The 134,984-nt window shown below is 42.7% G+C and overlaps 7 protein-coding genes across 14 annotated transcripts; 2 read left to right on the top strand and 5 right to left on the bottom strand.

Annotated features, from left to right (window-relative positions):
- Positions 1 to 860: 860 nt before the first annotated feature.
- On the top strand, positions 861 to 10,441 carry lgi3 (leucine-rich repeat LGI family, member 3). Its single transcript, XM_028997064.1, has 10 exons — positions 861 to 948; positions 1,170 to 1,432; positions 2,702 to 2,773; positions 3,501 to 3,572; positions 5,896 to 5,967; positions 6,080 to 6,151; positions 6,291 to 6,460; positions 6,543 to 6,707; positions 7,112 to 7,202; positions 7,294 to 10,441. Exons 2-10 carry the CDS (start codon positions 1,224 to 1,226, stop codon positions 8,021 to 8,023), a joined length of 1,653 nt encoding a protein of 550 aa, XP_028852897.1. The 5' UTR covers positions 861 to 948; positions 1,170 to 1,223; the 3' UTR covers positions 8,024 to 10,441.
- A 5,338-nt stretch (positions 10,442 to 15,779) lies between these two features.
- On the bottom strand, positions 15,780 to 18,604 carry LOC114799749 (programmed cell death protein 2-like). 2 transcript variants are annotated; one of them, XM_028996584.1, is made up of 6 exons: positions 18,257 to 18,604; positions 17,486 to 17,722; positions 17,265 to 17,408; positions 17,062 to 17,162; positions 16,283 to 16,396; positions 15,780 to 16,205 (listed from the first exon to the last, which is right to left on the bottom strand). In XM_028996584.1, exons 1-6 carry the CDS (start codon positions 18,555 to 18,557, stop codon positions 16,041 to 16,043), a joined length of 1,062 nt encoding a protein of 353 aa, XP_028852417.1. In that variant the 5' UTR covers positions 18,558 to 18,604; the 3' UTR covers positions 15,780 to 16,040. The 2 variants fall into 2 exon arrangements, with proteins under 2 accessions (XP_028852417.1, XP_028852418.1); XM_028996585.1 differs by having other exon boundaries at positions 15,780 to 16,202.
- Positions 18,605 to 19,281: 677 nt separating this feature from the next.
- Positions 19,282 to 22,670, bottom strand: tcn2 (transcobalamin II). Of its 2 annotated transcripts, none has more exons than XM_028996603.1 (10): positions 22,607 to 22,670; positions 22,464 to 22,534; positions 21,299 to 21,482; positions 21,006 to 21,175; positions 20,635 to 20,787; positions 20,393 to 20,565; positions 20,086 to 20,260; positions 19,776 to 19,956; positions 19,525 to 19,643; positions 19,282 to 19,423 (listed from the first exon to the last, which is right to left on the bottom strand). In XM_028996603.1, the coding sequence occupies exons 1-10, from the start codon at positions 22,609 to 22,611 to the stop codon at positions 19,362 to 19,364; spliced, it is 1,293 nt and encodes a 430-aa protein (XP_028852436.1). In that variant the 5' UTR covers positions 22,612 to 22,670; the 3' UTR covers positions 19,282 to 19,361. The 2 variants fall into 2 exon arrangements, with proteins under 2 accessions (XP_028852436.1, XP_028852437.1); XM_028996604.1 differs by having other exon boundaries at positions 22,617 to 22,666.
- Positions 22,671 to 23,531: 861 nt separating this feature from the next.
- ccdc117 (coiled-coil domain containing 117) lies at positions 23,532 to 27,273 on the top strand. Of its 3 annotated transcripts, none has more exons than XM_028996579.1 (6): positions 23,532 to 23,644; positions 24,798 to 24,950; positions 25,086 to 25,136; positions 25,213 to 25,491; positions 25,864 to 26,010; positions 26,569 to 26,815. In XM_028996579.1, the coding sequence occupies exons 2-6, from the start codon at positions 24,820 to 24,822 to the stop codon at positions 26,813 to 26,815; spliced, it is 855 nt and encodes a 284-aa protein (XP_028852412.1). In that variant the 5' UTR covers positions 23,532 to 23,644; positions 24,798 to 24,819. The 3 variants fall into 3 exon arrangements, with proteins under 3 accessions (XP_028852412.1, XP_028852411.1, XP_028852413.1); XM_028996578.1 differs by lacking the exon at positions 23,532 to 23,644 and adding an exon at positions 23,651 to 23,935 and having other exon boundaries at positions 26,569 to 27,273; XM_028996580.1 differs by lacking the exon at positions 23,532 to 23,644 and adding an exon at positions 23,657 to 23,784.
- A 957-nt stretch (positions 27,274 to 28,230) lies between these two features.
- LOC114799197 (trichohyalin) lies at positions 28,231 to 45,171 on the bottom strand. The gene is made up of 28 exons (XM_028995601.1): positions 45,020 to 45,171; positions 43,832 to 43,898; positions 42,920 to 43,017; positions 42,712 to 42,772; positions 40,576 to 40,695; positions 39,991 to 40,251; positions 39,699 to 39,791; positions 38,985 to 39,092; positions 37,762 to 37,852; positions 37,564 to 37,672; positions 37,417 to 37,458; positions 37,255 to 37,347; positions 36,425 to 36,516; positions 36,178 to 36,304; positions 35,965 to 36,069; positions 35,041 to 35,229; positions 34,906 to 34,968; positions 34,588 to 34,671; positions 34,234 to 34,326; positions 33,923 to 34,066; positions 32,684 to 32,913; positions 31,660 to 31,798; positions 31,480 to 31,563; positions 31,179 to 31,390; positions 30,642 to 30,668; positions 29,601 to 29,673; positions 29,251 to 29,472; positions 28,231 to 29,148 (listed from the first exon to the last, which is right to left on the bottom strand). The coding sequence occupies exons 2-28, from the start codon at positions 43,893 to 43,895 to the stop codon at positions 29,011 to 29,013; spliced, it is 3,162 nt and encodes a 1,053-aa protein (XP_028851434.1). The 5' UTR covers positions 43,896 to 43,898; positions 45,020 to 45,171; the 3' UTR covers positions 28,231 to 29,010.
- Positions 45,172 to 48,742: 3,571 nt separating this feature from the next.
- Positions 48,743 to 117,158, bottom strand: LOC114799198 (oxysterol-binding protein 2-like). Of its 3 annotated transcripts, XM_028995602.1 has the most exons (15): positions 116,826 to 117,158; positions 104,278 to 104,486; positions 72,300 to 72,550; positions 66,949 to 67,147; positions 65,713 to 65,833; positions 63,743 to 63,809; positions 62,899 to 63,051; positions 62,466 to 62,711; positions 61,762 to 61,882; positions 59,389 to 59,492; positions 59,120 to 59,215; positions 54,105 to 54,289; positions 51,118 to 51,338; positions 50,861 to 50,878; positions 48,743 to 49,789 (listed from the first exon to the last, which is right to left on the bottom strand). In XM_028995602.1, exons 1-15 carry the CDS (start codon positions 116,981 to 116,983, stop codon positions 49,647 to 49,649), a joined length of 2,292 nt encoding a protein of 763 aa, XP_028851435.1. In that variant the 5' UTR covers positions 116,984 to 117,158; the 3' UTR covers positions 48,743 to 49,646. The 3 variants fall into 3 exon arrangements, with proteins under 3 accessions (XP_028851435.1, XP_028851437.1, XP_028851436.1); XM_028995604.1 differs by lacking the exons at positions 104,278 to 104,486; positions 116,826 to 117,158 and adding an exon at positions 84,401 to 84,500; XM_028995603.1 differs by lacking the exon at positions 50,861 to 50,878 and having other exon boundaries at positions 49,647 to 49,789; positions 116,826 to 117,156.
- Positions 117,159 to 120,321: 3,163 nt separating this feature from the next.
- ube2d4 (ubiquitin conjugating enzyme E2 D4) lies at positions 120,322 to 133,836 on the bottom strand. 2 transcript variants are annotated; one of them, XM_028995703.1, is made up of 7 exons: positions 133,590 to 133,836; positions 130,284 to 130,347; positions 129,821 to 129,852; positions 129,646 to 129,723; positions 129,436 to 129,541; positions 126,513 to 126,606; positions 120,322 to 123,484 (listed from the first exon to the last, which is right to left on the bottom strand). In XM_028995703.1, the coding sequence occupies exons 1-7, from the start codon at positions 133,611 to 133,613 to the stop codon at positions 123,439 to 123,441; spliced, it is 444 nt and encodes a 147-aa protein (XP_028851536.1). In that variant the 5' UTR covers positions 133,614 to 133,836; the 3' UTR covers positions 120,322 to 123,438. The 2 variants fall into 2 exon arrangements, with proteins under 2 accessions (XP_028851536.1, XP_028851537.1); XM_028995704.1 differs by lacking the exon at positions 133,590 to 133,836 and adding an exon at positions 133,322 to 133,448.
- Positions 133,837 to 134,984: the final 1,148 nt, after the last annotated feature.

Below are 134,984 nucleotides of genomic sequence, written 5' to 3'. Positions count from 1 at the left end.
TGCACATTGATAAATTAAAAGGACACTTTCAATTAAATTGTATTATATCAGGTATGGAAGCGGCCCCGTTAACAGAGTTGCCGGTTTGAATGCCGAGGTGCCACTGTGCAAATCACCATCCCCACACGCTGCTCCCCGGGGGCCTGTCACGGCTGCCCACTCACCAGTGGTGATGGTTAAATGCAGAGGACACATTTCGTTGTGTGTGCTGTGCTTCACTCTTTTACTAATTTGCCATTATTGGCCAAACATAAATGCTGTGAAATTGAATATAGTATGTACATATTTTAAGAATCTAGATTTGAATATAAATATTGTAAATGAAGCAAACCATTATGAACACCTTGTATATTACCTTGTGTATGTTTTAATGCATTTCTAATGTTATATTTCTTTCTGTAATCCAGGCCCTGGTTGAAGGAAGCAATGTGAACAGGAGCGTGTTAATATTGATCAGTGTTTGTTTGTGAGGTACGACTGATGGCGCTGAGGCAGTGAAGTTTAAAACTGGGTCAGCTGCTTCATTTTGTATTCAGTGATCTGCTGCAGTGGGTGTCTGCGTTCTGCTGTCTGCTTTTCTCTTTCTGCTTTTTTAGGCCTATTGTTTGCGATATCATGTCTATTTATAGAGCAAGTAAGCACAACGCCCCTGAAACAGTTCCTCTCCAGCCTTCCCGTGTGCCCCTCCTGACACCCCCAGGGAGAGGGAGACAGGTCTGTCCACGCAATGGTTAATAACTCCGTGTCAGCCATGATGCTCACAGGTCTGTGTGCAGCTAATCGCAGCCTTGCTCCTGCAGTCTGTGCTCTGACAGCTGCACCAGGGAGAGAGAGAGAGAGAGAGAGAGAGAGAGAGAGAGAGAGAGAGAGGGTGGGAGAGAGAGTGGGAGAGAGCTGCAGAGCATACAGTTCATCACACATACAACACAAGGAGAGAAAACTGACATTGTGAGTATTGCATCTATCTATCTATCTATCTATCTATCTATCTATCTATCTATCTATCTATCTATCTATCTATCTATCTATCTATATATATATATATATATTAACCAGATAACAAAAAAAAGACGTGTATATATATATATATATGTCCCCTCAGCATCACCAGCTCTCTTGCCTCCTGTTTTTGTTCTATGATCGTACATTTGTCTCATACTGTCTTTCAGAAGAAGACCCTGCCACTGGTTCTTCCCCCTGTTCTCTGTGAAGAAGAAGGAAACATGCTGGGAGCTGGGCTGAGGTGGCCGCAGCGGAGGATGCTGCTCTTCGCCTCCCTCTGGCTTCTCCTCTGCCTGCTGGGGACGAGCGAAGCCAGGAGAGCCCCGAAAATCCCTCGCTGCCCCACGACCTGTTCCTGCACCAAAGACAGCGCCTTCTGTGTGGACACCAAGGACATCCCCAAGAGCTTCCCTCCAGGCATCATCTCCCTGTGAGTACACCATCAGAGTGGATGTACTTTTCTCAAGAGCAAGTGCTTCTGTTGTACCAAGTAGAGATTTTAAATCCATTTCCTAGTTTTTCTGTTACATAACGCCCTGAATGTTCATTCAGTCACATGCTTGATAATCTCACCCCCAGCCAACCATAAGACAAGGGACGCTTTCTTCGCTTTCTTTAAACAATGAACCAGAACCAGTAAGGTTCAAACCCCACTTACTACCATTGTGTCCCTGAGCAAGACACTTAACCCCATAAAAATTCTGTAAAATATAAAAATGTGCAGGTGTGTATCTATCTTTAAGTAGAAGTGCAGTGGAAGGGAGCAGTCAGTGTTAGTAATGAAGGGAGGTGGGCTAGTGGGCCTGAGGATAAATAACAGATAAAAGACGAGCGATGGGCCGCTGTTCTGCCAGCGCCGCAGTCCCTGTCTCGATCTTGGAACCAAGTCAGCGCGGTGTGGCAGAGCGCATTGATTGGACTCCTCTGATGAAGAGGCGTGTGCTGGGGCTTTGGGGACGTGCACCCTCATTAAAGTTTTCAATATAGCTACGAGCCAGCTAAGTGCTGCCAGGGGACGCTTGGTTAAATATGAAGATAGGGGATGTGCTCATGCATTGAGGAGAATGAAAGTTAACTTGGACATCTACCTCATATGAACGAAAACTTAATGCATCTTTTTCCATTTTATTCTAAAGGACTACTGATCTCTATATTAGGGGAAAGCATAATATGAAGTAACTGTGTATGTCCTGGTTTTAACTTAGAGGCTAATTGAGAATTTTCGAAATCATATTATCATATTTAACTAGTTTCACATGGTTAAATATGATAATACAAGAAAAAACAAAATTTGACAGATTTTTTTTAAAGAAATTGAAACATATACAAAGACCAGACCCATCTTTAAATATATGTAGTAACCTATACCTGGTTGTATTTATCATGTACTTAATTAAATGCTTAAAGATGGGTCAAAAGGGATCGATGTGATCTGTGCTATTTTTTCACAAGGGTTATTATTATAGAATGATTATATCATTATGTATATGATAACTACGTACAGAAAATATTTCTTATAAGAATGAACAAAATGTATCTAGGGATTCAACCAAAAAGGTTTCCACACTGGCTCTGCAACACTTCGATTCTTCAATTCTTGTGCAAATGTCCAATTGTTTATTTGACATGACAGAAAATCCAGCTTGATTTTGTTGGTACTGGTTGCAACTATAATGCTTGTTTGTCCTGTGCCCATCAGGACAATGGTAAACGCTGCCTTCACCGAGATTCCTGAGGGGGCTTTCTCCCACATGCACCTGCTCCAGTTCCTGTAAGTGTCTGTCTATTGATCCGTCTCCTCGTCTGAGACATCAATCCTGAAGCCCAAACTACTGTACATTTCATTATACTGTGGATTCTTCCAAAATGCATGGGGCACATGAATTGTTGCTTTGCCACCAGCCAGCAGCGTGACTCTGGGTTTTAGTTCTGGTTTTCCGTATTCTCCGAACAGCCTCCATGAGGACTGTATCAGTGACAGTGACTGTGTCAGTACCCAGCCAGGGGCGACGTCATCGCCCATTACAAACTCCACTCCATGGGGACAGAAACAAAGAACTTTCTGTCCCACCAAGCCCCTTGTGTTTGGGTTTGTGTGTGTTTGTGACTGTGCGTACCTGTGTTACCAAACACATATTCTGGTCACGTTCTCTACTGTAGGTTCTCTGTTACCTGTGTCTCTGTGTGTAAAAATTATTCTTCACAATATTCAGTTTTTTACCATGTTAAACTAATTTTATGCTGAATGAGTGTTGGTGCAAAATTATTGTCAGCTACTATTAACGTAAGATAATAGTAATGTATAAAAAATAAAATAATAAAATATACAACAAGTATGCAATATAGAATTTATTTTACCATGCAAATGTAACTAAATTCTGTATCCAAGTGGCCTGAAAACAAAACCGTGAAGATCCCTGGCTTAATATAAATTATCTTTGTGCTCAGGATGCATTTTAGCTTCTTGCATGATAACATTCCTCGCTCTTCCTCTGCAGCCTGTTGAACTCGAACACATTCGCCCTCATAGCTGATGATGCCTTCGCTGGACTTTCGCATCTGCAGTATCTGTAAGTTCCGAAAGCTTACGTGATCGACTCATGCAGGGCCAGAAATGTATAACTAAACTTGTATAACGTTCTTTCCGTACCTTTCTGCACCATTTTTTTTTTGCATTGTCACAGGTTGCCATTCCATGTGAGCAATTTTGCTTTTCTGTCACGTTCACTCCATCAAGTTTAATTTTACGGATATTTTCAGTGAATCTGGAGCTCGATTTTTAGCTAAGATTCAGGTTTTCTCTATTGGTGCTACTTTTGCTATATAACAAGTTGCTCTATAATAAACTTGAGCTCTGAAGGTTTCGATGGCACTTTAGTTACTGTGGAAAGCTCTGGGATCTAAAAAAGTCAGTATTAGTAGTTTTTGGTATAATTTAATTCTGGGCTGTCTATTGCGAGTTCTGTTAAATGAGATCTGTGATACCACTGTTCAGGGGTGCATTACCATGTCTTCAATTGATGTAAGTGGACCTTATCACTCGTTTCATCATGTTTCATCACAGATACGCTACCGTTGATTTGAACGGTAATTCTTTTAATAACTTGGAGGGGTGGGTTCATTTAAGGCTTAATATTCGTAAGATCTGAGCCATGTTCCATGGGGCAGTTAAAGAAGCGGCCCAGAAGGTTGCCGGTTCAACTCCCGATCCGCCAAGGTGCCGCTGAGCACTGCTCCCCGGGCGCCTGTCATGGCTGCCCACTACTCACCCAAGGGTGATGGTTATAAGCAGAGGACACATTTCATTGTGTCACCGTGTGCTGTGCTGTGTATTACAATGACAGTCACTTCACTTCCATTATTAATGAACATTAGAGTCAACTAATAGTAGGTTATTTCAAATAAAACTTTCATAATCTACCAAATTCAACTTCATTAGATATATGCACCATCATATATACTATGAAATGCAGATAAACGCAATCCATCAAAATAAACGGGAGATGAGCCCATTTTTGGGATGGATGAGTTCCTATCATTATTTTCCTGGCCTTGGTCTGACCCAGTGCTGTGCTCTTCCAAAACTAGATGGAGATACTTTCTGTCAGGAGGCTCTTAGTGATAAAGTTCCTCAGCACCATTGGTGGTAGATGGAAGTGTGAGAGACATCTTAGGTGGAACAGATGCTGATGAGCCACGTTACCATACTTTGTTGAATTTGATAATCATTACACATTGTTCTAAATTCTCCAATCTTGGAAAATCTTACAATGTCCTTCTAATTCCATGTTGTTCAACCATTATATTTCTTGCATACATATTATGTAAGAACCCTACCCATCTCTCTGAGCTGTAGATCAGTAAGCAAAGTTCTGCTGTAAGCTGAATGGAAATAATTAAGTGAGACAACCACTGAAATCGATCCTCAGAGCCACCATTAAAAGGGGCCTTTCATTCTGAAAGCTGAGAGTGCTGAGGCAGCCTTCTTTTTAATTAATCAGAAATATGAAGTCGCTGAACTTCTGGCAGGGGCTCTGTGGGCACAGCCCCAATGCGGCAGCACTGTAGCTGCGTGCGAAAGTTCTGCCCTGACTGATGCCTGCTGCTTAGCCACGGACCGCGCCAGCTTTTGCAAGGGCGCGTCCCATCTGGGCATGATAATGAGCACGGACTGTCACATTTCATTGGCACTCAGAACTCAGACCAGCTGGGCGGATAAAACATAGCTCCTTAATTAAAGGGATAAATTTCATTGCTAATCTAATTAAATCGAGTGTAATGTTCATAATGCTCCAAAATCCGATAAGCATGGAGGAGAGCTGCCCTCGGCACCCCTAAGAACAACATAGTTCAGATCAGGGTGGGGTTGAACTTCTTTATGACTCTGCTTTAGCTGCCAGTAGCTGGACTAACATCTCAAAAAAGAAAAAACACCCACAGCGGGAGACCTTCTGTCTGAGGAATAATAACTTTAGTGAAGAGTGCTGCATATCAAGGGGGAGCTGAAGATACCGAACTACTCTGGGGGGGGGGGGGTTTATACTTTTACGCAGCCAGCATGTGACTGTTCGTCTTATGATCTGGGATAAATGATCTTGGCAACTGCCACTAAAGCTATTTGATATGGTCAAGGCTTTTAGGGTAAATGAGCAGAGACAAAGCGCCGTGTCATTAAGCTAAAAGGTTTAGCGAAACAAGTGTAAAGCAGTGAGTGCAGGTCAGCTCGCAGTGCGCATGCATGGTGGTACGGCATCCGATTCAAAAGGCCAATAATCCATTTGGCGGCCAGGGACTCCAATAATCTTATTCAGGGTTAAGCGGGGAAGAAAAAACTGATACCTCCTCATGTTAATCAGTCTTACCCTTCATTCTCTGTCCCAACCTCTTTTACAGGTTCATTGAGAACAATGACATCCAGGCTTTGTCAAAGCACACATTCAGGGGCCTAAAGTCTTTGACGCATTTGTACGTATGGTCTGGTTTCAGCGTTGTAAATCTTAATCTGTCTTAGTAGGTAGTTGTTTTGCATATCTGACCAATTTTAATTGTCTTCTTGTTGTCACCTTGACTCCATCAGATCACTGTCCAATAATAACCTTCAGACTCTTCCTCGAGAGCTCTTCAAACACCTCGACATTCTCACAGACTTGTGAGTATTCACAGCCCTCTTCACCCACGCTCACCACGTTTTGGGTCAGTGGGTGTTTTTGGGTACTGGCACACCGTGAGGGCGTGTGCAGGTCATTGGCTGGTTGCTGGAATCCCCTTTTTGCTTGTTGATTTTGCAGAGACCTGCGGGGGAACTCGTTCCGATGTGACTGTAAAATCAAGTGGCTGGTGGACTGGATGGAGAAGACCAACACGTCTGTGCCGGCCGTCTACTGCGCCAGCCCGTTTGAGTTCCAGGGTCGCCGCATCCACGACCTCACTCCAAGAGATTTCAACTGCATAAGCGCAGGCACACCCCACTTGCTCATCTTACTGCTCAGCGCCACTCTGTTTTTGTTTGTGCCATCAATACGTTTTTTTTCCCCCACCAGATTTTGCAGTCTATGAGACCTTCCCATTTCAGTCCTTGTCTGTGGAGTCTTACGAATTCAATGGAGACCAGTTTGTGGTGTTCGCCCAGCCCAATACAGGCATCTGCACTGTGTACATTTGGGACCACGTTGAGATGGTATTCAGAACGTATCATAATATTACATGTGAGTGCTTTTACCTTGAAGCTTCTACGATCATGCCCTACGTATGCTGTAAAGAGCAAGAAAGGCGGCTTCCCGCACCAGGCTCCTGCTCCCACCCTTTAGTGAAAGCGCCAGGCAGTGGCCTTCTTGCGCTAGTGATGGCAGAGCTTTAAAAAGTACCGGTTGGGGCAGCTCTGCTCTCTCTGGGACTAGTAAAAGGACGGCGGCGTGACTGATTCAGTCAGCCAAAGCAACAAAGAAAAATATCCGAAGAGATTTAAAGGCCCGTAGTTCCATTCATAATTTAACCTTACAAAGCATGGTGTCATTATGCAGTGGGTTTGTGTCCATTGATTTGTTTTATAATTATTATAATGTTTGGGCGTGTGTGTGTGTGTGTGTGTGTGTGTGTGTGTGTGTCTTAGCTCGATCGGCTGTCTTCTGCAAGCCTGTGGTGATTAACAATACACTCTATATGGTTGTTGCTCAACTCTTTGGAGGATCACATATATACAAGTTAGTCTTCCTCTTTGTTAACATTAATGTTTTATTGCAAAAGTTCAAAAAGGATTTTGACCAAAGAGTAACATTGGTGTATTGTTGCCAGATGGGAAGAAGGTCCCCTGAGATTCGTGAAGATCCAGGATATCGATACGATCCGAGTACGCAAGCCAAACTTTGTGGAGACCTTCCAAATTGAGGGGGACTGGTACTTTGTGGTGGCAGACAGCTCCAAGGCGGGTTCTACCAGTATATACCGGTGGAACACCAATGGTTTCTATTCCCACCAGTCCCTGCACCCCTGGCACCGTGACACCCATGTGGAGTTCTTGGAAGTGGAGGGCAAGCCGAGGATCATCCTGTCTAGTGCTTCTCAGCCTCCAGTGGTCTACCAGTGGAACCGCAGCCAGCGTCAGTTCGCCTACCACTCCCAGATTACCGACACCGCGGACGTGCAGATGGCCAAGCACTTCCGGGTTCGCAAGGTGCTGTACCTCTGCCTCACCCGTTTCATTGGCGACTCAAAGATCCTGCGGTGGGAGGGCCAGCGTTTTGTGGAGATCCAGACGCTACCGTCTCGTGGCTCCATGGCAGTGTATCCCTTTACCGTTGGACCTCGTCAGTACCTCCTCCTGGGAAGCGACTACTCCTTCTCGCGCGTCTACCTGTGGGATGATCTGACCCAGCGCTTCCAACCTTTCCAGGAACTCAACCTGCTTGCACCTCGCGCTTTCAGCCTTATATCTGTGGACAGCAAAGACATCCTGCTGGCTGCCAGCTTCAAGGGAAAGTCTTTGGCCTACCAGCATCTGATTGTGGACCTGAGTGCCAAGTAAAATGTTACAGAAGATCTGCATGAACCAAATAAAAAAAAAATCGGATTGTCAATCTACCTGTCATTTTTTTAATTTGGCTCTGGTTTTCTGATTGGCCAGTGTCATTTAGGTCCAAGGGATCTTGCAAGATTGGAATCTTCCAATGAAAAATATACTTTTTTTTAGAAGAAGAAGAAGCATTTAACTAAAGAGCGGCAAGGAATGTGAAATCATAATAATATATTTCCCATATGATGTACGACCTTCTTCACACAGGAAAGTTGATCTGATTGTGTAATACTGTATGATATGTATTTGTTTGTTTGAGTTGTTTGTTTGTATACAAGTGTTCAATATGACACTATTATTCGCTTTTTATTTTACAGTTATATAGGTTAGCAGTAAGGCTAATTTAAACATGGCATTGGTACATGAAAACACTGAAAGCAATTGCTATAACTAAATAATGTATTCATTTTGCAGATATCTGCATGCCTTATATGTTCTGAATACTCTTTCATAGTTATAAGATACAGTGCATTCGGACAGTAATTATGGCACATTTGTTTTTTTTCTAAAATGTATTTTTTTCCTCAGAATTCAACACATAATGACAATGTGAAAAAATGTTTGCTTGAGGTTTTGGAAAATAGTACAATAATGTACATAAGTATTCACAGCCTTTGCTCCATACTTTGTCGATGCAACTTTGGCAGCAAGAAAAGCCTCAATTCTTTATGAACAGTCGGTGCACAGACATTTTAAGATCTCTAAAGATGTTCAATCGGATTCAAGTCTTGGCTCTGGCTGGGAAACTCAAGAACATTCACAGAGTTGTCCTGAAGCCACTCCTTTGATATGTTGGCTGTGTGTTTAGGGTCATTGTCCTGCTGAAAGATGAGCAGGATATCTCTGTACATTGCTGCAGTCATCTTTCCCTCTATCCGGACTAGTCTCACAGTTCCTTCAGCTGAAAAACATCCCCCACAGCATGATGCTGCTACCACCATGCTTCACTATAGGGCTGCTATTGGCCTGGTGATGAGCGGTGCCTGGTTTCCTCCAAATGTGACGCCTGCCATTCACACCAAAAGAGTTTAATCTTTGTCTCATTAGTCTAACGGGTTTTCTTCCTCATGGTCTGAGACTCCTTCAGGTGCCTTTTGGCAAACTCCAGATGGGCTGCCATGTGCTTTTTACTAAGGAGTGGCTTTCGTCTAAGTTACTCTATGGCGGGCCTGACTAAGGCCCTTCTCCCCGATCACTCAGTCCTGGTGGTGCTCATTGGGACCTTCAAAGCAGCAGAAATGTTTCTCTAACCTTCCCCAGATTTGTGGCTTGAGACAATCCTGTCTCGGATGTCTACAGATAATTCTTTTGAATTCATACTTAATTTATTTCTGACATGAACTGTCAACTGTTCCACGAACTGTCGCACCTCAACTGTGGGACCTTATATACAGGAGTGAGCCTTTCCAAATCATGTCCAATCATCTGTTTTTTCCACTGGTGGACTCCAATTAGAAATATCTCAAGCTCAAGGATGATCAAGGGAACCAGGATGCACCTGAACTCAATGTTGAGCTTAATGGAAAGGCTGTGAATACTTGCTTTCTCCAATTTTTATTTTTAGTAAATTTTCCAAAACCTTTTTTGACGTGTTATAATTGGGTGTCCTGTGGAAAATAATGCATTTAATCCATTTTTTAATAAGGCTGTAACATAACAAAATGGAAAAAGTGATGCTCTCATAATACTTTCCGAATGCACTGTATGTTAAAATTCAGTGACTGTACACATACTGACCAGATGTTAGTAGCAATATAACTTAGTTCTACACAGTAAAATTGCATTTTTAATTCTTTTAACAGAAATGACAGGCATTTTCTCATCTTTTCTCACAAGTGTTTTCAAGGCTAATTTACACCAGGAACCGATCAGCTATACTTATTTGTTCTCATATATTGGAAATGCATGAAGTTAACATATGTTTCTTCAGTACAAGTGGTTATTTATTCATTGACAGTGTTGACATTATTTATGTAATCCAGAGATGGAGAAATACAGAGAATAATTATTTGACTGTAAAGACTCAGGTTAGGCACTGATTTTTTATGTACATATCTCAAATAAGCATGCCATTATGTTATATATTATGTTACAAATTAATTTAACTGTTCAACTATACATAAACTGGAAAAAAAATGTGAGAATGAATCAACTATTCTATTTCAATTCATGTGTATTAGCAATATGGTTAATATGGAGACTGTTATGCACTTTTATATCTATTTGTCACTAACAAATGCCATTAATAAGCTACACTGAAGACAGGATGTTATGTTCACCGCTTTGATCTGCTGTACAATATAATATGCTACATGAGCAATGAGATGAAAATGAGTGTGTTTACAAGAATATGGTGATTAATAAATGTGTCCTGGCTGCATATGGCTCTTTTTGGTGAACTGACTTGGTAGCTCTTCTAATTTGTTACATACCTTCACACACATAGTTGTGTGCGTGGAATGCTTTGTATAATACTTCAAAACTTTGACTGATAAAAATTGATATATTTATACACACACACACACACACACACACATAGAGTACAGGCCAAACGTTTGGACACACCTTCTCATTCAATGTGTTTTCTTTATTTTCATGACGATTTACATTTGTCGATTCTCACTGAAGGCATCAAAACTATGAATGAAACTATGAATGAATGAATGAATGAAACTATGAATGAAGCTCTCGATGAGCTTCAAGAGGTCATCACCAGAAATGCTTTTCACTTCTCAGGTTTGCTTTATCAATGGGGTTGGGACCACAAGTTGTGTTGTGCAGAGGTCAGGCTACTACACAGCCGAAAGCCAAATTGGACAACTGGTAAAATTCATATTATGGCAAGAAACAATCAGCTAACTAAAGAAAAACAAGTGGCCATCATTACTTTAAGAAATAAAGGTCAGTCAGTCCGGAAAATTGCAAAAGCTTTAATTGTGACCCCAAGTGGAGTCGCAAAAACCATCAAGCGCTACAACGAAACTGGCACACATGACCCAGGAAAGGAAGACTAAGAGTAACCTCGCTTCTGAAGACAAGTTAATCCGAGTCACCAGCTTCAGAAATCGCAAGTTATCAGCAGCTCAGATTAGACACCAGATAAATACCACACAGAGTTCTAGCAGCAGACCCATCTCTAGAACAACTGTTAACAGGAATCAGGCCTCAGTGCGAATCAGGCCTTCATGGTCAAATAGCTGCCAGGAAACCACTGCTAAGGAGAAGCAACAAGCAGAAGAGATTTGTTTGGGCCAAGAAACACAAGGAATGGACATTAGACCAGTGGAAAGGACTTTGGTCCAAAGTCAAAATTTGAGATCTTTGGTTCCCACCGCCGTGTCTTTGTGAGATGCAGAAAAGGTGAATGGATGAATTCCACATGCCTGGTTCCAACTGTGAAGCATGGAGGAGGAGCTGTGATGGTGTGGGAGTGCGTCCTATGCTGCAGTGCTCATCGAGTCCTTTCCTATCTGGCAGTACAGTGTTAAGGAGAAGACCATTCCAAAAATCAGCAGTAACGCAATGGCGAAGGCCATTGCACAATGGTGAGGTGGTTTTTAATTAAGCTAGTCACTGCATTGATACATGGGGTGGAGTAGATGCATTTTTAATCAACTGTTGTGCATGCCTGAGACTTGTCTTCACAGTTGCACGAGGGGTGCAACTTGCTGGCTGTAGCAGACCAATCATTTGGGCCATTCACCAACTATACAAAACCTGTTTTCTCTGGCTTTTTGTCCTAGACCCTCATTTCACTTCACTTTGACACAGTGTCAATTATAAAGTCCAGTTTATCACAGAGTCCCCCTGTTTTACACAGACAAAGTTAAATTCACCCTAGTTAGGCTGTCCTAGTTAGGGTACCGGGCCACTGTAGCACCAATATACCACTATAACCACATATTTCAGTATCGGTCGTACAGTGCCATTGTCTGCCGCTGCTTCTGTTTGTTTTCTCCGAGACTCGGAATCAGGCGCCCAGACTACTGGCAGACCCCAGTGATCAGACCAGCAAATAAATCCTGGTTCCTGACAACTGCTAAACAAGGACATACCATGAAACAAACCAGAGGGTCACCACAACCGCCACCACCATTACAACTACAGCTTCAGGGATCTTCAAGTGGACCAGTAACATCATTATGGACACGTAATCTAGACCATGACACTGGACTACATTCTGGACTTCTCCAACCCTACAACTGTAGGACTAATTATTATATCATCCCCAACCCTGCACTGACACCATTTGCAGGCTCACTCTACCCTGGAAGGGGGTCCCTCTCTGTATTGCTCCTTCCCAACGTTTCTTCCTTTCTTTTTTTCTCTCTCCTAGAGTTTTTCCTTGTGTGCAGAAGGGTCAACTGTAGGGCCTGTCAAAGCCCACGGAGACAAACTGTATGTGATTTTGGGCTATATAAGAAATAAATGTTGTTGTTTTGCTGGTGTTTTGCTGGTGACACCAGCATAGCTACCACAGCATTCTGCAGGAGAGTGATGGAGTGCTGCGGCAGATGACCTGGCCGTTACAGTCACCGGACCTGAACCCAATCGAGATGGTTTGGGGTGAGCTGGAGAGTGAAGGCAAAGGGGCCAACAAGTGCTAAACACCTTTGTCACCTTCAAGACTGTTCAGGTGACGAAGCTCATTGAGAGAATGCCAAGAGTGTGCAAAGCAGTAATCAGAGCAATGGGTGGCTATTTTGAAGAAACTAGAATATAAAACTTGTTTTCAGTTATTATTTTGTTAAGTACATAACTCCACGTGTTCATTCATAGTTTTGATGCCTTCAGTGAGAATCTACCAATGTGAATGTTCACGAAAATAAAGAAAACACATTGAATGAGAAGGTGTCCAAACTTTTGGCCTATACTGTATGTTATGAGTGTGATCATGTCATCAAAATGGGGGCGTGTAATGGAAAATGCTTGCAGGATTTTTTTATAGTATAATGACAAACTGCATTCTTTTTTTTGATGCATGTAACAAGTGTATTTTGACTTAGTAACCGCTCAATAAACTTTTTTCTCACTGAGATTGTTTATTGGAATCTTTATTTTCCACGACAACACTAAAATTCTTCACTCTGTGCTCAAAAGATGCAAAACTGTCCTCCATATAAAGATCCCATAGTGAGTGAATGCCACATTTTGAAAGTACATCAAAAGCTTCATCCATCATTGAAGGAGGAAATGTACATTTTTTTGGTTACTTGTTAATTGCAAATTTGGATATAACAGTAGATATAGATTGAAAAAGTGGTTGTTTGGCACATAGTAGCGCGATTGGGGGGGATAAATGGACTTTCTGTTTTTTTTCCAGTATAACATTACTTTCATTTTATGAGGTTTCTGTTATTCTGGGCTGTTTCTTGTTCCAAATAAAAGTTGAGATTTTACTGTTTAAATTGAGAGAGACTGAAATAAGTATAAAATTTCAGGCAAGATGGTCATCTTAATTACATCAATCTTTCCACCAAAGGGAAGTTCCACCTTTCAAGGTCTCGATTCAAAGAGGAAAGTAAAAGTTGATAGTTAGCTTTGTATAAATCTTTCAATTTAGCAGTGACCCAAATGCCTAAATATTTAAATTTATAATGAGCATTTCTTAAAGTTCTCTTGGTAGAGAGAGATGTCCTGTACAGTAGCACCCATTGGTAATAACTTCGCTTTTTTGGAAATTAACTTTATAACCAGATATTTTCTTAAATTCATTGAGTAAATCGAGCAGAAGTGGGAGGCCTAAGGCTGGATCAGACATATATAGCAGTGCGTCATCTGTGTAAAGTGATGTTCCAAAGATCCTCAACTAAAACCTTTTATGTCACTATAGATGCTCTTACAGCAATGGCAAGTGGTTCTATTGTTAATGCAAAGAGGAGAGGGGATAAGGGGCGACCTTGTCTTGTTCCAAGTCGTAGTTCAAAGAAAGATGATATACTTTCATTTGTTCTAACAGCAGCTTCCGGGGACGAGCATAGTACACCTGTCCATGATATACATTTTGAAACAAGTCCAAATTTCTTGAGAGTAAGGAAAAGAAAATCCCAGTTCACACGATCTAACACCTTTTCAGCGCCAAGCGAAATAATTATTTCAGGGACAGTGGATGGGGAGGGCTTGTATAGAATGTTCATGAGAAATGCTTTTTTTTATAAAGCCTGTTCGGTCAGATCCAATCACTGAATGGATAACCTTTTCCAACCGTAAAGCTCATATTTTTGCTAGTATTTTGGCATCGATGTTTAATTCAGTTTGCTCCATAACTGGAATGTTATATTTTTAAAAAACGTCATCTTGAGATATGTTAGTGACTGAATCAGGAGTATATAGTGATTGGTAAAAATGATGAAAGCATAAGTTGATTTTGCATTGTCTGTGTATTTTATACAATTTGATTTTTTGTTTACCTGTTTTTTGCCATTCTCATAGAGGTCACATTGTAATTTTGACATCCGTTATTCTATTGGTTGAGATATTAAAAAGTCATATTCTGTTTGCAACAGTAGTCGTTGTTGGAGCAGTGTTGGTGAGGGGTTTTGACTGTGCATTAGATCTAACTTTAACATCTGGTCTGTGAGCTGCTTTAGCTGTCTATTTTTTACCTGTTGCGTTACTACTGAGTACATAGAGAATTGTTACCATTATCTACGACAGTCAAACTTTGGGTGGTAGTAGCCTAGTGGGTAACACACTCGCCTATGAACCAGAAGACCCAGGTTCAAATCCCACTTACTACCATTGTGTCCCTGAGCAAGACACTCTAAATTGCTCCAGGGGGGGACTGTCCCTGTAACTACTGACTGTAAGTCGCTCTGGATGAGGGAGTCTGATAAATGCCGTAAATGTAAAATGTGCTGGTCCAGGTGGATGAGTAGATCATAATATAACAGCAAGGGACTCCAGCAAGCACTTTACATATTAAGCACTAGAAGGTAGCAGCGTAACCCAAATGGCATCACCAGACAGTTATCAGGTGTAATCAACAGAACCTGCCAGGAACCTGCAGAAGGTCTCATTTCATGACAACTCGGGCTGCACCAACCTTGAATGAATCTGGTTTAGTGACCGCATTAATCTTTCTGTAATCAGTACAGAACCGAAATGTCCCATCAGGCTTAGGGACCAGTAGGCATGGACTACTCCATGCACAGCAACTCTGCACGCCAGCTTGTTCTCCAACAAGTAGGTCACCTCAGACTGCATCTGTTTTCCTCAACTCTACCAAAGCATAAGTAAAAATGTAGTATGACAGTAAATATAAAAAATCTGCAATACTTTAAAATGGGTTTTTAAAGAAGCCAGATCTGGCATCACTGGTTGTAGCAGCCACAGGTGACCCACCACCAGCAGAGGGCGCTGCGACCCCACCTGTCCTGTCATCTTGGTGACAACTACAATTTTTCTATTTTAATATTATCACCACACAAAATATTTTGTTGCACACGATCACTTTAGTGTCACAGTATAATGAAAAGAATCAATCCCTGGTCCTGGAGGAACATCTGCCAGGAGATGGGCCATTAATTAACATCCGAACTTAATTAAGGTCGGATGTTAACGTCATACTTCAGGACGTAGTAGGAAAAGGTGATGTAATCTTCCCAATGCAACGATAGGATCTTGAAGCAATGTTTTGTATTACTATTTAAAGGATTATTGCACTGCATTTATTGTATTGATAAAGAGACACAATATGCTGGACAAACTATTTTGTGCATTTAATGATTCTGTATATTCCCTGTTTTTTTCCTTGTTATAAGTCATTTGTCGAACACCGAGCTTTACATCCTTATTTTCACGTTTCAGTCGTCATGTGCAGATATTGTTCCCAGCGTATTTAAAGAAAATGTTCTCTTGATTCAGACATTCTTCTTAATGGCTGCAGTTATTTTATTTGTCCGGTTTTTGGAACTGTTCAGCCATGGTAACTTGGTAAGCTGTTTAAAACATGCTGGATATCCACAGGTTACAGACGATCCGCGGCAAAATCTTGTTTCCAAATGAATTCCGGAGCGTATTTATGTCCCTGATCGCAGCTGTCAGCGCAGGAATAAACGGCGAGTGTCCCCCAGTCAACGCTGACACCAGGGCTGTCCACCTTCAGATCATTCAGTAACTGCGGCATGACCTGCTGAGCAGAAGAACTCCAGTGAGAAGAACGGTTGCAGCTTCTGTGCTCAGGCCTCGCGTTTCACTGACACAACTTGCCTGGAACTCAAAAATTCGTTTGGCGCCACATGGACATTTGGGAATTTTCTCTTCATCTGGCTGATTGTCGGCCGACACCCAAAGAGGGGAACTTCCCCTGCAGTACCGTAAAACCTGTAGAATTAAAAAAAAAAAAAAATTCAACTCAAAGAACTGGCTGCCATCACCACACGTCTTTTTAAGACCCGCTTCACCACAACCAGCACAAAGCAGCGATGAATCCGAACCACGAAGTGATCCGAACATAGTGCAGACCGTACGGCACCATCCAGTCCAGTTTCTAAACCCTCCCACCCTTTGTACAATAAAACACTCCTTTTTTCTTCTCATCGTACACACTAAGCATAATTCATGCATATTTGTACATCTGTGCACTTGTTTTTCAGGAGGAGCGTCAAAGAAGAATCTGCTGCTTAATAAAGCTCAATTGAAAGGGAAACAAAGAAATGAACATATAAAAAAATGGGTCCAAATAAACAGTATTTATAATCACGAGTGACACGACATGATGGAAGGTGAGGTGGAGACCTCTGTCAACGTTTTAAAAGTTGAGGTGAGGACAGAAGCTCCTCCCGATTCTCTCTGTTTAGGCCCTGATGTTCCTGATCCAGACTTCTTTATGCTTAATACTACTGCTGTGCACCTCAAGACTGCACTGTCACAAACCCTCTTATTGGGGACACCCTCCCGAGATGTCATGCAACCAAATTACAGTCCTCCTTAAATGTTCATCTTTCAGCATCAATAATATAATAATATAGCACTAATTGATTTGTAACCTGGTGTGGCTCCACGGCTGTCCTTTCTTTAAACTTCTGAAATACTTTAGTGTCCTCTGTTTCATGAAGGGCCATGTCCTCCAGCTCATTTTCATCCAAATCTACACAGAAAAACAAAGATGATGTACAACATGTACAGCTTCTCACAACATTCAAATTAGAGATAAAATATGACACTGATGACAGCATTTAAACGTGTGTACCATGATGTACAAATTCTCGGCCAGTCTTCTCCAGTTCAGCTTCATTCAATTCTTTGTCCTTTGACCTGAGCTCCTCAGGTTCTGTGACCAGTTCAAATTCAGGAAACAGAAACGGGGAATTCACATCATCTAAGGTTTCGGAAGCTGAACGTAAAGGAGAAATATTCGCAGTTAAATCTCTGTTTAATCAGAGTGTAAAATTAGGGTAAAAACGAACTCACAGCCACTGCTACATTCCTTCTTGTGCCGGTGTTTCCAGTCTATTGTCTGGTGCTCTTTACTGCAGTAGGAGACCGAGTGACAGCGGGAACAGGCCTTCTGTCCACCACAACCACATACTCTGCACAGCGTCATTCCCGAAATGCGCTCCTGCTCGTCCACACTTCCAACAGGCTCTTCGTCAGGCGGAGGCTCATACGAGTAAAAGTCGTTTTTCCTGGACAGCTGACTTCGGAACACTGCAGAATAAATACAGCACACAAAATACCACAAACATCAAAATCTAATATTAAAGGTCTGAAATATGACATTTCACACCACTTTTTTTATTTGCTGACATGCAATCTGTTTCATCGAAATATAACCATCACATTATGGAAACATAAGAAACTTTTATTATCACTATAGATTACATATGCATACACTGGGATTGTTATTAAAGGCTATAATAATTAACAGTTCATTTAGGCAGACTGGTGGATAACCGTATTAATGGAAAACAATTGTTTTAGGGATTTTGTTGCTGATAATAAGGATAATTATTATTTATCGGTATGGTTCTTCCAAATTGAAGAAAGATCCATGCTTATTGAACTTTTGTGCCTGGCATCATGCTTAGATTGCAGGTGAAACCGGGAAAGGTTTTCAGGATGGCGGCCGTTTGGTTAAAAGTCATTTATACAGGAAGTGCCACTGAAAAGTGACACCGCGGACGTTCGATCATCTGGGGGTGACACCGGATCATCTCCGTGACATCGACATCTCGCGTCTACCTTTAAAGCAGCGGCTGTCGCTGTGCGCGTAGCAGCTCGGGGTTCTGCAGCAGAACACGAACAGGGTTCTGTGGAAGCTGCGCTCCAGCCCCGCGATCGGGGCGTAGACCTGCAGCAGGAAGGCTGCGGGCAGGCGGCACTTCTCACACGTCCGCTCGGGGAGAGTCGGCAGCCCCGTCCGGCTCAGCCACGCCGGCTTCCCGCCGACCTTGCTGGGGAACTGCGGACTGCGCAGGCGCCACGGCTCCGGCTCTTCTAGAAACCCCAAAACTACGCCGGAATCCTGTTTACTAGCCGCCATGCTGGTTAAAAAATGCCAAACACGCCTCGCCTGCCCCCATGTGGACAGACAGGTGCGCAGTCAGTAAATGTCCGTGCGGAACAAATGCAGTCGCAATAGATCCGCTTCTTACAAGGCAGATCAATCCAACATCAGTCATAATATAACTTTAATTATAATTGTAAGTTATACAGCTAGATATAAAGTAATGAAAAAATGATCATAAGACCATAATAATTAAAAAAATAATTATTACTCTTATTACAAGTGTGATTCATCAGGAAATTATGCAGGCATGTGTATCTACTACTAGACTACAGCAGTCACTAAATCCAAGTTTAAGTTGATGAATAGAGTTCTTAATAGTGCTGTGTTTTTGTTACATAGAGAACTGCAGTGTATAAAAAATAAAGATGGGGTCAGGGTTCCCATTGGCCTGATGGTGTAGAACAGCTTCTTCTCCGTTACATTTACCAATTTCTCCTAAAGTCAAACATAAAATCCCATTTTTTCTTCTAAAAAACTAAAAACAGAGGCTATGAAAACAGCTCTGTTATCTAGCATATAAAACAAAAGACAACGTCTGTAAGAAATATTTGGTTTTAATGTCGGCTGTTCGTTTGCATGACAAAGAATTCACTTTGTTCACATGAATGACATTTTAAAATTCGATTACGTTCAAATAATTTTAAAAGATTTCATAAAAACATGGCCTTAGAGATATAATAAAAAAGGAACTATATGCAAATATCCAACCCTTCTTGATTTATAGCTCTTTTCTTTTTGCATCATTACAAAACCACTTAAAATGTCTGAAAGTTGATTTCAGTATGTAGTGTTTTTGATTGTGATTTTTTGGGCAGCGTCGATTTTGTAGTCTTGGACACCTATGGAAACAAAAAGAGTTTTAAAACGTGGGTCAGACAGGTTAATCACTAAATCACAGCAGAGGACACAGATACATGATCTGAATGAAACGCATTCTCACCCTGAGTTAGAGAGTTACCATCGGAGGAGAGACGCCAGAACCTACGGTCAGTCTGACGAGCTTGCTCTCGCTCCACAGAACTAAGAAATGGACCCCACAAGCTGGACTCGGTTTCAAATCTGAGGTTCAGACGAGTGCGACACATGTAAATTAGGGTCAGAATGACATACGCCTTGACGACAGTATTATGTACAGACAGATATACAATTTCCCTTTCAGCGCACTTTTAAAGCTGAAGAGGTCAAACTCACATAAACCCAGTCTGCTTCTCCTGCAGAAGTGTAAGGGCTTGAAGGAGAGATGAACCTTGGGGGACGACAACTGAATATGTAGTAGCCTTGCCGTCTGATTTGACAACTTCTACCTCCAAAGGTATACTGGTCTTGCCAGCGAGCTCCGTCAGCTGAGGCTGGGGATCCAGGACCAGACTATCTATAGAAATAGAAATAAAACATTTACAAGGAAGAATATTAATGGTCATCTGCACATCTTTCCATATATCCGACACAAACCAGTGCAAAATGATGATTTAAAACAAGTTTTCACGTGTTGGAGTCGTACCATCTTCCTCTCTGCATTCCTTCCCCTTCACATTCAAATAAGAGCGCTGCAGGAGAGCAGGAAGGACTTGGGAAATGGCCATGGGATTGTGGTACGTGCCCTTCCTCACATCCGCCCTAAGTGCATTCATGGAATCAGAGCATTTCTCTACCTGTGTGCCCATAGCCAACAGAGCCTGTGGTGTGATGGTGATGAAAAAAATTTTTTATAAAGGACAAAAACAACTGCAGAGGCACTTTAGATATAAACTTGGCTTGGCTTCAAGAGCAAAACAGACGACCAGCGAACATGACGTTTGAACTCTCACCTGCACTGCCAGGCCTGTGCTGAACTCATTTCCCATGTGGCCATCAGTTCGTTTTGAGTCCTGGAGCTTTTGCTTTATGGTGCTCAAGGCCACGCCCAATTTATCCGCACCTTGTCCCGCAGACTCAGCATCCTTTAGACACTGAAGGGCCATTCCCGCCATGGCTAAAGAGTCTGTGTGTGGCAGGGTAGTCAAGGAACTGTACAAATGGAGCAAATATTTGAATCCTGTGGGCCACTCACCAATGCACAGGGAGTCTTCATTCTTGATGAGTCCATTCTCCACCGCGTGGACCAGTTTATTACTCACATGTGGGTTCACACGTACTCCACTCACACACAAAGCTAGTATGCCCAGAGAATACTGGTAGTAGTTGGTCAAAGGACGGTGACTGACTGCAAGTTGAAGTAATAGAAAACAAAAAACATCACAGTTTGAAAAAATTGAATTGTGCATCACATAATGCACCATGACAAAATATACCTCATGAGGAAATGCCTTAAACACAAAACTTTCAGCAGCACATGAAGCAAAATGGATGAAACAAGCAAATGAGCTTGTTTCACTGTTAATAATATATAATAGTAATTATTCGAGACAGAGCAGGGCTTACATGCAATGTGCTCCTTCTCTTTGTCCATCTGTCTCTTCAGATGTGTAAGCAGAGTCTCGCTCTTCTGATCAACGGTGAGGGTTAAGCTGTTCAGATCATGACAGGACGACTTTAAGGCCAGGATGTAGAGAGCGAGGCGGCCCGTCACTGCTTGCTCTTTCACAAGAGTGCTGCAAAGAAGTCTCTGTTTTCAGAACTCGTAATGAAGATGGAGCATGAATCCATACTCTGGATAATCAAGACAAAACGGAGGTGGTCTAAATCGGGTCTACGTGCTGTAAATGTCTGGCTACCTCTCGATGTCATTGTGCAGTTTGCTCTTCAGGCTGTTCAGGTGGGCGCTCTCCTTCACCAGGTTGTGGTGTGTGGAGAGGCGCAGGGCTAGGTGCACACTAGGGTTTGGGAGAGACGCTTGCTCATCTGCAGAACGCAATAGCTTCTTATTGAGGGAGACGAGAAGCTCATCATGGTCCGGTGCTGTGGGAACAGAGCAGAGAACGTTTACACAGTAAGCCAAGATGGTCCAAGACGGCCTTCAAACTCACAGCCATGGAGGTGTGAGGCCACATCACTAAGCCCTGCACCACCCTCCACCGCTGAAACAGAAGACCACAAAGTCACAGGTTCGAACCCCACTTACTGCCACCGCGTCCCGGAGCAAGACAGTAAGCGAGAGTACGGGAGTAACCGGATAACTGAGTGCAGGCCCACTGCCCCACTGTTGCGGGTTCTGGTGTTTTTGTTCTTGTGTGGGTTGTGTTTCTCGGTCTCAGACATTGTCACAGTGCGACCGTGTTTTGTATTTCAGGTGGCGTGTCTTCCTGTTTCCCAAATCAGAGCCCTTTGTGTTTGTTTGTCCAGTTGAAGTGAATGAATCTTTGTGGAATCAGTCTGCGCCTGGGTCCTCCGCATTCTTCGACCCAAACGGCCCGTTTAACCCTTGTTGTGTCGTGACAAGTGGGACTGTTCCTGTACCTACTAATTGTAAGTCTCTCTGGATAAGGGCATCTGATAAATGTTGTAAACGTGAGTAAATTTTCTTTTAACGTTTTAGCATTGCCAGCATATTACTAAGCAATGCAGTCGTAATCATTTTGGCTTCGCAATCATGAATGCAGGCCACAGTTTGACAAAGTCAGTCACTGCGGTCAGGTCTTACACAATCAGACCATTTCCCCTGCTGACACAACACCGAGACAATCCACAGACCTCAGCAGGCCCATAAAACCCAGCACCGTCCCGAAAAGAAAAAGTACAACATTAACTGCAGCAATGCCAGGACAAGAAGTAGCTGCCCAAGTCAACAGGTGACAAAAAGCATTTTGGAATTTTTCTCACATAGATCAGAAATCTTACATTGATTTATCCCTTAATAACTTTTCAGAAAACCCTGTTTGTAACTTGTCTGGCTGGGCTCGGTGAATAAATGTAAAGAGTGAGAACTGTCACAATATTTACCACACGGATGGGTGGAGGACAGCGCCACCAGCGCGCTTGCGATGTAGAGGAATGACGCCATTGGACGGGCTCTGCAGGGAGGACAAACAGACACATTAAAACATCCAGCGGCTGTAACATGTTCATTAACAACTCGGCAGCACCTCATCACACCTTCCAGGCGCTGCGCTGGACTCCGGCCCGTTTTGTTGGTCGCTCTCGGTTTATCACGTGACGCGCGGTGGGCGGGGCCAAGGGAACTTTCCAGCCAATCACGTTGGCGTCCTGCATCTCTGTCGCGTATAGAGCTTTAGCCGTGTGATGCTGGCTATGTCAAGAAAAAAAACTGAAAACTCGTCGGATTTTCACAAGTTTATAGCAAGAAAATAGTTAACCCGGTTGTGTGTGGGTGTGTGTACATACACAAATATATATTACACTTTAAGATGTTGCTGGGTGCGTAATACAATTTCCACTGTATTCTAAAAAAAAAAAAAGTCATATATGTCTTAAATATATATAGACATATAGGTATAATGTCTTAAAGTGTATATACGTAACAATGATTGATACAAAGTAATCAGTATCAATAAATTCAAAATGTGTTGGAGGATAACATATGCATACATACCACATTACATATGCATACAAATGTCTTGGAGGAATAGAGAATAAATATTTACAAAGAAATTAATGTATACGTGAAACTTAAAACTGATATGAAACATAAGTAACATCGTAGAAATACTTTAAAGATGTGTTTTTTAAGAAGTACTTTTTACATTTTACATTTTTGACATTTATCAAACGCCCTTATCCAGAGCGACTTTTTATTGCCTGAACCAAATACAGTTTTAATGTAGATTTAATGATTCAATTTCCTTACTTAAATGTAAAAAAGAGGGCATGGTGTTTAAAACTTTGCATTTGTGTGTATAAAGCTGAGCTAACAAGATGATAAAATTCACCTTCTCGGCGTCTACTATGCGCAAGTTCCGTTCAGTGACGTCACACGCAGTCGCCCTGGCCAGAACTACACGTTCCAGAATGATCCGCGCTGCTCCGCCGCCGCGCATGCGCCGCTCCGCGCTGCTCCACCGCCGCGCATGCGCCGCTCCGCGCTTCGCCCGCGCGCTGGCTTTACGCCGCGACGTCATTAGACGACAATCGCCCGAATGTCACTTTTTGCCACATAATCTCTGGTACGTACTTCCGAGTCGCGTCGCTTCGGGAGTGGGGGGCGAGGCGGACTTGGGTGCGGCGGAGAGCGGAGTCGCCGCGGTTTAGCGAATCAACTTCCAAATAGTCTCTGCACGCGCCGTTTAATTGCAACAAAATGCCGGTTTGCATGTTTGTTTGTTTGTTTGCTTGCTTGTTTGTTTGTTTGCTTGTAGGCGGGCGACATGTTGGCCTGTACGTACTGCGTGCAGAACTGCGCGGCTAGCCTGCTAATCACAAAACGGCTCTGCTTCGTGAAATATTTTACTATTCCGGTACGTTTTGGCTCCGTAATAGTTGCAATATTATAAAAACGTACTTTCTGGTTATGTTACGTTTTAGGCACACACAATGTTAATAATGCAAAAGTCACACAAAATGTAGGTTTTCTCGGGCCTTTTACAGTGGGACAAGCAGGGAAACGTTTCTTAAAAAAAGACTTGTCTCAGTTAAATTCCTGCTGTAAGGAAATATAAGTTTCAATCATATATTCTTTTGGTAGGTGATAAAGTTTACAAAGGAGGTGGAATAAAATGGTTCTACTGGATTTCTATGATTTCTGGTTAGAAGGCAGGCGTTGTGCCTATTCCATCTACATTAAAGTAACAATTTAAAACTTAATGCATATACAATGTAAACATATATTACAGCAGAAGGGTGTGTAAATACATCATAACAGTAATGGTCTGTGACTAGTCTGAGTAAATATCGATACGGCATTATATCACAATATTTTACGTGGTGGTATTGTATAGCTCAAAGTACATGAAATATCAATATTTTTTTTATTCAAATGTGATCTAATGACCAAATGTGATCAACACAGGTTGTATGCAGCATCTTGAATTTCAGCTCGTTTTTATTACATTTTCAGTGAACTGTAGAATATCGCAATGGGTATAGTATTACAATATATCATGATATAATCATAGCGTGATGTGTATCATATCTTTGCCAATACACACCCCCAGTAAATACAATGTATAACTGGAGCCATGCTTAAAATATTATTTCCAATTTGAATAACTTCAGCTTTATAATAAACTTCTCATTCTAAAAAATGGTGCTATTTAAATAACTTTTTTGTATTGTGTTTATTATTTAGTTCATAATAGTTCTCTTTATTTTTTTTCCTAGGGAAAAGTCTAACAAAGACAAGATGCATCACCCTGCGAGCAGTGGGCTGGGGTTTCTTCCTTCAGTCTTTCCTTCACCACACATGGGCTCTTCTGACATGGGCGGTCCGAAGAACCCTTCAAATGATCCAGACCACCCTCTCACCATCAGCACGTGAGTTTTCTGGCCACCATTAATTAGGATGATGGTAAATTTGATGTTTGACGCTAATAAGGAACTGCAGGGGTATGGTGAGCTGATGAAACAAGGGATATAATGTCATTATAATGTGTCCCCCGTCTTCTCTAGAAACTGGGAAAGGCGATGTCCTCGGAAGCACAGGAGGAGAGCAGATGATGAGTAAGTGGAGAGGCACGTGTCTTTGGCTGGTTTTCTGTTGAAGTTAAAGAGATATTAAGACTGGTTTTGTCTTCAGAGCATGCAGTGCCAAAAGACGTAGAACGATGGAAGAGGTGCCATGCGATCCTGCAGAGTACTCCAGCCCCAAACCGGACCATCAGTGGTCACAGCGGGCAGCAGCTTCACCCACCCTGATGCTGCCTAGTCCCACACCGCCTCCAGCCGCCCTGAGGAGGCCGTTGATCTGCGCCCCCTTCTCCTCCTCACCTGCCTCTCTAACCCGCCCCACGGAGTCAGAGGGTTGCTGTATGGAGATGGAGTCAGCCCAGAGGAAGCTGCAGGAGATTGAAGACAGGTGAAGGTTTTGTGATGGTGGGAAAGAGGAACGACTGTTGCTTTGGCATGTGACCTAATAGGTCAGTCGCAATACTAACAACCTGAAACCACCTTCTCATAATCGATGCGTTGCACGCAGACGTGGATGATAGTGGTAGTAGCCTAGTGGGTAACACACTCGCCTATGAACCAGAAGACCCGGGTTCGAATCCCACTTACTACCATTGTGTCCCTGAGCAACACACTTAACCCTAAATTGCTCCAGGCAGACTGTCCCTGTAATTACTGATTGTAAGTCGCTGATAAATGCTGTAAATGTAAATGTAATGATTCTACGTCGATTCAGATGTCCATGTGAACAAGTATTCAGTCTGCTCTGTGTCTCCCATAGGATTACACTGGAGGATGACGACGAGGAGGAAGACCTAGACATAGAGCCTGCACAGCGCAGGCCGGTGCTGGTGCTCTCGGACAGCCTGAGGGAGGGACTGCAGCGAGGCATCGAAGACATTCTTCCCCACACTGTCACTGAGTCCATGTGAGTCTCAATCATCGACCCTTCATAGTTTTTCAGTTTTCCACTTTATTGGAAACAAATGGGCAACATCCTATAAGTTATTGTGCATCTGGCATTGAAAGTGATTGTCATTGTGAATGTCACGGTGACACGGTGAAATGTGTCCTCTGCCTTGGTGAGCAGTGGGCAGCCATGACAGGTGCCCGGGGAGTGGCACTTGTTCAGTGGCACCTGTTCGTGATTCGAACCCACAACCTTCTTAATACGGGTCTGCTTTCTTACCCACTAGGCCACCACTGCCCTAACTGCCCATGGTCAGTGTTTCTAATAAAGTAGTAAATAGAAAAATATTTCAAATAGGATATTATCATATATGATGTCAATAGGCTAAACAAGAAATGATTCTGTAGCTCTAAAGGTTGAAGATTATGTACTGTTATTATAAATCTATGTTATTTAAGTGTCTCATTAGTGAGCTCTTTATTATGCTGGTAATTTATGTTAGATTGCGTCTTCAGATTATGAACAAATCCCCAGTATCCAGTGCTACATAATTGACTTCTTCCCCACCTTCTGCAGGAGCCACTCCTGTATGGAGCTAGTGGTGTGGCGTCCGCCTGAGGACGCCTTGACCCGAAGGCTTAAGGACTCCCTACAGAGACAACGCAAACAGAACGCGACCTGCAGGCAAACGCCCACCCCAGTGCCTTCCAGCGCCAGCTCTCCAACGGAGGTGGACGTTAAGGGTGTCGATGAAGAGGCCTTCACCCCCGTCTATTGCATACCGGGTCTCCACAGCTGTGGAGAGGAGGACATGGAGCTTTAGGAGGGCAGGGTGGGCCGAAGACGAGCATGTCGACATTGTCACCCTGACAGCTGCCTGAGCGAACTTGTTGGCACAGTAATGAAACCGTGTTTGCCAAATTCAGACCAACCATTTATTTATAGTCCTGGCCTGTGGCCACTGGTTCATGTTGTGATGGTTTTGGAAAGGAGAGAGAGGAGAAGTATTTGAGAGGAGAAGTCCCTGTCTCCCGCCTTCTATGAAGCAGTGCGGTTGTCTTTGGTTCTCTGCAAAGTGGAATTTATCGTTACATCAGTCGGATCCTTTTTTTTTTTGGTTTGTTTTACTTGTTTGTCTGGTACGGCTGAAGCCAATCACTGCAATTTACATGCCAGGCAGGAGACGCCACAGGTCAGGACATCGGTCCACTGCAGAACTGTACTTATTCAAAAACTAATATTCCAACACAGTGGTCAATAAACTTGAATGCGTAAAGTTTTTTTCCTCTTTTCCACCATTGCTGTTTTTTTCCATCTTGTGTTAGTTTGGAGATTTGTTGGGTTGTACAAATGACAAACAACGTAATAAATAGAGCGGCGCATTTCTTTAGGGTAAGAGGCTTGTACTACCAGCACATTTTTTTGTTGTAAATATCTTTACCTTGTTGCGCACACACACACTGTACAATTAAACATGACCTGAAGGCATCAAACTGGTTTTATCGCCGTGGTTTTATCAGTGCTAAAAAGGATACAAATTATTTTGGCCTTCGTGATTTTCAGTTGTGATGTCTGTGCGAGTTTAGGATGCTTTTTTTTCATTATAATAAGCGCATTGAAGGAATTACATTTTGGTCTCCTTGTGGAGAAAGGATTCTTCTCAGCCGAATGCTTTTAAATCGTTCTGTTGCTTTTTGGCTGAGATGACTCCTCGGATAGCTTAAAGGCATGTTGCAAAATTCAGAAAGATTAAAAGGGTCTGAAGGAAAAAGTCTTCACGTGACATGGCCAAGTGTCACAGCTTGTGAAATGCCTTGTAAAATGAGCAGAGCCATTTTCACCCATTTGCTTTGCATACCGTGCATGATGGCAAATATTTAGTTGCACACGTTGGTAAAAAAAAAAAAAAAAAAAGGTTTCCAGAATTCACCAGGTTTATTATATTCTTTTGGAATTCCTTTATTTTGCTGATTGTTCTATGAAGTTAAATTTATACAGCGTTCAATTCACCTGCATCACCCAACCTTTCCTTCTCATGAACAAGCCATAGTTCAATAAGCAAATTAAGGCCTGGAACCTTAATTAAAAGGTACCTGAGAACTCATTTACATTTACGGCATTTGGCAGACGCCCTTATCCAGAGCGACTTACAATGTGCTTTCAAGTTACCATCGATGAAGAGATCAATTCCCAACTATGAATACATTATTTTATTCACTCTGTTGTAGATTCTGTACACAAGTTCGACAATAAGAAGGTTACAAGTAAATCTAAATATTCTCTAAAGAGGAAGGTCCTGAGCTGTCGTTTGAAAATACTCAGTGACTGAGCTGTTCTGACCTCAAGGGGAAGTTCATTCCACTCAAACACATTGGGTGCCCAAAACTATTGATGGGGTTCCATTCCCTTTTACATTCTACAATTGTACAAAACCAAAATAATTCTACAGATCTTGCAGAAAAGAAATGTCATAATTTTTTATGCCTTGTAGGCTTGTCATGAGAAAAAAGGTGAATGAATGAATGGGGACGTTACAGTAAATCTACAGGAATTTTATTGACTGATAATACATTTTTACTGCGCTGGGAGGAGTGTCATCCAGGATGATGATACCTCCATCCATGAGACAAGCATTACTGAAAGGCTGATAGGAGTCTGAAAAGGATGTAAATCATACTGGTCTTAACCCAGTGATCTTCTTCAGCTTCTCCAGCACCATCATAACAGCAAATAACAAAGGAAAAAATATATTTCAGTAGAATGGTATCCATCCCTCCAGTCCCTCAAACATACTACATACAAACACAAAATGTTTTCCTTTCATTTGTCACCTCTCTGCATATAACAGCAAAGTGACATATTTACTATGACCATAGCTTTACAAGGTCATGGTGACATGGTTTAGCCCATAGCTCAGCTTAACCTTTAGACCAGCAGTAAAACCTAATTGCTGAGCACGCTGCTTCTGGCTGCAGTGTCCCCGTGGCCACGGGGACATTTACCCTTGAAGTTCAGTCCTCACGTGCAGTGGGACCCAGCGGTGCCTCTACTGTAATTAATATTGTACTGAGTTTCTGCTTTTGTTCCTCCGTTGGACAAGTTCTTCCGTCCTCCAGAGTGACTCCCGGGGCATTGTCTTTCTTGTACAGGGACGATCTACAGAAAAACAACTGACTGGTATTCACATCTGCACCCTGAACATATATTTAATATCGATGTGGACAAGTGACATCCACAAAGTGCAAAGAAAACACATACCAATTCCAGATAGGACCCGGAAAGTTCTCCTGAGCCCGGACGCTGATGTGAGGGACTGTGCCTGTGAATTTGGGTGTCCGTATGGAGCTGGCGGATGCGGCTCTGAAGGTGGCGCAGCACCTTATATGAGGCCAGTTCCTGGATCCTAGGCGTTTCAGGAGGATCACTCACAAGCAAGGCTGGGGAGGAGGCTGAACGTAGACCCCCACTCTCGATGGCCTTCTGAAGGAAGAGAGGCTGTCGGTCAGCTCATTTTATAATTAGCGGTTGCTCCTACCAACATATCCAATCACTGCAACATCCCCGCCTAGATAAGAGTGTTTTGCTCTGCTCTGTCCGCTAATATTTACCGTCGTGAGTCTCCTCATCTCCGACTCCAGACGCTGTGGTTTTTTCTCATTGGCTGACTCAACTCGTTCGCTCCTTCAGAAAAGGCAGAGAACAGTCATACCATACAGTCATATGGAAATAGTTCAGCTGTGGAAGTTAACACCGCATCTACATAACTTGCCAAGATCCACACTGCAAACTACAGTCTCATTAAGAACAGGCATGACACACATCTGTACACTTTCAGCGGTCACCTACACTCAGCGGCCGCGTTATTAGATGTTTGGTCAATTAGTTTATAGTTCATTAGCTTAACAGCTTATATGCCATGCATCACATCACTAACAAAGAACCACTGCTAATCAGATATGGTTTAGGTGTGGGACCGTTCTCAGCGTTCTGGGGTGAGGTAGAAAAATGGCAGCACAACATGGCCGCCTCTGTGGAAAAGGGCCTGTTAGCTAAGTAGACATTCAGGGATCCTATGCTTACAAAAACTCAATGATTGATAGTAAAAGGTCAATTGACACTAACAAACACATAATTGTGAGTACTATGTCCTATTTCCATCTCCCTAAATTCTACAAATCGCAAGTGTGCACCACCACCCCAGCAGCTACCCACTGAAAAAGATGGATAACATACAAACTCTACACGACAGTAGCTGCAAACGTATTTCTAACAATACACAAACATAATACAGTGGCCGGTGAGTGCAGATTTCTTTAAAGCCAGAGCCAGTCACAATCCTCAAACAGACTTTGTCCAGTAGATCATCCCAACCATTCAACTCAATTCCACTTTAATAAGCTTGAATTATCAGTTGGGTGGAGTCGGCCAAGGACGTCACGAAACATTTTCACAACGACCACTGTCACAACACCTAAAGAAACTGAAGGCAGTTCAGTGGGACATGATTTGTTTAGGACTGTCACTGGACCCCAGTAGAGTTGTGTTTAGCTCTAAATATGAAGGTTCATGTCCAGATATGAAGGTGCATTAGTTTCTGTTTAGTGTAGGTCTGTTAGTTTCTGCTAATACTGAAATATCAAGACTGTTACCTCCTCCTGAGTAAATCTGCTTTGTGTCTGTGGATAGTAATATGGAAACATCAAAAATCATGCCACTGTTCCTTACTATTCTTAAGAGGTTATTTGAAGTTGTAAAACAAATTAAATAATATAATACAATATATAAAATAATACAAATAATAATATAAAATACTCAGGTGGCCTATGTGCATTTACATTTACAGCATTTATCGGAGCCCTTATCCAGATCGACTTGCAATCAGTAGTTACAGGGACAGTCCCCTCCCCCCTGGAGACATTCAGGGTTAAGTGTCTTGCTCAGGGACACAAAGGTAGTAAATGGGATTTGAACCTGGGTCTTCTGGTTCATAGGCGAGTGTGTTACCCACTAGGCTACTACCACCCTATGTAAGCAATCATGTGAATTCTAGTATTTTCTGTTATTTCCAACAGGGTTGGATAATAATGGGTTAATAATAATGAATTCCAGACAAGAGAGGTTGTCTTTAACTTCTGTAGTGTGAATCTGGCAGTCTGTCAGAGAAAATGACCCTTGAGGTCACATACTTTTCCAGCTGGGACATGAGCTCTTCCTCAAGCTTGCGTGCCAGGCGCTCAGTAGTCCTTTCCTTCCACTGTCCCATGCTCCTCTGCACCTGTCGCAACTCCTCGTCTTTAGCCTGAAGCTGCCTGCGCAGAGAGGGGACCACGCCCTCCTCTGCATCCACAAGCCTGTTCATCCGCGCTCGGCTAAAGCTGCTCAGCTCTTCGATGTGCTCCTTGATGGAGACACGTAATAAAGTTAAGGGTTAAGTATACTTGTCTCCGTGTGATGGAGTTAAATGGATTTAAGAGGTTGAAATGATACCTGGACGAGACGCTCCTGCAGTGCATCCAGTGCCCTCTGCTTTTCTGCAAGCATCTGCTCTTCCTGAAGCTGCAGCTGAACTTCCTTTTTACAAGCAGAACAGTAATTATAAGGGGACTTAAGCATAATACAGAACTTAGATGATATCAAGATGGGTTTTGGCGATGTTCAGTACTATACCCTGTCTCTGGTCAGCTGCTGAAAGGTTCGCTTCTGGGAGTCCAGCTCCTGCTGCAGACTAATGATGAATTGTTGGAGCTGCTGCCTGATGACCTTCAGAGCCTGCACGGCCTGGTCAATTGTAGAGGTGCTCCCGATCCTAAATAAAGCAGGGCATTGAAAACCTAAACTGCCGTTAAAAAGTTTAGAAAAGTTTTTTATTATAAAGACCAGGAATTCACAAAAGGGAGGTAAAAAATTATTGTTTGGTGCATTAAACAGACATCAAATCTGTGAAAACTCCAGTACAGACATTGTTGATGTTGTAAATGACTCTGGTCACTGGAAATATTTCTGTCGCACTAGCAGTATCGTAGCCTATGAGGTCTATCTGAGGCGGAGACAATGTGTGGGGCAGTGGTAGCCTGGCGGTTAAGGAAGCGGCCCTGTAATCAGAAGGTTGCCAGGTCGAATCCCGATCTGCCAAGGTGCCACTGAGCACACTGCTCCCCGGGCGCCTGTCATGGCTGCCCACTACTCACAGGGGGATGGTTAAAAGCAGAGGACCCATTTCATTGCGTCACAGTGTTCTGTGCTGCACCGTTTCACAATGAAAATCACTTCACTTTCACTTTCAAATATCTGCATACATGTAGAGAGGAACTTTATCAGCAACAATTAGACTTGAGCTCCAGTGTCAATGAAAAAATAATAAATAAAACCCTCTTCGTGTTTTTTTCTTTTTTTTCATGGAAAAAAGTACATTTATAAATTGAAGGGTTGTGTATATGACTGGGTAATAGTGTGATAGACTATTCTCCTATATGAATATAATATTAATGTGAATACAACTTCCCCTTTAGGTCAGAACCTTCTTATTGTATAGATAAAAATAAAAAGGTTACATTCATAGTTGGGGGTCCTAGTGAACCAGAATTGATCACTTCATCGATGGTAACATGAAAGCACATTGTAAGTCAACCTGGATAAGGGCATCTTCCAAATGCCTTAAATGCAAATGTAAATATGGTTCTCAAAAGGATACCTGAGTAGATGAGTTGAAATCGTCGTGTGGTCTGCATTTCCCAGCATGACTTGCAGTGCGTGGAATTCAGCCTCCAGTTCCTGTGCCCAGTGCCTGTGCTGCTGCTCCTGACTTTCTGTTGCCCCCTGATGGACACGCTCTCTATCTGCCAACAGATCCTGCAGGGCCCTGTGTTCTTCCTGTACGTGCTGCAGTTTCTGATTCAGATTTACAACCTCTCTCTGATGCACCTATTAGCACAGTAATACGGGTTTTAATAAGCCAGTTTGGAGAAAGCATAGTCAAGCCCACGCATTCTTAATAACATTCAGAATCTGTATTCAGTACATGTTCAATACATGTTCAGTACAATACATGTTCAGTACACTACTATAAAAATGATTTATCATATAGTTATTTTTGTAATAAATAAGAGAATACTTTTGGAAGTCCTGTATTTGGTCTAAATGGTGTCAAAGTCAAAGTGAAGTGATTGTCACATACACAGCAGCACAGCACACAGTGAAATTCGTCCTCCATCACCCTGAGTGAGCAGTGGGCCGCCATGACAGGCGCCCGGGGAGCAGTGTGTGGGGACGGTGCTTTGCTCAGTGGCACCTCAGTGGCACCTTGGCAGATCGGGATTCGAACCGGCAACCTTCTGATTACGGGGCCGCTTCCTTAACCGCTAGGCCACCACTGCCACCAGTGGCTCAACCTGATCTCAATCAACCACAGGCCTATAACTCACCAGCCCTCCATTCACACACCATGCACTCACACACTCACACTCGTGGCTAATACAGTGTCACCAATCCACCTAGTGAGCATCCCTTTTGGCCTTGAGAAACTGGAGAACCCTGAGGAAACTTACAGCGACAAGGGCAGTGCATACAAACTCCACAACCATTTTGAGTATTTAGAAATCCCGTCCTCATCACATTTTCTTGGTTAGTGTATGTGTGTATACCAGCTTCCTATATATGTTTACACTGTCCCTTCTTCTTGTGGGTCTCATTGCGCTCTTTCAGACTCATAAACATGCTGACATCTCTGAATGCTGTCCTCTAGTTTTAATTGATAGAATGTTTCAGTCATTAGTGAGTTATCTGTTGTAGTTATACTTATGTAAACTTCCTGAAAAGAGATGCTTTGCATCAGCAGCCTGGCCAGGGCCAGAAGATTAACAGTATGCAAAAAAAAACATCTGTGTACAGTGTCTCTGTGTCAGGTTGGGTTAATTACAGTTAATTCGCTCACTTTTTGTAGTTCAGCCACTTTGTCCTGCAGCGTAACCAGGCTCTGTTTCTGCTGCTTCAGAAGCTCCTCCCTCATCTTCTCACGCTGCTCCTGGAGCTCAGCCTCCTTCTGCATCTCCCACCTCTCCAGTTCCTGCTGCAGCACCTTGTGATTCAAAGTTTCAAGATTCAAAGTGTTTATTGACATATGTATAGTAGAAGTTGCACATTCCTCTGTGCAAAGAAATGATTATTTTGGTGTCCACGCAATGCTGAACTTTTAAATATAATAGAAATATCCTTCAGCATCCTTCTTGAAAAAATACCATTTACCATTCCTTGCATCTCTGTTCTGAGGTCCACCTCACGCCTCCCCATCACCTCATTTTGCTGTTCCAGCACACGCTGGAGTTCTGCATCCTTCATCTGGTAACCCACAAGACAGGGATTCAGGCAAAAGATTGTGATATTTTATTTATATTTATTTATTACTTAACCTCACATGTTTTATTTGGTCCTGTGTCTTCAGTTTTTTTCCCCACAATTTCTACCATAAATCAGGCTCAAATTTAAAGAAGGCAACAGAAGACAATGCTTTTCTACCATTTTTTTAAGTGTAAGCTATTATTTTCATGTTAATATCCACAGTCATGAATTTTTGGCCTTTGGTGGGATGATGACAGTGACCTGGATGCTCTTTTGAAGGCAGTCAATGAGCAGGACGTGTTCTCTCAGAGCTGCTGATCTCATCTCCTCTGCCTGGTCTTTAACCTACAGAAATGACATTTGGTGACAGTTCAATGACCGCTGTGTTAAAAATATATAAGTGCAACATCGGTAACTGGAGTATTTGTCTCGTTCATTAAATGTGGTGTATTCAAAATAACAGCAGTGTGGAGTTTAACTACAGGAACAATTCATTCAGTGAAAAAAAGAATTCGCCATTAATTACCCTGCTATTTAATTGAATAACGGTAAATTATATTGTCCTATTCAGTTCCTCACCTGTTTCAGTTCCTTCTCATGGGAGAGAGCTGACGCTGACCTCAGCTGTTCCAGCTCTTCCTCCTGAAGAAAACAATTCTTTGTCAGCACCATCACACCGCGGGTCATTTTTCTATTGTCACTGTACAACTGTACCTTTTCTCTCAGTGCTTGTTCCTGAACTTCTGACAACTCAGTTTGATGCTCGTCTTTCTGTGAAGCAACCATAAGGTGGAGGGAGTTCTTTTCTTCCTGCAGCGCCAGCATTATCACTTCCTTTTGGGCCACAATCCGCTCGAGAGCCCCTAATTTGTCTTCCTTCTTCTTCAATTCACTCTGTAAGAACTTAAAAGATGGAAGGAAGATCACAGTAATAAAAGGCAACATCTGAAGTGGGTTCTTTAAAGTGCTCGGTTTCTAATAATTCTAAAAATATGTTTTTAATAATTCTAGGAGATTTTATTTAGGATATTCACAAATACATTAATCGTTAAAAGTTTGGATGCACCTACTCTGTGGAGGTTATGGAGACTAATATGGAGCCATTTTGAGGGATCCAATGCAAGAAACATATTTAGTATTTATTGTATCAGGAGAAAGTGAAGTATGTTTGATGAATCTGTTTTTTTAGAGTCGCCTCTTTTTACCATCATGGCTGCTTTGTTCACTGTTGTCTTCATCAAAAGCCGCTTAATGAGATGCTCATTAACATGAGTGAATGATAAGAAAGTGTTCAGCATAAACCATCAGAATTGTTGGAAACCGTCCCCATTATCTAACTTAAGGTGGTGGACAGAAGCCAAGAGCGTGAAATGCTTTGCTGTGAGATTTTATTTAAATTTATTTATTACTTAACCTCACATGTTTTATTTGGTCCTGTGTCTTCAGTTTTATTCTATAATATAAAAAATGAGTAGGTGTGTCCAAACTTTTGGTACTGGTACTGTATTCAAACACCCAACTTATATTTGTATCCCTTAGGAGGTTGCAACTTGACCTGATATTCTGGTAGTTTCTATTTAGATCCCATTCTGTCTCTATGTAGACTGTCTGAAATAGTCTAAATAGTGCAAATCCTACCTCCTCCTGCTCTGCTTTCTGTCTTATGGTCTCTCTAAACCTCTCCTGGAGATTTTTCACTTCATCCTTACTCTGCTGCACCTCGAGATGAGCATTGTTCAGAATCTAGAAAAGAAAATTGGTTGGAAGTAAAATAATTCATATAATTTTAATATGGTGAGTGACATTTAAATGAACTAGAAAGTAAAGATAGGTACATGTTGTCTGTACTACCTTCTCAGCATCTGCTCGGTCCTGTAGGAGCTTTCTGCATTGTTGCAGCACGACCAGTTCCTCCTGCAGAGCCCCAACTTCCAACGTGCAGGAGTTCCTCTGAGACTGTAGCCTCTGTAGCTCATGTCTGTAGCAGAGGTCAGAGGTCATGACGACACCCTAAACACTCTTCTACCTGCCAGTCAGCCTGAATGCACCAGTCCCTGAAACGGAATGCAGTAAACAGTGTTCTCACGGGCCACCATACCTGCTGCCCTCAGCCTGGACCACATTTCCTCTCATGCAGAGCTGGAGCTGCTCCACCTCAGTCCTGATCAAGTCCAACTGCTGCACCACATGCTGGCACAGAAACAGCACAGAATAAACGTGGTTAAAATTCAGAACACAGACTAAAGAGTTTACACACAATTATACAAAAAAATTATAAATACACACCACGGTGAACACAACAACAGTGTATTTTCAAAAATAGTATACAGTATGAAATGTATTATGAACATGCCACAGCTGCACCTGTAATGAGTTTCTCAGTATTGACTGTATTCCCGTTAATTATTTCTATACACCACAGGGCAGAAGTTTGCATATTTAAGATAACAATAAACAAAATGCTGTTCTTTTACAGTTTCCTTTAAACAAGAAATTATTGAAATATAAAAAAACAACTGTAAGGGACGTGTGATATAACAACTGTGACTGGATGTGAAGGTTAAAAATAAAAAATAACCCCTCCCTTGCCTTCAGAACAGGAACATTTACTGCATCCTTTCCACAAAGTTTTGGAAATATTTTGTGTTCAAAGCCACATTTTCAGCCATGTAAAGTGACTGTCAGTTAATATACACCTTCCTATGTTCAGTACATTGTGGATACACCATGTGTTTAACCAGTTAATAACATTTGGAATGTGATTGTAATACTAGTGAATAATTTATTTTTATATGATAAATCATCACAAGAATAATGCACAGAGAAAATCTCAGTATTCTAGTAGTTGTACAGACTTCATCAATAATAGTTAAAAATACAGAAATATCTCATAAAAACTATCAAAAAAAAAAAAGGACTCATCAGCACCTGTTTTTGCTGAAGGAGGGCAGTCAGGGAGCGTTCAGTCTCACACATTTCAGCTTGTTTCTGTTTCAACGTCTTCTCCTCTTTCTCACAGTCCTGCACAGATAACACTAAAATGACTGCTGTTACATTCCCTCAAATGTTGGATTATCACAGAGAGCAGACCTTTCTGAGAGCAAGAAGGGTTTCTTCCAAGAGCCGCCTGTCCTTCTCAAACGAGCCACATAAAATATCAGTAATGAATAATAGTCAGTAAAATGATGATCCAGAGTCTGTTGCTTTAGTTGCACACTTGAGCCAGTTTCATTTTACCCTGCTTGTCCTTGGTCTCCTCTGAAGGGTGCTGTTGGAACGTCTTGGTCTTGCATTGGGATTTTTCGAGATGTGGCAATCCTCACTGTTTTCTGTTTCATCGGCAGAACTGAAGTATATTTAGGAAAAAGGAAAACAGGTGAAAATGTACATTTTAATTGGAAAGCAGAGTTACACAACAAGTAGGCTGTGTAATACCTGTATGCCTTTTTACTGTAGCGATGCTTTTTAGTGTGCTGACTTCCACAAGAAGCACGGTCTCTACAGTTCTTCCAGTCGGAATGAGATCCTACACCAACAAATTAACTGCTTAGTGAGTCAGTTTCGTAAGCATGCTAACATACTTCAGAGCTTCCTCTACTACCACTTCTACTACTAGGGGCAGTGATTGTCATTGTGATACACAACAGCTTTTAACCATCACCCTTAGTGAGCAGTGTGTGGGGACGGTTTAAGGCTTTCTGCTCAATAAGGGTTTAATGAAATAAGTCCATTTTGATATTACTAATAATGTATTAGAAGAAACTTCATTTTAGACAATAACAGCCCCAAATAACAAAAATTAACAATATCAGTAGTGGGTGTTTCCACCATGTGCTGCAATGACAGCTTGACAGCGACGTCTCATGCTCCTCACTAGCCTCATAATGTTGTTCGTTTTGTCACAGCCGCCACAGCTGCACCTGTGGCGGCTGTGGCGGCTTTCTTTGCTTTGCTTTACTTTACTTTATTTTGCAGACGCTTTTATTCAAAGCGACTTACAGGATGAAGACACCAGCAAGAATTGTGTATTCTCAGTATTGACTGTATTCCCATTAATTATTTCTATACACCACAGGGCAGAAGTTTGCATATTAAAAATAATTATAAAGTTTAAACAAGAAATTATTGAAATATAAAAAAACAACAGTAAGAGACGTGTGATATAACAACTTTTAGTGAATGTGAAAGTTAAAAATAAAAAATAACCCCTCCCTTGTCTTCAGAACAGGAATTAACAATATCAGTAGTGGGTGTTTCCACCATTTGCTGCAATGACAGCTTGACAGTGACATCTCGTGCTCCTCATGAGACGCCTCATAATGTTGTACGTTGTTTGTTCATGGCTGTTTGAATGATGAACTTGGAATGACTTACTGACAATACCAGCTTTTTATACCAACAGAATATAGAAATTGACATTGACAGGTTGTCTCTTGGTATTGGCCCTAATATAAGACATACCTGTACACAATTAGACAATTATGGAAAACACAAAATGAGGTGTGTCTATCACCCTAATACAATTGCCTCCCTATCCCCCCAAAAATGTATGACATCCACTAAGTCTCTCACAATATCCCTAAATTTTGTGAGTAGTGTATTTAAACATTTAAACATACATTAAAGTTCATTTGAATCATGAAGGTCCCTTTGCTTACCCATCCTGTTGTTTAGGGCGTCATGTAGGTGCAGTCGGATTCGCTCAGTCTGCACAGACTCCAGTTCACTGTCTACGGTGACCGCATCAAAACTCTGCACTGGTACTCCTAGCAGAACAGGAAGAGCAGGAGGTGATGGCTCACTGCTGCCTTCACGTCACTATGAATGCTGTCACTCAACAAAATGCAATTAAACATGAGCTCATGGCGCTGCTATGTTCACAGAAAGGCATAGATGAACTTGTTCTCAGACAAGACTCAAGTCAAAGGACCAAGTCTCACTCTTTTCCATTTGGATAATTTCCATATGTATTACAACAAGGATTTTTCAACACAAAAGAATTCAATGTTTATATATATATATATATATATATATATATATATATATATATATATACACACACACACACACACACACACACACACACACACACACACACACACACACACACACACACACACACACACACACACACACATACACACACACACACACATTGCATTGCATGAACTTTTTCCAATTATGGAAACTTTTCTGGACCTGAGAACTCTTTCTGTTATATAAAACTAAAACTGTTCAATTTATTTATAGCTTCCTGTCAACTCTGTATTGTGAAACTGAATGATTCACATTCACATTGTGTGTGAATACAGTCTGAACGCAAAGTGAGCATTAACTTTAAAATAAATATTATATAACAATTAAAGATGTACCAGCCAGGTGCCTGACAGCTGTTCGGGGAGGAAGATGTCTGCTGTCCTTAGCAACAGAGTCTGTTTCACTTCTGATGCTGGGAGTGTCTACAGCTGACAGGGGAGAAACAGCAGAAAAGTGAACTAATGAAGTTAAAGTGAAGAAATAACAGACTTGTTCCCAATATGCAGAATAAAACATAACACCCAGGCTTGACCAAGGAGCTTGAAAATTGCTGTTTTCAACAATGTTATTTTGGATTAAAAAAAAATTGGTGTGGATCTTTTGCATCCACTTGTCAAATCAGTTTACCCAGGATGTCAAGCCTGCATCTAGAGGACCGAGGCTGGCTGTTTTCTGCCACGTCCACCATGTCCTCTTTGAAGCGCTTGGAGAATTCCTCTGTGCAGATGCTGTCTGTGACGGGCTGTTGAGCTGCCACCCCTCCTTCAGCCCTGCCCAGCAACCTCTCCAGCCTCCAGAGACACTGTTCAGTCCTGGACTCCGCCTCATCCTTTCCGGGGGACACCAGACCTTTCTCCACCTGCCCTCGGAGATCTCCCTCTCTACTGGCTAGAATAAAATAATACAAAACAGTCACTTTTTTATAAACATAAGGGAATACTAAAATTACATTAGTAATGACGTAGATGATATTAAATTAAAAACAATATTTTAATTATGTAAAAACCAATCGTAATGACACATTACAGAAGTTCTAACGGTTTAACTATTGGATTTTACATATATTCTAAAAGCATGTATTTTAAAAGTTTATTACCTTTGATTTACTGTACAAGATACATTACCAATAATGTGTAGCGATCAGCTATCGCTACTATCGCTATCGCTATCATGTACAGATGATAAATAGAGATTTTAAGTTGCAGTGCTCACTTGAACACACTTCTTGAGTCTTTGAGGACATACTGAGGCAAGATGCATCTTTGTCATTGTGTGGACTGTTGCCTCCCAGGCCAGTATCTTTGCTAAGACATTGACTCTTGGTAAGGGGAGCTGTCACAGAGAAGAAGGGTTTGTCATGGTTACTTGTAGGTTTCACACAAGTAGACAGAAACTGAGCGTTTTGTCCTTCAAGTTGATGTGTGAGCAGAAGAAATTGTGTACGGATGTGCGCATAAGGAGTGACTTTGACATTGTAATGACATTGTAAAACCAAATTGTAATGCTAGATAGCTAAAACTGCAGCTCTCATGGGATGTTCCTGGTGTGGAATGATCAGGATCTGCCAAAAGTAGTCCAACTAAAAATATCTCTGAACCAGTCAGAGATTCTGGGGAGGAGTGCAGGCTGGCCTGTGTTGACTGATCCAATAAATTAACTACTTAAGCTCAAATAGCTTAAAACATTAAAACTAGTTCTGGTAGAAAGGTGTCAAAACACCTGAATCACTGTTGGGTATGAGGCTGTGTAGCTGCAGACAATGCTGACCCGTGTTCTCCACGTGCACCTACAAAAGGCACATAGGGATCAGACCTGGATCAGCGAGCAATGGAAGAAGTTTGTGTGGTGAATCATATTTTCTTTTGGCATGTATGGTGATGTGTGTACTACTGACCAGCAACGCTCTCCTGGTAAATTGTTGTCTCCTAAACATTGCTGCTTCATGGAAACAGTATTCCCTGATGGCAGTGCCCTCTTTCAGTACAATAATGCGCCCTGACAAACTACAATAATGCTTCCAAATTCTTCAGATCTCAATTCAATTGAGCATCTGTGGGATGTGCTACAAATTCATGTCCCAACCATCTAGACACAACCAGGGTCAGCCCTAACAAATTTGGAAGATTAAATTTGGTGTTGCATTGCAGTAAATTTCACTGTAGTTATACTCACAAGAACCTGAATAGCTTTGTGTTAGACATTCATTCATAGCCCATCCCTAGAGGAAACTGCTCCTGTGCACATTCAGCTGCAGTGTAAAGATCATGTACGGCAAGGCAAGTGCAGCGGTAATTTATGGGATCTGCAGTTTTTTGTGCTTCATATCGCCGGGTCATAATAATAGATCTATATATAATCATCTGGCAGGATGACAACCCTGAAACAGTCTATAACTCATAGCAACGTTCGCATGAGTTTTGCCGTGCTTACAGTAGTCTATTCATGGCTGGTGAGGCTGTGGTTGGAATACGGAACTGGAGCTGCCCCGAGAAGGGACAAATCAAAATCATCCATATTTGGGATGTCCCAGACAATACGGGATGGTTGGCAACCCTGACAACCATCCCCCAAACTACCAGGTAAAATGGTGGGTAGTGGTGGGGTTCATTGGAATGTCACTCTTACTTGTCTTCAAAACTTGAGAGGAATGGGGGTGTTTCATTAATAATTTTACTATTGGTTGTTGTTATTAATTGCTCAGACTATTTGGAGAGAGACATGATAATAATGTGATAATAATATGTCAGTCATCTAGTGGTAATGAAATATGTCCGAGACTACTGAACAGATGTCAGTGAACAGGCTGTAAAAGGTTAGGCTATAGACGTTCAGCAACGTTCTCGAACAGCAGACAAGTTGTCATTGTGTCAAACAAGCTGTGAATGTGTTGTAACATTAAAGCAGAAGATGACTTGCTCTGCATCCAGGATGCCTTCTCATTGGTGGTTGTGTTGCATTTTACCCAGACACAATGCTGCTATTTTTCTGATTGGCTGTTGTCTAGGCCAGTAGCTGACAGGTTCTATTCAGAGCATTCAGGACCATTTAGGACCATTCAGAGATGTGCTTATTTTATAGTGAAGAGAGCTCTATAGACGTAGGAGGGGGTGCCCTTATCATTACGTATCATTATTATTTATATATAACTCCTTAATAGGCTTTGCTTAGCAGGTAAATTCGTGTTGGCGTTTCATATTAAGACACAGTAATACAAACTAGTTTTAAAAATTATGTAATGGCTGATTGATGTATTCATGATCTTTTGAATGAAACAATTTTTTTTGTTACACGCAAAAGGAGACTAAACATAAAAAGGCAGACAGGTTAAGATAATTTTAACATTATTACCTGATTTAATGAACTCTTCTCTCTTGTAGCTCCAAATTTTCCCTTGGTCATGTCTATGTGTCTATGTACAAGCACACAGTAAGGATAACAGTCTAAATATGATATGATTAAAGCTCCTAAAATTCAATTCTACATTTTTTACATTTAAGTTGTAAAATAAAAATAAAAAAGACTAAAGGCCAGAAGTGATAAATCCCAGTTGTCTGACCTGCATACGACTAAGATGGGCATCAATGGCGTCCAGCAAGAGATCACACTGATCCCGAGGCAAAGAGGCACAGAAATGGGCTTCTTTATCTGCATGGACTGAGTGGTGAAAAAAAGATTTTAAACTGTATCACAAAAACATATCAGCAGGTTATTAATTTATGTCTTATAATTAGTACTGTCAACATTTTGTTTACTTCCTGTATGGGTCTGACCTATGACACAGATGTAAATGTCATCATAGCCAGGGACAATCCTACGTAAAAATGAACTGACACAGAATGTGTTTTAGGGCATTTTGAAATGGCTGGCATGGAATCAACACGCTTGTGGTGTGGACGATCTTTTTTCAGACACAAACAGTTAATTGTGACACCAGCTCTGCTGATCAGTGATCAAGTGCTGCTGCATTGAATCCTGAAAAAACATTTGTTAACGTTTATTGCCATCGACATTTAGTCCCAGTCAGGAACTGCGTTTGACAAATAACATTAATAAACTATGGACACAAACGATTGCTTGGTTTTGTTTTATTTGACGGTTATCCAGTGCAGGTCCCCAGTTGTTGTGTAATACTGCCTGGCACAGCTGGCACTTCCTCCACAGGAAGTTCCACTTTAATGCAACCTGCAGAGCTGTCGTAAAATGTGGAAATGAGCTCTGTTGGAAACTGAATTTAAACGGAAATTGAATTGTGAGAACTGAAATTGAATTGGGGAAAAAAAATTGTGTTACATTTTTAGGGATGGCAAAATGCAGTTTCAATTTAAGCGGAATTCCAATTCAGTTTGAGCAATTCAGAATCAAATATGTTCGATTCAAATTCAGTTTCTACTGATACAAATATCAGCCCATACCTAATATCGAAACAGATCATTGTAAAATTACAATGGCACAATCATATAATACAGACCTGTGCAGAGCAACTCATCTGTGTCTTCATCCTCACTTGCTTTAATACAGTTGATTTGAGCCATATACTGCAAAATTACAGATATAATTATAAAGGAAAGGTCTGTCAATGAATTTGGTCGAGCACTTACACTAAACCCGCAGATTTTTAAATCTTCCTAACAGTAACTAAAAAAAGACAATATGTCTATATTTATAATGCAAATTATATACTTAGATTTATCCAGATTTCAGAAACACCATTGATTAACCTCAATCACAATCCAACAATTTTGGATCAAATCTCACAGAGGAGCAGAAGGGTAACGGAGCTGTGGGGACTTCATTGCTCTTTCTGCTAATGTATAATGAGGGAATTCTGTATTCTGCAATATTCTGACAAAATTGTTTGCAGTTTAGCTTTCTTTGTACCTTTCATTCGTACGGGGACACATTTTTATTACTGTAATATGCTGTTTGTGCGTGAGTATTTATAGCGACCTAACAATTGTTGTTTATGATTTGTGAAAAAGTAAAAGGGAAGGTTCACAAGACAGTAGCGAGACCAGCGATGTAATATGGGTTGGAGATGGTGGCAGCTACAAAAAGACAAAAGGAGGCAGAGCTGGAGGTGGCAGAGTTAAAGCTGCTGAGATGAGGAGGATATGCAGGTGGCTGATGCGGAAGAGGAAGATGCAGAGGACAGGGGGCATACAATATATCACACTGAGTCTTCACATACCAATGTACAATTACATTATTATTATTTAGATATGGATGAAATTAGGCTTAATGTTCTATGCATTCAGGATTCCAGACAAGAAATATATGCACCACATTTGGGAATGTTTGACGTCCTCTTACTGAACAACATGGACTGAAAACATGGACCCAGGAGAAGAAAAAATGCTTTAAAGTCAATGTTGCCCTGGAGACCAGGCTTCAGACTCACAATTCTCACCCAAATAACTATGCTGTTTTACAACAATTAACCCTGAAACTAGTGGTATAGACACTAGTCTAGACGGAATGTCCCGACAACTTTAAAAGTTTCTTTTTTTATTGCGTCAGCGCAGCGCACGAAGACTACATAATCCGTGTTATGCTTTTGGCGTCCACTACAAACTGTGACGTCATAACCCATTCCCATAAGCATCTCGTTTACATCATAGAACGTCGAACATTTCAGAACGTTTAGAACGCGACTCACCTTGACCGTCCTGCCGCTTTGATTGACGTGAGGCGGCGTCTCCAGGCAACCATCAAACAGAAGCCGCGCGCTGCGCCGACCGGAAGGGGGCGGGGCGACTGTTCTTAACGACAGGTGATAATGAAACGGAGAACATCCGGGTAGCTTGGTTTTTTAATGAATTCCCTGCTGGTATTTTGAAATTAATTTTAATCTGTATTAAAAATGTAAAATGTGGTGTAAATTCCAGGCTGTACAAAATTATGCTCCACAAACACAAAAAGCACAGCTTACTGTTTATGGGACCAGCAGAAATAGTTAACGTAGTAACAAGTAACCACACATGATGAAAACTGAGCTTCTGAGACTTGCAAGAGAAGCCAGACAAGACAAATCCATTTTCAACAAATAAAACTTTTTTTTTATTTCCATTTGTCACTGTGTTGGTCACTGAGACATTTTTACTGTATAAATAAAGGCTGGGAACTTAAAAAAAAGAAACACCTCATCACAAGCATGAGAGATGGAGTGTGTGAGCCGGTCATCCTCGCAAAATCAAAAAAAAGAAAGTCAAGGAAAACTGAAGAAAGAAACAAAGCAAAGTGGCACAACGGATCATAGAGTCAGGGCTTAACTCAGACGAGGTGTGATGAAGAACAGCTTCATCTTCATCATTACACACCTGCTTCAAATATGTGCATACATACAATGGATGCAACAGGAATATATGCAACACCATTTGCAGTAAAAATACATGGGCAGTTATGAAATATATATGCAATCACAATTAATTCAATATATATATATATATTGAATATTCACATACATACATAAACACACACACACAGAAAAAAATACAATAAGCGTGGAGCTTAGAAAAAAGCCATTAGGACATGTTCAGATATTCAGCAACACATTTGTACAATAGAATTTTAATGCACTCACATTCCAATCTATTTCATAATTGCCTATACACTTTAATTGGATGCAAATGGTGTTCACACAATCACTGTTAACTAAAGCTAGAGTTGAAGCTGATAAAAGTGGGGGGAGGAAGTCTGAAATGGAAAGGTAAAGACTGTCATGTGTTTGTGACTCTCGCGTGGAAGGCTTGTTTTAATAAAAAATACTAATTAAGAAAGAAAGAAAAGAAAACAACTCTCAGGCTACAGTGCACACTGTGCAGATGCTTTGGTTGGTTCTGTCTCTCCACTGAAAACCAACTTGCCCAGCAAATCACACATCAGTATTGCTACAACTCATCCCAAACACATCATCGACTAAGAAACGGCCCTCGAAAAAAATATCGACTCACAAGGTGTTTTGTGATTTTATATAAGAAATTTTACGCATATTAAAGCATCTCTCTCCTGTCTACAGTAAGTGTTAATGACTAAGAAGTTCTACGAAGGACATGAGATACCATGAGCTAGTAGTGACTACAGGTCATATGACTGTACACCTCGCTACGTACTAGTTGATATTACGTACTAACACACTTTAGTGTATGCGTCTGAGGTACACGCCAAAGGTAACGTGCATTAGCGGAAATCTGCCCCAAGGACTGTAAATACAAACTGGATGTCATGGATCAAATTAAAAGTGAAGCAAGTATGACGCTAGGGTCTCTGCTGATGTCTTCTAGGGACAGTACCATTTTCCCCATTCCATTCTATTGACCAAATTAAATACCACGTAAAATTTTATTCTTGTAATAGTTTTAAGTTTGATTATTCCACATTAATCAGTGCCTTGCTCCAAACAGGGCAGTGGTGGCCTAGCGGTTAAGGAAGTTGCCCCGTAATCAGAAGGTTGCTGGTTCGAATCCCGATCTGCTAAGATACCACTGAGGTGCCACTGAGCAAAGCACCGTACCCACACACTGCACCCCGGGTGCCTGTCATGGCTGCCCACTGCTCACTCAGGGTGATGGGTTAAATGCAGAGGACAAATTTCACTGTGTGCACTGTGTGCTGTGCTGCTGTGTATCACGTGTGACAATCACTTCACTTTCACTTTCACAGCATGACAGCAAACAGGCATAGTATGTCCATAATGTATTAAGAGTCTATGGTACAGATTCGAAGATCCCTAATCTTGCTGCCTTCAGAAGTGTAGTGAATCGATGGAATCGTTATCCAGTATTTACCTTCACTAGTCTGTTCACATAATGTCGGTTCGAGTCAGCATGTGTGTTTCATTACGATGAACTTCACCAGAAAGATGTGCATGCACATGATCTTCAAGTATGAACCCAATTAAAGAAATGCAAGGGAATAAACTCCCCAAAAGAAAAGTGTTAAATATCATATCATCGTCCTATCAAGTCCTTCAGCTCAAGTGCAGAAAAGCTTTTTATTCTACAGGTGACAGCCCTGTCCTTCAAACTGAATCCCACTGGTTCCTGCTGAAGCAGGTCATGTGTAAGGAACAACACATTCTTCGTTTACTTCTCAGTTCGGTCTCTGACTACAGACCTGGACATGAAATGAACCCCCAAAGTGCTTCTGCCAAAAAACAAAAAACACTAATCCCCCTTCCAAAAACCAAAAAGGCCACAACAGAGGCGATCCAACACAATAAAAAGTCTATATTAAAGAGTGTTGACTCTTAATACAAAATATCAAAACTGCAAACCACAGAAGCCAATAAGAACCAGCCTCTGATCAAATGTTTTGGATTAAAATATGTACTCACATACGTAATTTTTAAACTACTCTGTAACACTGCAGGCCGGACCCAACACAGCACTTATCATCGTTTTGATTATTGATTAATGATTCCTATTATAAATTCACCAAGGCCCAATGTTATTAATATTCTGTGAATATTATTCTGTTATCATTTATGTTGTCAAACAATAATCACACAGACAGGACAGCCAGCAAATACATTACACTTAACCCCCCCAATTTTGAAAAAAAGGCCCTACTTGATAAAACTTGGTCAATCAAACCAAAAGATATGGGGCTGTATTTCAGAGGTGCTAAGTGCACTGTGAATACATGACTTTTGCATTGTGGGCTGTTGAATAACCAGTTAACACTGTGGGGCAGTGAAGGCCTAGCGGTTTAGGAAGCGCCTCCGTAATCAGAAGGTTGCCGGTTCGAATTCTGATCCGACAAGGTGCCACTGAGAAAAGTACCGTCCTCACGCACTGCTGCCCGGGAGCATGGCTGCCCACTGCTCGCTAAGGGTGATGGGATAAAAGCAGAGGGCACATTTCGTTGTGTCACTGTGTGCTGTGCCGCAGTGTATCACCATCAGTTCGCTTTCAAACAACTAAAGAACAGCTTGAGAATGTCACCCAAACGAAGGATAGTTATCCAGCTAGAGCTTTGTTTAAAGTAATGCGGATGATGTGCAGTGCATGCTGACGTTAGTGGACATGTCCCCATGCTAAGTCGTACTCACGACGCACATTGCAATTAAAATACAGCCCCATGCATCTTTTGTTCCTTGCTCTTTTGAATTTTTTAATGGTTGTTGGTACCCTGGGTTTCAGCGTTTCCATTTTCTAGAAAAACAGTTTATTTTCACCTACAGCTTTAAAACAGTAAATGTATAGGCTGGTAACTGTGTTTAATGAAAGGTCCAGAGATGTCCTGTGCACTGTAATGCTTATATATATAGTTTTTTTCAAAGTGGTAAAGATATAAACTGTTGATATAATTCAGAATTTCAATTTAGGGAAAAATGTTCCAGAAATCTTTTCTGTTTGAATTATTTAAATTAATTTGGTTAGTATGCATATTTGTGTGTGTGTGTGTGTGTGTGTGTGCGTCTGTCAGTCAGACACACACTCCATGGAGAACAAAGATCTTCCCAGGATCTGTAGAGCACAATGAAGCTAAAACAGAGAAAGAGTGGAATACGATGTTAGTTTCCCCTGCACTTTTCCTGTCAGGGTCAGATCCCAAAATGTAGTAGCAGAAAGCTGAAATCCAACTTTGAACGTTCCTTTCTGGCTGTGCTCTGGAAATCACAACCCTGTGAATTTGTTCTTATGACAGATCCTTAGACGCATTCAAAATGCTTTTTAGTTGGGCCAGTGTTTCAACATTCTCATATGTTGTGCAAATGTTTTGGGAAAAAAAAGGTGCTCTTCTTTTCAGTCTACTGTCTGTGTATTATGAGCTCTCCCTCCTCGGTCATTTGTGAGTCGGTGGGTAGGGATGGGCGAGGGAAATCTATTCTCTCTATCCTTCAGCAGCCAGGCCAGGAGGAGGTAGTGAGAGTTTCAGTCCTTGTATAAACTCAGGTTGGGGGGCGATAGAGACAGTGTGTTAAACCTGCATAGGCCAACAGAAGCAGATTTGGTGGATGGCGACATGGCCGTGCACCTGACCTGGAGGTGGAAGGTTGGATGGGACGGGCACTTAACTGTAGCAGGAGCAGTGGAGAGGATTACAAACACAGTCTGTCCACTCTCACTTCATTTTGCACATACACCTCCAAATCGCAGGATTTGTGTGTGTGTGCTTGTGTGTTGGAGAGGTGAGTTGTGGGGACTTCTTGCATTGTAAGTATACACACAAGCAAACACACACAGACACACGCACAGATCCTCTTGTGTCTGCATCAGACCACATTCCCCTGGTCTTCGGTTCCTCTGGACGGCCAGCGCACAGCAGGGATGGCCAGAAATTCAGAAGATGTCAGGGCACATGCTCCAGTCCTGCCTCTCTTTGGCCTCCCAGTAACCACCCTTATACACGAAGTTCGTCTCCCCGGTGATGGGGTCTGTCCTCTTGTGGAACCAAATAGGCTGGTAACCCTCGTACTCTCGCCCTGTAGACAACGCAGATGAAAGATTAATAAAAAAAAAACGATTCATTTCAATTAACATATTTGACTAAAACTGACTGATCATTTGTAGTACAATGATGCTAATCGCTGCAGATCCTCATTGGGACTAAACCCTTTGGTACCAATCTCAGGACTGTTGGTACAGAAATAGCTCAATAGCTCAACAGCCACTGTTTAACAACAATTGTGGCTTAGTTGCAGGAAAATTCTAGCTATCAGTGTCATTGTACTGTGAACAACTTCAAATGATCAAAACCTTTACCATCAGGTGTACAGTGAAAGCAGTCAAACTATTGCTTAAATAGTTTTAACACCCACCACCATCACCCTTCAAATATTGAAACACATAGGGCTCTAATTTCAGGCATGTGCTAAATGCTATACATATTCAAAGTCATTGTGGATAGAGGGATATTTGAATGATGTAAGCGCAAGGTGTTTTATGCAATTTTCAATTTTCCACCAGATGGTGCCGCCATAGCTTTTGTAAAAAAAAAATGTTGTCAGTTCTGGTTATTGCACAGCTGACGCATGTCAACAACTCATACACTTGAAGTGGCCCTTAATGTTCAGGTCCTAGCGCATAGCACATTGAAATTAGGGCCCATAAACTGTATGACATGCTCATAGGCATTTATATGGTTAGAGTACAAATGACTTGTGTATGTCTTCATCTGGTCATACACTTCAAATTTTACTAAATTAATGAATTTTCCACAGTCTGTATAGCCTCATGTTGCATGTGTCACACATCAACCAAATGACCAAGCTCACAGGAGCAAAAAGGAAAAGATTAGGGCAGAACCCATAAATCCTATATTTGAAGAATAGGTCAGCAAGGTGCCTGGACCCACAGCAGAAAGCATGAGTTTACTTGTGAGAGTTCACTGCAAGTCACAATCGGAGATGTCATGATCGGCAGTGTGAACCCTCCCCGCACACACGCACACACACGTACATCCACACACGCGCACACACATGGTTCAGGTGAGGTAAGGCAATGCATGAGGGCCAACACATACATAGAACTACACCCCCACACCCCCCACTCACCACAGTCATAATCACACTCTGGTCGTCAAATAAGAGAAGAAAAGAGAGACATGTCAAGCTGCTGGACACACAGCCGGGACCACAAACATGCCACAAGCAAGCAAAATGCCATTCTAAGCCAAGCTAATTCGCAACTTAAATTCAAAACAAATGCTTTGGTAATTCAAAATTCATAATTGCAATCATAATTCATGTCAAACAAAACAGTCACACTGATTGTAGCATCATATCAACAGAAGAGCGTCTGTTCATCTCACCTTCCTCCAATGCATCCGATGCCTTGGCCTCCCTCCTTCGCCTCACCGCCCGCTGTTTCTCCTCCAGTCTCTGTTTCTCCATGTTGGCCTCATCCCACCGTCCCGCCTCCATCAGCCTTTGGTCAGGCCGCAGCCGACTGTCTGTCATGCTCACACCTTCCTCCAGCTCATTAAGCGTCAGTGCCAGGGAGGAGAAGTGGTACATGTTTTCAGCGTTCTCTCTGAGAGGTAAGGGAACAAAGGATAGAACAGGAGAGAGAAAGAAAGGATGGTGAATCAGATAGTTATCAGGGGCAGTGATGTGAGAGGAACTCCATAGTGGAACTCCAAAGCACCACTCAGCACAAATTCATACCATATTGTTGAGCTGAGCACAGTTCAGTGAAACAAAATGAACAGTTCTGCTGTAGTGTGTAGGTTGTCATATGCTGAGCTGTAATGTTTTTGTAAATGGCTGAACTGAGGCAAATTATGATGGCAAATTACTGTGCTGAACTGTGCTGAATTCAGATGTAAAGTGTTTGTTGAGCTGCAGTGTGCTGCAAGAAAAGTTGCAGTGTTGAGCCATGCTGAAATGTGCAGAACTGTGTTGATTGAGATTGAGATGAGGTGCACTACACTGTGCTGATTTTGAGATTATCACAATGTGATAATCTGTGCCGAGTTCAGATGTAATTCAGCAGTAATTAGATTTAGTGTGCTGAGCTATGCAGAGTACAGCTGTACTGTGCTGTAGTCAGTCTTGCTGTGTTGAACTGTGCCAAGTACTGCTGTACTGTGCTGCAATCAAATTAACTGTGCTGAGCTATGCCCAGTAGAGCTGTACTGTGCTGTAATTAGATTTAGTGTGCTGTGTTATGCCAAGTACAGCTGTACCATCCTGTATTCAGATTTACTGTGCTGACCTATGCCAAGTAGAACTGTACTGTGCTGCATTGTAGTTGCACAGTGATTGGATGTGAAAATGAGCACAAATGTGTTTTTTTGTTCAGTCATGCCAGACGCTGTAGAAACACATGGGTTAATTTAATTATTTTCTTGAAAAATGCTGGTACGACTTCCTGATTGCGCCAAACTTTGTGTTTGGCAAATGGTGTTAAGGACGTAATTTCTGTGAATTCTTGCTCAATTCTATAGGCTGCTCTCTCTCCTCCTCATTATCATTTAATGATAATGGTAGTAGCCTAGTGGGTAACACACTTGTCTATGAACCAGAAGACCCAGGTTCAAATCCCACTTACTACCATTGTGTCCCTGAGCTAGACACTTAACCCTAAGGTGCTCCAGGGGGGGACTGTCCCTGTAACTACTGATTGTAAGTCGCTCTGGATAAATGCCGTAAACGTAAATGTAAGCTGCAGACACCTAAATGGCGCATCCTGGTAAATTGTGTGACTGGATCATAGTGGCTGTAATTCTGCACCAAGACTGAATTTCGGAAATAGAATTTTTATACACACGTGGACAAAATTGTTGGTACCCTTCAGTCAATGAAAGAAAAACTCACAATGATCAGAAATAACTTTAATCTGACAAAAGTAATAATAAATAAAAATTCTATGAAATTGAACCAATGAAAGTCAGACATTGATTTTCAATCATGCTTCAACAGAATTATTTTAAAAAATAAACTCATGAAACAGGCCTGGACAAAAATGATCGTACCCCTAACTTAATATTTTGTTGCACAACCTTTTGAGGCAATCACTGCAATCAAACGATTCCTGTAACGGTCAATGAGACTTCTGTACTTCTCAGCAGGTATTTTGGACCACTCCTCATGAGAAAACTGCTCCAGTTGTCTCAGGTTTGAAGGTTGCCTTTTCCAGACGGCATGTTTCAGCTCTTTCCAAAGATGCTCAATAGGATTGAGGTCAGGGCTCATAGAAGGCCACTTTAGAATAGTCCAATGTTTTCCTCTTAGCCATTCTTGGGTGTTTTAAGCTGTGTGTTTTGGGTCATTGTCCTGTTGCAAAACCCATGACCTGCGATGTTTCACAGAAGGGACATTGTTCTTTTCTTGATATGCTTCATTTTTCCGTCTGTGAACATAGAGCTGATGTGCCTTGGCAAAAAGTTAAATTTTTGTCTTATCTGTCCATAGGAAATGCTCCCAGAATAGTTTGGCAAATTCCAGTCTGGCTTTTTTATGATTTGTTTTCAACAATGGCGTCCTCCTTGGTCGTCTCCCATGAAGTCCACTTTGGCTCAAACCATGACAGATGGTGCGATCTGACACTGATGTTCCTTGAGCTTGAAGTTCACCTTGGATCTCTTTAGAAGTTTTTCTGGGCTCTTTTGTTACCATTCATATTATCCGTCTCTTTGATTTGTTATCAATTTTCCTCCTGCGGCCACGTCCAGGGAGGTTGGCTACAGTCCCATGGATCTTAAATTTCTGAATAATATGTGCAACTGTAGTCACAGGAACATCAAGCTGCTTTGAGATGGTCTTTTAGCCTTTACCTTTGACATGCTTGTCTATAATTGTCTTTCTAATCTCCTGAGACAACTCTTTCCTTCGTTTCCTTTGGTCCATGTTGAGTGTGGTACACATCATGTCACCAAACAACACAGTGACTACCTGGAGCCCTATATATAGGTCCACTGACTGATTACAAGATTGTAGACACCTGTGATGCTAATTAGTGGACACATCTTGGATTAACATGTCCCTTTGGTCACATTATTTTCAGTCTTTTCTAGGGGTACCATAAATTTTGTCCAGGCCTGTTTCATGAGTTTATTTTTTTTTATAAATCTGTTGAAGCATGGTTGAAAAGCAATGTCTGACTTTTATTAGTTAAATTTCATAGAATGTTTATTTATTATTACTTTTGTCAGATTAAAGTTATTTCTGTGACCATTGTGAGTTTTTCTTTCATTGACTGAAGGGTACCAACACTTTTGTCCACGTGTGTATAGTATTACGGGACCACTAAGACATATAGGGGACCTTTAAGTGTTTTGCAGTGTGATCTACGTACGAAAGTGGGTATTTCTTCCACAGCAGTTTAGGGCTGAGCGTCTGGTACACTGTCTTCTGCTTCCCCTCAGAGCTGCTGTTCCCACGGCTGCTGTGCACAATCTTCGCACTTTCAATCTTATCGTCCCACGTCCCTGAAAGGATGTAGTGCGCCTGTCCGTCACAGTCTGTCACCACTCCTGTCACCTTGACAATTGAAATTGACAGGGGAAGGGTGAAGGAAAAAGGGAAAGGCAGTCAAGCAATGGCAGCTGCCTTTTATAGCAACCATGGACTGTCTTTTTCAATTAACTCATAATTAAGGCATTTAAGGCATTGTCAAGTGAATGAGAGCTCTTATCCACTAGTCACGAATAATACACATTATACAGATGCCGATTATCATTCACAGGGTCTCATAATGTTTCCTCCGTCTACAGCATTTCCCATTCTCTTAAAAATATTATTTTAGAATTTACTTCCATTGGTCAGAGGGCAGAAACCTGGGGACAACAAACTCAATATATGAGAATGACACAAATACTGTTTTTCACAAAGTTTGCTGCTTCCTTTTTTATTATGGCAATTTCAAATACTCCATAATGTTATGAAGAGTGATCATATGAAGTGCAAAGTCGGTCTTTGCCATGAGAATGAACTTAATCCCAAAAAATACATTTCCACTGTATTTAAGCCCTGCTACAAAGGACCTGCTGAGATCATCTCAATGATCCTCTCATTAACACATTAACACAAGTGAGAGATTGCACCTAAGTCAACCATTTATCAGATCATCAAAAACTTCAAGGAGAGAGGTTCAAGTGTTCTGAAGAAGTGGCTTCCCAAGAAAGTCCAGCAAGCACCAGGACCGTCTCCTAAAGATGATTTAGCTGCAGAATCGGGGCACCACCAGTGCAGAGCTTTCTCAGGAATGGCAGCAGGCGGGTGTGAGAGCATCTGCATGTACAGTGAGGCGAAGACTTTCGGAGGACGGCTTGGTGTCAAGAAGGGCAGCAAAGAAGCCACTTCTCTCCAGGAAAAACAGACTGATATTTTGCAAAAAGTACAGGGGGATTGGACTGCTGAGGACAGGGGTCAAAAGTCATTTTCTCTGATGAAGCCCCTTTCTGGTTGTTTGGGGAATCTGGAAAGACGAGTCTGAAAGGAATGGTACAAAAACATCCCCCAACAAAAACTTCTCCCAACCATCCAAGAACAGTTTGGTGAAGAACAATGCCTTTTGCAGCCTGCCATTTGGTGTGTTTGGTGTGAGCTGGTGTTACTTCCAAGGACTTCCTGAATTACCTCTGAATTAAGAATCACCTAAACTCAACAAAATTGTAAGTTATGGCCTGTGCAGTGTGTGAAATGTACAGCTTGATGAACTCTATCAGGTCAGTAGTGTTCTTCAGAACACTTGAACCTCTCTCCTTTAAGTTTTTGATGATCTGATAAATGGTTGACTTAGGTGCAAGTGTTGGAGACTAGCTGAAATGACAGAGAAAATAGCCGAGCTAGAGGAGCGAATCCGAAATGTATATTTAATTAGGGAGTCCGAAGTTTTAATCGACTCATTTCTAGTCCCGGATGCGCACCAGCCCAGTCAGTGTGTCTACCCTGGCGCCAGTACCAGTAGCGCCCTCCGGTTCACTACCGCATCTCCCCCTCATTTACATTTACATTTAATGGTTGTCGGAGTGGTGTGTAAAATAAATTAAGTGGGTTTTTATTAATAACTGGCCAACATTTCGGGGGAAGCCTGGTCTTTTTGGGCGAGATGGCATCCACCCCAACTGGGCGGGCTTTTTTTACCTCGCTCTATTAAAACAAGAGATTATAAAAGAAACATTAAGATTAATAATAAAACTCATAAACATGGTGACACTGTGTCTGTTCCCCGGGCTGGACGGGGTGTCTGTTTCAGCAATTTATTACCTGTTACTATCATTCCTTTTGAACATACCAACAGCACCTCCGATATAAGATTTGGATTATTAAATGTTAGATCTCTCACACCTAAAATGCTCATTGTAATTACAGATCAGGGGTTTGATGTACTGTGCCTGACCGAAACCGAAACAAAACAAATTTGTTGCATTAAATGAGTCCAGTCCTCCTGGATACAACTATGTACACCAACCTCACTTAACTGGAAGAAGAGGTGGCGTCGCAGTAATTTATAATGATAACCTCTGTATTACACATTAACATGGATTTAACTATTTTGAGATTCTCTGTCTGTCTGTCTATCTATCTATCTATGCAAGGTGGTGTTTGGGATGTGGGTGGCTGTTGGGGACACTGAGTATAATGATCACACACACTCACTTAAGAAGATCACCCAGAAATTAGAACATAAATGGGGTCGAAGTAAATTGAACGTATTCCGAATAGCATGGAAGGAGAGCCTTAACTAACTCTAAACGTAGCTCAATCGACGTACCTCTCCTCGATAATAGACTAGAACAAAAATAATCCCAGATTTCTGTTCAACACTATTGCCAAACTAACCAGGAATAAGACAGGAACGGATACTACCACTCAATATCATCATAGTAGCAACAATTTTATGAATTTCTTTAATACTAAAATTGTTACAAATAGAGATAAGAATAAAAGCACAACAAACAGCTCTGTCGATATTACTATGGAAAATAATCTTTCAAATAGCAGACCAATGATTAGAATGCTTCAACCTTCTGAAAGAGCATGAATTAATTAAACTAATCTTGTCATCAAATCAATGTACTTATGTATTGGATCCGCTTCATACAAGTTTCCTTAAACAAGTAGTGCCCAATGTTATAAATCATATCCTTAAAATGATTAACTGGCCACGTACCAAGATTGTTCAAGGTAGCAGTCATTAGACCCCTGATTAAAAAGCCTTTCGAATTATAGACCGATATCCAACCTTCCGTTTATATAAAACATTTTAGAAAAAGTCATAGCCCAGCAGTTGAGCTCATACCTAGACAGCAACTATATCAATTGGGATTTAGACCTCATCGTAGCACTGAGACAGCGCTGGTTAAAGTGGTTAATGACCTGCTGTTGGCCTCTGATCAGGGCCGCATCTCGCTGCTTGTCCTGCTTGACCTGAGTGCTGCGTTTGACACTATTGATCACGCTATTCTCCAGGTTAGAGAATGTTGTTGAGATTAAGGGAATAGCCCTTGTATGGTTCAGATCATATCTGACTGATCGGTATCAGTTTGTGTACATCAATGGTGATTCGTCTTCATATAGTAGAGTTTGGTTCTGTCCTAGGTCCGTTGCTATTTTCCTTATACATGTTACCTTTAGGTGACATCATTCACAAACACGGTATTAGCTTTCATTGCTACGCTGATACACAGTTGTATCTATCAGCAATGTTAGATGAGAGGCAGCTGCTGAACAGAATAGAGAATTGTCTGAAGGACATTAGACGGTGGATGCTCACCAACTTTCATCTGTTAAACCCTGATAAGACAGAAGCTCTCATACTTGGGTCTCAAGCAGCCAGACATAAGCTGGCCGACTACATCATAACTTTCTATCTCACCAAGTACTGAAGTAAAGGATCTAGGTGTCCTCATTGATGCAGGTCTCTCATTCGATTCGCATGTAGATAATATCACTATGATAGCATTCTTTCACCTCAGAAATATTGTAATCCTTATCTTACTTTTGACCTACAAAGCTCTAAATGGTCTCGCCCCGCAGTACCTGAGTGAACTTTTAGTTATTTACGACCCGCCACGCCCCCTGCAATCAACGGGTGCGGGGTCACTACTGGTACCCAAAGTACAGAAGGTCACAGCTGGGAGCAGATCCTTTTCATATATTCTGCAGTTGTGGAACGGCTTGCCGGTCAGTGTTTGGGACTCAGACACAGTCTCAGGGTTTAAATCTAAACTGAAAACACATCTGATTTCTCTGGCCTTCTGTTAAAGTCCCAGACCCAGTGTCAAATATTAAGTCCACTTTATCACACAGTCACCCTGTTAAGCACAGTGTTAAATTCACCTTAGTTAGGCTGTTCTAGTTAGGGTACCAGGCCACTGTAGCACCAATAAACCACTATAACCACATATTTCAGTATCGGTCGTACACTGGACTACATTTTGGACTTCTCCACCTCTACAACTGTAGGCCTTTTTCTCTTATTGGACAATCACAAACCCTGCACTGACACCATTTGCAGGCTCACTCTACCCTGGAAGGGGGTCCCTCTCTGTATCACTCCTTCCCAAGGTTTCTTCCTTTCTTTTTTTCTCTCTCCTAGAGTTTTTTTTGTGTGGAGTTTTTCCTTGTGCGCAGAAGGGTCAAGTGTGGGAGTGTCAACTGTAGGGCCTGTCAAAGCCCATTGAGACATACTGTATGTGATTTTTAGCCTATATAAGAAATAAATGTTGTTGTTGTTGATGGAGCACCGTGCCATAAGTCCAAAGTGACAACTAAGTGGCTCGGGGAGAAATTCTTGGTCCATGGCCAGGAAACTCCCCGGACCTTAATCCAAACAAAAACAAAACAAAAACCCACAAATTCTGACAAACTCCGAGCACTGATTATAAAGGAATGGGTCGCCATCAGGATTTGGGCCAGACGTTGATTGACAGCATGCCAGGGTGAATTGCAGAGGGAAAAAAAGGGTCAACACTGAAAATATTCTAACTGACAAGAAGATCTAAAATCAGCAAACTTTGTGAAGACCAGTATTTGTATCATTCTTTTGGCCAAGACTGTACAGAATTTTCTGTTACCAAGCACGACATGTTTATACTTTCTGGAGTTCCACCGTTGTCATGGCAACATGAAAAAAGTAGTAGCTGGTTTCCTGAGGCAAAGTGACTAAACAATATTCACACCCATCAGGATTTTGTGGTAATGATGTCCTAATGATGAAATGGAGATGCTCATAAAAGGAACCCTCAAGGTGGCACTGATGATTATTTTACCTCTTTGTTTATTGAGAATATTCTGTTTTGTTCATATTTGGCTAATGGCAATTTAAAACCCCAGAGGATATGACGAGTCATTTGTCTACCATACCTTTCGTGGAACTTCTCTGGAAAAATAGCTGTACGGAGAGAACTTCAGCTGGCAAGTTTCCTTGGTCCTGTGGTTAACAATTTCAATGTCCCCTGACTGGTGAAAAAAAAGGTGAAGCAAGGAGCCAACATTAAAATAAGATCACTGGTCTAGAATAAAAAATATCAGAGCATGAACAGTGGAAAGAATAAGTGGTGTCAATTTCAGTGTAGACGTAGAAGAGAACATGAAAGACATGAAAAAGGCATCAAGGAGAATGGAAAACAGACCTGGTCAATCCACAGCTTTCCTACAATGATGTTGTGAACGGTAGAGGTCACTTTCCGCCAAACATAATGGTTCCCACTTGCATGAAACGTGAGATGAATGGCACCTACAAACAGATGGATAGCCTGATGAAAAAGAATAACTGAAGGACTGTTCAGTTCAAGGTCACTGTAAAGCCAGATTGTCGGTTATACACTGCTCAAAAAAAGGGATGAATTAAACTACAATGTAACTCCAAGTCAATCACACTTCTGTCAAATCAAACTGTCCATCTAGAAAGCATGCTGGTGTCTTCCTCTTGTAAGTCGCTTTGGATAAAAGCGTCTGCTAAATAAAGTAAAGTAAAGTAAAGAAAGCAACACTGATTGACAATCAATTTCACATGCTGTTGTGTAAATGGAATAGACAGCGGGGGGAAATTATCCGAAATTAGCAAAACATACTCTCAACAAAGTTGTGGTTCTGCAGGTGGTGACCATAGACCACTTCTCAGTTCCTATGCTTTTTGGCTGATGTTTTGGTCTCTTTTGAATGCTTCCAGTACTTTTGCTATAGATGTAGCATAAGTCGGAATCTAAAACCAACACAAGTTGCTCAGGTAGTGCAGCTCATCCAGGATGGCACATCAATGCGAGTTGTGGCAAGAAGGTTTACTGTGTCTGTCAGCATAGTGTCCAGAGCATGGAGGCACTACCAGGAGACAGGCCAGTACATCAGGAGACGTGGAGGAGGCTGTAGGAGGGCAACAACACAGGACATCTACCTCCGCCTTTGTGCAAGGAGGAATAGAAGGGCTCCCAGAGCCCTGCAAAATGACCTCCAGCAGGCCACAAATGTGCATTTGTCTGCTCAAACGGTCAGAAACAGAATCCATGAGGGTGGAACAAGGGCCTGACGTCCACAGAGTGCAGAATGTTTGGCATTTGCCAGAGAACTCCAGCCCTGTGCTCTTCACAGATGAAAGCAGGTTCACACTGAGCACATGACGTGACGCGAGTCAGAAAACACCCTGAAGAACATTCTGCTGCCTGCAACCTCCTCCAGCATTACCAGTGTGGCAGTGGGTCAGTAATGTTGTGGGGTGGCATTTCTTTTGGGGCTGCACAACCCTCCATGTGCCCACCAGAGGTAACCTGACTGCCATTCGGTACCGAGATGAGATCCTCAGACCCCTAATGAGACTACATGCTGTTGCAGTTGGCCCTGGGTTCCTCTAGCATCCAAGACAATGCTAGACCTCAAGTGGCTGGAGTGTGCTATGGACTGGTCCACACGTTCATCATGTCTCGCTCCATCCACCACCACAGACTGTCCAGGAGTTGCCGCATGGTGTATCCAGGTCTGGACACACTACTGAGCCTCATTTTGACTTGTTTTAAGAACATTACATCAAAGCTGGATCTGTCTGAAGTGTGTTTTTCTGCTTTAAATTTGAGTGTGATAGATTTGATTATTTTCAGAGCATATTGTAGGTTTTACTGAGGAAGACTCAGTACAAAGCTTAGAACTGGTTTATATCCACAGATTATTTACCTGTAAAAATGGATTGTAAAACAGATGAAAAGGGCTGAAATTAATTTACTTACAGGTAAATAGATCTTACAGCCTATATATTACAGCTATACAGCTTATATTCCAGAATTGATCACTTCATTGATTGTAACATGGTAGCATGTTGTAAGTCGCTCTGGATAAGGGCGTCTGCCAAATGCCTTAAATGTAAATATATTCCCCTGTACTATACTTTAATTATGGGCCAATACCCACATCAATCTGAGGGTGCAGGGCCATATTATTGTGCTATAAAAAAGGACAGATAACACACTTGACTATGAACACACCAATGCTCAGAATCAACACTGAGCACCATCAGATATCCTCATGTTTAATTATTCCTCATTAATTTGTTCTGTAGATGAGTGTGGAAGTTCTCAGAAAACATCATACTAGAGATGACTGGTTTAAAGAAAATATCTAATTGCAAATTATTTGACAGATATTGCAATTCTTCATTATTCACTATATTATTTGTATGAAAAACTGTAGCCTAAACTGTAGCATAACAAATATGAGCTGTGCTATATGGTGCTTTAAGAAACATACCATGTTAAGTGTCCATGCCTGCTTTTAATTTGGGACACATCTGAATGGTGAGCATGGTTGTCAGACAAGGACATCAACACAATGTGATTAAATGTCAGTCCTCTGCATAAATATTGAGCAATTTTAAAATTATTTCAGTAGTGGCATGAGTACAACAGGTAAGAACTGAAAATACTGGACCCTCAGTAGTGTAATGTCTTAGCTGTGATGACCTATCTTCTCTGGGATGATTAACACACAGGATGAGAAGCAGGGGCTTAGCAGCTGCTCACCAAGAGGCATGATGGAGAGGTATTTGCCGCGGAACTTGCTGGCGATGGTAATTTCCTGCCACAGGGTCCAGCCGCGCTGTGACAGAACATGGTGGGCAGCAGCTGGAGGGTGGTGACTCACCTAAGCAACAGAAGATGAAAGAAAAGGAGTGAACCCCATTACACCTCCAATCACATTTTACAGTATGAGTAGATGAAAAGGAAATTTGAGGCTAGATGAAGAAATATCCTGCTTATGTTTTCCTGTGAAATATTAAACTGATCTAGAATACATTTGGCCATTATATATCTACTTTATTAACTATTAAAACACGACTTTTCGAGTGTCATTACCGTGAAAGTCACAATACAGTAAGTTGATTCATGTGTTCATGTGATGGGTTTACAAGCTATGCTACTTGGAAACACACCGATTGCACTAAATCCTTTTTGAATGTATCGAATGCCTCACAATCTGCAAAAAACGTTATTCTTACTGGAACAACTTTTTTTTTTGTAATGTATTATAACAATTATATATATTTTGTCAGAGGTTGTTTAAGGTTGTAACTATGCCCAAATAAGCCTCTGAAATCCCAGAAGGACTGAAAAAATTACCAAAGAAGCCCTACAAAAAATGGAAAATGTGCTTTAATACATTTGTATTTCCATACTATTACTTTTAGTCTTTAGCCATGTTGTTCCTTCAGCATGGGCTCTCTCACCTGCTCACAAAGAGAGCGGTAGCCGAGGTCCTCCAGACGGTCCAGTTCGTATGTCTCCCCGAGCAGCGGGTTGAAAGGCTTGGCCGTGCGGTGCACAGTGGTGGAATAGGAGGACACAGAGAAGGCTGCCACAAGGCACAGCTGCTCCAGGGAGCTTTCACACTTGGCCGCTTTGTCCAGCAGCTCATGGTACTCCAGATCCTCCGTCAACCTTTGGAGCATGGACAGCGGCTCATTGAAATTCACCTGAGCCAGTGAGAAGAAAGACACAGAGTGAGTAAATGGTATATAATCCCCCTTTTCCCACTGAGTACATGGTAAAGTGACATTAAAGATGGGTACTTCACCCCAGCACACCAGCCTACTACAGACCTCAACTTAATTAACACTCCATCTACTCCATGCAAATGTAAAAAAAAAGATCTGGACATACAGGCATAGGAATCTTGGACAGCTCTTTGCCAATGCAGTTCTTCATGATGCTCCACAGGTTGAGAGAATAGTTGGGCTTGTCGGGGATGTGGCTCCGCCTCCTCCTGCGTGGCTGGAGCTCCTTCCCTGACAGATCATTACAGCTCAGAGACATCTGTGTTTGTGTAAGAAAGAGAGACAAAAAGAGAAAGGTGAATCAGCCTTGACTTGTTCAGGGGAAGCTATGCTCCAGCTCAAAAGACAGCCTGACAGAGTTTGAGTTGCTCAGAGAAAGGTTGTGGAGCATCAGACATTCGGCTGGAAATTAAGATACCACCAGTGAACAGCAGTGTATCCACTGCTTTGTCATGATGTGGAACTAAAGCTGTAGTTCACAAAAATGTCTCTATTAGTATTTGGCTCTCTAAATACCATCATTAGGACCAGCATTAAAACAGTCACACTTTTAACTAACCTATTTAACTAGGTGCTAACAGGTGCCATGGGATTTTATTCTTAACATGATAAGTATTTACTGCCATCAATGCTATAAACACATAGCAAGTGAGGATATGTGCTACATGGAGAATAATTAACAATAGTAACAATCATAGTACCATTGTACCACTATACTTCCCAAATTTTCTCTGCAGAGCCCCCCTTTTCTAGATAGCCACACGTGTGTGCCCCATGGTGGGCTTGCTTGGTGCTGCAAATTCTATTGTAATATTTCTGCACCCCCAGCTTGGGAACCACTGCACTAGAGGGAGTCTGAGAACCACCAGTACACACACCAAACCAAGACACCAGTATGCTTAGGTAAACAGCAAAAGTCTATGGAACTAAGAGAAAAGAAAAAGACTCACGTGGTCCTCCTGGTTCCAATCATTTGGTTGTCCACCACTGGCACCACTCAGGTTGCTCTGGGAACGTCTGAAAAGGAAAATTTCCATGGATTAACACATACTAAAAGTGAAAAGTGGCGGATCGGGATTCGAACCGGCAACCTCCTGATTACCCAATAGGCCACTAAGCTAAGTGGCTCAACATAATATGGGACTCTGAATTAGTGAATGCAGAAAGTCTTGGCTCAATAAGTGTTTCAGGCTCTACATTCTGCAACATTATGTTTTGATATGTGAGTTTAATAGTCATTGTGTACAAAGCAGGAGTCGAGGAGTTTGTAAATGGCAGGAAGGGACACAGAACAGAGAACATGACTGTTAAAGTCTCTGTGGTCCTCTGACTCATCCCTCATAAACGTATTTCATTAGGGCAACATCTTGAGCTAATAATTGGAGCATGGGGCCAGCTAGTGGAGGAAGCAAACTCCAATTATTCTGATCTGCTGTGTGTGTGTGTCTGTGTTGGGTTGCACAGAGCTTTAATGAGAACAACTTGAAACCACAGATTATCGCCGAGTAGTTTGAGCACAACTAGTGTTAAAAAAAATACTCAGGTTTTCCTGGGAGCTGCACACAAAAAGTCCACTGCACTACATAATGGTTAAATGGTCACTGCTAAGCAAAATATACAACAAAAGCATAACTAATAGCTGAGACGGTAGTGTCAGCAATACACTTAAATACAATGGCTGCCAGGCAACATTCCAGCAACACCAACAAAGAAGTGCAGGGTGTGGCAAACAGAGTAAACCTGAACGTACACACTAACGTTGTACGTGCTAATGCATGAAGCTAACTTCCAGAATGGATTTTTTTTTAGGATTTATATTATTAGCAAATAGGTATTAGACAATTATTTGTCATATTTCTGCACAGTGCTTCAGATGCTCACTTTGTGACTAAAGAATACAATAATGTGAAAAGAGATGTGAAATGAATGTCTAACAGCCAATTACAGAATGCCCTTCACACGGTCTGCCCTTTAACATTCCTTCTTACACTTACACAATCAGAAGATAGTTCAAATTTGGAATCAAATCCTGGTCTCACCACTAACAAGAAACTGTTAGGAAACACATCAGACCTACTTTTCTATTTTACATTTACATCATTTATCAGACGCCCCTCATCCAGAGCGATCTACAATCAGTAGTTGCAGGGACAGTCCCCCCCCAGGAGTGTCAATCTTAGTGGAAGGAAAAGTATTTCTAATTTCTAACAGAGCACAAAGGCCAGTTTGGGTCCAGCTGAATGTAAACATGTAGGTTGACTCATTAACAAAACTTTATGATGTGATGGAAACCAAATGCTGCATAAACGCTAGTTATGTGAAGATAACTATAAGGAAATAAATCATGTAATATTGTTGACGAATAAAAATTCGACTAAATATGGTTTACAAAATACTAAAATGTCTTCGAAAACAGAATAAGACATTATTTCCTTTTTTAATCACGCTATTATTATGCAGTATTTCTGTTTCTCCCATCCCATTAAATTTCAGAATAACTGTAGTTGGTCATAGACAATTTGTAATTGCAATTTGCAATTGTGGTGGGAGTAAAAGACAAAGTGACATCTGGACACATTTTCTTTACAATGAATTAGAGAAAACAGAATGTGGGGTCAAAAAACATGTGGCCAATGGAATGGATGTAGTGTATTCTTGAATCAATTAGAACAATAATATAAGGTAATCTTGTTTTAATAATGAAATGGATTTCACTTAAAGAAAACTTTATTTTTGTCTGTTCTACTTGGTACTCGTACTATATTGATGGGGTTAAACAGTCTTGCATTACTAAAAAAAATTACTAAATACCATTTTCATTCAATAAAAACCAAATAAAACTCAAATTAAACAAAAAAACAACTATAGCATGTAAGCACTGTGATTCAGCTGTTTTGTGGTGATAAAGTCTTCGGCTCACCTGTGCTGTGTGTGGTCAGTAGCGGCTACTGTGATAAAGGCTGGCGAATCCTCCATTGCGTCAAAGAACTCCGTATCCTCATCTTCATCACTTGCCTCCTCTTTCTGGGCTCGCTCACTCCCTGTCACATGACCCGCATCAGCAGTGTGCCAGACATTGTCAACCAAACGATAATCATTTCAATAAAACATATGGCCACTATGTTGAAGATGTAATAGAACTACTACTACTATAATCACTGCAACTAAGTCACTTGATCACAGCTTAATTAACATATGTTTAAACAAGTGTATAACTTGTTGTCAATATATCTCTTATTTACTTTGTATTTACGATTATTTGGGCCTGCCAGTATGACAGCATAATTTGCCAAGACCCACGATCCTACACATCAGATGTGACAGTGGTGCCAACGGGGGTCAGGAAAACTGGGAAAAACATGAAAAACTGCAAAAAAGCCAGGTGTTGCATTCAAGGGCTAAGCCCTTGCAGTGCACAGAAACAGCAGAGAGGCCAGGCCGAAGACATATTGGTTGATTCGGTGGGGCCACAAATCATTGGAAAAGAGGGGGAAACGGTTCAGCACAAAGACCAATCTTTTATGCCAAGTCATAGGGCTTTCTTTTCAGCATGGTTTGACGTTTTTTTTTACAGGGTTTTTTTTCGGCCCTTACCAGAGAGCACAGGCACTCACAAGGTATATATAAAAAATTACCACTATATTGTGTGAGGTGTGCTCTTACTTTTATAGGTGATCCGATTGGGCATGGCTGATCTATCAATGCTCAAACAGGGTCAAATCCCCCTAGGAATGCATTCAATGCACATTTAACATTGTTAGCACTTTAAAAACAGCCCTGATCGTAGAAGATTTGACACCCTTAATGTGCTCAAACTTTTGTTCTGGACTTGTCGTCTTTTTCCCCCACTTTTCTGGCATCCCCCTTTTCCCACTGAGTCCCATTCATTTTGGTTCTGATGCTTGCACACAGTTCAACTATTTTGCATGGTGGGTCAGACACACCCGATGAATGGGTACATGGGATCGAATCAAACCACGACCAACGCCCACTTCTGTGGCAAAAGCCTGGACAGGCCAATCAGGCTCTATTATTATTATTATTATTATATTATATTATTATCATGCTAAACACACCCAGAAATAGAGTCTGTGTAACCTGTCATGTTTTACTGATTGACAGGTTATTGTGAGTGCTGGCTGGACCTGGATCTCACCCTTATCACCAGCGGGGCTGTCGGCCGTATTGGTGGCGAGCGGGGGAGCCTCTCTCCAGGCTCTCTCCAAGCTGTTGTGCTGCTTAGCTAGCTGCTCGATGGTTTCCTCCAGGTGGGTGCGCTGCTCCCTCTCATACTGTAGGATGCGCTGCCATCGGCGACTGTGACTCTCAGCCAGATCCAGGAAGTCCCGACATGCCTGCGGGCCCAGGGGGGAGGAAATGGAAGAACGGAAGGTCAGTCAGACGAGCCACAGATACTCAATTCATTTACAATAATTTCTTATTCAGTTCTTATTCAGTAGCTCAGTCCAACTGATGCAACCTAGAGTACAATGTATTGCTCAGGGGTCCAGGAGCAGGACCTATAAGTGCAGGATCTACACTCACTGACTGCTGTCAGTGAGTCACTACCACCCTTACTTCCTGATTGACAGCTTGGAATTATAAATCATGTCATGATCACTGCTGCATTCACTTATCAGCCTGATGTATTTAGGTATCCTGGAGCAATAGTTTAGATTACAACCTTGTTAAAAGATTCCATAGATGTCCACCGTTTATAGAAACAGCAAAAAAGAAAATCACACCACTCCTTCAGACAGAATCTTAGCCGCTGAGGAAATGTTAATGCTGAGTCAGGGCTTTCCCATATAGTGCTCTTTCTTTTCGAGTTGCAAAATTGGGAAGCCACTATAGCAAGGTTACTAAGGGTCACTGATAATTTTCAGTTCTTCATAAATCACTTTGATCATCGAATAGACAGAACAGATGTGTTGATGGGAAGTCTCCAAACATGACCATTTCAAACACGGTCTTGGCAGAGGTCCCCCTGTCACCAATGTCATGTTAACCAGCCAACAAAGCAATGCAATTCCTGAGAACCACATAAATATGACCTAAAACCATCATCAGATTTCCCCATGAGTCCTCCGAGGAGAACCCAAGTACATGTAAATAGTACGCTTGTTCATCTGTTTAAAAAGTATTTAAAGCTCTAGAGTGAGGAGATTTCTATTAGTGGGATATTAGTTGGTGGCTGATTTTATTGTCTACACCAATCCACAAAAGGAATAAATTCAACACCACTGTTACCCTCTCCAGGAAGATCACTCCAAGAGCAAGGTGTGTATTTCATCCTATGCACTAAATTAGAAAAAAATCAATAGTAATTGGACTGGCATCAGTGCGTTCTATCTAAGGTCACAGAATGATTTATTGAACAGCATATTTTCATCTTAATGAGGCATTTTTTGATAAATAGCATGAGAAGTGGTCTAAACACATAGACACCCCTATAAAATAAATAAAAAACCTTTTTAAAAATTAATAATTATAATCATTCAAGAGATGAAGACAGCCTTTCTCTTACCTTCAGAGTTACATGTGTGAGCTGTGCTGTCTTATGTGAGCTTGTTACGGTTATACATTTTAAGCAGCATGTGACAACTTCACTTCCCCATCACCGTTACACGTATATGAAACCAACGCTGTCAGCTTCAACATACGTTTCCACTTTTTTTCTGCAGAGTGTGTAAAAAACTAAAAAAAAAAAAAAAACAGACAAGGCATGATGGGGCCTGAAGGACAGGGTGACCAGTGGTTCTGCAGCATGAAAAGAAAGCAGGTCTGCCTGACAGCAGCTCCTTTCACATTATGAGGCTTTGTTCAGTTTACTGAGCAAGTATGCTTGAATTAAGTTTCCAATGAAATGTGTGTGTGTGTGTGTGTGTGTGTGTGTGTGTGTGTGTGTGTGTGTGTGTGTGTGTGTGCTACAATTAAGAATGTAGTGGGATTTATTCATGCATGTCTGCATAAATCCACTGCATCACAGATGGATGCTCTCACATGCACAAATACACACATTAACACACACACCCCGCAGAAGGAGACTGAATTGCCTTAATAGACAGACAAGTAATGCCAGAGTGTAAGGCATTACTCAAACACACATGCAGCATTGTTGGGCGCCGTTGTGCGCCTCAGGCTAAAACCCAACAGAGAGAGGACAGGCACGGGACTACACATGCGGTTCCTCTTTTCCCTCCACCACCAGACACCAAACCTTGACCTCAACACAGGAGCTGACAGACAAGGATGATCTCACAAGCACATTGCACAAGAGAAATGGGTGGAATGAAAGTTTCTCAAAAACAAAAAGGCCACGACAATATCATTAACAATATTCAAAATGAATGCCAAATATGGAAATGTTCCAAAAAAGCATAACATCCCACTGTATCCAAACCAAACATTTAAATGCCATTCAATTAATGATGGCCTCAGTCTTAGACCAGGGTCTGAAAAATGTGATATTTCAATAAACCCACTGTGTCTTCACTCATGTGGTCACAGCTGATGGCCCTGTCCCTCATGGAGGTAAAAACAGATGCTAGCTCATCTTAAAAAGGCTACACATGACACGGAATTGCACAATGTTTGCAGCCTGTACAAAATGTTTTTTCACCACCAAAATCACAGACGTGCCCTGATATGGGTAGAGCCCCCCCACCCCACCCCATCCGTCTCATTAGAGCATCCGTCCGGTCCCTCCGCTGTAGTGCTGCTTTAATGAGCGGACAGACTGTGTCTCCCCTTTGCTGAAAGTTGCGTGGGTTTTGGCTCAACCGGAGATTAATCAACATCGGAGTGAATGCAGAGCACATCTCTGAAGTTCACCAACTGAAGATCTATAAATGTGATGGGTAATTAAGGGATCCTGTAGGGTGAGAAAATGCTATTTCAGAAACCATAGCAACAGACATCTATAAATGAGCATCTTGGCGCCAGCTATTGCTCTAAATTGGAGATGGGTGAATCCCATCCCAGAGATATCTTCACACACTGAGTCAGGAACCACACATTTGAACCTGGGTCTTCTGGTTCATAGGCAAGTGTGTTACCCACTAGGCTACTACCACCTGGATTCAAATGGTCTCCGCTAGCATAACGTTTAGTGAGGAAACGATGATCAAACTTTGTTCATGCACAAGCAGTAAACCAAACACCATGGCGCATTTTTAAGGTGTAGCATATTGGCAGTGAAGGTCAGGTTCACCAGTCTGACACTCACATTTGGTCTCGTAGTGGATGTGGTGCAGAGAACATGTCTGAGATGTCTGCTGATGGCGCCCTTAGCATGTGATACTATGGGTAAAGAAACTCCAGCTATCAGTTTTGTGAATTTTTGACAAAAATGATGTGTCTGTCCGTCATCACTATAGGCTCCTCCCATTTCAATAATGTTTATTTTCTGGGTGCCAGAAATAGGAAACACTCATCCTAAAATAAATGGGTCCTCTCCAACATAGATAATTAGCAAGCTGTCATTTTTTGCTTTTATCTTTGTATTCCAGTAAATTCTGAAGACCTATGACATTAGCACACATGCCCAAAGTATAATGTCTATAACTGTGATGCCTAGGTGCCCCTGGCACTTAATCACAGAAGTGCTGCCGCTTTTCCTGTGTGGATGATTTAACATGCCTGACTCGGTGCAGCATACAGGGTCGCGCATTGAGTATGTGAAGATGTCCCTGTTATGCTCCGGAATGTCTTCTGAGTTTGTGTTTTGGAGCTCACTGTGACTTTTTTTTGCGGCTCCCTCACCTCAATCCTGTGTGGCATGACAGTTACAGCGCCGTGAAAGCCTGGCTCTGTATGATTACAGTAAGGATAACAACCTTGACTGCCATCCTTTTAAATGATTAATGGCAACAATGGATGGACAATTCTATGAACAATCAAGGCAAATTTTAGTGTTATCTCAATAAAAATAGAAATAGTTCAGACTATAAATGGTGCAGATAGAATGTAGAAACAAGTCCAGATAGATAGACTGAAAAATTATCAATATAATGTCAATTATCACTACTGTGCAGCCAGGACAGAGAAGACACGAAACAAAGTGGTGAACTTTGCGTAAGTGAAACTTGTGTAAAAGGGCAAACATGAATATATGGTTAAACCAAGGTAAAGTTTAGCTCAGTCAGCTGTTACAAATCAGCTGACCTCCCTTGGTTTTGCTGACGTGCTGTATGGAAACGGTGGTGTATCCGCCACCCAGGCAACCTGTTGGATCAGCAGGACAGCAGCTTCCTCAGCTCACAGACAGCAGTCATGTCACCACACATCAAGCCAGGCTGTACTGGCAAACCAAACAAAATCAAATATTCATGACCACCATCCCCAGACAGGAGAGACGGGAGGTCTGTACACCTATAGTTAATGCTGAGCAGAAACACACTTTACACTGGCAGTGTGTGGGGTGCCTAGACTCCAGGGGCCATGTTCACTGTGATGTGAGTACATGAGCTCTCTAGGGTCCAGGAGCCAGGGTGGTTTTTGTGTTTTATTGGGAGGAGATAAATGAGCTCTATTCCTGTCCCCCTTCAGCACAGATCCACTGTCCCTCTGCCCGTCCACTGTTCTCATTCTCCTACCATCTGGGCCAAATTCTCCTCTGGCCTAAAAGCTAAGCCTGTTTTTCAGTGCACAGCACCCCTGGGAAAGAAGAATGCTGATTCTGGGAATCGGTCCGCAGGGCTTGACTCTGTTTAATGAGCTGATGAGCATGTTTGGTGGCAGCAATATTCCAAAGAACTAAACATTTAATACAGTAAAAGTCTTACTGCCTCACAGTCTTGTTGAATTTCCATATCCCAAGCTGTTATGCTCAGAAATATACAATTAGCGAAGATAAAACAACACAAAAACTTACATTGTCTTAGACTGAGTAGAATCCTTTAATTTTATGAGAAACTCTGTAATCAATGCAATGCTTCAGTTTTGGGTTATCATATTAAGGTGAACACAGGAAGTGATTTATAAAGTAAAAGAATAAAAAAAACCTGTGCATGTCTACAGTCGTATTTCACATACTGTAACAGGCAGGAGAAGATGTAGTTTCCCGGTATCACCACTTGTAACCACTTGCACACCACTTGTAATTTACACAAAACACATGTTGATGTGTGAGGAGCAGTATTTCTATCGGCACTTTACTTTCAGTTGGAACAAAAAAAATCATATAATCATATAATATAACCCTCAAATCTTCCCAGGAGATCTTCAAAGCAATATGGCAGACCAATATTGCTCTAAATCCTTGGTCCTCGAACAGGAATCACTGTCAATACTTAATCAAATTCATGTTAAAAATAAACTTTCTTTCTATAAACAGGTTCAGAAGGCCTGCACTACTGGGTTTTAATTTGGTCATAAAAGCTGTACTCGGTGGTCCTTGTCATGATAAGCTAGAGAACCGCTGCTCTAAATATTTCATGACTTCAATCAAATTTTGTTGCTGTTTGATTTGAGTGCAAGTTATAAAACCAGCCTCCAGCCACTCACATTTATCATAGCATTAGAAGTGATGCGAAAAAGGGTGGCCCGCTCGTTGACAGCCTTGATCTTCTCCCCGCCCTCGACAGGCACCCGAAGACCCTCGAGTTCACTCAGGGACCTCTGGAGCGCCGCACCGTGTTTGGCAATCAGGTCGTTGCACGTGCTCAGGTCATCCAGCTTACTGGCAAGGGTCTTCAGCGTGCCCTGGATCTCGCTGCGGTCCGACTGGGATGCCGGCTCCTCGTCGCCTGAGTCATCTGAGGAGTAAAAAATGATCATTCATAATTAAACATGAAAAACTACACCTTCTACTAGGCACATTGGGCACTAATTTCAAACTAATTTCAAAGCACAAGCCCCAAAGTGTGGGTCTTGCTAGAAAGAATAAGGTAAAATGCTTATTAACAAGATAAAACAAGAAACAAACCCAATTGTGTTGAGTTGATGAAACAAACTTTAATGATGTTTGTGCATAGGTTTGAACGATTTCTCGAATTTTACACCAAATAATTTTTTTAAAAATCGCAACAACTGCTATTATTTTCACAACCCAAGACTCTGCTCCATTGGTTAATGTGCTGTTGCAGGAAGACACATGCCGGGCTGGCTGCAGACAGTCAGTGGGCGAGAGACTGGAGTGTTGGTGGGCCGTTCCCGGGGTGTTGGGGAAGCAGGCAGACGAGAGGCAGACGAGAGGCGGCTGCGGCGACTGCGCACTGGGAGTGTTTGTCTGTCATCGTGGTGATAGTGCCAAATGGCGCATGCGTCAGGGCACAGGATTAGGGCACAGGAGAGGGTCGAGTGCCAGGGGATCAGTATGTTGGAAGAAACGGCGGTAGCCCAACATGTCCCATGAGAATTAATCACATTGTATTGATGTCACTGTGTGATAGACAATCATGCTCACCAATTGGATGTCTTACCAGTTAAAGCCACACATACTTAAATGCGAGCAAGGAAATTTAACTCATGGTATTCTACCTATAGCACAGAATGGCACAGGTTTATATTTCAATGTATGGTTATGGGTAGTGAATACTGAACCAACTCTCTCAAATTCAAATTGCAAAGATCAGGCTCCTCACATTTTAAAATCTGTTTATAAAAAGCATCATTAAAGAATGTGTTCTGGCCATGGGAAAATTTTTCAATAGAGCAGACCTTTCTGGTTTTATTGATTAATGTAAATCCTGAGGACACCTTACAATGGTGAACAAGCTCGACACTGAGTGCATAGTGCTGCTCTTCGCCACACGTTTAAAATAGTGCTTTGAAAAAAAACGTATAAAAGTCAGAAATCACAATCAATATGTAGGCTGAAAACAAAATGTCATTCTTCATAGCTAGAATTTTTGTATTTTACTGCTGGTGGTACAGCATCTGCGGTCTAGGATCCAAATATCAACAACTTTCCACTAATATAATTAATACCGAAGTTCTGCCTTCATTTTGACCACACAATAGTCTCCCCTCCATCATGAGCAAGTCATTATGGACAAATAAAACCGAGGTCTCGTTCGGCAGGTGCAGCTAACTGCAGGAGTCAGTATCGACTGGAGCAGCGCCAAATCAATGTACCCAGGGATGCAGCAAGCTCCTTAATGGCCTAGATCTGTACTTAATGGGTGTCCTGTTGGACTGATCTAGTTTACTTAAAATAAGCCATAATCCAGGTGTGAGGGGCCAGGCACTGTCTAGCGATACAACTTCAAATCACGATTATTTGGTGACAAAATACAAAGAAAATACCCCTGGATATTATACATACGTTGACTATATTCCGTAATAATTATCATTACCAAACTGGGATTGTTTACATGTACAGAATAGCCAACATCAATAAAAAAGCAGAACTGCCGGTAGTTTAGGTTAGAGTTGATGACATGAATGCTAAATATATTTTAAATCTCATTTTTCAGCAGACTGTACATTTAAGAGGGTGATTAAGATTTAGATTAGTCTTAATCTGGCTTTATATACTGTTCTCAAAGTATATTATTTCTCAGACCTGGTATCTCTCACCCTCTGGGTCTATTCTGCTATGGGATTACTGGGAATAGTGACTGTGGGGGTTACTGTCGGTCAGATTTCGCCATGAAGAGCGGTCTCAGAAGCAGAGCCCAGATCCTCCGGACGGCCCTCAGGAGTTTTGGCTTTACTGAGAAATCCTGCCAGGCAAGAGCCATACACATGACTACCAGCTACGGAGGGCTGTGAGAGTTAGAGTTCGTTGTTTCCGGTGTTTATAGGGAATGCGAGGACGAATCCCGCGAGAGGTGAGTCCTTTCTCAACCAAGGAACATTAAATGGATCAGATTGATTGTGCAGTTTTCACGTCCTCAGCAGAAAACAAAGGAGCACTCAGCAAAGGACTCTCAATGGACTGGAGTTGAGGATGAACTTCCAGAATGTAGCTTCGCCCAGAGGTCAATGAGACTGTGTTTCACCCATTCCAGGTGCACGCCCTGTTGGCGGGACACATTAGGACACTTTATTGCCACATTAGGATCCAGTTTTTCAGCTCTCTGACCAACAAGACTAATAAGCCTCAGCATGAGTTTGTTATGATGTGGGACCAAGGATGTGTACCTTTTAATGCTGTCAAAAAAAATCTATTCTAACATACTTATTGATAACAAAAATGTAGTATCGACTCCGGCAGACTACAAAAACTTTCAACAGGCATTGCATGTCCTGTTGGACTCTCCCCTGGCTACCTGGAGGGCCGACTATTTACATGAGAGATGCACTTCAAACATGGCAGCAGTGAAAGCAGCTCTAGCGTTAATTCTGTAGCATCAAGCTTGCTAGGAAATATAGAAAGTAAGAACACCGTCTGGAAGTATTTCGACCAGATGAACGGGGAAAAGCCCAAAAAATGTGGCCACGCCCTTTTGCAAGAAGTGCTTCAAAGTTGTAGCTATCAAAGCAAGCAGCACCACAAATTTAGCAAAGCATTTGAAAGACCATCATTCCTAATTATACAATGAGTTTTGAGAGGAAAGCAAAGTTGTTTTTCAAACGTAATATGAATATTTTAATTGCCGCTGTCAAGCAATACTGTTGAAGTGAGTTAACTATAAGAATGACTGTGTCTTCGCTTCTCTATACATGTTTTACAATTATGGAATAGCACAACGCACATATATTCTTCACTTCTGTGGCATGAGAAGTGAGGAATGTTTTTTTTTTTTAGTTAGGCTCAAAAACATTAAAATACATTTCTTCTACTTATTTATTCATTTGTTTTTTAGATCTATTCACCAATGTATTTATTTATTCTTTTCTCCGTAGTATATATGTTTCATTATTGTTAAGATGCTCCTGTTTGTTTTTTCCCCTTGAAGTATTGAAAATAGTATCGAGCATCAAGTACCATTCTTAGCATCAGTTTAGCAAGTTTGAAACTTCAGTATCATGACAAGCCTATTGCTTTTACACAACTGCAATCTTTTGGCTGATGTATTCACTTGTGTGTCTATTTAATAAGCTAAAATAATATTATGTTAACCAAGCATTTGTTGCAGTTACACCCTTCTTGACCTCTGACATTCATTAGAAGACTTTTAAAGATCACTAGGCAATATGTCAACATTCAGTGATACGCAACGAAAACATAGCATATCAATATAATGTTGTGAATTGAAGATTGCTCATGCATGCATTAAATTTGATTATACTGAAATTATACCAACCCACCCGGAAAATGAATTCATGGATGTGGGTTAACGCTTCACCCAGAAATTTTTGCATTCATATATTGTCAAGATACACAAGTATCTTGTCAGTAAGCATAAGGTGGATGCAAGCATGAAAAAGACAAACACTGATCAAGCAGTAAACACAACATGAGTAAACAAAGTCACTACCTGAGCAAGACACTTAACCCTGAGTGTCTCCAGGGGGACTGTCCCTGTAAATACTGATTCACTCTGATTCACTATAACTCACTCTAGATAAGGATGTCTGCTAATTGGCATAAATGTAAATGTAAACATGTAACATATTTATGAATAAATCTCAATTTTTTACATGCTTCAATGGCCCTTTGGTAAATATGTAGTGTAAAAAAGACCATGTGGTGTGGGTTGAGAGAACAGAGTGTAGAAAAACTCTTTCTCCCACCACACAAAGCACTGTATTCAACCACTCCAACTTGATGTTACCTGGCAGAAAGAGGCATGGCACAATAGAGGTTAAAAATGAACAGTTTCTAATTTATTTAACACCGGTAAATAATTATTGTAGTTACATGTGAATATTGAATGTAAAAAGGTACCAATGCTACAGAGAAAACAGAAATAAGAAGAAAGAGAAAAGGGGGAGAGGGAGAGAAAAAGCCATGAGAAAAAATGGGAGAAGAGAAAAAGACTCAGAAGCCTTCCGGCTTCCGATGGAAAAACCCCTGAGCAAGAAAGCTCAGTCCCTTTTTCCACATGTGAGCAGACCTTTATACCCCTGGCCTACAGGAAGTTGTCACTGGCCTACAGGAAGTTGTCACTGACCAATCAGAACCTGTTGTTCCTGATGTCACGCCCCCGGTGCCTCCCATCTGGGGAAGACAAAGAGAGTGGGCGGTCCTGACGGCCGGCACTTCACACGTTGCCGTCAGACAAAAGGCATGTAAAACAGAGGTGTTGAATCTTCACGCACAACTATTGACACAGGAATGTCACATATCTTCTTGTAGACGGTCGCTATGCAAAACAAAAGCATGCTCCTGTGATGTCCATTCTTACAGTAGATACGTTGCCCATAATAACAATTATCTCACAGCATTGAAGATGCAATACTTGATATATTCTCTACAATAAAATTCAGTTCAGATCCTCCCCCTTCTGTCAATAATACAGTATTATTAAAGAAAGTACCCCCACCAATGTTCAAAACATTGTGCTGATGTAGACGGGGTGGACAGGGAACTGTGCAGGGCTGTGATTGATGGCCGGAATGAGTTGGGGGTCTCTGAGGACGGGAGCTCGGCGGACGAGACCGGAGCTGATTTTACAGATCAGCCTTATTCTCAATCAACCCACGATTCCTCCACGGTGCGCCATTCTACCTCCCCCTTGCTTTCTCCTCATCTACCACTTTCATCCCACACAGAGGGAATCCGGACAGTAAAAATGTGCTACACTTTCACACCTGCTCCATGCACTAGGGGGTGGAACTACTCTGCAGGGGCCAACGTCACGTGCTAATGATACGGAATGGAGGGAAGGGTCACATTGTGTTACAAACCCTTGCATGTGACTTCCATGCTGAAATATGGACCATGGTGTTAAAGAAATCCAGAGAGACTTTGAACCTGCAGACCGCTGTACATTTACACTCACGGAGGGAACAATTACTACAGCGTTCGAAGTGTGAGGAATAAAGTCATGAAACCTTGTTTACTTTGAGTCCGCATTTTTATGTCTGCGCTTGACGGCTAAACAGCAATTTCACACTTTATGGCTGCACATCAAAGCTGAGACAGAATCATGCAGCATGTCCTTCGGCCTCCATTGGAAAACAACATCAACGTTAAAAACATATTTAAAGCCTCATCAGCAGGGCTACAGATGCGTTAATGCTAGTCTCTAGAAAAAAAACCTCCCCAATCCTTTAACACGCTGCGCTAATGCTAACCAACACGGACGGTTGCCTTTCTTTCACAAGATTGACCCTGAGCACAGATGTCATTATCACACAAGTCACGCCTGAAGGGTGTCCTGTCATGCCCATAGCATTCCGACACAATGTGTGAGGAAAACACACACACACATACACACACACATTCTCTGTAATGCCAAAGTAAAACCGCATAATTCTGAGCCTCATAGAAGACAAATCCTATCTTCGGAATGGACGACTAATCCCCGCAGGATGCAAGCACCCTTTCAGCATGCAATGCTACATCCTGTCCATCCCTCTGCTCTGACAGACAGGGGGAACTGGGCTGCTGTAATTGGACTCAAGCCACTGTCTCCCCCCGGCAGCAGCCCCTGCATGGACCGCCTGTCGGATGCAGGCGGAGTGGACGCGGTCCCGTGTGGGTTTGGGGGGGGGGTCACACGTGGAGGATGTCGGCCTGTTACATCAGAAGCTCCCGCTTCCATTACAGACACAAAGAACCACACAAGAAACTACACATGCACATAACACGATTACCCATCATTTTCAGACATTCATTACTTCTCCTTTTTTGGTGAAATGTTCTAATAAATATTGGCCTATTACATATTATGGAATAAGTGGGGGTCTGAATCACAGGGAATCATATGATTTTACAAAATATTGTCAGAAAATTTAATTGATACTGATAATATCACTGATTACACTTTGCAGGACTATTTGCTATAATATGACCATGATTAAAAAAGTTCAATTGACACATTGATACTTGATCCAGTATTGATATCCAAAATGCAATATCACCAGTGGAAGTATGATGATACATTGCTCCATTGATTCCCTCTCACCCCTAGAAAATTGCAATAAAATCAATAATTGTGATGATTAACACAATTTATTACACTCGCTCTGCTGGCGTAAACAAACTATCGCCTCAACTTATCCGGGGCAATGCTAGACCTTATCTAAAAATAAATAAATAAATAAATAAATAAACAGACATCATGTGACCTTTAAATAAGGACGGGTTGTGGTAGGAATCTCATGGGTGCTGAAGTGCTGCCTACATTCAGAACGCACAGGTGAGCTTTGGATGTTTTCTCCCATCCAGAACTGACATGGGACACCAGGTCTCTGGAGGAGTTGCCGTAGAAACTGCTACCCGCACGGCTGCAAGGTTACCTATTTTTAGCTTAGATTTCGAAAGATGTCCTTCCCCCTCCATCCTCACTTCTCCTGTTCCCCGTTCCTTGGCATGTGTGTGTGTGTGTGTGTGTGTGTGTGTGTGTGTGTGTTAGTTGTACATGCAAGATTCATCTTGCCACAGGCAGACAGCGACGGAGACAGGGGGAGAATAAATGAGAGGAGTTAGCCTGGTGTGCCTTGGGAAAAGTGTAATCCTGTGCAGTAATTGCCAACTCCCCAGCCGCGTCCCCCAAGGGCCCAGAGTGGAAGACAAATGGAGAAGACGACAGGTTAAAAACCAGGCAAGCTGGGAGACAGAATGAGCGAGTTTGAACAAGGTCTACACACAGAAAATAAACTGCAGTCACTGCTGCAAAGCTCAAGTCTGTCCTTCACTGTAAAAAAAACTATAATAAAATAAAACTCAGTCAACAAACTCTGAAATATGATCAAATAAGATGGAAACCTTATCAATTAGTGATATATTAACACACAGATTGTTTAACAAAAAGTCATTGCTGCAAAATTCTCTGCGACATGAGATGAGCTTGAGGGACAATGGTACTCTGAAGTAGCAAAACTCTCCTTAATGGAAATCGTTAGGATGATAATGATGATGATGTTTTTTTTATTATTGTTTTGAATGTATTCTTGCTTTGTATTCATTTATTACTAATCCTTACTGTTTTGTTTATTAAAGCTATGTATGCATTTAGAATACAGTTATGTAGAATTTAATAAGACTAAAAGTTAAAAACACATGATTTACAGCAACCATAAAAGTTAAATATTAGCAACACAAATATATTAAATATGTCATGAAACTATTCCTCTGCAATTTCACGTCTCTCATCTCAAAACCTGTCACATTCCTGTCCTCAAAATGTAGAAATTTCATGATGTGAAACGATACACATTTTTATTTTGTCATCTGATATGCATCACCATGTATTTCACAGTCTTGTTTGATTGTATACTTGGCAACTCGACAGGTACAGTAAGTGAGACAGAAGATTACAGTGTGAGAAAGTGAGTAGAATAGAGGAGAACAGAACGCTGGAAGAAGGACACAAGCCCAACAGCACACAGCTGAGGCAGTATGGCGGTCCCAGGCCCCGAGGGAGGACAGCACACTGAGCAGGGGCCTGGAGCAGAGCATGTTTACAGCTGTCCTCCCGCCTGGACACTGGCAGCGTGACCACGCCCCGGTCCCGCTGCCGTCATCAGAGTAATTCATTTTTCACAGCTTCATCCCCTGTACTGTGGCTTTTTTGTAGAAACCTTCAGCACCATGCCAACATACGCAGTGCCACCCTGCTATAAACCCCACCTGCCTCCAGAGGTATGAAGCAATTTTCCACAAGAAAATTCTAAAGGACTCTTGGAAGTAAAGGTCTGCTTTCAACTGTTCTTCGGTTAAGCATGGGTGTTATTTTCATATCTCCAACATGCCCTTTCTGTCCAGCGTCACCTTTATTTTACAGTGACGTCTACTACACTCACTCAACCCAAGCAATTAATCCCTTCTTTCAACACACACAACTAATACAGAATGTAGTAGCATGACTGGTCTTCCACCTTCCCAAATTCTCCCACATAACCCCACTGCTACGTTCCCTCCACTGGATCCCAGTACCTGCCCCCAGCATCAAAATACGAAATTCTACTGCTGGCCTACAAAGCCAGACATGGAGTAGCACCATCCTACCTCAGAGCCCTTATTACACCTCACACTGCACCTCGCACCCTCCGAGCCTCCAGTACTGCTCGCCTGGTCCCTCCATCTCTGAAGGTACGAGGAAGACACTCATCTAGACTCTTCTCTGTCTTGGCCCCCAGGTGGTGGAAGGAACTTCCGCTCGAGGTTAGAACAGTATTATTCTCTTTAGAGAATACTTAGACTAACTTGTAACTTTCTTGTAGTCTTATGTAAAGCAATAAGATAAAATGATTTGTATTCATAGTTGGGGGTCCTAGTGAACCAGAACTGATTACTTCACTGATGGTAACATGAAAGCACATTGTAAGTAGCCCTGGATTAGGGCATCTGTCAAATGCCATAAATGTAAATTTCAAATGTATTGTGCGGGTGGTGCATGAGAAGAGGAGTCTACCGAATGAGTTGTGGCCTGGTTACACCTAGGAACTTGACCTCAGGGAGTCAGAGTGCATCATCTACACTAATCTATACAACACTCTACACTCTAATGACAAAGAAATGAAAGGTGGAATAGAGAATGCAGATTCTCTATTATTATTCATATCTGATTTATTTATTTGATCAGTTCTAGTAAAAATGGTTTGCATTTGTAAAGACACGTTGCATAAAAAAAGGTTGCACACCTCCCACACACACATACCTGAACCAGATCACGGTCACTCATCGACTGATCACAATCCTCAACTGACACACCCGTGTCACTCACCACACCTGAGCACATCCTTACCCCCCTTTTGCACCCAAATTTTGCTATTCCTGACACACCTTGCTTATTATTTTGTTTGGTTTGTGTTGTGTTTGCCCTGCTCATTGACCATGATATATAAAATGAAGACTGTAAGGCAAGAATGACTTTACTGAATCATAATATGTCTGATATAGCTTTACATAAATGGCTGCTGTCCTTATATGCAACTGAAACCTGAAAAAGTTCATGTAGTAGCAAAGCACTCATTACTGATGGTTTAATCCATTCTGAAGTGATATATTATTAATAAATAGGTGCTATTGCAGGGTTAATAATAATAATACAAAAAAAACAGGGTCACAAACAGAGTCACTAATGAGTCAGGAGAGACATGCAAGAACAACCTCTGCACCATTTAATAAAACATCATATCAGGATATGCGGATATCCGGAGTGGCATAACATCTTATTCAACTAATAGAGCAACATCTGCATGTGACCAAAATGCACAGGTAATGAACTCTAATTCAAGCCTGACTCTGCCCTTAAGAGGATGATTAAACATTCACCAAACACCACTGACTGCATTCTCACAACGACAACCTGGAAACATCCTTCACAAAGGCTCTGGTAAACACGGGAGTAAAATGTATAAATATTCATGCCTAAAAGCAGCCATGATATTAAATATCACTGCCTCAAATATTGCTATACTGTTCCCTGGCTGAAGAGGCCCTTGCATGCAGAGAAAACTGATTAAATTCGATGATTCGTATTAATATTCACATTCATTGACCCGCAGCAGTCAGTCACTCAGTCAGTGAGAGAAACGCATGACATTCTGCACAACTGAGAACTTGAACTGATTACCGGGAAGCTCTGTGCACGTGTGTGTGCGCCACTCCACAATCATTTTTAAGTAGTGGCTGAATCCAATTAGATTTGGTCTTTTTATTAGTGCTCTAATCCAATTGAAGTATTTTTATCTTCATGGTATTCATATTCTGAAATATCCCACAGGGTGGCTTTTGTTATTTGGAAAGTGATAATGTATGTGTTTCTGGTTTTGGAGAATTGTGTGATTGTGTTTATCTTGCATTTTAATTTGTACTGATTTGTTTTAGATCTGCCTACTACACCCCTGTTGACATATTATTAACTGCTCTTCCATTTCTTTCTAAGCCAGTTATGAATTAACTAGTAAAATACAATTACTTGTGTTAAACAATGAAAGCAATGGTTTTCAAAGCAGTTTTGAGTAACTAGCATTTACAGTTATTCTTACATAAAGAAGGCTGTGACCCTGTCACAATCACATGAGAAAGAAACTGAAACTGAGATCACCTTAGAACTTCCACACAAGCATCATTGTTCATTCTTCAGAACATTCAGGAAATCGCCTCATAGCAAAACCATGGTGAAATATCTCAAAATCTCATTCTAGAATACTGCATAAGAGGGATAAAGGGCAAATTAAATGGACTAAATTCTCAAATAATCTCACGCACACACACATTGTGTTCTATTCAATTGCTCCTCAGATGTCATGTTTTTCAGCTGCGGTGTCCTTTAGTTGTGTACCTAAGACAGCTATGACCCAGATTGTGTACTGCACTGACAAGGTCACCTCTTTAAAGACCAATCCACATGCATGCACACATTAGGCTAAAAAGCTGACATTCATTCATGCAATCAGACTCAGTTTGGTTTCATTCAGGGCAAGCAAAGGTCAATTAAGCTCACGCTTTATGATTTATTACACCAGACAATACATTACATCTGACCCTGTTCAAATGCTGCATAATTACAGCAAACTGCCATTATACTACAGTCAAAATAAGACATCTGACTGCACAGCATGGGGGAAAGAGGATTCTTTAGAGCAATCCAGGAAAAACATGAAATCTCTATGGATTTCCTCAGATCGTTGGCTACAGACTACAGATAATATAAGGAAGTAGTCAGGAAGTATTTTACTTTGTGAGATTATTTAACATTGATACGAGTTTCCCTAGCCTGTCTATGGTCATGCAGTGGCTAGAAATGGCGATATGTATAAAGCGAGCTTTGGTCGTTGTGTTTCGCTGTTCACAGAGCGGCAGCTCAGACAGTCGAACCTGGAATTTGTCCCCTTATGTCAGGTTACCTCCCCTTTCTCATTCTTTGTCCGCCCAGAGAATTTCCCACCCCTCCCCCAATAAAGTAACTCCACTGACCGTCATGTCTTACAAACGTGTGAAGCATTGCAGTTGCTCAGTTATTGGATGTAGAAATGAACACAAATTTATTTTTTAGTTCAATCACCCAAGAGCCACTGGAAGAACCAGTGGGTTCATTTAAAATTTTCTGGAAAAAACGCAGACACGACTTCCTGTGTGTGCTAAACATTGTTGTTGGTGAATGGTGTTGATGACATCATTTCTGCAAATGCCCCCTCAACTTCTTCCTAGTCCCGCCTCTCTCCTCCTCATTAGCATTTAAAGCTACAGACACAGAAACGGCGCGTCCTGGGAAACCTCACTGTGGGACTGGATCAAAGTGGCTGTAATTCTGCACCACGGCTGAATTTCAGAAAGAGACTTCAGATACAGTATTAGGGGTCCAATAACGCCGACATAAAAGCAGAAAAAAATTATATATAATAATATGCATGCACAGACCGATTATTGAAAATGTTACTACTGTAAGCAAATGAAAGGGGCATGCAAGGGAAGAAGGGCATTGGCTATCCCAGAGGCGGCAGCGGTATGAGAATGGAGATGAATGGAGATGAATGGTGATGGATGGGGTCGGGGGGTGGAGGAGGACGGAGAGGTGGATGCTACCTTGGCGGCAGGCGATAGGGTGGCGGCGCTGGAAGCCGGTGTGGATGAGGCGGAGCGGCGCTGCAGTACTGACCCTGCTGCAGTTTACTCAGGCAGCCGGAGTGGCAGAAGGAGCGCACTGCCCCCGTCTCCCAGCAGCCCCGGCCCTTCATCCGCTCTCGGGCTCCGCCGGCAGGCCCGCCTCGCTCCGGGCTCGCGCTCGCGTACACGCTCTCTCACACACGCGCGCGCTCAAACAGGAAGTGGGCTGGGCTGCTACATCGCCCCGCTGCCAAGGGGGAGGCCACAGTGAAAGAGATTCTCCTTATTCAGCACTGGCGATGGTGCACAGACACACACACACACAAATACTGTCATATGCTTTTACACGTTCCATATACACGCCAAAGCCACTGTCATTAAAATACACACACAGAACCCAGCACAACTGCCCTTCACCTCCACGTGTCTCTCTCAATGCAGTGCAGTAAGAGAAAAGAGAAGAGGAGGGAGGGAGGGGCGAGAGAGAGACTTACACTTCAGCCGTCACCAGCTCCACTAAATGTAAAGCAGAGAGCAGGAGACCCAAAAACACACACACTTCTAGTGTGCTAGGGATCATCTCCTGCATTGGCAGCAACACAGGGCTACGGCTAAATTCTGCACCACGACGGAGGTCAAACCCTTCTATTTGGGGCGAGTCACGTGACCAGAGACGTCCGCACATGATCCATGTCACCATCTGACACCCGCAGCCTCCCCTTGACTACTGCGCACCCGGGTACAAGGAGACAAGCGCAGGCGATGCTGCTCCACGCCATGGTGGTGTCAACATCGGCGCTGACGTATGTTCTATAGGCTGCCCGCCACAGCTCAAGGTCACCTTGCCACACCTTCTTTCTGCTCTGCTGTGTGTGTCGGTGCGGACATTTAGGGGGACTTTTTTTTGAGCACTTACCACACTGTAAATAAAGATGCACTTCATCTGAGCCCATGCCCGAGTAAACCGAAGCATATGAGCAGCTCACAGGAGCGAGGGACAGAGGAGAGGGGCGCAGAAATTCTTCAATGATTTCATAAGAGGTTACATTAAAAGAAACAAAATGTTGTCTATACACAGAGGTTGCATTTATATCAGGTTAAATATAAACTATTTCTACCTTCTAATTCCTCTCACACAATCACATATTAATAAAGGTAGTTACTTACTACTCATTTTAAGTCGCTCTGGTCTGATTAATTTGTACAGCATTTTTCATATTATTAATACACCTACATTTTAACCAATTACAATATACGTATTTATCAAACCTCAATTTAGTAAAAGTGAAGTGATTGTCATTGTGAAACACTGCAGCACAGCACATGGTGACACAACAAAATGTTTCCTCTGCTTTTAACCATCCCCCTTGGTGAGCAGTTGGCACTCATGACAGGCGCCCGGGGAGCAGTATGTGGGGACGGTGCTTTGCTCAGTGGCACCTCAGTGTAATCAGAAGGTTGCCGGTTCGAATCCCGATCTGCCAAGGTGCCACTGAGGTGGCACTGAGCAAAGCCCCATTCCCACACACTGCTCCCCGGGCACCTGTCATGGCTTCCCACTGCTCACTCAGGGTGATGGGTTAAATGCAGAGGACAAATTTCACCATGTGCACCATGTGCTGTGCTGCTGTGTATCACATGTGACAATCACTTCACTTTACTTTACTTTACGTTGTCTTACATTCACAGTCGGCACAAAAATATTTTGTAATGAGTGTTTTAATTAGCAATGAAACAGGAGGAGTGTCAGGGAACCGTCAAGGACGGAAGGACGCAAATCGCTCAGCTCACAAATGGGGAGTTTAATAATCTTATAATAATTTTAACAGGGCACTAAGACAGACACACACAATCAGGAAATTAGGAACAGAACAATGAACATGATTCTTCAGCCTGGAAAGTGGAGCTGGAGCTTCCCAAAAGTCAGGATTGTGACAAGGAGTTATCTTGAGTATCTACTGTGATAAAGGATGGCACTGCATTATATTCAGTGTGTAAAAAACACATCACTGTTAAATAAACAGAAGATGCATTTGCCACATATTTAGATTTTGTCCTAGTGATGTTCTTCCTCTGAGGTTGGACTGAACAGTCAAATCAAATCACAAATCAAATCAAAACACACTTATCACAGGTTGCTGAGGTCTACTTATATTAATCCGATTGGAGGAAGAGACTCAAACAATAGGGATGCAAGTCCTTCCCTCTCTCCTCCCACCAAACACCCAGCAGCAGAGGCAACTGCTTCAAACTGGGGCGAACGCGAGGGTGCTAAAGATAGAAAAGAGAAATGTGAAAGCGGGTGTGCTGAGATTACAAAGGTTGGACGGATGAAAGGAAGAAAGTCAGAGATGTTAGAAGCAAGGAGCATGCAAACTGGATGGTGAGAGAGAGTGAAAAAAGGGAAAATACTGAATAAGAGATGGTTGGAAAAGGGAAGAAGGTGAAGAAAGTGATGTTGATAGAGAGAAAGAGAGAGAGATACGTTGGTAAAGAAAGTCAAACGTGTCCTACAGCAGTACAGGCGGAGAGAGGAACTGAAGCGGCCAATCAGCATCCAGCACCAAGTGACCTTGGCGATTTACACACACTGGCCATCCAGAACTACAGAGGGCAGAACAGCTCACTACTGGATGCAGGTGTGTGTGTGTGTGTGTGTGTGTGTGTGTGTGTGTGTGAGTTGGGTATAGAGGCATTAGTGATGATGGATTTCACCATTTATCAAACCTCTAGTATATGTACACAATAAACACTCAGACACACACACACACACACACACACACACACACACACAAGCAGGTGCTGCATAGATACTGATGCATTATAATGAGGGGCAGTGTGCATGCAGGTTTACCTTTAAACCCCACATTCACTCACACAGCCACCAGTCCACTGTGTGCACGCTTTGGATTGTGGGAGGAAACTATGCCAACAGGGTCCGCACACACAGGGTCTGAGCCGGGATTGAAACGCACATGACGTCATGTCTATAAATGCTGCACAACATTGTGGCCCTCACAGATTTCCTCTGTGCGTTTATTTTGTCCGCTGATTACAGTACACATACTGTATGCACACATAACGTTTTACATTATACTTAAATGTCACATGATCCCATCATGTGACCGGGAGTAACACGGAAACGAGGTAACGTGACTCCTATATATTAGGCTGGAGAGCAGCTGCCAATTGCTCAGTCATTGAATGACGCACGCCATTCGACTCGGCTCCGAAAACCCGCTCCCAGTAAGACCGTACCTGTCCTCTATGTTCTCCTGATTCCTGAACTCCTTCCTGTCACCCTGTCCTGCCCTGTCTTGTGTCTTAATACGCGAACGACAACATCAGTGTGGTGTTGCGGCTCGCGCCGTCCACGTTCGCAGATTAACGTGGAGGAACTTACCTGCCTCCCTGCGTCCCACCGCACTGAGGTCTCTCGTTTCCTCCTACACGTCTCTCTCGTTCTGGTCCCGGTTCGCGTGTCAGAATGACTGAGCCCGAATTACGCGCTTCACAACTCGCTGCTTTGTGCGATCGGATAGCGCGGCAGGAGAGTCTTTTTGGAAGTCTGTCGCAGGAGGTTCGCTTACTGCGGCAGCGCGTTCATGAGATGACTGTCGCGCACCGAGAGCATGAAACGGCGAGCGCTGCGCAGAGCCCTCGCCCCCCCGCGCCTCCCGAACCCAGTTTGCCGCTCCCGGAGCGCTGGAACGGGACCGAGGGGAGCGGCGAGGTGCTCCTCACCGCTCTCTCGTTGATTTTCGAGCTACAGCCTAGCCGCTACCCCAGTGCCCGGTCCCGAATCGCCTTACTCCTAACCCGGCTCGGTGGTTCCGCCGCAGAGTGGGCGGCTGCGCGAATTAATTCCCCAAGTTCTGCGTCCCTCTCGTATGCCGAATTCGTGGAGGAATTAAAAATCACCTTCTGTCATCCGGACGGTGTGGAAGACGTCGCGTCACAGCTTTACCATCTGCGCCAGGGTACCTCATCGGTCAGCCAGTTTACCGCCAGATTCCGGACCCTGGCTGCAAAGACTCCGCTGGGCGACCACGCCCTCCGGATGATGTACTATGAGGGACTGGCCCCACGAATTCGGGGTGAGATGGTCAGTCGGGAGATGCCAGCAACGTATGAGGCCCTCATACAACTCGCAATGCGGATTGATCGCCATCTGCTGGCTCTCCCGAAAACTGCGGCCCCCACTCCGACCCTGCATCAGACCCCTCGACCGCCTCTATCACCACTTCAGCCCACCGTCACTCCTCCAGACCATAGGGGGGAACCCATGCAGCTGGGACGGACAACCCTCACGCCTGAAGAGAAGCAACGGCGTTTTCGGGAGGGTTTGTGTGCATACTGCGCTTCCCCCTCACACATCCGCCTGACCTGCCCTATTCGTCCGGGGAGACGGGACACCCAGCAGATCAGCACGGCACGGCCATCTAGGCCCCTTCCTCCACATCTGATGCCACCGACCTCCCGACTCACTCTCCCGGCCGTCCTGGAATGTAATCAGCGAAGCATCTCCACCACAGCCTTTGTGGACTCCGGGGCGGCTGGAAACTTCATAGACCACTCCTTCATCCGACAACATCACATTCCCCTGGAACTCCTCCCAAGTCCCCTCACAATCACCTCCGTGGATGGTCATCCTATCTCCGCAGGACCCATCATTCACCGTACGGTCCCTCTGCAACTCCGGCTGGACTCCCATGTGGAGAAAATCCAATTTCTGGTGACCAAGATCATCACCTCACCACTCCTCCTCGGGTTCCCCTGGTTGTCCCTACATGAACCCCATCTCTCCTGGTCGTCGGGCATGGTGTTGGAGTGGGGAGCGCACTGCCATCACCATTGCCTTCTGCCACAACCCTCCTCGTCTGTCTCCACGAACCCAGAACCGAGTCCTCCAGTGTTAGACAACATCCCCTCCTGTTACCATGACCTAGCCACCGTCTTCAGTTCAGCCAAAGCCGCCCAGCTGCCTCCCCATCGACCAGGCGACATGGCCATTGATCTGCTGCCAGGAACCACTCCTCCGAAAGGACATCTCTACTCCCTCTCCAAGGCAGAGCAATTGGCCATGGAGCGGTTTGTGGCAGAGGCGCTTCAAAACGGCACCATCCGCCCCTCGACCTCCCCGGCCGCGGCAGGGTTCTTCTTTGTGACCAAGAAGGATGGTGGTCTGCGACCGTGCGTGGACTATCGGGGGCTCAATAAAATCACCATCAAAAATCGAACACCGTTACCCCTCACCAACACCGCCCTGGACGCCCTCTCGGGAGCCAAGTATTTCACGAAGCTGGATCTCCGGTCTGCCTACAATCTGATTCGTATCCGGGAGGGCGACGAGTGGAAAACCGCCTTCATCACCCCCACTGGTCATTTTGAATCCCTAGTAATTCCATTCGGTCTATGCAACGCACCCGCCGTCTTCCAGCAGTTCATAAATGATACTCTCCAGGACATGCTGGGACGGTGGGTGTACGCCTACCTGGACGACGTACTCATTTATTCACCCACTCTAGAATCCCATATTCAACACGTGAGGGCAGTACTAAAGAGATTGCTCGCCCACCGACTGTACTGTAAGCTGGAAAAATGCGCCTTCCACCAGCGCTCCACCACGTTCCTGGGTTTTACCATCTCGTCCCAGGGTGTGGCCATGGAGCCCAAGAAGCTAGAAGCAGTGGCGTCGTGGCCCCTACCCACGACGCTGAAGCAACTGCAACGGTTTCTTGGGTTTGCAAATTTCTATCGTCGCTTCATCCGTGGCTACAGTACGGTCGCAGCACCCCTCACTGCTCTCACCAAACCGTCACCAGGTCCGCTTCACCTAACCCCGGAGGCCATTCAAGCATTTAAATCTTTGTGTCATCATTTCACCACCGCCCCCATTCTTCAACACCCAGACCCTACCCTTCCGTTTGTTGTAGAAGTGGACGCGTCAGAGGTGGGTGCTGGCGCCGTCCTCTCTCAACGCGGTCCGGACCGGAAATTGCACCCGTGTTGCTTCTTCTCGCGGAAGTTCACCCCTGCACAGCAGCGATACGGGGTGGGGGACCGTGAGCTGCTGGCAGTCAGGTGGGCCCTCGAGGAGTGGCGGCACTGGCTGCAAGGCAGTGACACCCCCTTTCTGGTCTGGACCGATCACCAAAACCTAATCTCTATCAAAACCACCAAACAGCTCAATCCCCGCCAGGCGAGGTGGGCACTATTCTTTGAACAGTTCGACTTCCAACTCTCCTACCGTCCCGGCTCCAAAAACCAGAAAGCCGATGCCCTGTCCCGTCAACACGCCCCAGACTCACCATCCTCTGACCCCGAACCCGTTCTTCCTCCTCATCGCATCCTAGGCCCTCTCCGGTGGTCCCTCGAGACGAAGGTCCGGGCAGCACAGGCATCCGACCCTGGCCCAGACAACACCCCACCCGGGTGCCTGTACGTCCCAAATACCTGCCGGCCCGATGTACTACATTGGGGCCATTCCTCCGTCCTCTCAGGCCATCCAGGACGCCAACGGACCCTCTCCTTCATTCGCCGAGCATTCTGGTGGACTTCAGTACGACGGGACGTACAGGCCTACGTGGATGCATGTGATGTCTGTGCCCGGGCCAAGACTCCCAACACTCCGGCTGCTGGGCCCCTGCGTCCCCTTCCCATTCCTCATCGCCCCTGGACCCACCTCGCCTTGGACTTCATCACCGGCCTCCCTGAAGCTAGTGGTATGACCACCATCCTGACCATAGTGGATCGTTTCTCCAAAGCGGTCCACTTGGTCGCCCTGCCCGGCCTACCGTCCTCTGCCACAACCGCTGACCTTGTGCTTCAACACGTGGTCCGCCTCCATGGGTTCCCCCAAGACATCGTCTCTGATCGGGGACCCCAATTCGTCTCAGCTGTGTGGAAGGCGTTTTGTCGCCTTATCGGATCCACCTGCAGCCTCTCCTCTGGCTACCATCCCCAGACCAACGGTCAGGTGGAGAGGGCCAACCAACAGCTGGGACGATACCTGCGATGCTTCGCGTCCGAACACCAACGCACTTGGCCCGGGTTTCTCCTGTGGGCAGAGCTGGCCCACAACCTGCAAATCTCCTCCGCCACCGGCCATAGTCCCTTTGAGATCTGCCATGGATATCAGCCCCCCATCTTCACGCACCAGGTGCCTGCAGGTGGGGTCCCCTCGGCCCGTCAGATGATCCGCGGTTGTCGAAAGGCCTGGAAATCGGCGCGGTCGGCCCTCCTCATCGCCTCCCGAAGGATGTCCACCCAGCACGATCGCCGGCACCCTCGTCGACTGCACTTCCGAGTGGGACAGAGGGTGTGGCTGTCCACCAAAGACCTACGTCTCAGGACTGAGTCACACAAGCTGTCCCCTCGATACATCGGACCATTCCGGATCCTCAGTCGGATCAACCCCCTCACATACCGTCTCCAACTCCCTCCTGCCATCCGTGTCCATCCAGTCTTCCATGTCAGTAAACTCAAACCCTTTGTCCGATCCTCGCTTCATCCTCCTGCTCCGGATCCGCCACCGCCACGCATCGTCGACGGGGGACCCGCCTACACTGTGGAGCGCATCATTGCCTCGCGCCGCAGAGGTCGGGGGGTCCAGTACCTGGTGCATTGGACCGGCTATGGACCAGAAGAACGGTCTTGGATCCCGAGTCGTTTCATCCTGGACCCGTCTCTGGTGGCTGAGTACCGGCAGCGTACCGCCGCCGCTCCGGGGCCGTCGGGGGTCGGCCCTGGAGGGGGGGGTACTGTCACATGATCCCATCATGTGACCGGGAGTAACACGGAAACGAGGTAACGTGACTCCTATATATTAGGCTGGAGAGCAGCTGCCAATTGCTCAGTCATTGAATGACGCACGCCATTCGACTCGGCTCCGAAAACCCGCTCCCAGTAAGACCGTACCTGTCCTCTATGTTCTCCTGATTCCTGAACTCCTTCCTGTCACCCTGTCCTGCCCTGTCTTGTGTCTTAATACGCGAACGACAACATCAGTGTGGTGTTGCGGCTCGCGCCGTCCACGTTCGCAGATTAACGTGGAGGAACTTACCTGCCTCCCTGCGTCCCACCGCACTGAGGTCTCTCGTTTCCTCCTACACGTCTCTCTCGTTCTGGTCCCGGTTCGCGTGTCATTAAATTTGATCTGAAGGGAAGGACTCAAACATACTATTTAGAATAGAATAGAATATCACTATACGGATGCGCAATGTGATTAAAAGCAGCTCCTTCAGTTCAGACACATATAAAATAGTGCAGAAAATACAAATAAACACAATACAATATATCAAGGAGCAGAAATTACGAGTGAAACGTTATATACATATGGGACGAATAAATAACTGACTATGGTTTTATATACAGTTTATATTTTATATACAGTGTATATTATAAAATTACATGTAGTGACGTTACGCAATTTAATTACAAATAAAATGTAATTGTTTTAGTTACATTTTAATACTGGGTTTTGAAGACTGCCCATGCGCTGCATCCTGCCACCATCATTAAAGGGTTAAAGCAGCGGTGCCCAACCTATCACGAAGTGTCCATGCACTTCCATGTACGCCCTTTTTCAGCGTGCAATTAATCGTGTACTGTAAACATTTAATACACAAACATGTCAGAAGCCAAAAGGGCAAAGACCTATCACTTTCATTCGGATGTTGGATGAGGATCATTTTTTTTGGTTTAATCAAATTCAAAGTCCATATGTCTTATATGCGATGCAAGGCTTTACTGAAGAAGGAGCGACTTTTCAACGCGATGCACAGAGGCTACTAGATCCGGGTTCCCTGCTGCAGTGGTGGCCTAGCGGTTAAGGAAGCGGCCCCGTAATCAGAGGGTTGCCGGTTCGAATCCCTGAGGTGCCACTGAGCAAAGCACCGTCCCCACACACTGCTCCCCGGGCGCCTGTCATGGCTGCCCACTGCTCACTCAGGGTGATGGTTAAATGCAGAGGACAAATCTCACTGTGCTGCTGTGTATCACAAGTGACAATCACTTCACTTCACTTTAAAACTGCCAAACGCAGCAGAAAAGTGCCGAAAATGAAAAGTCAGTTTGCAGTACAGCAGTCAATTTTTACCAAGCCGATACGATAGTCACCTTCGTGCTAAAAAGCTGTAGAGGCTGCAGGTTCGCTGTTCACTGGGGATCATGGACGTGCTGTTATGGCAGATGACATCGACACGTAAGTGTTTCTCTCCAGTTTTGATGAGTCGATGGATCTGATGAATGTGGCACAGCTTTGTGTGTTTATCAGAATGTTTTTTGGAGATATGAGTGCCAAAGAAGAGCTCCTGACCATTTCACAATTAAAAGATATTTTGTTCCTCTGTTGTTCCTCTGTGAGCTAATTTCCATCACAACCAATGGCAGTCCAGCAATGGTTGCAAGGAGAAGCATTTAATCAACATAAAAAAATAAAATCAGGCTGCTGTCTGGTAGGAGGCTGCAATGCTGGAACAGAGGAAGTGACGTGGGCAGCGAGTGCAGGGGATGCGACCCCCCACGATCTTCGCCATGTCGGGCCAAAAACTCTGCGCTCTGCTGACAAGGCTCCCCATGGACTGGGAAGACATGGACGATGACGAAAGTGACAATGACGCGAGTTGGGCGGTCGGTGCCGGGATGGCTCCGCCCATTGTGGCCGTCCACGATTGTCGCGAGGTCCATGGGGACAGCGATGTGGGGGTAACCTTCCCTCTGCCTGGACGTTCCCCAGCTGAACGGCAGCGCTGCAACAGTGCCCCCACCACCACCCTCCACGCCACACGCCCACCACCATCTCTAGCAACGCGCCCAGCTGTGGGGCAGCCGGTTGGTGCTGCCACATTCTTTAGTGGACCCTGCAACTGTTTGTGTTTTGAGTTCTGGCAATCGCCACACGCCAGTGGGCTTGTTTTCGTTGTTCCCCTTTTGGTTTCACTGTTTTCGGCCATCGAGCCTGGTCTTCTTTCTGTTATTAAAAAATCATTGTTTCCCATTATGTCCCGCCTCTGCACTTCCTTCCCAGAATGTCGCAGCCGCTGAGGGGCGGAACCACAGTGCCTTTTAACCGCTGTCCTGACTGGGTCCAGGTGTGTCTCCAGCTGCAGCCAATCCTGACAATAGTGCTATATAAGGTGATCACTTCCAGATTACAAAATATTCATCCATAATTCAAAAAAGTAATTAAATGTAATTAGTTACATTCGGTTTTATTTTAATTGAAATAGTTACACTACTGTTACATTTTAAATAGGGTAAGCTGTTCTTGTAATGAATTACATTTCCAAAGTAATCTTCCCAACACTTTTAATAACACAACAGGGTACGGGGACCCTTACACCGACACCAGACATTAAAACACACAACCAGCCAGCATGACATTACCAAGACGGGGGCACTACACATACTCAGCCTAACGGGCATGGAGTCAGTGGACACGAGCTCATTATCTACCCTGACATGAACCATTCATAGAGCTAAAGAAAAGCAACCCCCCTCACACGCACACACACACAGGCACACTTTTCTATTATGTCACCTTCCTTATTCTGAGTGTGTGTGTGTGTGTGTGTGTGTGTGTGTCTATTACTGTGGCATACCAAAGTGAGAGGTGAATAATTTCTTGAGTGTGTCTTACTAAATAAAAATACAAATGAGGAATGAGTTTGGTGAGGCGGTGATGAATCACATCATCTTTTGTGATCCTGTGCATTCATGAGACTCAGGCTTCTGCCCCAGTTTCATTTGGATGTTTGTGATGCATGTGCTTAGTTCCAAGGTTTGAGGTCGCCAACAGACAACAACTAAAATCACTACAGCCAATGAGAGCGCATTTTCTTGTGTCCTTCTCATGTATCATTTCAACACAGAGTATTATGAAGATCCAATGTACCACAAGTTTGCTAGTGAACATAGCTTCTCTGAAGTCAGACCTGCAAATCCCTTCATACATAACTCATCTCATAATATTACTACCAATATTGTTTTCTGTTTTTATTTTCTGAATATTTCATGCACTTCTCATCTGTTCATAAATTAGTCACTCAGAATCTTATCATCTCAACACATCGCCCACATATTACCCCACTAATCAATTCACTGACAGTTTATAACAAGGCCAGACAGTGAATGAGCAAGTGACAGAGAGAAAGAGAGAGAGACAGGACCTGCAGCAGATCCTCAATGGGAGATCTAACACATCTCCGACATTAGCTATAACGTTTCCATCAACACAGAACATCTAACCTGCAAAGCATCTGTTTTTATGCAGAATTACTATACCTGATGTTGGAACGTATATTACTTAACATAACCGTAGGACTAGAACAGACAGACAAGTAAACGTTGACGTATATTTGTTTTTCTTTTAGTCAAACCTATTTCACAATGAAAACATGATTTTCTTCTTATTATATTATTGTAACCTACTAGACTCAAAATTACTCTACATCCATTCCAGTGGCCACGTTTCTCCCCATGTTTTTCAACTATATATTCTGTATTTTTAACTTCATTGTAAAGAAAGTGCATCCAAAGGCTCCTGCATTTTTTCCTCCCAGCCATCTGCTAACCCACCACCATATATCTATGACCCACCACAAGCATAGTGAAATTAGGGCTGCACAATTATGGCCAAAATGATAATCATGATTATTTTTATCAATATTGTAATCATGACTGTTAATCACGATTATTTGTTATTTTAGGTAGAACACATTTTATTTCCAACAAACGGTATGTTAACAAGGCTTTCAGATTTTTGGTGACAAAAACCAGCCTGTCAACATTTTCTGGCTTAAGAGATGACCGGCAAGTCACTATGAAAATACTCAGGAAACATAATAACACAGGACAAGCATGAAACTCCGGTCCGAATCCTGGACACGGAGTTGCCCCTGCCTTACCGGATCATGACAAGACAGGGCAGGTCCATAAACAAAGGCATATTGTATAGATTTGTCAAGAACAGAGATGCTCTGGTCTATAACATGAACAACATTATTTTTCAAACACAAAATTTTAACATACAACATGATAAAAGAAAAACATCTAGTGTATATAGATCTATAATTATGGTGTATATATCTATTAGGAATGCTAACTTTTTCAACCTCAAATGAGGGACACTTTCATACAGGTGCGTGTGCAGCAATTTGTGCAACAGTCTATGCTTTCGGTCACCCCATGGTAGTTGGTTATTGAAATGTAAATATCGCCGACAATCATCGTAATTGTGGCAGCCAAAATTGTGATCGTAATTAATTAATTGTGCAGCCCTAACTGAAATTGATATAATATACGCACAAACGGGAATTGAGGAGGTGATGTCATCTATGCGTCCAAATGGGAGACACAGAAACAGAAAGGTTTGTCAAAAAGGTTTCTGAAGAAGAGATTTAGTCCAAAATTTTGTTGATGAAAACAACAATACAGTGAAGGATTGTAGTGTTCTGGTTTGCCAAGAGGGTGTTTACTGTGCATGTGTGTGTGTGTATGTGTGTATAAAATCAGAAAAAAACACCTAGCTACGCGTCGGTTTTCCTGCGCGTGAATGGGAATTTGTACAGTAAGACATGTCTGTACAAACTGGGGTTACAAATGGGTACAAGGCAAGAGTTCCTACAGATTGTGTTACATCCAGCACCACTACCATCAAAATGGCAAATAAGGGAATGTGGAGAATCTCGGACACTCTGAAACCATCCTGGTGGCTCATGGTGCCCACAATTTCCCAATTATTTGTCACTTGTCTGTGTGAGTTTGGGAATTCAGCCACTCAGCAGTGACATTCAAGTGTCAGCACAGCATGTTGCTGAATGTTAACCCAGTAATCAAAGCAGTTGGCTCTGTCACAACAGCATCCCCCACAATGCACCTGTGCTTGGCCCAGACAAATCCATCTTCTCTGTCTTCAGACAGTCACGCATGGTGCTTCAAGAGCACTGTTGGGCACATTACTTCTAAAAAGGAATTAGTTATAGTTACTAGTTACTTCTTTCACAAACTGAGCTAGTAACAGATTTACAGCATCTTAAAAATAACTAGTTAACAAGAAAAATAACTTAAAATGTGGAGGGCGTGTCTCCGTCTCCTTCTTCAGATAGCTGCACAGGGGTTTGTGCTGCTATCAACTTCCATGTTCTCGGCCACTAGTTTTGATGATCAGGTGACCAGCTTAATTGCATTAATGTGCCACATGTTTTTGACAGTAATGGTAATGCCGTTGTAATGATGGAAATAATTTAATTTAAAAAAAATAGTTATTATTCCCATCACTTTTCCACGGTGCTAAACAGTTAACGAAACTGATGAACTGGATGAAACTACAAGACACTCCAGGAAAGAGGAATGCAGTGTTGAATTTTATTTGGAATAAAATACCACAAGACTATTTTAACTATTTTATGAGTTATTTTAAGGTAAATGCTTTTTCTATGTGAAGTCCTGTGAAGTATTTACTGTTGATTTGCACTTTTACCTACAGAGACATAGAGTCTGGCATACAGACAGACAGACACACAAACACGCACACATGCACACACACAGAGCGGTGGTGTGATGAAAGAACAGTCCTCGGTCAAGCTGGATGAAGTGCATTGCAAAATGTCACAGGGGCAGACAGGGGTGAGAGGGTGGCTGAAGACTGTGAATGTGTGTGTGAATGTGTGTCATTGTGAAACACTGCAGCACATAACAATGAAATGTGTCCTCTGCATTTAAGTGGGCAGCCATGACAGGCGCCCGGGGAGCATTGTGTGGGGACAGTACTTTGCTCAGTGGCACCTTGGTGGTTCGGGATTTGAATCCTAACTTGCTAGGCCACCACTTGCCCAAATGTTCCAAGGGCTCGTCTGGGATATGGAAGGGAGGAACGTCGGAAGAGGAAAAGGAGGTGGAGAGAGATATGAGAGGGTGTGTAGTGCCCCTAAACAGTATTTTTTTCATTGAGTATAGTGGTCAGCAGCGTACCTGGGACTGCCAATCATCAACAGTGCATGGACAAAAAAAACTCTTAATAATTCTCTCATAAACTGGACAGCAGTGCACAGCGCTGACCTCTCCCCTTAAAATCTGACGCTGTCAACAAGGGAGCAGACAGATGATGAAAGAGTTGGTTAACGCAAGAGTAGAGACGAGAAATGAAACGGAACTGAGCCTCAAAGAAAGAAAGAAGAGAGAGAATATCATAACCGCGAAAGGCTCATCTTATTCTAGCCCCCAGTCCCTGTATCTGAGCAAGTATGCAACCAGAAAGGCATCTTTCCTCGATCGTCTGAGCAGTAAAATGAATCATTTTGTCCTCCACTCCTTTGTGTAACATGCTGCTCTATCTCTGGGTAAAAGGGTCTGCATTCGGTTTGATAATCGATTAGGGGTCTCTCTTCAGACCGACTGTCATGTGTGATCGAGCATTCAGACTGGAAACGTCTCACACAATCATACACACAGGCATTCTCCATCAGCCATAAACTCAGAAATTCAGGATGCAGGAAGCACAGAGAATGTCCAAAGGCTACAAATGTGTGAGATGAACAATTTTAGAATGTACATGATGTCCATTAAGATTTTTTTGATGGTAAAATCTTGAGTAAAATGGACCTTCCACCCATCGTGAAGAACGTATATAAAATTTACATACAGCAGATTCACACAAGCAGAACAGTAAACATCAGTCCAGAGCAGAGACCATACAGACATAAAGGAAGCAAAAAGGACTAATAAGAAAGAAGGTTAGAGAGAAACACTGGCGCCATCTGCCACGCTTTTCCAGACCAGCCGTCTGCGATATGAATCTTTAGAAAACATGTAGCACATGGGTGCAGAATGTGGCGTGAGTGGGGAAAAGGAAAGTTCTGCTCTGCTCTTTGGTTTTGTGCTTCGTTATCTTAACATAAAGGGGGGGGGGGGAAGTCAAACCCACGCAATTTTAAAGACTCACATGGTAGAAGAACGCAGGGCGCAAAAGCCAGACCCAACACACCTCCCGGCCCCCTGGGTCTGATCGGCAGCAGACAGGGGGTGTGATGTCCCCTCAGCACTCGGGGACGGCAGCTGTGGACCTGCGCTGGGAGAAGCTGGGGAAGGTCACTCCCTTCTACTGAACCCCTCTGAATACTGAGCACAGTAAACAGCCTACTGAGAGGGCGCGTGAGAGAGAGGGTGTGTGGGGTGGGGGGGCGGCCGAGGAAGAGTGTAGGAGGGAGGGGGGATGTGAGAGAGAGAGAGAGAGAGAGAGAGAGAGAGAGAGAGACTCCTGTAGACTACGAGTGACGTAGGGGCGGGAGGAGGCTGGGACATCAGGAGCGAGCACAATTGTGAAACGGAGGCAGAGAGCAGGAGCGAAATCGGAGAATGGTGCGGGGGGGCACTGGGAGGAATGGAGGGTGGGATCAAGGGAAAGTAGGCATAGCAAATCAATCCCTGAGATGCCCTCAAAGGCAGCAGCAGGCGGCTTCAGTACCATGGACAGATGCTGCTGGGGTTGCCACCTATCTTGGTTCAAGATGTCTTTGTGTGTATATAAACTGAAACCAATCCAGTCCCAAAAGGTCCCCCAGGTCCCCCGTCTCCATGGTTATATTGAATATTTTGGTTCTATATAACCCCACAGCATTTTTTCTGTGTGTATTTATGCTCTCTCTGTCTTTTTTTTTAATGTATGTATTAATATATATTGATTAGCTCTGCCAGGGAGATTACGTTCATCTCTGCACAGGAAAACTTGATAAACTGCACTTGCCAAAGATAAAACAATTACATTTTAGAGTGGACCAAACGAGTTTAGGTTCACTTTGTCACTTTTCATCCTCTTGACCTAACCATCCTGCAGATGGCAGTACGGTTCAGTAGGAATCCAACAGTGTCAGAAATACCATATATGCACAATTATATTATATGCACAATTTACTCCAAATCAGAATCCATATTCACAGTAAATAACACAGCAAGTATGTAAACATTTTAAAAATGATTTATAAAACACCTTTCATTTAGATTTGTATATTTGTATTTCCATAGTGAATATTGCAGGAACAGCAGTTAGAACTCGGTTGCCAGAAAAATAAAGTAAAATTGAGTTGAAAGGAAAGGAATGTGGGTGTGGACTGTTACTAAGCCAGGAATTGCATCTGTAGGTGCAACACATGTGTCACATGATCCTGATCTTTTTTCCACCCATTTTGTTCATGCTCTATTTCACGAAAGGCACAAAGACGTCCACTTCAAGTCTATTTCAGGACATGATCGCTGAACAGTTCACTCAGATTCCAAAATGCCGTGAGTCAGTGAACTGACAGCCAAATCATGCTGCAAACATGCAGCAGGAATCTCTCTCTCTATCCTAACTCTCTATACAGCCCAGAAACAGAGAGAACAGTGTTAATGTGTCAGCCACAGCTACAGCCCTGACACCTGCCTGTGGAGTCTTTATATCCGTACGCACTTTGTACTGCAGTCAACTCAGCTGCTGAAGAATTAAAGGAGGATCTGTGATGAACACTGCACCCTGCTGGCAATTTACTCACGCTGCGTGGAAAAAAAGAGCGCAGCGATGGACATTTATGTCAGTAGATTGCATTATACAGTAATTGCTCCTCAATAAGTTAATATGAAAGTGAAAGTGAAGTGATTGTCTTATGTGATACACAGCAGCACAGCACACAGTGCACACAGTGAAATTTGTCCTCTGCATTTAACCCATCACCCTGAGTGAGCAGTGGGCAGCCATGACAGGCACCCGGGGAGCAGGTGTGTGGGAAGGTGCTTTGCTCAGTGACACCTCAATGGCACCTTGGCAGATCGGGATTCGAACCGGCAACCTTCTGATTACGGGGCTGCTTCCTTAACCGCTACGCCACCACTGCCTCGCATTATACATAATATCGCATTATACATAATTTTGTGGGGGGAATTATTATTTGAACCCCTGCTGATTTTATAAGTTTGCACACTGACAAAGTAATGACCAGTCTCTAGGATTATTTGAACAGTGAGAGGCAGAACAATTAATTAGCATTTTCATGAATCAAATAAGTGTATGATCAGAAAGATCTCTGGCTCCCAGTTGTATTTTATTCAGGTAAGGACGTTGGGAGCTTCTCAGCCCGTTAACTATACAAAAGACTCTCGTTCATTGAAGCAATCGATCTATCCAGATTCCAAACTCTGCACCTTGGTCAAGACTAAAGGGATTTCCAAGGATGTCAGGGACAAGATTGTGGACCTACACTAGGCTGGAATCAGCTACAAGACCATCACCAAGCAGCTGGGGGACAACAGTGGGTGCGATTATTCACAAATGGAAGAACCATAAAATAACTCCCATGTTCTGGAGCTCCACGCAAGATGGTGTGGTGTGGAACCAGCCCAGAACTACTCTCGTCAATGATCTCAAGGTAGCTGAGACCATTGTCACCAAAAACACACTACAAACTTACAAAATCAGCAAGGGATCAAATAATTCTTTCCTCCATTGTACCAAAATACAGGCAATATGCCAACAGCTGAAATCTCAGATGTGACGATATTTGTGATGGAGTGAAACTCTAAAAGTTAAAAGTCTTGGGAAAGTATGGAGCCCAGGGAGCTGAGAACGGGCCAGTGGGACAGACGACGGGCAAAAATAGACTTTCACCAAAAAAGAAGGCCTACATAGATGCGTACTGATGGGAGAAGAGGTGGCCTATATTTCATATTTTCCTCTGAGATCAATAACACAACAGATGGCAGAAGATCATGTCTGCTTGTTTCACTGCCAACCAGACTTGTAAAGAAATCAAATCAAACAAAATCAGTCTGCCTGGAGGCAGTTTTGAACACAGAACACGGTAAAATGATATTACTGCCCTGCACTTCAGGTCAAATGCATCACACACAATAAAGTACAGTCTCCAAACCTCCCACTCACGTCCACATAAATAATACCTAACATAAGAAAGACAAGGGGATCGATCTTCCTCGTGCTATATAAGCTTTCAGTTCATCAATACAAACAGAGCGTGGAAACTGAACTAAACTAGATGTGAAGCGAGGACACTCCCGCATTTCACTGGCTTTAACTTCATCAAGCAGTGACTCAAGGCGGGAACTATGTTGCAAGAGATATGTTTATAAAATTGGTGGGAGGGATTGGCCTTTAAGGTCTCCACAGCCCAGGAGCAGCCGGTGTCAGGATTCCGGCCAGATGTTCTCCCACATTGCCAGCTCCAGCTCCACACTCACCATCAGCTCAGTTTCATTGCTGAAGATGGACCAAGCCCAATTAATAAAAAACACACGCACGCGGTATCCATGTTTCTTAGAATATAAACTATATTCCATCTGCTATCCAACTCCCCTGCTATCCAGAATTTAACTGGATGCTAACACAACAGATCTGATTTCAGAAGTATGAAGTATTTCTACATCTGCCTTATATGGGCTTCCCATGTAACTCACTGACCATGACAGTCCTTTTTTCTGCCACTGTTTGGAGTGGAAAGGCAGTAGCAGAAAGCAGCCGTACCATCTCTGACACGGGCACTAAAATTAGAGGAGACGCGAGGGCTGGGCAGAGGGAAAGTGGGGCAAGGGGCTGGGCTGCCGCCAGAGAGAGCCCCCCCCCCTTCATCCAGACCATAAACACCCACCCTGCACTGACATATCTGCGCTGCCAGGGGACAGAAAGGGACTCGGATCCCATCCCCAAAAAAACAGACCTCTGTAGTGGAGAGTGAGCATTAACAACCGTAAAGTGCAGCCTGTGAATGCAACGTCACGAATGGCCTCTACCGCCTCCTGGTGGCAGACTGCGCTAACCACGCTAACCGCACACCCACCCTACCATGCCGACCACGACACCCGACGCGACTGTCAAATGTAGCCAAACCTGGTATCATGCCGATCATACTGAAGCAAAACCATCTACCGTGTGGTAATGTGTAGAATAATCTTCCACTCTTCCCCAAAGTGCCCTCTCTGTGACATGCCCTCTCAGTAAAAAGATCAGCAGTCGGTCAGCGGTGTGAAGTTTCGGCTGAAATATCAGCGGCGTAATGAGCCTGCCGCTGAGACAGACATGCTGGAGAGAGACGGCTTTGGGAGGACTTTAGAGTTCAGTTAAAGAGCAGCATTAATGAGACGGGAGACAACATCCAAATGCGTACTCTCAGCAGATCGATACAAAGCCAGTTACGGCGCAGGACAAATTAAAGATCCCTAAATCAAGTTATCATGCATCGATGCTTTTAATGTATCCCCCACCCCCCTCCAGGGCTGGTTACATTAAAACAATGTATTAGCACATTATTTTATACATGTGTTCTTTTCGTCAATGTATTACCATTTGCTGACTTTATTTATGATTTCAGAACCATTCAGTTGGCTTTCTGTTTAATGCTGTCTGGAATAACAGGTTTCAGAGACCATAAGGAAGTGATACAAAACCCACAGGTTGCTAAGTTCACCACTGTCAACCTCATATTGATGCCAGCTACACAAAAGGCACAGGTTGGCAGGCACTGATTTGAACCCTAGGGTGACACAGACCAATAAGCATCAGCGGTCAAGAGTCTCGATATGCTGATCAACAAATTTACATTTGCGGCATTTATCAGACGCCCTTATCCAGAGCGACTTACAATCAGTAGTTACAGGGACAGTCCCCCCCTGGAGACACTCAGGGTTAAGTGTCTTGCTCAGGGAAACAATGGTAGTAAGTGGGGTTTGAACCCGGGTCTTCTGGTTCATAGGTGAGTGTGTTACCCACTAGGCTACTACCACCCCCATCATCAACCTTTAATAACAATTACATTTTAGCACCTCACCAATGTTCAGCGGCCATTTTGCAATGCACTTTCATAGAAGAATCAGTTTTTTCTTGTCCACTTTATTTACATGCTGAGGTGAAAAACGACATAATTCCCAGTTGCACAGCAGTGTCCTTACCTGACTGATCATTCATCATGCGGATGGCTTTAGCTTTTGCCAGCTCCAGTGCCGTCACCCATCTCTGCCGCTCCACCTCCGTGCTGGCCTTCAGGTGGTAGGTGCGGCCGCCACTGCTCAGCACAATGTTGCAGGCGTCCTCTGTGTCGATGTGCGCGGTGGCCAGGTTGATGGTGCCGCGGCAGGTGTGCGCCATCTCTGCCTGCGTCCTGCAGAGGCCAGCGGTGAAAGCAAACACAACAGAGTGCACACAATGGACAACACACACACACACACACACACACACACACACAAGGACAAGCACAGAAGAGAAGACAGAGAAAAAAAAACACAAAAAGAGGAAAAGAGAGAACATTTCAAACTTAGTAACAGTTCTCAAGGAAACTAAACACACTACATTTACAGCATTTATCAGACGCCTTATCCAGAGCGACATACAATCAGTAGTTACAGGGACAGTCCCCCCCTGGAGACACTCAGGGTTACGTGTCTTGCTCAGGGACACAATGGTAGTAAGTGTGATTTGAACCTGGGTCTTCTGGTTCATAGGCGAGTGTGTTACCCACTAGGCTACTACCACCCTACACTACCAGTCATAAGTTTGGACGCTCCAACTCTCTGGCCCTTATGGTCATTATCATCAAAAGCCGTTTTGGAAAGCATCAATTGTTAAACTTGCTATTTTTTGTAGGTTTGTTTGTTTATTACATAACAATGCATGTGTCTATTTCATGTGTCTGGTGTCTTCAGTTTTTTTTTCTATAACAAAAAATGGAAGACCCGTAAATGAATATGTCCGTCCAAACGTTTGACTGCTAGTGTATCTACACTATGTATACATACATTTTTTTACCTCTGGAGGAGAGCAGGTTCAATCATAAAGCAAAATGAATGAAAAAAACAACGATCCCTGATTTGGGAGCAAAACACTTGCGTGGCAAAATGCGGCAGAAAAAAAACAACAACACTTGGTCATTGTCAGACAGAGAAAATGTGAGGAAGAAGGGGGATCTTGCAGGTGGCTTCATAATTCAGCATGATGCACACATGCACACTCACACACAGACATACACTGGGTTTGCCTCAACACCATGACAGCAGACCACACCATCAGGTGGCTGATTTTAAAATAAAAAAGAAATAAAAAATATGTGTCCATAAGCAACTAAGCAGTCCAACCAAACGTGTGTTAAGCTTTCCTGAAGGTGGCATGCACTTCCAACTTATACATCTTATGATTTACCTTATATCTTATATATGCCTTATATATGCAAATTATTCTTACAATGATTATTATATCTGAAAATTACAGAACATAAATCACATCAGTCGCTGAGTTGAGCTATAGCTGAGACTCAATATAAACATGGCACAGGACAATAAAAAAAATGATGGTAATGTCATAAACAGAAAGGTAAGTAATTGCTGAACCTCCATTTGCACTTGAACATAACTTCAGTTGCAGCACCGTGGTCATCTGACTGGCAAACTGGTCAACATGGTTTCTATATAGGTGTTTTGGAAAGGTTGTGGAAAGGTTGTGAAACCTGCAGCAAGGCACATTACTACGTATTGAGACAGACCCAGAGACTCGCGCGAGCATCTACCACCCATTCCCCATGCATGTTCATTCACACAAAAGGTCTTCCGTTGCAGATGCACTTGCACGCCCACCGCGGGACCTTCTGTATTCTGTGGGCAGGTGGACCTTTTTACTAGTAGCTGCTAATGCGTTTGCGGTATCGCTTTAGCGTCGAGCTCCTGGTGAGAGAGTGGACGAGCTGCACCGCAAACCCACGGCCCACAACCACAGGGTGCAGCACAACAGGCCCGTTGTGTGACAACCGGCCAACAAAAAAAAAAGAAAGAAAGGAAAAGGCAAACAGACTGGGCTGTTCTGGTGACACAGACAGGCAGCTCGAGAAACACCGGATGAGAAGAGCAAAGTAAGACAGCGAGTGAGAGAGAATCCGTCCAACGTGTTTCATGCCTGTGGTCAATAGATATTGATCCCGAGCACAACACAGGATACAGTTACCATCGACGTTTCCTTAAAATAGGCGGCTGCCGCAGAGCAGCTGATCATAACTGTGGGCGCAAAGCGGACAGGCAGCCGGTGCAAATGAAAGCGTCTGCTCCGAGAGCGCGGCGGCCCTCCCTGGGCCGTGAGGTTGGACGTGTGGCTTGGCTGGAGAAAACCTGACAGCGAGCGGGCCCTAGGCTGACTAACCCCTGCCGAGGACAGCACCGACCGCTCACACTTCGAGCGTCATCGGAATCATGGCAAGTGGGCCCGACTGTACAGAGGTTCATGTGTTTCTGTAAAAGATTTTTCTTTCTTTGTAACTTGTTGCTAAAGAGAGATTATCTACAACAGAGTGAATAAAATGATTGTATTCATAGTTGGGGGTCCTAGTGAACCGGAATTGATCTCTTCATCGATGGTAACTTGAAAGCACGTTGTAAGTCGCTCTGGATAATGCCGTAAATGTAAATTATCTCTGAAACGTCACAGCGGCACTAAGGGCAGTCTGGGGTTTGTTTGCTGATGTAAGGTCAAGGTGTTCGCAGCATTTACATAAATAAATAGATCAAACAAGAAAGAAGTGTTCGGTACTGAAGTTAACTACACTATTTTTTTGGTGTGAAATGATTTCTGTTCTTGATAATAGATAGATCTTTTTTTCTGGATGATTCAAAGCCCTTCCTGTTAAAATGCGCAACATGCGCAAACATCATTAAATGTTGCTAGATCTTTTTTTGTTTTATAGAAACCTGAGCACATGCTTTGTCCCCACATATAAAGCACTGCGCTGGAAAATGGTGCCAGTTATCGTCAAAATGAGTTAAAAATATTTGTCTCTGAAAAGCACCCTGAAATGTACAAATGTTACACGTTGCCAGGTTCACCGGTAAACTTTTAAAACTTCTTTACTGTTACAATGTACAGTGGCTACTTTGCCAGCGTTTTCATTCTTTTGTAACATGCTAATGTATGAGTAAATATTAGCTTGTCAACATTAGCAAGCGAGCTACACTGTTCCGCGTGATCCATTCAGCGAGTCAACGTGTGTTTAAATAATTAAACAAAGCTTTGTCCGAAAATTAACAATCTGCTGCAGACAAAAACAATGCCAGGTGTCTTGGTGTCTCTGGCACGACGGAAAGTTGTTTCATGTTTTATTCATGTATTACATACGACATACTCTATTGTGGTCCAAATCGAATTATTTTTATAAATAGCTAATATTCATGTGCTGAAGTAAAGAGGACTTTAAAGGAAGAAAAACTATATTTTGTGAGTGAAGTTCAATTTTTTAGATATGTTTGTCATGGGCAATGAGTACGTTTAAAAAATGTATGTTTTCAGTTGCCAGCTCATCTTCCTGCATGAAGAAAATGTGGAAAGTTTTGGTTACCCTGCACTGGAGAGTCTTCACCTGCTGTGCAGTATAAAAGTGTATATTATTCTACTGAGTGAAAGAGTCATGAAACCAGGCAGTATTCATTCACGTATTTATATCTCATTTTACTATTTCATTGTCTTTTCTGTGTAGAATTTTCCACATCAAAAATCTGCTGTTGTGGCACTGGTCTAGAAGACATGAGCAATCATTTTAAAATGCTTTGAATCATTTATTGCAAGTCTGTTCTGAAAATAGCTCCCAAAAACCCGTCCAGAGAAAACCATCATATGTAAATGTAGGTAATAGAAAAGAAAAGAAACCGAGTTTATGTGTAAAGTGCCCAGGGCTCACCCAAGGTGCATTTATCTGATTGAGTGTCTGAATGTGCCCTACTCACCCCCAGCCCTTACTGCCATTACCAGCTGTCTACAAGCACCTCTTTGCCAAGAGTACCCGGTCACAGGATGCAACGCTGCAGGCATCTCTAATACAGAACAAGTAAAGGGGTCACAACCTAACAGGTTAAAACTAAGATGTAGCACAGCAGGTGCCCTTGTAGCATGCCATCTAACAAGTGAATATTAAGAGCCCAAGCAAGAGACCTAGAAGAGCAACATGCCTGAGGCAGAACAGATAAGAAGCACAAATTAAAATTGTTCTACATTTCTAGCGCTTAGATTACACACACACACAAGAGAGAGATTCCAAGAGAATGAGAAGGAGAGACACTAATGGAGGCAATCAGGGTGAAAACAGCTTGTGTGTGATACAGGACAGTATCAAAGCAACTTTTCCAGGGTGGGGGGTTCATAGCCTGATGTTCTGGCTGCGTCTGTGATTGGCTAGCTCCACACTCAGGTGATGGGGAGGAAGTCTGGGTAGGAGGGTTCATGTACAACTACACAGCAAACAACAGAATCCCAGGAAAAGCAGGGATTGGAGCGAACAGAGAGTCAGATTCCCAGGCCTCCCTTTTTCCTTTGGTGTTCAGGAGGGGCGCCTCAGCAAAACAGACTGCCCATGCCCATGCAACATCACAGGTTAAAAACTAAAGTCATACAGAAGTAACACGAACCAACCAAAGAGGAACAGTCTCTTAAAATGACCAAGTGTCTATTCAGTATTATGCAGAAGCTTGGTACCATCTCCTATCAGTGGTTCCCCCCAAACGCAGCCCAGCAATCCAACACTTGGGCAAAAACCCCTGGCAGGTGGGAGAGAATAAAACATGGAGGGATCAGGACTGGTTTGGAAAACACTGATCTACACAGCCATACACACAGGACATGTCGCTTTATAACTGTGCTGGTTTCAATTGTTCGTATGCATACTTGTGTACGTTGACAGAGCTGCTACTGTTAATGGATGTCTGCTCTCCGCTATAGAGCTGCCAGACCTTTTGGCCAGAAGTTGACCGTATATATTGACTATATAAAGCAAATTTTGATGGTGTTTGCAGAACAGCGATATCCAATAAGCACTCATGCAAATAATCAAGAAGATGTCAAGTAATCTCTCACAGTGAAATTTTTTGCATGAATTTGTGTGAATTTTGTAAGTGCACATTTCAATGGTGCCCACCGCATTCCGTCTCTGATGCCTCACATTGTTTTTGGATCAAGGACATATTCTGTGTGTACAGCCCCAAAAATTGGGTCATAAGTGCGAAGAGGAAGGAGACCGGGAGACGGAGGCTGCAGCATGTTTGAAGCCACTGTGAGGTTCATCTGAGCAGAGGAATAAAGCAGGGCAAAGAAAACATGTATGGAGAGGAATAGAGAGACAGGTTGCAGGGTTAAAGGGGGAAAAAACAGTGGTGGGAAAAAAAGAGAGTGACAGAGAGGGAATATGGGGGGGGGCTTACGCTGCAGGGAGGGGTTAAAGGGCATTCGTTACCTGTCATTCCCCTGTGCACACATCCTCACAAAACACACATCCACCGATCTGAGGCATGGAAGAGACAGAACACCATCACAACACACAGAAGACAAGTTGTGTTCGCGTGAGCGGGGATATATCTGTGCCTTACTGATTCTGAGACCTTCCACTAGTCAGGAGCTTAAGGGCGCTTTCACACCTTAGCTTGTTTGCTTTGGTTCGAATTATTAACATTGTATAATTTTCCTCTTGGTTCGAGCGAACCAAAATTGCGTCGCTTCAACTTTCTCTCTGCTGATTGGTCAGATGTGTTGTCGCGGGAACAACAAAAGTAAATACATTAAGCAGACCTGCTGTTGTGGACGGTTTTTGCGTGAAATTGGAGGAACGTGGTGGAAGTAAATTGACGTGTGGTGGCTGTCGCCCTGACCATTTTATTAGTGTATTACATGCATTTACCACTTTACAACAATATGCTGATGCACTGGAGCCGCTGAAACAACACAGGAGATGGCGTGCAGTAATCACCCATAATTCACAGTTCTGAAATCACGTGACAGCATTTGGTCCTGTTTTGGTTCGGTATACATTATCAGCAGGTGGGCCACTTTGTGGGTCTTGGTGTGGTTGTTTCGTGCGCACCCGAGTGTGAATACTGTAGGTGAAAAGAACCGAACCGGGGGGAAACAAAGCTGAATTTGATTCAAGCACAATAAAACCTGTAGGTGTGAAAGCACCCCAAGTCTTACTGAGTATTTACTTTTAGTATGTTCCCATTTGGAGAGTCTATCTTGCTTTTTATTTTGTATGTTGGTTAAAACTCTGGACTTTGCCTTCATTGCTTCCCACAGGGGGGATTTAGACAATTTGGGGAACACATTTGTAGCAGCACATTTGTGTCACATTGTCCAGAAATTTGATGTAAGCTGCTTCTGCTAAATTAAATGTAACATAATACAATGCATTGTCATGTAACAGCTCTGCACCGCGATGCCAGAACAAGGACCTACATATGCATATAACAGATTAGTCCCAGAACAATATATGTCAGCAATAACAAAACACTTCCATGTTGCACTTTGGTCTGTAATACAACATTATATATGTTAATACAACTGTGTTTGCACATTTACTGTGTGAAATACAGTAACAGGTAACAACTCCCTGTGGTTCAAGACACTTAACGCTGACTGTCCCCAGGGTACAAGTACTGATTGTAAGTCACTCTGGATAAGGACATCTGGTAAATGCCATAAATGTAAATGTAGTGGCTGGTGAAGGTGACTGCAACCTGGGGTCTGCGCCAGAGATCACAGGAAGTAACAGAATTGTATCTGCGCTGTGGTTACCAAAAATTTTATTTGTAAAAATTAAGCGAGTAACCAATGGCACACCCAAAGGATAATGAAAACTCTGCATAATTCTTTATGCTATACTGAATTTGTGGCCTAGCGGTTAAGGAAGCGGCCCTGTAATCAGAAGGTTGCAGGTTCGATTCCCGATCCGCCAAGGTGCCACTGAGGTGCCACTGAGCAAAGCACCGTCCCCACACACTGCTCCCCGGGCGCTTGTCATGGCTGCCCACTGCTCACTCAGGGTGATGGGTTAAATGCAGAGGACAAATTTCACTGTGTGCATCGTGTGCTGTGCTGCTGTGTATCACATGTGACAATCACTTCACTTTAGAATTTATATTATTTTAGTTGGGCTTGTGACGGCTCGGTCAGCAAACACTTCTGGTCTACAGGTATAGTTTCCATATGATTCACTGCTTGTAAATTTGTTTTGCGAGAGAAATGCGAAAAATGGAAGCTGATGAGGAGAAACGGAGGCAAGCAGCTGCCAATTATATTTTAATGCGTGTGCACAAGGTTGTGTAGCGCTAACACCACACTCTTTCCAATTGTTATTCCATTATAAAAAGTTTGTTTCGAGCTGCTGTGCCCCCCTCCAATGCCTCATAATTCAACTTGACAAGCGAGTGCTGAGCAGACAGTGCTGAACGCTTGTCTCCAGCCATGCACTCGAGGTTGAATTTAATGCATATGGAGCAGGAATGTTAAGGGGACGGTTACCTGATTGGTTGTATCAGGTACACAGGCCTGGAGTTTATGTCAGTAGGTTTTGGGTTTTGAGATTAATTAAATTTAGCAGGACACTAGCAGACCCATGCAGGATAAACCCAAAATAAGGTTAGCAAGGTATCACAATAGAACACTTCATCTTACAATACATGACACTTTAGACCAGTTACCTGGGGAGTAGCCGTAGCTAAAACAAGCAGGTCTCTTTTATCTAGTTAAAATGTTAGAGATGTCCTTCCAGCAGAAATGATGAAACAGCTGGAGGGCAGCACGAAAAGAGAATAACTGGATGAGAGAGTTGAAAGAGAAATGGATGAGACCGGATGAAGGGAGGAATAGTGGCAAACTGGATGATTAAGTTGATCAAGAAATTGATGAAAGACGACTTGAGAGTGGAGAAGAGGAGAAATGCAAAAAATATTTCCAAAAGGAGAAGGAGAACTAGAATACAGGGGAGGAGGAATACAGAGGAAAAGAAAGGAGAAATGGACAGCCACAGAAAAAAACTACTAAAAAGATGGACTAAAAAGAGGAAGGAATGTATGAGGGACAAACAGAGGAGGTTAGGGTAGGAGGACAAGGAGAAAAATACACAATTCAAATGCCACTGCAAAGCAGCAATTATGGCCTGAGCTAAATAGATAAATAACGTGTCATTTTAAGTTACTGATTCTAAATGACAAAGGTAATTATTATAGAATTCATCAGCTATATATGAACAAATGGATGGACTTTCAAATTGATCTGTAACACACTCGTCTATGTACCAGAAGACCCAGGTTCAAATCTCATTTACTACGATCGGGTCCCTGAGCAAGACACTTAACCCTGTGCGTCTCCAGGGGGGGACTGTCCCTGTAACTACTGATTGTGAGTCACTCTGGATAAGGGTGTCTGATAAATGCTGTAAATATATAAACTGCTAGAAATAATCTGAACCAACACATAAGAATTGCATTTCAAAGATGTTGAGTTGTGATTTTCTGCAGGGAGAAGAAAAAACACACAAATTAACCACCAGAGAATTGAGAACAATTAAATGTAAGGTATGCAGGAACTCCTTGGCCTCAACCCACACAGACTTCCTGGATTCTGCAGAAGAGTGACGTGCAACGTGGTTGCAAAAATTGTCTGGACAAACAATACATGAAGACAGACTTTTTAAAGAGTTTGTGGACAGATGAGATGAGTCACACTGGATGGACCTGATGAGTTCACAGGTAAGGATATTGCTGCACCTAAATCAACCATTTATCAGATCATCAAAATTTTCAAGGAGAGAGTGTTGTGAAGAAGGCTTCAGGGTGCCCAAGAAAGTCCAGCAAGCGTCAGGACCGTCTCCTAAAGATGATTCAGCTGCAGAATCGGGGTGCCACCAGTGCAGAGCTTGCTCAGGAATGGCAGCAGGCGGGTGTGAGAGCATCTGCATGTACAGTGAGGGGACAACTTTTGGAAGATGACCCGGTGTCAACAAGGGCATCACTGAATCCACTTTTCTCCTGGAAAAACAACAAGGACAGACTGAGGAATGGACTGCTGAGGACTGGGGTCAAGTCTCTGATGAAAGCCCTTTCTGGTTGTGTGGGGAATCTAGAAAGATGAGTCTGAAAGGAAAGGTGACTCTACCATCAGTCCTGTCTCGTGCCAACAGTAAAGCATCCTGAGACCATTCATGTGTGGGGCTGCTTCTCATCCAAGGGAGTCAGCTCATCATCCAACAGCAACCTCTCCCAACCATCCAAGAACAGTTTGGTGAAGAACAAGGCTTTTTCCAGCATGATGGAGCACCGTGCCATAGGGCCAAAGTGACAAATAAGTGGCTCGGGGAACAAAGCACTGAAATTTTTGGTCCATGGCCAGGAAACTCCCCGGACCTTAATCCAACTGAGAACTTGTGGTCAGTCCTCAAGAGGCGGGTGGACAAACAAAAACCCACAAATTCTGACGAACTCCAAGCACTGATTATGAAGGAATGGGTCACCGTCAGTCCGGATTTGGCCCAGAAGTTGATTGACAGGATGCCAGATGCCAAAGCCTTTGAAACGTATAAAATGCTTGTAATTATACTTCAGTACATCACAGAAATCACTGACAAGAAGATCTAAAAACACTGAAGCAGCAAACTTTTCGAAGACCAGTATTTGCATCGTTCTCAAAACTTTTGGCCACAACTGTAGCTAATCCAGTCCTAACTGTACAAGTACCAGCGAACTCCTCATCCTACCCGTTTAATCACCGAGAGGGTTAAGGCCACATAATCTGACCGTTTCCCAACCCAAGGCAGCCGGGAGCAGTTCGTTCAGGGCGGCATCAGGGTTTCTCTGGCTCCACACCGGGTGTGTAATCTTTATTAGGGTGCTAAGAAGGATTTCCAACGTAAGGTGAGACTAAGTGGGGATGAGAGCATTAGCGCCTTGAGGAGAAGTCCATGAATGCTTAAAAAAAAAAAAAAAAAAACAACGAATGGGTAGGGCATGGTGGAATGAATCACGGATTTAAGAAAAAAGGGTTTGAAGCCAAGGGCACAGTCACACGGCTATTTTCTGCAGATATGCAGCGTCAGGCCAGGCAAAGAGGGGAAGTCGGTGGAGTAAGTGCAACGCTGCATTTACGCAAACCCATTACATTTTAACAGGCTTACGCTCAAAGACAGACTGGACCGTCTCCTGCTGCTGCCTGCTGACCAGCACAATGCATCAAAGCCAGTTTTCTGAAAAAAAAAAATGGTAAAAAGACAGCACGTCTAAAGCAAGCGAATGAGAGGAACAAGAGGGCCAGGACAGCCTCAGTGTAAGGTCATAGCTGGGTCATTTTTATCAGGGACAGTCCCCTCTGGAGACACTCAGGGTTAAGTGTCTTGCTCAGGGACACAATGGAAGTTAAGTGGGGTTTGAACCTGGGTCTTCTTGTCTACTGGTTCTGAAACACAAGGCTATAACCAAGAAGTGACAAGGACTCTGAACAAACTGCTGGCCATTATGGACAATCTCAGACACCCAATGCAGGTGGTTATAAACAACCAGGGGAATCTGCTCAGTGACAGGATGCTTCTCCCAAAGTCCAGAACCAACAGACTGCTTGTCCAAAACGCCAAAGTCCTTGCCAGTGAAAGGACAGAGGAGGACGGACAGGAGCGTGAACAAGGGAATAATAAAGTTCTACATAACCTACCTACCTTCTTCTTAGACCAGTAATTCATAAAAATGTCGATCAATCAGTGCCTGTGGTGTCAAGGATGAAGCCAACATGGTAAAGTGTCCCAGTCCCCTGTGCTCCTTCATTCCGAGCCCAAAGGACATGGACCGCTCTGTTGACCCATGCACAGGACTGTTCTCCGGAACGAGCCACACACACACCGAGCATCGTTTCCTGTCTGAAGATTAACTGCCTGAAGATGTTATCGGGCAATGGGGAACGGAAGGGGGAAAAAAAAACGCTGACGGGACACTGCGATGTTCGTAGTGCCTGGAAGGGCCCCAATGATTAAAACATTAAAAGTGTCCTGGGGCCATTACGGGGGAAAACGCTCAGTGTGTAAAACAGGGTTTCCTGTGCGATCGATTAAATTAGCTTTACCATTAACGAATATTCATTATAATCACTTGCATTAAGATTGGCATTCACAATGCTGACCCAATGCTTGCTAACTTGCATATATAATTACAGAAAATTACAGAAATATATATAGCCCTACTATAAAGAAAATGTATAGGCCTTCCAAGCTTCACAACCGTGTCTAATAGACGCATTGCACCAAAAATTGTTAGCTACCTCTAGCTACCAGTTAATACATGTCTGTAATTTTACTGTGATTTTACTACACAGGACCGATGGGCTACGACCATGTTATAAACACATATGCACAGCGCTACTGTGTTCGGGGAGCCTCAGCGCTCGGTTTTCGGATGGCAATGGCCTTCTAACATAATGGACTATTAATAGAGGGAGGTAAGGTGGGAAGGAGAGATGGGCTCCTCCCTTTCAGTGTCAGCACGGACCTGAGTGTCAGCTTCCCGTAGCTCTGCAGAGGGCAGAGGAAAAGGGATACCAGGACCTTCCGTGGCTGTGAAGGTGAGGTTAAGTTGGTACACAGGTCGGGTTCACCGGAGGCTCCGATAGAATGTGGGCCCTTGTTCGCACAAGATTTATTCTAATTCCAGTGCAAGTATTGCAAGTGAAGAGACGAACACGAACATCCGAACATGAGCGCTGCTCACTGGCAGCAATACAATGAATAACAGAACAGGAAAAACAAAAGAAACAACATAATCGGTTACAATATGATCAATACAGCACATCAATCGATACAATCTGTCGAGTTCAAAGGATCTTGATAAAAAGGATCTTGTTACTACATGTTAATAAGCATAAAGCTTAAAATATTGACTTAGTAAAAAAAGGTTTGTGGATTTTGACTATTGTTTTATCAGCTGGTACTGACTTGGAGACTTGGGATTGTGGTGAAAACAAACTCATACAAATTGACTGAGAATAAAACAAAGTGAACCACCAAACGGGCAAAAGTAAAGACCAAAAAAACTGATATACCTTCCGCCATGATGTGACCCACGCAGCACGGCAGATTCTATTCTTTTAGATGATCTCCTGGGAACCGAAGACCAGACATACATGCCCTAATGGCCCAATTAATTAGCACCAGTTGGCCCCGCCCACAACAGGGCACGTGACCTGCCTCTGCTGAGTGGAGGGACCCGGGCAACAGGTGACACCTGTAGAGTGACAGACACCTGCGACTTCTCCCCCGCGCCGTCATTTTCATTAGGCGACTGCATCTACAATAATAACATCAATAATAATAACAACAATAAACGTGGTTTGTGGGATTTTTGTGCATCGAATGTGACAGTGTGTCGTTTCTACGTGTCACTCGCCGGAACGACGCCCCGGTCGCCGCTTTGTTAACGCGGACTTGTTGTTTTCGGCGCGCGGCGAGGCCTCCGGTGCGCGACGTCGTTCCGGACGCGGACTGGAGAGTCCAGTTAGCCGAGGGGCTAAGCGGCTAACGCGGCGTCGCCGCTACGGAAGTTCGGCCCGCCTGCCGCCGCAGACGACCGGTGCGTCGGTGGCGGACAGGGCGGCTCGGGAGCGCGGCTAGCTCGCCGAGGACACGCCGCGCACCCGGGATTTTGTCACGGATGAAGCGGCTCCGCGCGTCTACCTGTAGTATGACAGCAGCCCGTTGCTGAGCACGAACCATCTGCGCTGGTATCCTTTCAGATAGTTCGTCCATTTGAACAGCCAGCCTTTGTACGTGTCCGAGCCCGGCGCCGGCGCCCCTGCCCCGGCGGACGCCGAGCCCTTCCCCTGGTCGCTCATCCTCGGCTGCGCGTCGGACTGGGAGCGCCGACGGGGTCGGGCAGCGGGGCGGAGGAGGGTCCGGTGCTGCTGCTGCGGGGAGGGGGGGACACGCCGATTCCACCGCCCACCGCCGCCGCCCCCCCCTCACATGACGGCCGTGATGCGGCGAGAGGGCGACGTGCGCGCGGCCGTGACGTAGCGCCGAGGGTTCCCGAGACCGCGGGGGCGCGCAATGCAAACGCGGGCAACTAATAATACTGCACCCAGAATCATGTGTTATTATGTTAATCCTGGTGTCCTCAAAATACCTAGATTTAAATACCTACATTTTCCTCGCAGCAGGATGCGAGGAAAAGCTTCATGTCCTGACCTTCTCCATGTCTACAAGAGAACTCCCCAGGGCTTTAAAGAGGAGCTTGAACCGTATTAAGACATTATTAACATATAAAAAGTAGCACACAGGGCACGTCCGGAGCGTTTGAATGAAATATAAATATATTTGGCTTAATAGTGGCCATTCCCCCGAGATACCTGGTGTGCAAAGTTTTTACTTTCCAATTCACAAGCAGTCTTATTTATTTATAATTATTTATTTATTTGTTTGTTCAAGTCATCGAGTTTATTTCGATTACAAAAATGTGTCCAATAAACACCTGGATGCATGAATCTATTGTATGTACGAATGCATGTATGTTTGTCACCAGTGGTGGAATGTACTTAAGTAAATTTTTACGTATCTCTACTTTACTTAAGTCAAAATAATAATGCATACTTTTTATTTTACTCCACTACATTATCTGTACTTTCTACTCCACTACATTTCTACAATTTATGCCGTTACTCGTGACATTTTATGAACACAATTTCCTCAGAATCTTGCATGAAAAAATAGTTCGCCTATGGCGTTCTGGCGTTTTCTGGCCATTTCCTACCAATCCGGCTTTATTATCTCCAATGATGGCGGAGCGCGTCAGTTCGCAGCATGAGCGGGTAGACGAGACATTCAACATGGACCCAGAGCTGCATCTACTGAGCTGTGAAGCACAAAGAAATCCATGGCCGGATTTAATAAATTCATTTGAGTACAAAAGAGCAAAGAATGAGTCCTTGCGATTTCTTTGCATCCCATGCCTGCCTCAACATAAAGAATTGTTTTGCATTTAAAAACTCCCCTTTGAAAAAACATATAGAGGTAAGCTATGCTATGCTATGCTATGCTTTTGGGTATGTTATGACATGTTATGATACTAGTATCTAGCGAGAAATAGTATAAAAATCACACCAGTGTAGCTTCATTATTTTTTTAACACGGTGGTAAGATAAAACTGGTTTATTAGCTCAGAGAAGATAGCTTAATGTCTTTGCTAGCATAATGTCCAGCTCAGTGTTGTGCCAGTTCACACTGAAAAAGAACTAGTTCACGTTCATAGTTCATTTTTTTACATTTTGAACCAAGTTCACAGCTCAAAAAATGAACTAGTTCACGTTCGTTCTTTCTTTCTTTCTTTTTTTCGGACTCGAAGCACCAGCCATGCTAGCCTGTAACCAGCAAACTTTAAAACGTGAGCGGCGTTCAGTCTCGCCAGAGTGAACGTCACTCACGTTCACGTTCATAAATTGTAAACTGATTCGTTCAGTTCAGCGTTCGATGAACGCCGTTCATGCACAACACTGGTCCAGCTTGGCTGGAAGTGGTGCTTTCCGCCTGTTTCACAGTCAGTAGTCATCTCTGACTAGAGATGTGATCACAATAGACCAACACTCCTGTATTTCCTGGGTTTCTCACATATTTCAGGACCCCCTCCAATTTGGTTTTGTATTCACTTAAATGCAATCTCTTGTAATTATAAGGTTTATGTACATAGTTTAACACTGTAAATAGGCCTAATAAGCACACCAAACTTTCCAATACACATATACTGTATAATTGCTTGTAATTATTACGAGCAATGACATCAGTACAGGCATGTCAGTAAATGCACTATGCTTTTACAAAATGGCACACCCCAGATGTTGAGACAAACCATTGTGTGAGTACTTTTACTTTAAAAAATACTTCAAAGTAAATTTAAAAGTAAGTACTTAGGACTTTTACTTGAGTACATATTTTGCAGGTTACTTGTACTTTTACTTAAGTACTAAGCTTCAGTACTTCCTCCACCACTGTTTGTCACCCTGGTTAATTGGTTAGTGTAATGCAAATTTAAATTACTGTTAATATTAAATAATAATTTTGTCATATCCAGTCATTGTTATGTGTGTTACATTCTTTTTAATAACCTTTGTATAACTTGCAATAGAACTTTTAGATATCTAACAGCATTAGGTCCCACATACTAGAATAAAGAAAAATTTTAAAGAAAACCTTAAGTTCCTCTAGAGAGGGTACTTGTTAACAGTCGACCATCATCATATTGCTGGCATACAAAAAGGTGACTGATTATTGGATAACTCTTCAAAACCAGGTCCCACGGTTCCAAATCTGCAACTCGTGATGGAGGAAAGCAAGACCTCGTGGACATAATTCCACACAGAGCCGTAAAGTGGGATCTGGAGGGATGAAAAGCACTTTGATCAGCCAATTAAGCGCTTCCATTGCACTAGCTGATGCCATTTTACGTGAAACAGCGCCCTCTACAGATCCATTTTAAACTACCTGTGCACAACAAGCCTATAAATGCGATCGGGTAAGGCAGGATTCCAAAGAAAATCATAATTGACAAGTGATTTGTAAATTAATATAGCCACAGAAGTGTAATATTAAATGGAAATGACTTGCAGGGCTGTTCCACGACAGGGAAAACAACTGTAATGTTACACCAATGTCTTTACCAGCTGTCAAAATGCTGAATCATCACCACCACCTCACATATATTGCTGGTCAGTAATAGTGAATAAATGTGTTATATGTATGTTCACTACTCCGTAAGCACTTTGTGAGTGGGACATTATTTCCACCACCAAAAACAACGCAAAATGAACTAAACACACTTTTAGGTCACTGGCATATTGGATTAATCCCCAGAACCAAAGTCTAAAACCATGTGGTACTTTCTGCAATTCCTTCTATAACTACAGAGACAATTCGCCTCCAAATAGTCTTTAACAAAAAAATAATAATAATCTGCCCACAGAGAAACAACAGCTCAATTACTGTCGAGTTTTTCATGTTAATATAACCAAATCGGTTTATATATTCGCACACATAACTGCATATATTAAATCTATATTTTAATAGAGGACATGTAGTCTGTGTTGTTGCGAGAGTACGGAATTATTTTAAGCAGTCACAAGAAACATGCAGGCATATCATGACCATTTGATCACGGACCAAAAAAAATAACTCAGACAAAGCGTAAAACAAAAGAAGCTTTATTCATGTATGTTTTGACACCTTGGAGGTTTGCTTCAGCCATACTGTATCTGGACGCATGATGGGATGGGTTAGTGTCGATGACAGGAGAACTAGTGCAGACACTCCAAACAACTGAAAACAAAGAGCAAGGAAAACAAGGAGACAAATATGGCTGTGTTGCACAGCGAAGTACAGTACAAGTTCTCGCTGTACTCTCCTCGCGACAGAACTGGTTTCGAAACATTACCAATAGGGAGGAAAAAAGAAAAGACAAGAAAGGTAAAGTACAGTATTACAGTACCTATATAGCCATACAGTGGACACTTAAGGCTGAGATTTGATAGGAGGTGTCAGGAGAGGCAAATAAATGGTACAGAAATCCCTGATCTTTTTTTTTTTTTTTTTATTATTTTCTTTTTTGCAGATGGCTGTTTATAGCGGTTTTCCCGAGAGAAAAGGTATGCTAAATAAAATTGTCACACCAGTGAGTCAACCCTCCAGTGGGCACGTTGCCTTGTCCCACCCCAAAGCTGTAGTGTAGGAACCCCCTGACTGCATTTACGTGGACAACTGGAAGACAAATAAATAGCAAATAAATAAATAAATATGCGAGAAGTCGCGAACGACAGCGAGCACAACCAGTGAGCTTCTGGTGAGGAATACACACTGCAATCTTATGCCATATGAGGGGGAAAAAGCACCTCTGTTCACACAACGAGCAGAGTTCTGTACTTGCATTCAGAGATTACATTCAAAAGAAGGTTTTCAGCGGCTAAATGCACAGGAGATCCTGTTAAGCTTGTGACATTTCTGTACACATTTCCTCATGTCTATCACAATGTGTGTTCAACTAGCAAGGCATGATCAAGTGCTGACAGCCAATTCAGTGCATTTCTTTTAATCTGCAGTGATATAAAAGTCGTACCTCAAGGTGATATTTAATGTTTCTTTTTTAAAGAGCCCCTTTTCGAGGTAAACTGACACCATGAATAGCATCTGCCACCCCCTGAATAAGAGTAGTTCCAGCAGAATGGGTCAGAATTGAGTCTTCCAGCAGTGTGTTTCCTGGACAACCTGTCAACAGAACCCGGGGAGGTGTCACTTCACCCATCCGCATCGAATTTCCCTTCTTTCATAAGGCTACATTCCCTTTACTATGGCAACATTCATTCCCAGACCCTCCCCGTCCCCCCCTCAAAAAAAAAAAGGAGGTGATGATGTAACAGGTGCAATTTTGGTTTTCTCCAAATGCACAGCTGCTTTAAAAAAAAAAGAAAGGAAAAAAGTGTCCCTTATAGCACCTGCACTGAGTCTATACTGGATTTGACTGCACTAGTAAAAGATTACGTCACAAAGTCTTGGTGACTATCCTTTTGAATAAAAGATATTTTAGTAAAGTACATGAATCATAAATCTATTGCCTTTATACACTACCCATGATGCAACATTTCCAACAGCAGGGGGAAAGGACATCATGACTTCAGTGGAGTTTCCATGTGGATTTTTACTCTTCCGATTCTCGATTTTACAGCCAATAATCACCAAAAACAAACCCCAAAAAAATAAATCACCTGCTCCACCAACATCAACATTACAGATTTTATGTTTAAACTTTACATCTATAATGAGTTACTTGTATAAAATAACATCTGCTATGGGTTCTAGAAATAATTTTAGATAACTAATACTTAAATCTCTACTGTAACATGCACATGCATCGGTTACAGTTTAAATATAAAAATCATCAATGGAAACTCCATGATAAGGAGAGATACCAGTGAATAACATGTTAAAGATGCATCAATGGATGAAGAAAGGCAAAAAAAAAAATAGATAAATTTAAGCAGACACCTTCCAGTGAAAACCTTTGGGCAGAGACGGGGACGGAGGCATCGTAATTCACAGTGGATCTGTGAAAGGAGGGGTTCCAGTTCTATCCAAAGGTTTTTTTATTCTCTCTACAAGCTAATAACATGTGTGTGTGTTTGTTCTCCTTTCTACAAAACTATCTATAGTCACTTATGAACATTCACATAATTAGTGTCATACAATAAAACATGATCTGTGCACAAAAAATAGGAAGTTTACGAGGGAGGCAGATGCAAGGCCATACTTATACAGTATGAGTAACTATGTAATGGAATACATAGTGGTCTAGTACTATGTAGTTCTAGTACAGCATGTCATTTTCATGTGTCATTACTGGCATAGTCACATAACATGGCCATGCGTATTCATTGCAAACAGAATGGAAAACCTATTCTGCTTGTACTGTTTGGCTGGTAATATGATTTTCTTGAGTGAGTTAAGTGTATTTGTACCTCAGACACACCACATTTGGGTCTGTTATGCCCTGGAGGGTGGCTGCAGTAAGGTCCAAAATTGCTCATACATATTAAAACATTTACGTTTTTGCTGTGTTTTTTTTTTTTTTTTTTTTTTTTTAATAATTGTATAGAATTTACCACAGCAGACAGAGACTATTTTCAAGTGGTGCCAAGAGTCAAATAACGAAATAACTATTATATTAGAGATTTCTGATTTCAATATAAACCAGATTATGAATTAGTGTTCCGATGGAGCTCATTTGAGTCAGGGGGACTTTAATCCAATTGCATCTGATGGTAATATATTTCTATTTTATCCACATGCAAAAAACAAGCAGCGAGTGGGCCAGGTAACCATCGCCTCCCTTCCAACCTCAACAAATAAGTAGCATTCAAGAGTTATGATATCAGCATGTTACATCAACGGTGATCAGAATAATAAGAATATGAAGCGATAACACTGATAATAAACGATGAAGTCACAATAACAGTAGTTTCACTAATAATAGTCAAAGTCTAGTTTCCTGGATCGGTTGTGAGGTGGCCTGCTTTTTGCTAGGCTTGGCTTGGCTGATGGGGCCAAGGCCTAGGGAAAGGCATTGGGCAGCAGGGTGGCACTCAGCAGCCAGTCTGTAAGGGTGTCGCTCATCGCAGAGTTCTCTCTTGCTCTTCCCTCCAAAAGGGTGTGTCATTTATTTGTCCCCTGTTCTGGTTCAGGCTCCTCGTGTTAAATGTTAAAACGTTTCTGTGTTCCGTTGCTTCCTTTACTGGTTCTTTGTTTACAGACCCTTTCACATTGCGTACTTTTGTGTCCATTCCCTTGCTAATCTGTTGTACCTGTAAAAACATGCAATAAAGAATGAAACGCTCATCGATGCCTAATGTTTACAGCTTGGAACTGTCATTAAAAACATTTAGCGTAATAATCATCCATATTCTCTCAAACAGGGGTGTGCGATATACAAAAAAAAAAAAAAAAAATTCAAAGAACTACTGAGATTTAACTTTAAAATATTTTAAAGTTGTGATGGGCACATCCACGACTAGTATCTTTCTCCTGTATTTTCATGTAGAACAGCTGTGTTTGAACCCATATTCAAAGACAATTATTTCAAGCTATGCTCAAACAATACTGACCAGTCATACTAAGCATACTAAGTACAGATTGAAGGTTGTCTGTATGAACATATATTCATGATTCCATCTGGCGCACAGATTTTAATGCTTGCAATTTGTGCAGTTTGAATTCCACCACTAGGTGTCAGTAATATTCCATTAAAACTTTGTTTCGTTTTGTTTTTCATGACTTGTGAAAAACAGCAGGTTACCAGTTAAAATATAAACCACAACTCATTTTAAATCCGCCAAACTAGAACTTGAATTGAATGTACCCAAGCGTTCACACGAAGTATGTACTGTAGCCTGAGGTGGTAGGTGGTAGCCAAAAGGTTACTCAGGTAAGAGTACTTTACTTTACTTGGCAGACGCTTTTATCCAAAGTGACTTACAAGGAGAAGACAATTCTCATTTGGTTTCCATAGATTGTGAGTTATGTACAAAACGTACAGTACAAAAGTACTGAGTAATAAAAAATAAAAAATGGGTGGTAGTGGCCTAGTGGGTAACACACTCGCCTGTGAACCAGAAGACCCGGGTTCAAACCCCGCTGACTACCATTGTGTCCCTGAGCAAGACACTTAACCCTAAGTTGCTCCGGGGGGGACTGTCCCCTGAAACTACTGATTGTAAGTCGCTCTGGATAAGGGCGTCTGATAAATGCCGTAAATGTAAATGTAAATATTTCCTAATAATAATAACTTAATGCTTAATAAGCATTTTTAAAGTATGGTTTGTAGTAATGAACGGACTACATTTGAGATTGGGTGAAATTAAATTATTTTGGCTTGGAAAGACAAAATCTTGTTCTTCTATTTCTTCTTATTTTTTCAGCCTTCCAACCAGCACACATTTCACCTATTCTTTAAATTTAACCAATTCAACCACATTCAACCACCTGCCTAGCAGTGGTGGCCTAGCAGGTAAGGAAACGGACGCTGTAATCAGAAGGCTGCCGGTTTGAATCCTGATCCGCCAAGGTTACACTGAGGTCCCCTTGATCAAGGTACCGTCCCCACACACTGCTTCCCGGGTGCCTTTCATGGCTGCCCACTGCTCAACAAGGGTGATTGGTTAATAGCAGAGGGCACATTTTGTTGTGTGCACCATGTGTTGTGCTGCAGTGTTTCACAGTGACAATTGCTTTCACTTCACTTCATCCCCCTATCCTCCACTCAACCTTTTCTTCCCTTCAACGTCTCTTTGAAGTCAATTCATTTTACAGTGCAACAATGGTCACATTTTCAGTCTTACACATCTAAGGTTAATGGCAAGATTAATGTCACCAAATTTCACATGATGCATCATGGCCCCCTTCCTGTTAGCATTGTTGACGTTAGCATTGTTGACGTTAGCATGCTAACATGCTTATTTTTAAACAAATTTCATGTGACTCATAATGGCAATGCCCTGTTAGCATTTTTGATGTTTGCATTAGATGCTAGCTTGCTAACATTTAAATAAATTTCAAATTTCACCCAATTTCATGAAATTAAACAATGTTAAACTAGTTAAACAATGATTCCACTCTTTCCCTTCATCCTCTTGTCATTCAACCTTTCACTGCTTTCCAAGCCAAAATCGAAGTTTGATTTTGCCAATTCCTTCCTTTACAGAAAATGTATAGTGGCCTACTTCGATCATGGCACCATTTAACAAAATGTTTACGAACACTTAGTGTCAATATGAAAGACTGGGATTCCGTATTCTTTCTGTAACTGCACTGGGGACATTTGAATCCGCCATTTTTTATTTGTGCTGCTATGCCACCATGTTTTGTGTGTGATCATGTGACTGCATGGCTATGTGTGATGGGTGATTATTGTCATGTAATGTGATTATTGTTGCTACATCATGTCCGATCTATTGGCAGCATCTCTCTGAGAGAAATAAAGCAGATAAATGATTTTTAAAAAGTAACAAATAGCGAATTAAAAGTAAAGTTTCTTAATCACAAATGGACTCAAGTAAAAGTAAAAAGTATTGCATTGTGAACCTACACAAAAAAAGTAAATGAAGTCATTACTACCGCCCTCTGAGTGTAGTCTCAGTGAAAACATGGCTCTAAATATGCATTTATACACATAATTGTCATACAGAACATATTTAAAACAAAAATGATCATATATTAAGCATATCGCACACCCCTATTCTTACATTTGAATATTGAGAAATAATTTGACACACATACATTTTCATTATCTACATCAATGAATAATTGAAAAAAATGTTTTATTACAAACAATATAAATAATATAATCAATTGTACACTGGCATTTAACAATACTGGTCTACACTGAGGCACCAGCTACATAATGGAATTGATATTGAAATAAAATTGCTTGATAACAACACTGATGACCACCATTGGCTTGTCAATTATATATTAGTATATGAGATCAGCCTACAGATAATTAAGATGGATTTCACAGATTGTAGTGGCAGATTGTAATTAATTAACATTAATTATTGGCTCAATTTTGGGGTTGGACAGCTAGTTCCTCACAATTCTATGTTGATTGAGAGTGTATATTTTAAAAAATGTGCACAATTAAGTAGATAACCAATTTTACCATATGCACAATAAAAAAAGTATTCCCCAAAACCATATTTGCCGACTACCTGAGCAACTTACACTACACTACAACAGCATCACTGCATGATCCTATTAATCCAATGACATTTAGAAAAATAATTTCAATATTTCCTAAATGACATACCACCCTGACAGTCTGAAGGGAATACTCACTTTTCCCTGTCGGCTTTGTAAGTGTGTGCAATTTCCGGGACCAGGGGATCATCTGGGTTGGGGTCACACAGCAGGGAGCAAATTGACAATAGAACTGCAAAAAAAAAAAAAAAAATACATATCTGAAAACAACACATATAGTTTGATTTTGCTTGATTTGCTAGTTTCATACAATCAATGCACCAACAGTGGACATTCCTTTAGCTAAACATTGAAACATACTATGCACAGTTCAAGTACATTCAAACACCATAAGTACTGATATAATGGCAGAGTATGCATTTCCAGGCATACTTTTTGATTTTTCACTCTTGGAGACACAGGAACGGGTTGATGTTAAGCAGATGTAAACTCCAGCCCATGTGTGGGTATTTAGTTACCACAGGGTGGTAAAGCCCCGTTACACCACAATTTGGAGAGAATCAAAAATACAACTTAACCCACTAAGCATACAGTAAGTGGTCTTGCATTACTGCATTTTCAAAACTTCACACCTGAAAACCTGAATATCAACAAAATAGTCACACAATAAGCACATCAGTGACTCCTCACAACACACATCTGCAGACTGCAGTGCATTGGAAAAGACCTGACTATACAATACATAGAACAATATGCCATGGCTGGTGATGCATGTGTGATGCACAGGTAGAAAAGGTGGATCATGCACCCAAAGCCCCTATTATGGCATATGAGCATCATATGTGGACCATGGTGAAATAAAAGAAAGTGTCCTGGTCTGATGGATGACTTATGGAGGCAAGTCAGCGGAGGCAGTGGAGGATGCTCTGCTAGGAAACTCTGCTAGGGTCCTGCATTTGTGCGGATGTTATTTTGACACATACCACCTACACGAACATTGTTACTGCTAAATGCCACACTGCAAGAATGGTCTAACACATTAACACATGAGTGGTCCTCAAAGTTCTCCAGATCTTCATCCAATCAAGCATCTGTGGGATGTGCTGGAAAAACACTTCATATCCATGGAGGCACCACCTCACAACTTACAGGACATGAAGGATCTGCTACTGGCAGCTTGGTACCAGATACCACAGCAGTCTCGTGAAGTCCATGCTTTGACAGGCTAGTGCTTTTGTGGTGGCAAATGATGGATCAGATTGATATGATAAAGGTATATAAGTCAATAAACAAGTAAGTATTATATACTGAATTATAACCCCTGTTTTATATTACACTATGTACGGTAACATCTTGTGATCATCTAGTTGACAGAGTCAAGCCAGCAGTAACCGTTTGTTGTTCTGATAACTCTACATCAGAATAGCGGCTTGTAGTATTCCCTGAGCATTGGATTTTGGCCTTGCACAGTTTGAGTTGCTCCATCTCATTAGTGGTCATGAGGCAGTGGTGGCCTAGCGGTTAAGGAAGTAATCAGAAGGTTGTCGGTTCAAATCCCAATCCGCCAAGGTGGCACTGAGCAAAGTTCTGTCCCCACACACTGCTCCCCGGGGAGGGAACACACACAATGACAATCACTTCACTTTCATTGGCGTTTAAAGCTACAGACACCAAAAGGCAAATTTTCATGTCAGGGAAGCTTTAACACTCCTACTAAAGGCAGGTTACTTAACAGCTCACTGCAGCTCCTAAACAAAAGCATCATTCAGTCCACTGCAATGTGCTGATTGTTTTGAACTTTGTAGGTTGGGCGGACGGCATCGATATCATTGCTCTCCTTAACTCCAACCTCTCCAAGCTCGTACATCCTTGGCTTACTCGGTAGGAGAAGCCTGCAAGAGACCTACATGCTGCTTCTGTCTGCATTGCTATGACAACAGCTGCCATTGACCAACTTCCCCTGCATTTGAATGGCGCACAATGGATTGCTGTTGCACATGAGCACTTGCCCTTTGCATGACTAAAAATAACACAGGCGTGTTTACACTGATGCTTTGCTTTTGCACTGGATTCTAAACCACGCCTATAGCCCACATGAAGCCCTGCTTTTGTCACCTGAGTGCGAGTGAGCGAGGAGGGTGTGTTTGCAAGTGTAAACTGCACATTTCACTGAAACTCTGCAGTCACATCAAGTAACATACTGTTAATTATTTATTTTGAATTTATTTATGTTAGTTTCTGCTCTGTCTGTTTCTATGGTTAATTCTCACACAAAAAATTAAACTTTTTGCAAAGTTTCTAGAAGCTTGGTCACATCAGACCATAAAAGTTATTTTTCTCTTGCATAGGAAAGACCAAGATAATTGATCTTTACAGTACACATAGTCAACACTGTTCTGTACCGCTGTGCAACAAGATGTTATAGCTTTTGCATCTTTAATAGCAAGACGTACTTCACGGTGGCTTAGAGAAATGTTTTTATAAATCTGCAAAAATCAAAATATTCCTTGGCAACTTTTCACGTCTTATGTTACTGATCTGCATGTGATTCCTGATTAATGTATTTGTGTGTATGAATATTGACATGAGCTGTCTTATCGCCACTTATTACTTTATTTATGTCTATGATATGGTTCTTTGATCAGATGGAGCCGGGGTAGGGTGGGCTGGGATATGGGCTGTTTTTTTCTATTGTTCAAATTTTAAACGAAAACATATGTTGGCTTAATAAAACATATATTCCAGTAATAAAGAAGTTGGCAAAAAAAGGAAAAAAGAAAGCATTTACAGCGTAAACCCTGGTCGTAAAAAAAAAAAAAAAAAAACGAAAGTCATCGAACTAGTTCATGCCAAGTATTTTTCCTCTCAACTCCCTTCAGAGTTCCTTCCATACAGTTTACAATCAAACAGCGAACCGTGCCCAGATTTCTGCATTAAGTGTAGCAACAGCAGTGACAGATGGGAAGGACGCAGTTCTCTTGTGTCAAGATTGCAGGCTAAACATTTATTCACAGGGTTCATCCTGGGGCATGAAGAAGTTTGGGAGTGAAGGCAGACCAACCTTTTGATACAGTGAGCGCAGGTGACCATTGTGATCGCAGTATATCCAGACAAATACTACCATTGCTGTTGATATTTGGGTGGTAGATCTTTGTTGTAAAAGCAACCTGAAACAGGGTAAAAGAATCGGAATGAAACTGGAACTGTTGTCATATTCTGAAATGAAACTAGACTTGTTTATTTAAAAAAATGATTCTGGGTTTTATTTTACCTTAGGTGGCTTGAATGGGTAATCTGTTGGGAAGTGGATTGTGAGGAAGAACACCCCTCCTTGGTAAGGGCTGTCATTCTGAAAGAGTCAGACAGACATAAATACATCAATTATAAATACAGTATGAGAAAAGTCTACTGTGCTGGATTCAATGGTTTAGATAAAAAACACTTACTGGCCCCATTATCGTAGCTTGCCAATGAAACACTGAAAATAACGAAAAAAGGGTTCATTATATATAAATCTTAAACATTAAATATAAATATTAAAGTTGCAAACTAATTGTTATGACTACTAATAAATAAGGCAGCTTTTTGTTTAAATGTTTTGCATAAGAATACGACAATATAAATAATCAGAAGAATGGCCTTAGCTTTAGTTTTTTAACAATTTACGTTAAGAGCTAGTACAAGAAAAAAATGCCTGACCGTGCAACAGAAACTCAGAAATAAATGCAGTAGAATTTGGCATGCACAGGCACCTTTCTCATGAACCACATGCTTTCAGTTTTTGAAACTGGTCTGGTGCACTTAAAGCATGTGAAAAAAAAAAAATAAAATATTTATTGAGAACAGCATTTAGGATCTCTATCATGAACTGTTCCAGGCCCGTGCCACGTGCCACCAGCGGCTACTTACAGTCGTCCCCTACAGGCCCCGCTGAACACTGAGCAGGAGGGTCCCTCTGCAAGTCTGTCAGCTCCTGGAACACAACATAAACGCTTTCTGTATGAGGGTGCTGACTTGCAAGCAAGCAGTAAATCTGGTTTTACCCGAGACTCACAGGTCCAACCACGAAGAGCAGTCAATCAATCGTAATGTTCGTTCAGCGCAATAAAAAAAAAATAAAAAAATAATCGCTGTTAATAAATCTTGTATGAATTCCAATACTTTTACGGTATCGAGATAAGGGGTACTGAAACATGCCAGTTCATGTTCAGTATTAAGATAAAAGTAGAGTAGATGGTGAAATGCCTCAAATTACATCGGACACAGTTAGTAACATTTAAAGGCATCACAATTAAGCAATTCATATTTCAATTATTGTATCTACCCAAACAAATAGTTAACAATGATATTCATTGCTTGCAGTACTTGCTTACTCATTTGATGCTGCCTTGCATTAAGATGTGTTAGATAATATGATAATTATTTTATCGGCTCAGCCACGTTCACAGCTGCGACCCCACAGCACTTGATTTCTATATTACCAGCACCAAAAGGTGCTTTTATGTAGATTTGGCTGATATGTTACTAGGCAACCATGCACTGTTAATGAACTAAATGTCTTTTGCAGGAGATGTGTGTGACACCGATTATTATCCCAAATAATTTGTGCCCTTAAACACCCCCCCAGCTCTGACCACATGACTGCAACCCACAGGCTCTTGTGGCTTGTTGTTAATTAATTATACAGTTAGCACAGGAATCGTGCGCTGTTTATTATTTCCACACAAATAGATTATTAGCAGGCCACGTCATTTTCAGCGAAGTGGCACTACACCGTGGCTGAGAGGGAAGACTTTTTCTGTTGATAAAGCAAGCTGGTGTAGAATGAGGACCTTGACCCAGTCCTGACAGTCAGTATATCATGCGCTGCGCCGGCCTAACCATCTGACTCACAACGCCAGAAAAGGCTCCTCTAAAGTTAGACGTGAGAGGTGACAGCTGGTAGCTCAGCGCTCGGACTGTGGGGTGTATACACACTTTCGTGTCCCGTCCGTGGCGACTTTCTATACAATTAAACAATTATACTTCACCCAGAGACCTCAAGAGGTTACAAAAACTATACTCTATACCCAAATAAACATTATAAAACGTGGTAAAACAGGCGCATATTAACTTTAATGTGTTTTCCATTCATATAATTTTACCATGTCTCAGTTCCCTAACAGACCATGCATCAATCCACTGAGAACACTTCGATTTATTCAGCCCCTTTCAGAAAATTCCAATCATTTCAAAGTTAGGGCCAAAAAGGTTACAACAGTCCATCAAAAGCAGATTTACTAATGTATAGAGTTTTGAAAATTTTAATATCAGTCCCATACGAGCCAGTAACGTATACTAGTAATTTTTTTTTCTTTTTTTGCAGGATACAAGTTTCCAGCATTGGGTAACCAGAGCATCTTGTTTAAGCCGAAGGATAAAAGGGCAGGAAAAGTCAGCGAAAGGCTGGAGGAGAACCTGCTTCAGTCTGCTAAAAAAAACTGAAGCTTTCAGCAAGACACTGATCCTAAATACCAGGACAAAGCAATACGGTGGAGGACTCCAGCCCAAAAAGCTGAACGACGTGCACTGGTCGTGTCAGAGCTCAGGACCAGCAGCGATCTGAAACACTTCCATCTGACAGCTTCATTCAACAAACCATTCAACTAAAGCTGCTGCTGCTTCTGATAAACGTACACACACACACATAAATGTGTCCTGGCTGCCCACTTTATTAAAATGAGTCATTAAAAGAAAGTTAATTACTAATTACGTTGACTTGGAGATATACTGTTTTCACACTTAAGCGTGACTTCTGACTCTTTTTACAGGCTTTCCAACAATCTGAGAAGCTCCGATCATCCCAATGATCCTCTTGATGTGGACGTGATTTTAAATTGTAGAGCGAGCACTTGCCGTCCCTGATCTTAACACCACGAGCAGCGGGGAACGAATTCTTTTGAATTGCTGGAATTTCCAGGAAGACGATACGTGTGCCATCTGTAAGGGCAGGGTCAGAAACGAAAACAGCCAACCTTGCCTGGCCTGTTCCTCCAACCCCGATATTTAAGATGACAGCTTTACATAACCAAACGGAGCTTTATAAGGAGTGCCCAACTATTTACATCACAAGAATTTTACGGTTTTAAATGTTATTCTGAAATTATCAAACATCCACAAATATATTTAGTTTTACACATGCATATGTTTGGACAGGTTTGCATGTGTGCCTTTTATTATTACTATGCTATAAGCCATACTCCAGATTCTAGTGAGTTTATATCTGTGTCCAAAATAATTAAGCTTGCCAACTCATCATAAACTGTGTTTATGATCATATGCATAAATATACATATTCGTGAATCCATTTAAATATATTAGCGTGAATATATAAAGCACACAATTAGACTTGCCATGCTCCCGCTCACCTTATAAAACTGTTTTAATGCGGCCTGTTTCTGCAAACAGGCTGCAAACATGGCGGGCAATAGAACATCGTCATCGTCACTGTACCACGGATTGCATGAACTTCTGTGATTAAAGGCCCGAACGTAGACACGGCGTTAAATCTGTTAAAAATACCCTGTGCTGCCCCACTGCCCTATTTGCCCAGCCATATATGGAAACATTGACATTGGGGTTCAGTATTTGGCAACTTGCTGCTGTCCATCACGCCTGCGCGTCGGCAGGGCGCTCATTCATGACGAGGGCGCTAAAAAGGGGTGATTTTTGAGCACAAGCGGAATAATAATAATAATAACACAGGCGACGCGTTTGTCCACATGCGGGGGTTTAAAACGCACGATTCCACATTCAGTCTCTCGGAGATAAAAAAAAAAAAAAAACGCGAATCGGGCTACAGCGAATCGGCCGCAATCTCGCAGCAGAAGCCAGAACCAAACAAAACAAATATGCTAAAGCACGACACGACCGACCGACGGTCGCGGTTACACTGCGGCGGAATCAACCTTTTAACGCGCCATCCTCCGCTCTGGCAGCAGAAAAATAAGCCACGATGCGTCAAATGTCTTCTTCCTCCATTCGCCACCCTTCTTTGTCTCATCTGTCCAGCCGTTGCTTTGCAGGACAGGGGCGGAGGGAGAAAGCGCATAGAGAACAACGAACTTCCCTGACGGACATAATGCCCAGCCGGGTGGCATTAAAGCCAACGCGAAATTGGCGAGAAACGACGGCAAATGCGGCGTGATAAGACAACCACACACAGGGAACACTCACCTTCTGGATCCTTTTCAACGCCATTGCTCGTCTAACTAGATCTGGCCGGGGAATAACATACAGCTGACCTAAATAGGTTCAAACAAATGTCTGGTTCTAGAGAGGAGGAAAACACTAATCCCTTTGCCTGTTGTTTTTATTTTAATGCCACGACGAATTATATAAATGGTCGCTTCCCCGAATCCCCCCTGATTTGTGTGATTCGCACCCTCTTTACTGACTTCACTGACAGCTTCTAGTACTGCTACTAGAGAGCGACAGTAAAACAACGCGATACTTCTGAGAACCCTGCGTCAATCACGGGGACGGTGCTGAAATCTCGCGATTCTTCCGAAGAGCGGGCCACGAGCAGCAAAGGAGGCTGGGATTTGTAGTGTTCGTTATCAGCATGGCGCTGCGCGGAAACTTATACTTGCACAATAGAGCACGCCATTATGTAAATATGATGCAAAGTTGATGTAAATTATTTTACAAGGTAGCAAACAAAAGTAAGTACATTATATCACACATTAAAAGCATTTGTGTGGTACGTGTTAAACGTCAGATTTGAATTACGGGTATACGCAAGGTAACAATTCAAGAGTTAATGTTAAGATAATGTAAGAATTACAGGGCACCACAGAACGTATAAATAAATCTAAATCTAAATAGGGGAATTCTGTATCTTAGTCAAACACAACACGTGTGTGTGCTTTAAAGGTTTGTCCACGAGATGTCGCTGTATAATTACGATGACAGCACTGCAGCGTCATGAAAAGCCTGCAGGAGTCTTGCAAGCAGCAAATATACGGCACCGTGCAAACATTACCGTTCACCTCAACACAAAATATCCCCGAGGAAGTATGAAAAAAGGTAATCGAGAGGAAAATAGTACACACACATAAAAGTCTTAACTTTTTCAAGACCACTGATGCTGATGTTGTGTATTGCAGTGTGTGAAGTGTGCATTTTATATCTACATTTTATGCATGTAATGTAAAGGCAACCTATTTATTACGATCTATAGAGAAATACCGTTGTTATTTTTTTTTTATCCTTCTGTTCACTTATTTATTTCAAAATCCATTTCAGCTTAAAAATCAGTGAATTGCCAGAGATTGATTTAAGGTGCATTTTGTTTTGTGTGAACATGTGAAAATGTTCTTGTGCTCTATGCATAATTGCAATGGGCCCTTTGCAAATTATGTTAAGCGGCGTGGACGCAGTAATTGTTTGCCTTTTTTTTTTGTCAATTTCAAGCACATTCTTTTCTTCGGGCTTGTGCGCCTTTTTCACGAACCCACAGTTTCAGGCATAATAGGCCAATAACCTATTACTAAGAGGACGTGTGACAGGGCCTTTTTTATATTTCATTATCTGCTTAGCCTTGTGGAGCAGCACATCCATAGTCTCAGG

The sequence above is a fragment of the Denticeps clupeoides genome, chromosome 11 (genome assembly GCF_900700375.1).
Source record: "Denticeps clupeoides chromosome 11, fDenClu1.1, whole genome shotgun sequence".
Taxonomy (NCBI): Eukaryota; Metazoa; Chordata; class Actinopteri; order Clupeiformes; family Denticipitidae; genus Denticeps; species Denticeps clupeoides.
This window is presented reverse-complemented; position numbering and strand designations above follow the sequence as displayed.

Coding starts and splice junctions, on each gene's coding strand:
- lgi3 (XM_028997064.1), top strand. CDS start 1,224: ATGCTGGGAGCTGGGCTGAGGTGGCCGCAGCGGAGGATGCTGCTCTTC. Junction 3,573..5,895: donor CTTTCGCATCTGCAGTATCT/GTAAGTTCCGAA, acceptor CCTCTTTTACAG/GTTCATTGAGAACAATGACA. Junction 6,461..6,542: donor TTTCAACTGCATAAGCGCAG/GCACACCCCACT, acceptor TTCCCCCACCAG/ATTTTGCAGTCTATGAGACC.
- LOC114799749 (XM_028996584.1), bottom strand. CDS start 18,557: ATGGCGGCTAGTAAACAGGATTCCGGCGTAGTTTTGGGGTTTCTAGAA. Junction 17,163..17,264: donor CCGAGAATTTGTACATCATG/GTACACACGTTT, acceptor TTTTCTGTGTAG/ATTTGGATGAAAATGAGCTG. Junction 16,397..17,061: donor CAGCCGTGGAGCCACACCAG/GTTACAAATCAA, acceptor TTAATTCTACAG/GTTTTACGGTACTGCAGGGG.
- tcn2 (XM_028996603.1), bottom strand. Junction 21,483..22,463: donor GTCCTCCACCCATCCGTGTG/GTAAATATTGTG, acceptor CTGTTCCCACAG/CACCGGACCATGATGAGCTT. Junction 19,957..20,085: donor GGAATGCAGAGAGGAAGATG/GTACGACTCCAA, acceptor CTATTTCTATAG/ATAGTCTGGTCCTGGATCCC.
- ccdc117 (XM_028996578.1), top strand. CDS start 24,820: ATGCATCACCCTGCGAGCAGTGGGCTGGGGTTTCTTCCTTCAGTCTTT. Junction 25,137..25,212: donor AGGAGGAGAGCAGATGATGA/GTAAGTGGAGAG, acceptor TTTTGTCTTCAG/AGCATGCAGTGCCAAAAGAC. Junction 25,492..25,863: donor CTGCAGGAGATTGAAGACAG/GTGAAGGTTTTG, acceptor TGTCTCCCATAG/GATTACACTGGAGGATGACG.
- LOC114799197 (XM_028995601.1), bottom strand. CDS start 43,895: ATGGCTCAAATCAACTGTATTAAAGCAAGTGAGGATGAAGACACAGAT. Junction 39,792..39,990: donor ATGCAGGCTTGACATCCTGG/GTAAACTGATTT, acceptor CTCCCCTGTCAG/CTGTAGACACTCCCAGCATC. Junction 37,459..37,563: donor GGAGACCAAGGACAAGCAGG/GTAAAATGAAAC, acceptor TCGTTTGAGAAG/GACAGGCGGCTCTTGGAAGA.
- LOC114799198 (XM_028995602.1), bottom strand. CDS start 116,983: ATGAGCGACCAGGGGAAGGGCTCGGCGTCCGCCGGGGCAGGGGCGCCG. Junction 63,052..63,742: donor ATTGGAACCAGGAGGACCAC/GTGAGTCTTTTT, acceptor ACACAAACACAG/ATGTCTCTGAGCTGTAATGA. Junction 62,712..62,898: donor TGTCCAAGATTCCTATGCCT/GTATGTCCAGAT, acceptor TCACTGGCTCAG/GTGAATTTCAATGAGCCGCT.
- ube2d4 (XM_028995703.1), bottom strand. CDS start 133,613: ATGGCGTTGAAAAGGATCCAGAAG. Junction 129,542..129,645: donor ACCCATTCAAGCCACCTAAG/GTAAAATAAAAC, acceptor ACCCTGTTTCAG/GTTGCTTTTACAACAAAGAT. Junction 126,607..129,435: donor TGCGCTCACTGTATCAAAAG/GTTGGTCTGCCT, acceptor TTTTTTTTGCAG/TTCTATTGTCAATTTGCTCC.